We start from the raw sequence: 125054 nt of genomic DNA on the forward strand, positions 1-125054 counted from the left end.
TTCATACCAATATTTCCAAGAGCCTCATACGATTCTTGCTCAAAAGCTGTTTCATCAAGGTCATAACAGTCAATGCCTGAGTAAAGCTTTCAAAAAGTTTTATTGTAGATATGAGGAGGACATTTCCAAATTTGACGCATCAGTGACAAAAAATTATATCCGATGCAATTCCCTATTTTGACTTGTAACATAATTTTTATGTTCCCGTGTTTTTTCAGGCAAACTATTACTTTGCCTTTGCATGTGTTTGTGACGGGTGCTACTGTTGGCGAACGTTTCGCGAATACATAGCATCGTCACTGTTTGATAGTGATTCATAAACACACGCTTCTGATTTAGTCGGAATCGCACAATGGACTCTGTTTTTACAAAGATTTCTCACAAATATGGAAAGGGTTTTGTCGTTCATATTAACTCACAAAGACTTCTGCCCATAATGTCGATATATTAATTGATTCGATCACCTTAAAAATTTCGAAAGAGCATCCAATTCACCTCTTTTCTTTAGCTAAATACCAGAAGCAATTGTCTTCAGACTAAAACCATTATTTAGACACTACATCTGTAGAGGTATTGAAATCCATAGATGGGACAGAGGAGAAATACTATTCGAGACTACCATAATAATTAAATATTGTGTAACATATTTCAACATCACTGGTTCAGGTTTTATTTTACCTCATGACAGACAGACATAGTTCAGGGTGAGAACAGTAGTACAACATGATGGAAACCACATTTGGACCAGTGTTCTTGTGTTTTGTGAGACTGTGTGTTCTTGTTTCTTGTGAGACAGTGTGTTCTTGTGTCTCGTGAGACATTGTGTTCTTGTGTCTTGTGATACAGTGTGTTCTTGTGTCTCGTGAGACAGTGTGTTCTTGTGTCTTGTGAGACAGTGTGTTCTTGTGTCTCGTGAGACAGTGTGTTCTTGTGTCTCTTGCAACACTGAACTACTATGACATCTCTTGAAAGTAGAAAGTGTTATTTGTAATAACACCATACAGTTTGAACTGTCATGTCAATGACAGATGACAAGAAGATACTATACAAATGCCATTACATAGTATGTGATGAGTATGGCAAATACTTGAATAATCCAGTTATTCCGTGATAGAAAGTAAAGATGTAACACCATAGAATATACGGAGACACACTTTGAATGCAAATATTTATTTTTGGACTGGGAAGGGTATTAATACATGTAACTATGTCACACTAACTGTAACCTTTACTGAACAATAGACTAATAACACATTTCACGTTAAGGAATTGTTGATAAACCAGCAAATATAATATGTTTTAGTTATTGTCATTCTGAAGATTGGTATGACAACCAGATATGCTGTTGGTATATCAACTGTTCAGTATAGTTTACAAGTAACATTCACTTTACACAAAACGTTAGGTATTATAAATAGTCAATAAATATGCCTAGATCATTTTTCCGTGAGGGGGTAAGTTGGCGTTGGAACGTCGTAGTCCTAGAGACGGATGGCGTTGTACCTTCTCAAGGGACGTCTCTGAGAAGCGTTTGGCAAGGTCTGCAAAACAGCGAAAAATTATGTAAATATGTAAGCTGTTTCATTTGAAGTTGATCTATTTGTATTCTTTGAATGAATTGATTTCTACCAACGTATGCGTGCTTCAGAATGATTGTTTTTTATTGTTCATTGTCTCATATCAGGTACGAGCATATCAATTATGAGCAAAATGACTTGGTTAACTGCAAATGTAAATTAAGATATTAAAAAGAGATGTAAAGTACACGGTGCCCTAAAAACCTCATGTCCTACTTACTTTTATTTCACCATTCATTCTGGTTGTAGCATTAGGTGTCTGCCACATTGACTTTGGAATGTACTGAAAATTGAACAAAATAATCTTGTTAAAACAGGATATTCAAAGAATAAATAGGTTCAAGATCAATTTAAACGTCAATGGGATAGGTATATCCTCGGGGATGTATATGATAAATAATACATTAGTAAAACTCTTGATTCTGCAAATCTGGTAGCCGCTCGACTTATTTCATGCTGTGGTAATCTACGTTAAGTAACTTACTCTCTGGTATGTTGCCCTGTCTGGGATGTAGGCGCTGATTGCAGTCTTTGCCTTTTGAACATACGTCTGGATTTCTGGAAGGGTGTCCAGAGATTGAACTGGGATGGGCAAGTATAATTCTATCTGAATTTCACCATGTTGAGGATCCCAAACTGTGACCTTGGACTTTTCCAGAAACACCAATTGTTCCCTGTACTTCTGAACCTCCTCCTCAACCATCTCCTTGAGGATGTCATAGATGCTCTGCAGGTGCTGCTTGAGGTTTTCCTCTACTTGCCAGTAGTTAAATGCCCACACACCCTGTAAATCATTGACAAGCCATTAAAGTTACAGTTTCTTTCAGTCTGCGCCAACATACTTAGAACTTGAAAAGATAAATTGGCTTATAAGATACGAACACAATTACAGTTTTACATCAAGCAGACAACGTTAGGACTGACCTCTTGGTATGCATCATTAGTAAGAGAAAGCAGATGCTGGAGGTCGTCCCTCTTCATGATGTCTCCCAGGCGGGAGGTCAGCATCTTCTGTGTGTGCTCTACAATCGTGTTGTATCTGCTAGGAATGTTAAGATCCTGTACTTTGTTGGTGATGGTGTTGAGGTATTGCTGGTAGTTGTCAGCAAACTGAAGCCTGATTGTCGCCAATCGAGGATGGCTCTTCAGGTCTAAGAAAAGGTGCAGTCACATGTAAAAATGAACTTTCACGATAATGGTAATTTTTCATTGATCGCCGAAGGAAAGTGAGTAATTGAGTATGTTAGTAACCCCCTTTTTTGCAATAGTCCAACAATATCAAGGCGGGGGACACCAGAAATGGGCTTCACACATCGTACCCAAGTGGGGAATCGAATCCGGGCATTCAGCGTGACCAGCAGACGCTTTAACTACTTGGCTACCCAACCACCCTCGAAGCAAAAGAACACACTAATAATAAGTACCAAAGAATTACCTGTAATAGAAGTCCGCAGGTTATTGTAATGATGATGATAAGTGTTCCTCAAACTTTGCAGCTGTTCATCAAGCCCCGAGATCATTTCAACAGTGTTTATGACAAGCTCGTCCACACCACGCTGCATTGAGAAATGAATGGAGAACTACATCACATGTATAATATCAACACCAGAGAATAAGTAGCTGTCCACCAAAACAGATTCAACTGGGCAAAGGCAAAAGGTAAAAGGCAAAATAAGGGTGAAAATCATAGCATGGATCGCTGAAAACAATGGTGACACCAGGGGTACGCGAAAAGGGTAAGCATGGAAGGGTAACAAACCTTAAAGTTGACGAGTGTTTCAGCAACGATAGCCTGATATTTCTGTCCAATGGGGAAGTTTGTCATCTCCTCCATATATTCAGCTAGTTTCTGATTAGTGGAAGCAAACACTTCCTTTGTCGAAGTCACAAGGTCCTTGTAGGCTTGGCTGAAACAAAGAAGTTTCCACTCGGTTATCAACTTGTGCATTATTTCAGTGAGTATGTGTTATCCTGTGTAGAACTATCAGTGTCTGACAAGGTTATACTTATTATAATTATTACCATAAATTTATACCCAACTTTACATCAATGAAATCACTGATATACTTACAATGCCTGGTTGAAGTGATCTCCCATGGCTGCCATGTAGAAGTCATTACGGTCGTACATGCGCTTGACAGCCCTCCTGATAGAGTCCAGCTGTTTCTCTGTGGTAGCCATTTCTGATTCCAACATGGTTAGGTAAGGAGACAGTTCTTCCTTGGTGGCTTGTGCAATCCGGTGGTACTTGCCTGACAACTCCTGTCCCACAGACTCGTACACAGAGTGGAAAGCGGTCTTTGTATTTTGTCCATATGTCTCCACCTTCTTGGTCAAGTATCCCTTTAAAAATGCAAGGGTACTCATTTATAAAAAAAACAACCCTCACATATTGGAATGCTTATGGCATTTTTAGATTTTCATAATTTCATGTGTAGCAATTACATATAATTGCATTTACTACCTGAACATCGGCGATCATTTGTGGTCTCCAGGATATCCTGGTATGGAGCAGACGGGATGTGTTGAGTCTGAGTGCAGCTAGACTATCAGACACTCGGCGGGAATTCTCCTGATGATAAACCTCAGCCTGCATGGCACTTGAGTTGACATATCTGGCATTCATGTTCAGTGTTTTTCCAGGGTTGTCTGTATTAGAAAATGTTTGTTATTCAGTCATAGTTTGAATGCTTGGTCTCAAAAATTCCATACGTTTGATGAAACGGGATCAAACATGAAGGGAACATGAATATTTTAGAACCTACCCAGATCGTAGTTAGTTTGGAAGTCCACCATTCTCCTTTCAGCATCAACAGTAAGGTGGGCTTGGACAATCTTGTCCCCATACATATTCCTGATCTTCAGCTTGAAAGGGGTCTCCTCCATCTCACCAGAAAGTTCCATGTTCTTGATTGGGGTCTCCATCTGTAAAAAGCGGGAGCTATGTTACTTATGTTCACGTCAATACTTAGACACTATTTTTGTCATGAGACTGGAATTATAACTTTACAATAACTTTTAAAGTTATGAAGATAAACATAAGTATTATTCACAATTCTGTTTAGATCTCTAGATTCTAATTATAACTTTAACTTTTGATTCAATAGTATAGTCATTCTCACCTGCAGCTGTATCTGCTTTCTTAGTTTGTTGATCTCTCCTCTGAGGGCGAAGTTCTTTCTTTCCCTCCTGGCTGTCAGGTAGGTCATTCCAGTTCCAGCAGATACTTTCTCACTGGAGCTACCAATATGGGATGTTAGTTTGACGTCCACATCTGTATATGGATGGCTAATGCCAACCACAAAGCTGTAGTTGGTGTTACCATAGCCATAGGAAATGTCATCCATTCGAGATGTGAGGGTGAGGGTCTTTCGGGAGTCACTGGAGTAGGACACTTGTGTTTTTCCATTGAAGACAGTCCTGCCATCATTCAGCAGCATTTTTGTGTCGATCTGGATGTTCTGAAGAATATTGTCAACAGATATGAATGTGTTCTAAATATGGTAACATATCATTAAGGTTTACTATTCATCAAGACATTTTCCTATGATAAGATCAAAGCATCAATTTGACATTAAAAGTCCAGTGTAAGTAATGTGTTGTGTTCTTACCTTGCCAATAGAAGGAAGTCTGAGAGAGAGATCTGCCTGGTTGTTTTTGTCACCAGGTGTGAGGACTGCTTTCATGCCAATCTTCTTTGTGTCATCTCTGTCTGCATCCCAGGAGAAGGCTCCATCCACAGTTTGGCTTGCACCCGTCTGACTGTAAGACCCATCCATTTGGAGACTTCTCAGAGGGGATCCCACTTTGAAGGAGCTATCAAACATCTTGCTGTAGCGACGGTTACGATCCTTTACATCCACATCATAGAACAGTTTGTGACCTGCATCTTCATTCCAGATGAATTCTCCATGACTCTTTGTCTGGAGCTGTGAAGTGAGGACATTTCCAATGATACCAACAGTGCGGGATGGATGGATAAACTTTAGTGTCAGGTCTTTGTTCAAAAGAGACTGTCTGCTCCTATCTGTCAGTGTGGTCTGGATTCGGATGTTGCTCTCGGGTTCATCTCTGTCCCAGTTGACAAACATCTCACCATCGATGTTCTTATCAGCTATTTCCCCGGAAAGAGTCAGCTGCATTGGTCTTGGTGTCCTCATTGTGAATGTTCCCTGGTCCCTTGAGCCTCGGGAGATCTCCATGTCCATATCCAGAACAGTGTCACCATTGTAATCGGCTTCCAGCTTCTCTGTATATTTGTCTGATCCTTGATGATGTTCAAACCTAAGAGCAGTCAGCTTTGCAGTTTCAAATGGTGTAACAAGGGTGAAATCTGTTGTCAGTTGTTTCTCATTGTATATTTCAAGGAATTGGTAGGATCCATCAAAAGCTATTTGGTCCCTGGGGCTCCATGAAGCCTCAATGTGAGATTGGTATTTCTTGTTTCCGATGGTGTTATGGATAGCCAGTTTGATATCATTGGAAAGAGATATTAAACCTTCCATTTCTAAGGGAGATGAGTAGCCGAGAGATGCTTCACCTGTGAGAATACCAGTCATTGGAGTTTGTATGGTGCCTGTGGACCTAAACTTCATCAGTTCACCAGCATGTGTTAAGGAGATCTCAGCAGAATCAAAGTTTTCAAATGGTGTTGATAATCGTGCAACAGCAGTGTAGGGCGTGGTAGACATGTCAATAGTTGACTCAAGACCAAAGCGATTGCCGTTTCCAGCATTCAGTTTGCTCTCTAGATTGTATCTTTCAATACCATGCTCAAATGATGTGGATGCAGAGAGAACCTCATAGTTTCTGAAAGGTGTAGTCAGTTTGACTTCCACATCATACTTTGGTGAGGTTGTTGCATGGAGTTCTCCTGTAATTTTCTGCCCTTGTGCATACTGTACAGCAGCATTACAGTTGATTCCGTTAGTTGTTGCAGTGTGATCGATCTCAGCCTTGGTGAATTCATAGCCTTGGAAAGGTGTATTGATTTCTAAGCTACTTTCTAGACGATCAAGGTCATGGTTGAAATGGTTGATTTTCGCGGTGATCTGTCTCCTGTCCATGAATTTGACCATACTTTGAGAAGTAAAACGATTCCATGTACCAGAATGATCAAAAGAGAAGCCAATGTTTCTGTATGGTCTGAATGGTGTTAAGATTTTGACCTCACCATGAACATCATCCATTGCTCTGAATTCGGCCTTCATACTTGCTTTCCTCTGGTTGTAGTCACCATTGATACTCATCTTCATATTCCTCAGCTCACCTTCTTTGTGGAATTTGATGTTTCCTGTCTGTCCAAGTCCTGCCAGATTGAAGGTAAATCCTGAGCTGATGTCAATATCACCATTTCTAACCCGGAAGAATGAGTCAGTTGAGATGGAACCACCAGTGCCTATGCTGGCAGACATCTGATTTTTGAAGTTGGTGGGTCTCCCGTTGAAATCTAAATGCACATCAATATCTTTTGTGTATGGGTTTCTGATGGATAAGTCAGTCAAGAGTCGTCTTGAACTAAAGACGTTGTTGACAGATGCTTCTAATGTTGCATCTCTGATTCCAATGGATCCTTTAGCTTTGAGATTATTGATATCCCCTTCTTTACTGTAAGATACCCTCATGCTTTCCAGGCCTTGAATGTTGCTGACAATATTCAGGTTACCTCTCATAGAACTTCCAGTCTGGATATCCAAGTCTGCAGTGAATGACTTTCCAATGGCTTGCACTTCCAAATGACTCTTGCAGTTGCCAATGGATCCCTCATGAGTGAAGATGATTCTGCTGTTGTCAAAGTTTCTGAAAGGAGTTTTGAGTGTAGCGCTTATGTCAATTGTTGGTGACATCATGCCATTTACAGTCATAAGTACTTTTTGATCTTGACCATAGGTAACATCCATGTTGGAGCTAAGACGGCCATTCTTTACTGAATGTTTGTATTCCCCAGATTGGCTTTCATATCCTTGGAAAGGTGTTTTTAGCTCAGTGCTGGCTTGAATGTGTGTCAGTCCAGATGTTAAGAAGACGACCTTGCCTTCAACAACCTTTCCATCCATGTAGCGAAGATTTCCTTCAGTATTGAAGCGGGATAGGGATCCTGAGTGCTGGATAAACCCTCCAACATTTCTGAAGTTCTGGAAAGGACTCCTGATCGTCAAAGATGCCATGATGCTGTTCTTTAAACTGGCACTAAGATCTACCTCTAGTGTAGAATCCTTAATGTTAAGAAGGGCTGTGCTTTTCAGATCAGTGAGATCACCCTCCACACCAATGGAACCCTTCATGCTTTCATAACCAGGAATATTTGTTGTGATAATGAGGTTGCCTTTTGTTGATTCCATGTTTGCAAAGTTGGTCTGTGCAGTAAGTCTGGTCTTGGCAAACTCAAGTTCTGCATTGCTTTTCAGATTTCTGAGAGGACCAGTAGAAGTAAACATTGCTCTGCTAAGTTCAAAGTTCCTGAAAGGAGTTTTGAGCATAACATTTACATTGATATCTCTGGATGTATCTGCAGAGATGTCTGATGTAATTCTCTGTCCGTTGCCATAGGTGACTGCTGAGTTAGATTTAAAGAAATTGCTCCTGGAATCATGTCCATATTCAACTGTCATCATTTCAAATGCAGTGAAGGGTGTCTTCAGCTCGGCACTTGTTTTCATCTGCCTGTATCCATTATGGGAGAACTTAACTTTGCCCTCAATTGTTTTGCCATCCATGTAACGGAGCAGTCCTTCGCTATTAAAGTCATTCCAGTTGCCTGTGTGTTCAATGACAATGGCTGTGTCTCTAAAGTCTCTGAAAGGTGTTCTTAGAGAAAAGGTTCCTCTGATGTCTTGAGCAATTCTACCTGTGATATCGGCTTCAATGGTGGAATCCTTAAGGGAGGCTGAGACAGAACCTCTAAAGTTGTCGCTGCTTCCCTCCTTGTTGAAAGATGCTTTGAACATTTCCATACCCTCGATATCAGAGATGATGGAGAGACTAGCCATGGTAGTAGTTCCGTGTTCAAATGATGAATCAGCAGTGATTGATTTCTCCAGGATTTCCATTTGTGCATGACTTGTGCAGCTGATAAGTGGTCCGGAATGACTAAACACAAGTTTATTGTTTTGGAATCTGTTGAAGGGTGTTTGAATGGTAAGATCAAAACTGATCTTAGGTGATGTTTCGATACTGAGATCAGATGTAATTCGTTGTCCACGTCCATAGAGAATGAGAGCATTTGATGTCATTTGGGTGTCATCGATAGAATGGCGGTATTTGAGAAGTGAAGATTCATATCCAAGGAAGGGAGTCTTGATTTCTGCTTTGGTATCAACATGAGCCAGTCCAGATTGCCACAAAGTCAGGGTGCCCTCAAGAGACTTGCCATCCATGTACCTGATAGTGCCTTGACTTGAAAACCTCTGCATGTTTCCAGAATGTTGAAGAGAAAGTCCAACATCTTTGTAGTCTTCAAATGGTGTTTGCATGGTAAGAGATCCTTCAATTTTTCCATCTGTCTTCAGCATAATGGAAATATCAACTTGTTCATTGTCCAGAATTCCACTGGCTTTGGCGTTCATGTCACTAATGTAACCTTCTTTGTGAAGCTTGAGTCCAATGTTTCTGCCCCTCCAATCTTTTGTGTAGCCAAAGTTGGTAGATAGATCTATCAATGGATATCTGAAAGTGAATGCTGACTCTGAGTTGAAGGAGTGCCGTGAACCAACTGCTCCAGATACCTTAGTGGAGAAACTTCTTAATTGACCGTCATGATCTATGACAAACTTGATGTTATCAGAAAAGGGGGATTTGAGAAGAAGGGTTGTGTCCAGGCGTCCGTTGGAAAATCTGTTCTGGCCAGAGATATCAATGGTTTGATCTTGTCCATAAGTGATAATTATACCTCCTCGGATGTTATCCAAAGAGCCACGCTTGTTGAATGAAACTTTAGTTTCTGTCATGCCACTGAATGGTGTCTTCAGTGTGAACACCCCGGTTGATCTAAAACCATTATGAAAATCTAGGTCCACTTCCCCAGTTTTCCTTGCCATTTCTATTTCTCCATGGCTCTTCACGTCATCCCAGTTGCCCTCATGTCTGAACGATAGCTTGTTCATTTCATAACCAGAGAAAGGTGTGGTGATAACCAGACTGCCATCATATCCCTTTGCCCAGTTCAGTTTCAGATCACCGGCCAGGTTGTTGTCTGAAGCAAACGAAAGATCAGCATGTGTTTGTAGTGAACGTCTTCTGAGTGCATGCTTTAGGGATGCACTCATGTGTTCCATTCTTTCAAATGGAGTCTTGATGGTGACGTCAATAATAATGGGGGTTCCAATGGCATAGACAGCATCGAGGCTAATAGTTTTCCTTGGGTAGTATTCAGTTTCAATGTGTGAGCGTCTTCCCTTGCCTGTATTTTCACTGCTGGCAAACACCTGCAAGTACTGATACTCGTGGAAGGGAGTATCTATCCTCATTTTTCCATTCATATCATCTAGGTTCCAGTTTAAGACTCCAGCAAAGTTTCCCAGGACTGGGGTGATAGCAAAGTTAGCTTTGCTCATGAAGTTGCTACGGTCACCATTGAATGAAAGTCCTGCTTCCAAAGATTTGTAGTCATCAAATGGAGTCTTCAGTGTTGCCCGGTAATTGTTGAGACTATCAGGTGTGATGTGTGCTTCAAACTCAAAGGACTTTCTGATGTCATAGCTGAAGCTTCCTCTGGATATTAAATCAGAACCTTCCCTCTTGTGGGATGCCTTCACGACAATATCTCTGAAGTTTTCAAAAGGACTTGTCATCCTCAGACTTGTTTCAATATCCTGGGTAGATGGAGCAGCAAAGGAACCATCGAGCGATAATTTGTTATATGGAGACCATTCTAATTCAGCATGTCCCGAGAGTGGATAAGTTACATAGCGAGCATTTATCTTCCCTTTAAGGTTGGTCATGGGTGATGCCAGTGTAAAATCAGACTCTGTTTGCCCATTGGATCTAATGTAGTTGATACCTGCTGATCCAATCATATTCTCTCCCTGCTTCATGTTAGACGAGTGTCGAATAAAACCTCTTCCATGTTCATGGTCAAGGTTGATGTCAATATTGCGGATTGGTTCCCATGGTGTTTCAATTGTCACTCCTCCTAAGGCCTTTGTTCTGGTGGCTGAAGCATGGTTTCCAAATATGTTGACAAATATACGTTTGTCTCTGCCCCATTCTGTTGTCATTGTGCTCTTCACATCATTGTGAGTATTTCTGTGTTGCCAGTTGTTGGTGAATCGGTAGCTTGGAGAAGAGAGTGTGAGCTTGCCAGTGTTTTGGAACTGCCATCCAGATTTTGCGTGGTTCATATCCAAGTCATAGATGTATTGATCACCATTGACATCCAGTGCAATGTCAGTCACAAACTTTCTTAAATCATCATTGTGAGAAAGACGGAGATTAACAGCTCGCATTCCCTTGAAGTTGGACTTAAAAGTCACAGTACCCTCAATTTCCCTTTTCTGGTCAGTGCATCGGTTCTCTCCAGTCATAATGAGCTTGGCATTCTTTCCCTCTAAGCTTCCCTTCATGATAGTGTTGAGTGAAGTTGTCATTCGGTGAGCTACTTCGGTGCTGAACCTTCTGTATCCCTTGAAAGGGGATGTTCCTGTGATAGTGAGGTCTATGTTTCTTACAGAGAAGGGTTTCTTCATGCTGACAGCAGAAGAGATCTGATTCTTCTTTCCACCCCAGGAGAATTGCATGGAAGAGCCATATTTTTTGTCATCGTCGTCACTGCTGGCCTGGGCCATTAGTTCCTCAAATCCTTCAAATGGTGTCTTCACTCTCACAGAGCCATCAAGTGACTGCCCATTTCGTCTTGGGACCCTTTTGAAAGATGTGTCTACTTTGACCTTCTTGTCAGTGTCCCAAGAAAAATCAGCACGGGTTGTATACTGCTCACCACTAGCATGTTTGATATTGAACTCCACATCTCTGGTTGGGTATTTCATTGCAACAGTGGAAGCGAAATTGCCAAGTGACTTGAGATTGAGTTTTCCTGTAAGGAGGAATCTCCTGGAAATGTCCTTATCAGCATCCCACTTAGCATCAGCAGAGCCCTCATATGTGACACCTCGCTTTCCCCCTTCGACCTGAAGAATGACATGTCTTGTGGGGTATGTCATGTCCATGCTCCACTTGGCAGATGATGTCTTGGAGTATTTATAGCCTGTGTTTATTCCGTAAACCTCACCAGCATAATCAGCCTGAGCAGAAACCTTGAGGTCTTTGTTATCCAGGTTAGTGGAAGCAGTGAGTTGGATTGGCTGGATGTTATGAAGGTTGATGTTAGATTTCACCTGGTGGGCTGCATCCTTCTGTCTTTTGTAGGTTGTTACCATGGTAGACTTTTCTTTATCCATGTAGAAGGTCATGGAGTGTGTGTAGTCTTTCTTTGACTGGATTAGATCGGTATTCAGACGTAGTTCTTTGCCTGGATAGGAAAGGCTAGCTTCACCCAAGAGATTAAGTGTCCTCTTTCCACTGTGTCTAAGATTGAGAGCAGCATCAATTGTATTTCCTTTGCCATAGGCAAATGTCATGGAGGAATTCAGATTGCGACTGTCTTGGGCGTGCTTTCCTTTCAGGCTCAATTTTATATCCTGAAATGAAAATCAAAGCAACCACTTAGTAACAACTGCTATACAGATGATAAATATCTTTGGTATATAACTATAATATTATTATTTAGTTGATTCTTAGCTGTATATTTGGCCTTATCCTTATGCTATGTACAATCAAATGACTTACCAGTGGTCCCAGAGTAGTTTTCATTGTATAGTCAACTTTGGCTTTGGAGCCCATGTCATGGTTGACTAGAGCATAACCTGTGATCTGGCGGGAGGAGTCCTTGGATTTGGGTCCATATCTAAATGTTGCACCAGCTTCTGTGTGTTTCTTGTTGTGAGAGAAGTCCATATCTGTGAAGAAGTTCAGCTGAGGGAATCTCTTGTCTTCGAAGTTTCTGGAAAAAATCATAATGTCTACACACATGATGCATACATTTGCAAATCAACTTTGCTATCACTAAAGTTGTGACACTGTCCTCATGTATAAGAGGTTGATATGTCAATGTTTACAAATGTAACTTACGTGTTGAGCTGGTAGTTCCAGAGGGACTTGGTGCTACGATCAGTGTATTTAGAGCTGAATGTGATCTTGTCCTTCTTGATACTTCGGATCTTAGGCAGGTTGTAGTCCAGAGTTATAAAGGAGCTGACTGTGTTCATCTTGGTCTGCACGTTGCCGCTAACCTTGGTGACCAGAAAATGGGAGGACACCGTTACACTTCCAGTGTACTTACTTTTGGTACCACCTGTCTTCTTGATGTTACCTGATTTGGACATATATGCATAAATTAATAATCATGATCTTCAGTAGGTACTGTGGTTAAATGTTTGTTATTTGGAATTATTCATCATCATTTGCAACAGCAAAGTAATCAACCATTGAAAATTTCAGTTTACCCGGTTAACGGAGTTAAGTACTAACATATACATGTTTCTCCACTCATTAATATTAGATTACTTAATATCAATATCCAGAAGTTTCTGAATATCTGATACTAAATTGTGATTGTGAACTATATGTCTGCATTCCTAAATATTCCTTAAGTTAGTTTCTTTGAGGCATGTTCCGTTCTATAACACTTACATTTGAGAGTGATTGGTTTGGTCAAGACCTTGTGGACATCTAGAGACAGACTTCCCTTGAGTGATTTGTCCTCTTTGTAGTCTCCTGAACCAGAGAGTGAGACGACCTCAACTTTTGGGGTCTTCACCGTCAATGTTGGGATGACCTTGATGATGGACTTCTTTCTGCCACTGTTCTGGTACACCAAACCAGCCTCGAGAACGTAGTCCTGCTTTGGAGCAAGATTGAAGGTACCCATCACACTCTTCTCAATTTTAGAGTTTAGTAAGGCAGCTGCAAAAGTAAAGTAAGATAAAAGAAACATGAAAAATGGTGTTTTGTTGTGTTTTTATGTTGACGTGCTATGATTTTATTGAATAATTGTTAGTTTTGAAAAGTGAACTTACATCTAAAGCTGATTGCATTTGGTGTTACCCCAGCAAGGGTTAACTCAACACTGGCTCTCTTGAGTGCTTCAGCCTCAACTGTGCCACTGAGTAGGATGACTTTGGCTCCAGGACGTCTGATCTCCAGTCGGGGGATGTAGGTCACAAATGTCTTTACTTTCTTGATACCCACTTCACTGATGATACCATATTCTGAAGATTCATCGACAATCAGATTGCCCCTTGTGCCTATCTTGTTACTTTCATATGCCATGGACCCTGTAGAATGAAATGAATAGTATTACTTTCAATCTAAGCATAATAAATCACAAAGTTCTATGTTTCTTCAAATGTGACAGCAAATAAGGCTCAATCCAAACAACACACCTTTGAATGCAGCCTTCTTCCATGGGGATGCTAGGTTGATTTCAAGGTCTTTATCTTTTTTATTTAGAAGAAAGTCGAAAGCCAAAGATCGGTCAGTTCTGGATCCAGGTGTGTTCACAGCTATCTGAGCTACAGTGGAATACTGATTCTGAAAAAAGAAAAATATACATTTTTTACCATTAAAATATAACTTAGTTGCTCAATTAAGTAAAGATGCTTTCTCAGCAGAGAACTTCTTATTTCATACAAATGTATGTCATGATGTCTCCTCTGTAACAAATTCACATACCACCGAAACGTGTGACTGTTTTGAAAGAAGAACTCATTTACAAACTCACCACTGATTGTTTAGCCATGAGCTTGTAGCCAGTGTGTGTGTCCCTCTTGTAAAGAACGAGGCTTTGGGAGAAGGGTCCTGTGAAGGGGAAGTATGGAGCATCATCCACCATGGAAGCATTAGGCCACTGGAACTCATTACAGAGCTCAAGGCCAGTAATTGTGGCAAGCCTGGCTCCTGTGCACAGTTCCAGCTTCTTCCTGTTGCCTGAGACCAAGTCTTGTTTCTTCTCCTGATCACCATGAATGCTGAAGAACTCTGTGCTGTAGAAAATGGAAGGAAATATTAGTCCATAAAAACGTTGAATATCATGTTTTGATTGGTTGCATTAATAATATTGGCACTATTCACTCACTGATCACGGAGGAAGCAACAACTACTCTTGTCCGCTCACTCATTCCTATCCCCGCTTATAAACTTAAAACATTTGGATATCACTCTTTTGGAGTAGCAACTGCTTATAACTCGCATAATCTGCCTGACTTCCTGAGATATGCTGACTCTTTGGTACATTTCAAAGCTAAGATATATATTTTCAAACTTTATTCTAACATCCCATAATCTCTTTCCGTTTTGTGTAGATGCCCATGAGCACGTTGTTGCGGAGTTTTTGATCGTGTTACAAGTGGACGTATTATCATTATTAATATTTCTTAGTTTCTATCACTTCATGTAGTAGATTGATTATGAAGTGTTGTTTCCTAAGCAAAGGCATAACAGTTATTTTAAAATATTTGCTTGTGTATAAAAAAGGGAATCCTATGTATATAGAAGAGCCTGAATATTGGAAATGCTTACTCGACATCTAGGATTTCCATCTTCTGTTGAGGAAAGTCAATGTCTGCACTAAGAATCTTTCCTCGGCTGAGCGCTACGCGCCCTTTCAAGGCAGTGCTGGAATGCCAGGTGTTGACAACTCTAAGACCTGTTTTGGTAACGAAGGCATCCATGCTCATCGTGCCAACAATCTTGATAGCTCCACTGAAAAAGAAGGCAATGGTTTCAGACTTATATTTTATGGGCAGTTGCATGGCAAATGTGATCACATTAATATTTTATTAAAAAGGACTGAATACTTAAAATTTACCTTGGCTTGATGTGTCCATCAATGAGGAGACTGCTTGGTGAAGTTGTCATTTTTCGGAGGTCGACTTGACCAGAGGCCTGAAGGTCGATGGTTGCTGTTCCGTTGACGGTGAGATTGAGGGGGAGACCGGAGCTGGTGGGGATGATCATGCTGCTGTCCAGGATCATCATACTCTGAGTGAAAGAGTAGTCTTGTTTCTTGGACATCTTGATGAGGAAGTCAAGAAAGTTGAAGTTCTTGATAGATGCCAATGGATCTACGCCTTTGAAATGATCATAGTATATTTCATTGCCAAAGATCCTCATGTACAAGTCTCCTCTGAGGTGATCAAGGTTGACATTGCTCTGAAACCAACAGCAATTTGAAATACATGTATATTGTTCTGTACTTAATGTTTGAATGGCTTTTAACACAAAAGTATTGTGTGTGCCCTTAGACTTAAGAGAGAATTAAATGATGGATATATAAGAAAAGCACCTTTGGTTTCTTGGCTGCCTTTCCTCCAAAGTAGCTGTAAGGGCCAAGGTAGTTCTCAATGAGATACTCCACTCCTTCCATGCGTCCACCCAGTTCAAACAGATTGAGAGAGTTCCCAAAGAGATCAACTGTCATGTTGAGCATAGCAGAACGAGGAACGAAGGATTTATCTGAAAATATGACATTACTCTCCAGCATGGCACCAGTGTTGAACTTCTCCAGAAATAGAGAGCCTTCATAGTTGCGTGAATACTTGAGTGTTGAGAGGTCGAAATTCCTTCCGAGGGTTTTGTCTTCCAGGATTCGTCTGATGGTCTGTTTCTGTGGACTGGATGTTTCCATCAGGTTGGTAAGATGAGACCAGACAAAGGCTCCAACTTGATTAGCTTTCTCAGATTCGAGAGTTCCTTGGATTGTACTCAAGACGTCTTCAGATGGGCACTGCATCACAGCCAAGTAGGCAGCAATTCTCAACTCAGAGTCCTCATCAGAATCTTGGTAGATGGTCATTACTTCACTTCTCTGGAATGAAACACATGTTGTGACATTATGGTTTTATTAAATAATTATTGACATTAAAATGTAACAAATATCATATATATATGAGTTTCGTATATAGTTCCATAACTTACATCGGCAGTACATTGTAGTCTTCTGTAGGCCTGGATGGCAGCTACTCGGACCTCCATGGGGTTGGCTTGTTTGTTGAAGCAGCTGCTAAGCGTAGTGGTCAGTCTGTTCACATGGCCTGCATTTCCGAGAGCACGAAGTGCCACAAGACTAGTCTCCAGATTAGAATCTCTGATGTAGCAGCCATAACCAATGGTCTTCTCCATGGTAGAGATGATACGTGTGATAGTGGATTCCTCAGAACAAGCTTCATGATGGTTGCAATAGTTGTTGACCATAGTGGAGATCGGAAGCATGACCGCCTTGCTGTACTGTGGGGTGTCAAGAAGCGCCTACAAATAAATAGATTCAGAGAGAATATTAGATTTGGAAGAAGGTCTCTTTGACTGCTTTTAGGGATTTTTCTGCGATGTGAATAACAGCTTACCTTTACTTCCTGCAACATCTCCAGTGTTGGGTAGTGGATGAGAGACAGGGAAGTGATCCACATGGTTGCCTGTGCACCAGTGACTTCTCTTTTTAGCAGAATTTCTTTCAAGAACGTAACAGATGCACGTGTACTGGCCATCGGGATAGTGTCCAGGAAAAACTTCCTAGAAGCAACCAAAATTGAAGGATTAATAAAAAAGGATGTACAGATGTTTATCAAGGATTGTTGTTGAAAGGATTTTCAGGAATGGTATATATGATATGCAATATGTTTGTGTCACTTCAAGTGTTTATACTAACTTGACTCTCTCGCTGTTGTCAGTGCAGGTAGCTCCAGACTTTACTTGCTGGTAGACACTTCTAAGGTTATCAACATCCAGATTTTTGATGATGTAGACAAGCTCAGAGAACAAGCGTGGAGTGTCGGGGCGGATATCCTCGCGTGTATTCTGACAGATCTCTCGCAGTTTACTCTCAGCATCTCTCATTGGTTGGTCTTTGTTTCCTGGTCCATAGGCATGTTCAAACACAACTCCTGCCCGATTTCGAATGTAATCTAGAACGTGTAAATAATAAATTAAGTATGTACGACCATGAGGAACATTTATTAAAGATGATGATTATATGTATTTAATGATCTTTAAGTATTGTGTCATCGGCGAAAACTAGCACCATGAGATGCATGGACTGATCACCTTGTCTTGTGGTAACACCAGATCTCTGAGTCTTGTAGTTGAGTCTCTGAAGGATTTTGGTGGTGGCACCGCTGGTGGCCCTGGAGAAAGGTCTGAATGTGTGGGTCTCCCGGATGAGCGCACTCTTGAGGAGTCCATTCTTGTCCAGTTCTTGTTCACATTCGTGTGTACTCTTCATGAGGGGCAGAGACTGGATCTCTGAAGGAACTCTGTACTGCATGCCATGGACGGAACTGTGATAACCATTACGATCAGTGCAACCTAGGAGATCCTTGGTCTTCTTAATTGTTGTAGAGTACCAGCCATGTGATGCCACCGTGTAGTTGGTGTTGCACTCGCCTGTGACGTCACTCTGGGGACATCAAGGATAGAACTTATGCATATGTATCCCAATACATGCATGTTATACAAATTATACATAATACAGTTTTAAAACACAAGAAAAACATGTTTGTTTTACCTCTTGTACTCTCTGGTTCTTTTCCAGGTTATCCATACTGTTCTGGACAGCAGTGAGAAGACCTCTCTTGATGTTGAGAGCCCATGTGGTTTCACCCTCAGCTGGACACAGTTCTTCTACTATGCCATCTTGGAAGGAAAAGCGGAGGGGGAATCGCTCTAGATTCCTTCTGAACACGCCTGACTCATCAGCGTATTTCGTTGGTGTAGAGGTTGATGGATCAGACTGATATACCTTCACATCTCGCAGCTGAAACACATGTTTGTAAAATGTTACAATAGAAAAAAGATGCCCCCTTTTTACACATCCCGCATTTTTCTCACAATGTTATGGTGTATTTGACATTGCTCTGATGAATGTGTGTACTTGCACCTACCCTAAGAGCCATGTCGCACTTAGACAGCACCTCAATGTCAGCAGTTGCCCGGATACCAAGAGTCGCTTGATCACCAGAAGCTCCTTCCATAGATGTATGTGTCTGAACATTGTAGTCGAATTCATAGGTTGTTCCTGGGAGGTAGTTGAACTTGTTCATGTCTGACACAAAAATGAAAACAACTGATATTAGTTCTATCCACAAACATCGATATGTATTTTTCAAACAGTTTTGATTATAGATATGTAGATTAAGACAAGATTAGCAGTCATTACAAACTAAGCTATTTTACTTACCTCGGCATCGTCTGGCGCAGGATGTCGTTTCATCGCGTGACTGGTAGGTGATTGGCCCTAGTATAAAATATCATGTTTAATCAACAATATATAGAGAAATGAATGGTATAGAAAAGTAGTTATGCGAAACTATGAAATCCTTGTTAGGATTGGTATGGTGGAAAGAAATTCTTTTGATGAAGAGTTGTAACACCATCCTCCAGTGTGTCACATTTGCAAAGTGGTGTCATGTTGTACTATGACCTCACACACATGGAACGTTTGAACCTACAAGACTTAATTTCCCTATAACCTAAGAGCTCGATATGTCAAGGGTCAACTCGTAACGTTGTTTGAACTAAACAATGAACTAAAAGTATATGAAAAGGGAGCCTATAACTGAATACCTAAGGTGATAAATTTCAACATTTATAGCTCACGTTAAGGCTTATACCAATCGACAAGTAGGTGATGAAGAAAGCGAACATGTAACCATTCAAAATGATGGGCAAGAATGCTGAGTTTTTTCTCCTCTGGAAATGTCAAATGATGTTGCAGATACCTTTGAATCACTGATGTGAAAATATCAGAAAGTTCAAATGGCTTACAGATAGTTATTGTTCATCCTTACCGGTGCATATTATGAACTTCGCACATGATCAAATACAGAAGTGTGGCTAAAAAAGCGAAAAAGGCCTGTTTTGAAAATGTAGATGAATTATGTAGCACGTATGTGTACTGTTGTTATCTATATATCCAGACCCGTGAAGATCCGGGGTTAGGATAGGTCTTCAGCAACCCATGCTTTCCGTAAAAGGCGACTATACTTATCGTAAGAGGCGACTAACGGGATTGGGTGGTCAGGCTCGCTGACTTGGTGGAAGCATGTCATCGATCCCAATTGCGTGGATCGATGCTCATGATATTAATCACTGGATTGTCTGGTCCAGACTCGATTATTTACAGACCGCCGTCATATAGCTGGAATATTGCTGAGTGCGGCATAAAACAACAAACCAACCAACCAACTATATATCCAATGAAAATAAGCTTGGATCAAAGATTTGCTCTTTGGTCAAATATTAGAAACACGCTTCCTGAACGTCTCTAAAATCGGCCTGGTTCATCTAGTGTTGTCACAATTCCCAAAAATGTAATGAAGAAAGTCTAATGTATATATTAACACACCTGATAACTTTCATAACAACTCTAATAGTTTTCTCAATTCTTAAATCAAGCAGATCATGTGGCCCCAAAAGGGACCTTATTCAACCTGGTCCGTCAAAAACATAATAACCTGAAATATATCATTCCACTAGTGCAGGTACACATTAAAAGTCTGAAGACTTACCTGCCAGTGCACTTGCTAGCAGAGCTAACAGCGTAAAGGCTGTTGTTGAATACATTGTGTTGGGTTCTTGGGGAGACCCTTCCCGCAGTCGTGTGTCTATATGCTTGCTTGACACCGTGAAGTGTAATGGAACGTGTGTCACAGCGTTCGTCGTGGTTTCTGAAGCCAATGCCCACTGTTGAGTTTTATATACAGGTATCATAAGTGGGGTGGTCAAAGGTGACACCTATTGCACATGCTGACATGCTGTATCAGTGACTTTTGACCACGGCGTAGTCAGATGGAGATACTGTAATCTATATATAAATATTGTAGATCAATGGGCATTGCGATTAACTCCTGATTACATGTCTTTAGTTGGGTCATGTCCATCAGCATATGCTGAAGTATTATGTATGTGTATCAACGTCACGAGTAGCAAAGGTTAGTTAGATTTAGACTTTGTTCTGTGACCGTATTTCAATGTTATAAACTGTGAACTACGTTTCATAACAGGTAAAGTGTTGAGGTGCCAGTTTGTATTTTTGTCAAAGATTAAATTTAGTAGAATGGTGTAAACATGGAAGCATCTGTATACTTTTTGGAAAGTAAGTCTGCATGCTGAAGGCATTTGAGTTCAGATACACTGCAGCACTCAAAAGTATTACAGCTATGAGACAGGGGTCAATAAAGAATCTGTTCTGTGCTTGGGAAGCCAATCTGCAGTGCCGTTCGGATACACTGACATGCCATGAACCAAATCACTGATCCTGACCCCATTTGGTGCATTTAATCGCAACAACAAGCAGTTCAATGTAATCCGTCAAGGTATGTACGAGTCAAAGCTGATAACAGGATATTCATACACCAGGCACACGTATCATAACATTCCTTTTACATAGCTCTTTTAAATCGCTATTAATGTTGAAAATAATACAATTCTTTCTAATTCATGTTCAATGTATGAATTGGTAAAATCAAAGAAGTTGGTGTATTCTGATGTTAGATCAAACTACCCTACGTTTCTTATCGTTTCGGAATTTGTTGTGGTTAACCTTCCATTAATCTGTAGATGATCCTTGTTACAGTTAGATACTGTAATCAGTGATACAGATGCACTACGAATGAATTAAGGTCTATATGAAAGAGCACAGTTGTTATACTTATAATGAAAAAATGACTATATTGTCATCTAAATAAACTTGTATTCTATTCAGAGTTTGTTTTGTAAGATAAATTAAAACAAACACATTTTCTTAAATAATGGTTCGAAAATGTGGTTTGGTAGCCAAACATTTGCAGGAAATGAGAGACTTGAACAAATGTTGATGAGTGTTGAGCAGTCTGCTGTCAGTCTTGCATTTCCCACTGTACATAACGTTGAGGGGTGACAATGATCTACCCCCATCACTCGTCAGGATAGGCATGTTTCTTCTCATACACATCGCATCATGCCGTATGAATACCCCACTCAGACACAGTACACGGACCACGAGTCGACGACCAGTCCCTGTTTTATTCCCTTGAGACCGAACGCCAGAGTGGGTAACAGCTAGCATAATCTTTTAACGTCTTTTGGTTTGACGTGGCCATGGGATCGAACCTCTAACGGACAAGCGCTCTATCCTTTACACCATGGGGATGGTCTAACAATATATATGAATAGTTTCTTCAAATTAATAATACTACATACACATCATATGTTTGATCTTACGCGCTGTACTTGTTGATGTTGAAAACACACACACACACACACACACACACACACACACACACACACACACACACACACACACACACACACACACACACACACACACACACACACACACACACACACTCACAGACACACACACACACATATTAACGTGAGATTAAAATGACGTATAATATTTGTGAGATGGGTGTAACACCACACTTGTCAGAATGTCTTGATATGTTCTTTGTTTTTGCCTACCGTCGTTAACATATAGAAGATATTGCATGTGTCGCCTTTTCCCCGTGTTTACAAAATCATATAAAATATAAACAAAAGTAACAAAAATTATTTAGGGTCGCGAAAATTCAGTATCAAACAGATAGATATGATTTAAAAAAAAAATCCATTTTTACAAGAAAATATTCTTGGAAACTCCGCTGTTAGAATTTGCGATTGCGATTTTTCTCGATTGACGAGTTAAGTGAGACATTTACAGTTTATAACGGACCATTTTCAAGAGCATAACAAACACCACAAAGCGATATTAACTACATATATGACCATCTGTCAATGTTGAACTAACGTGAAAAGGAAGTCAGCAGTTTGTGAACGGGCCAGACACTTTGAGGGGAGGTCACTCTTGTATGACTAGTGTTATGCTCACAGACAACAGTGAAATATCAAGTGTTATGTTCACTGCAATGAAAATATCACTTTTCTCAACTTCGGAAAACTCAGTCTTTCACACTTAAGTATATAATAAAACGTGTTCTCATTTCCAATAATGCCACATATAAGGCCAGTGTATGTAAAATGAGGAAGAAATATGTCAACACCCTGGGCGAGTACTATCAACTTTTGACTTGGTTCTGAAAGCTGTAAAAATGTCCTTTCATCTTGTGTACTGGATTTCAAAACTCCATAAAAATCCGTACAAAGAGAGATATATTTGCTAGGTCCAAGAAATGTACCACCAAATCCCTGTCTAAAAGAATAATTAATCCTTAATACAAATAAAGAAATACGAAGTGTTGAGACAAGTGGAATTAATACCATGTGGATTATCAAAAACTAGAGAGACTACGGAGACTTCATACTTGTGCTATTTTCCAAAATCTTTTCGTGTTTTTAATCAAGGTGCTCAAATTATTTGATGCACTTCGCCATGTAAGACCTGTTTTATCACAATATAGATCTCGAATATCGATCAGGTCGTCTTGACTGGACGCGGCCATATAAACTTTTTCACTGAGTATTGTTTATGTAAACATAGTTCACCAATTAGTTGTGTCATATGTGAGTTGCTCCCCTTAATCCCCAATTGTCTTACCACGATCATGTGAAGTTGTGCCCGTAACAAGTGAGGAAGACCCCAAGTAAACCACCGGCCGCCACAGTAAGGAGTGGTCTTTTTGACGTATTACGTCTGTATTACGCTATTTCGCTTTTTCTAATTTCCTTTTGGTCCAGCATTTGTGATTGAGTATGCCCTGAGTATTTAAATCTGCAAAATTCAATTGCCCTTTTAGCTCAGGTGTATCGATGATCTGATATCGTTCCGAAGCAGTGAAATATCCCATTCTCTTCTCTGATTTACACACCTGAAGTAGAAATAAAGGAGACCAGTGAGACCGTCTCACCTGTTTCTTATCTAAACTTATGCATAAAGATTCAGAGTGACAAAAAGCTACCCACAAGGCTGTATGACAAAAGGGATAACTTCAACTATCTGGTCAAGTTTCAATTTTTGTCGAGCAATATTGCAACAGCTCCAGCATTGCAATTGGTGTCTATTTTTCACAACTTTTGAGGTACAATCGAACATGCTCTTTATACCAAGATTTCCAAGAGCCGTATACGATTCTTGCTCAAAAGCTGTTTCACCAAGGTCATAACAGTCAATGCCTGAGTAAAGCTTTCAATTTTTATTGTTGTAGACATGAGGAGGACATTTCCAAATTTGACGCATCAGTGACAAAAAATTATATCCGATGCAATTCCCTATTTTGACTTGTAACATAATTTTTATGTTCCCGTGTTTTTTCAGGCGAACTATTACTTTGCCTTTGCATGTGTTTGTGACGGGTGCTACTGTTGGCGAACGTTTTGCGAATACATAGCATCGTCACTGTTTGATAGTGATTCATAAACACACGCTTCTGATTTAGTCGGAATCGCACAATGGACTCTGTTTTTACAAAGATTTCTCACAAATATGGAAAGGGTTTTGTCGTTCATATTAACTCACAAAGACTTCTGCCCATAATGTCGATATATTAATTGATTCGATCACCTTAAAAATTTCGAAAGAGCATCCAATTCACCTCTTTTCTTTAGCTAAATATCAGAAGCAATTGTCTTCAGACTAAAACCATTATTTAGACACTACATCTGTAAAGGTATTGAAATCCATAGATGGGACAGAGGAGAAATACTATTCGAGACTACCATAATAATTGTGTAACATATTTCAACATCACTGGTTCAGGTTTTATTTTACCTCATGACAGACAGACATAGTTCAGGGTGAGAACAGCATTACAACATGATGGAAACCACATTTGGACCAGTGTTCTTGTGTTTTGTGAGACAGTGTGTTCTTGTTTCTTGTGAGACAGTGTGTTCTTGTGTCTTGTGAGACAGTGTGTTCTTGTGTCTCGTGAGACATTGTGTTCTCGTGTCTTGTGAGACAGTGTGTTCTTGTGTCTTGTGAGACAGTGTGTTCTTGTGTCTCGTGAGACAGTGTGTTCTTGTGAGACAGTGTGTTCTTGTGTCTCTCGCAACACTGAACTACTATGACATCTCTTGAAAGTAGAAAGTGTTATTTGTAATAACACCATACAGTTTGAACTGTCATGTCAATGACAGATGACAAGAAGATACTATACAAATGCCATTGCATAGTCTGTGATGAGTATGGCAAATACTTGAATAATCCAGTTATTCCATGATAGAAAGTAAAGATGTAACACCATAGAATATACGGAGACACACTTTGAATGCAAATATTTATTTTTGGACTGGGAAGGGTATTAATACATGTTACTATGTCACACTAACTGTAACCTTTACTGAACAATAGACTAATAACACATTTCACGTTAAGGAATTGTTTATAAACCAGCAAATATAATATGTTTTAGTTATTGTCATTCTGAAGATTGGTATGACAACCAGATATGCTGTTGGTATATCAACTGTTCAGTATAGTTTACAAGTAACATTCACTTTACACAAAACGTTAGGTATTATAAATAGTCAATAAATATGCCTAGATCATTTTTCCGTGAGGGGGTAAGTTGGCGTTGGAACGTCGTAGTCCTAGAGACGGATGGCGTTGTACCTTCTCAAGGGACGTCTCTGAGAAGCGTTTGGCAAGGTCTGCAAAAGAGCAAAAAATTATGTAAATATGTAAGCTGTTTCATTTGAAGTTGATCTATTTGTATTCTTTGAATGAATTGATTTCTACCAACGTATGCGTGCTTCAGAATGATTGTTTTTTATTGTTCATTGTCTCATATCAGGTACGAGCATATCAATTATGAGCAAAATGACTTGGTTAACTGCAAATGTAAATTAAGATATTAAAAAGAGATGTAAAGTACACAGTGCCCTAAAAACCTCATGTCCTACTTACTTTTATTTCACCATTCATTCTGGTTGTAGCATTAGGTGTCTGCCACAATGACTTTGGAATGTACTGAAAATTGAACAAAATACTCTTGTTAAAACAGGATATTCAAATAATAAATAGGTTCAAGATCAATTTAAACGTCAATGGCATAGGTATATCCTCGGGGATGTATATGATAAATTATACATTAGTAAAACTCTTGATTCTGCAAATCTGGTAGCCGCTCGACTTATTTCACGCTGTGGTAATCTACGTTAAGTAACTTACTCTCTGGTATGTTGCCCTGTCTGGGATGTAGGTGCTGATTGCAGTCTTTGCCTTTTGAACATACGTCTGGATTTCTGGAAGGGTGTCCAGAGATTGAACTGGGATGGACAAGTATAATTCTATCTGAATTTCACCATGTTGGGGATCCCAAACTGTGACCTTGGACTTTTCCAGAAACACCAATTGTTCCCTGTACTTCTGAACCTCCTCCTCAACCATCTCCTTGAGGATGTCATAGATGCTCTGCAGGTGCTGCTTGAGGTTTTCCTCTACTTGCCAGTAGTTAAATGCCCACACACCCTGTAAATCATTGACAAGCCATTAAAGTTACAGTTTCTTTCAGTCTGCGCCAACATACTTAGAACTTGAAAAGATGAATTGGCTTATAAGATACGAACACAATTACAGTTTTACATCAAGCAGACAACGTTAGGACTGACCTCTTGGTATGCATCATTAGTAAGAGAAAGCAGATGCTGGAGGTCGTCCCTCTTCATGATGTCTCCCAGGCGGGAGGTCAGCATCTTCTGTGTGTGCTCTACAATCGTGTTGTATCTGCTAGGAATGTTAAGATCCTGTACTTTGTTGGTGATGGTGTTGAGGTATTGCTGGTAGTTGTCAGCAAACTGAAGCCTGATGGTCGCCAATCGAGGATGGCTCTTCAGGTCTAAGAAAAGGTGCAGTCTAATGTAAAAATGAACTTTCACGATAATGGTAATTTTTCATTGATCGCCGAAGGAAAGTGAGTAACCCCCTTTTTGCAATAGTCCAACAATATCAAGGCGGGGGACACCAGAAATGGGCTTCACACATCGTACCCAAGTGGGGAATCAAATCCGGGCATTCAGCGTGACCAGCAGACGCTTTAACTACTTGGCTACCAAACCACCCTCGAAGCAAAAGCACACACTAATAATAAGTACCAAAGAATTACCTGTAATAGAAGTCCGCAGGTTATTGTAATGATGATGATAAGTGTTCCTCAAACTCTGCAGCTGTTCATCAAGCCCCGAGATCATTTCAACAGTGTTTATGACAAGCTCTTCCACACCACGCTGCATTGAGAAATGAATGGAGAACTACATCACATATATAATATCAACACCAGAGAGTAACTAGCTGTCCACCAAAACAGATTCAACTGGGCGTAAAAGGCAAAATAAGGGTGACAATCATAGCATGGATCGCTGAAAACAATGGTGACACCAGGGGTACGCGAAAAGGGTAAGCATGGAAGGGTAACAAACCTTAAAGTTGACGAGTGTTTCAGCAACGATAGCCTGATATTTCTGTCCAATGGGGAAGTTTGTCATCTCCTCCATATATTCAGCTAGTTTCTGATTAGTGGAAGCAAACACTTCCTTTGTCGAAGTCACAAGGTCCTTGTATGCTTGGCTGAAACAAAGAAGTTTCCACTCGGTTATCAACTTGTGCATTATTTCAGTGAGTATGTGTTATCCTGTGTATCCTGTGTAGTGTCCTGTGTAGTGTCTGACAAGGTTATACTTTTTATAATTATTACCATAAATTTATACCCAACTTTACATCAATGAAATCACTGATATACTTACAATGCCTGGTTGAAGTGATCTCCCATGGCTGCCATGTAGAAGTCATTACGGTCGTACATGCGCTTGACATCCCTCCTGATAGAGTCCAGCTGTTTCTCTATGGTAGCCATTTCTGATTCCAACATGGTTAGGTAAGGAGACAGTTCTTCCTTGGTGGCTTGTGCAATCCGGTGGTACTTGCCTGACAACTCCTGTCCCACAGACTCGTACACAGAGTGGAAAGCGGTCTTTGTATTTTGTCCATATGTCTCCACCTTCTTGGTCAAGTATCCCTTTAAAAATGCAAGGGTACTCATTTATAAAAACAACCCTCACATATTGGAATGCTTATGGCATTTTTAGATTTTCATAATTTCATGTGTAGCAATTACATATAATTGCATTTACTACCTGAACATCGGCGATCATTTGTGGTCTCCAGGATATCCTGGTATGGAGCAGACGGGATGTGTTGAGTCTGAGTGCAACTAGACTATCAGACACTCGGCGGGAATTCTCCTGATGATAAACCTCAGCCTGCATGGCACTTGAGTTGACATATCTGGCATTCATGTTCAGTGTTTTTCCAGGGTTGTCTGTATTAGAAAATGTTTGTTATTCAGTCATAGTTTAAATGCTTGGTCTCAAAAATTCCATACGTTTGATGAAACGGGATCAAACATGAAGGGAACATGAATATTTTAGAACCTACCCAGATCGTAGTTAGTTTGGAAGTCCACCATTCTCCTTTCAGCATCAACAGTAAGGTGGGCTTGGACAATCTTGTCCCCATACATATTCCTGATCTTCAGCTTGAAAGGGGTCTCCTCCATCTCACCAGAAAGTTCCATGTTCTTGATTGGGGTCTCCATCTGTAAAAAGCGGGAGCTATGTTACTTATGTTAACGTCAATACTTAGACACTATTTTTGTCATGAGACTGGAATTATAACTTTACAATAACTTTTAAAGTTATGAAGATAAACATAAATATTATTCACAATTCTGTTTAGATCTCTAGATTCTAATTATAACTTTAACTTTTGATTCAATAGTATAGTCATTCTCACCTGCAGCTGTATCTGCTTTCTTAGTTTGTTGATCTCTCCTCTGAGGGCGAAGTTCTTTCTTTCCCTCCTGGCTGTCAGGTAGGTCATTCCAGTTCCAGCAGATACTTTCTCACTGGAGCTACCGACATGGGATGTTAGTTTGACGTCCACATCTGTATATGGATGGCTAATTCCAACCACAAAGCTGTAGTTGGTGTTACCATAACCATAGGAAATGTCATCCATTCGAGATGTGAGGGTGAGGGTCTTTCGGGGGTCACTGGAGTAGGACACTTGTGTTTTTCCATTGAAGACAGTCCTGCCACCATTCAGCAGCATTTTTGTGTCGATCTGGATATTCTGAAGAATATTGTCAACAGTTAAGAATGTGTTCTAAATATGGTAACATATCATTAAGGTTTACTATTCATCATGACATTTTCCTATGATAAGATCAAAGCATCAATTTGACATTAAAAGTCCAGTGTAAGTAATGTGTTGTGTTCTTACCTTGCCAATGGAAGGAAGTCTGAGAGAGAGATCTGCCTGGTTGTTTTTGTCACCAGGTGTGAGGACTGCTTTCATGCCAATCTTCTTTGTATCATCTCTGTCTGCATCCCAGGAGAAGGCTCCATCCACAGTTTGGCTTGCACCCGTCTGACTGTAATACCCATCCATTTGGAGACTTCTCAGAGGGGATCCCACTTTGAAGGAGCTATCAAACATCTTGCTGTAGCGACGGCTACGATCCTTTACATCCACATCATAGAACAGTTTGTGACCTGCATCTTCATTCCAGATGAATTCTCCATGACTCTTTGTCTGGAGCTGTGAAGTGAGGACATTTCCAATGATACCAACAGTGCGGGATGGATGGATAAACTTTAGTGTCAGGTCTTTGTTCAAAAGAGACTGTCTGCTCCTATCTGTCAGTGTGGTCTGGATTCGGATGTTGCTCTCGGGTTCATCTCTGTCCCAGTTGACAAACATCTCACCATCGATGTTCTTATCAGCTATTTCCCCGGAAAGAGTCAGCTGCATTGGTCTTGGTGTCCTCATTGTGAATGTTCCCTGCTGCCTTGAGCCTCGGGAGATCTCCATGTCCATATCCAGAACAGTGTCACCATTGTAATCGGCTTCCAGCTTCTCTGTATATTTGTCTGATCCTTGATGATGTTCAAACCTAAGAGCAGTCAGCTTTGCAGTTTCAAATGGTGTAACAAGGGTGAAATCTGTTGTAAGTTGTTTCTCATTGTATATTTCAAGGAATTGGTAGGATCCATCAAAAGCTATTTGGTCCCTGGGGCTCCATGAAGCCTCAATGTGAGATTGGTATTTCTTGTTTCCGATGGTGTTATGGATAGCCAGTTTGATATCATTGGAAAGAGATATTAAACCTTCCATTTCTAAGGGAGATGAGTAGCCGAGAGATGCTTCACCTGTGAGAATACCAGTCATTGGAGTTTGTATGGTGCCTGTGGACCTAAACTTCATCAGTTCACCAGCATGTGTTAAAGAGATCTCAGCAGAATCAAAGTTTTCAAATGGTGTCGAGATTCGTGCAACAGCAGTGTAGGGCGTGGTAGACATGTCAATAGTTGACTCAAGACCAAAGCGATTGCCGTTTCCAGCATTCAGTTTGCTCTCTAGATTGTATCTTTCAATACCATGCTCAAATGATGTGGATGCAGAGAGAACCTCATAGTTTCTGAAAGGTGTAGTCAGTTTGACTTCCACATCATACTTTGGTGAGGTTGTTGCATGGAGTTCTCCTGTAATTTTCTGCCCTTGTGCATACTGTACAGCAGCATTACAGTTTATTCCGTTAGTTGTTGCAGAGTGATCGATCTCAGCCTTGGTGAATTCATAGCCTTGGAAAGGTGTATTGATTTCTAAGCTACTTTCTAGACGATCAAGGTCATGGTTGAAATGGTTGATTTTCGCGGTGATCTGTCTCCTGTCCATGAATTTGACCATACTTTGAGAAGTAAAACGATTCCATGTACCAGAATGATCAAAAGAGAAGCCAATGTTTCTGTATGGTCTGAATGGTGTTAAGATTTTGACCTCACCATGAACATCATCCATTGCTCTGAATTCGGCCTTCATACTTGCTTTCCTCTGGTTGTAGTCACCATTGATACTCATCTTCATATTCCTCAGCTCACCTTCTTTGTGGAATTTGATGTTTCCTGTCTGTCCAAGTCCTGCCAGATTGAAGGTAAACCCTGAGCTGATGTCAATATCACCATTTCTAACCCGGAAGGATGAGTCAGTTGAGATGGAACCACCAGTGCCTATGCTGGCAGACATTTGATTTTTGAAGTTGGTTGGTCTCCCGTTGAAATCTAGATGCACATCAATATCTTTTGTGTATGGGTTTCTGATGGATAAGTCAGTCAAGAGTCGTCTTGAACTAAAGACGTTGTTGACAGATGCTTCTAATGTTGCATCTCTGATTCCAATGGATCCTTTAGCTTTGAGATTATTGATATCCCCTTCTTTACTGTAAGACACCCTCATGCTTTCCAGGCCTTGAATATTGCTGACAATATTCAGGTTACCTCTCATAGAACTTCCAGTCTGGACATCCAAGTCTGCAGTGAATGACTTTCCAATGGCTTGTACTTCCAAATGACTCTTGCAGTTGCCAATGGATCCCTCATGAGTGAAGATGATTCTGCTGTTGTCAAAGTTTCTGAAAGGAGTTTTGAGTGTAGCGCTTATGTCAATTGTTGGTGACATCATGCCATTTACAGTCATAAGTACTTTTTGATCTTGACCATAGGTAACATCCATGTTGGAGCTAAGACGGCCATTCTTTACTGAATGTTTGTATTCCCCAGATTGGCTTTCATATCCTTGGAAAGGTGTTTTTAGCTCAGTGCTGGCTTGAATGTGTGTCAGTCCAGATGTTAAGAAGACGACCTTGCCTTCAACAACCTTTCCATCCATGTAGCGAAGATTTCCTTCAGTATTGAAGCTGGATAGGGATCCTGAGTGCTGGATAAACCCTCCAACATTTCTGAAGTTCTGGAAAGGACTCCTGATCGTCAAAGATGCCATGATGCTGTTCTTTAAACTGGCACTAAGATCTACCTCTAGTGTAGAATCCTTAATGTTAAGAAGGGCTGTGCTTTTCAGATCAGTGAGATCACCCTCCACACCAATGGAACCCTTCATGCTTTCATAACCAGGAATGTTAGTTGTGATAATGAGGTTGCCTTTTGTTGATTCCATGTTTGCAAAGTTGGTCTGTGCAGTAAGTCTGGTCTTGGCAAACTCAAGTTCTGCATTGCTTTTCAGATTTCTGAGAGGACCAGTAGAAGTAAACATTGCTCTGCTAAGTTCAAAGTTCCTGAAAGGAGTTTTGAGCACAGCATTTACATTGATATCTCTGGATGTATCTGCAGAGATGTCTGATGTAATTCTCTGTCCGTTGCCATAGGTGACCTCTGAGTTAGATTTAAAGTAATTGCTCCTGGAATCATGTCCATATTCAACTGTCATCATTTCAAATGCAGTGAAGGGTGTCTTCAGCTCGGCACTTGTTTTCATCTGTCTGTATCCATTATGGGAGAACTTAACTTTGCCCTCAATTGTTTTGCCATCCATGTAACGGAGCAGTCCTTCGCTATTAAAGTCATTCCAGTTGCCTGTGTGTTCAATGACAATGGCTGTGTCTCTAAAGTCTCTGAAAGGTGTTCTTAGAGAAAAGGTTCCTCTGATGTCTTGAGCAATTCTACTTGTGATATCGGTTTCAATGGTGGAATCTTTAAGGGAGGCTGAGACAGAACCTCTAAAGTTGTCGCTGCTTCCCTCCTTGTTGAAAGATGCTTTGACCATTTCCATACCCTCGATATTAGAGATGATGGAGAGACTAGCCATGGTAGTAGTTCCGTGTTCAAATGATGAATCAGCAGTGATTGATTTCTCCAGGATTTCCATTTGTGCATGACTTGTGCAGCTGATAAGTGGTCCGGAATGACTAAACACAAGTTTATTGTTTTGGAATCTGTTGAAGGGTGTTTGAATGGTAAGATCAAAACTGATCTTAGGTGATGTTTCGATACTGAGATCAGATGTAATTCGTTGTCCACGTCCATAGAGAATGAGAGCATTTGATGTCATTTGGGTGTCATCGATAGAATGGCGGTATTTGAGAAGTGAAGATTCATATCCAAGGAAGGGAGTCTTGATTTCTGCTTTGGTATCAACATGAGCCAGTCCAGATTGCCACAAAGTAAGGGTGCCCTCAAGAGACTTGCCATCCATGTACCTGATAGTGCCTTGACTTGAAAACCTCTGCATGTTTCCAGAATGCTGAAGAGAAAGTCCAACATCTTTGTAGTCTTCAAATGGTGTTTGCATTGTAAGAGATCCTTCAATTTTTCCATCTGTCTTCAGCATAATGGAAATATCAACTTGTTCATTGTCCAGAATTCCACTGGCTTTGGCGTTCATGTCACTAATGTAACCTTCTTTGTGAAGCTTGAGTCCAATGTTTCTGCCCCTCCAATCTTTTGTGTAGCCAAAGTTGGTAGATAGATCTACCAATGGATATCTGAAAGTGAATGCTGACTCTGAGTTGAAGGAGTGCCGTGAACCAACTGCTCCAGATACCTTAGTGGAGAAACTTCTTAATTGACCGTCATGATCTATGACAAACTTGATGTTATCAGAAAAGGGGGATTTGAGAAGAAGGGTTGTGTCCAGGCGTCCGTTGGAAAATCTGTTCTGGCCAGAGATGTCAATGGTTTGATCTTGTCCAAAAGTGATAATTATGCCTCCTCGGATGTTATCCAAAGAGCCACGCTTGTTGAATGAAACTTTAGTTTCTGTCATACCACTGAATGGTGTCTTCAGTGTGAACACCCCGGTTGATCTAAAACCATTATGAAAATCTAGGTCCACTTCCCCAGTTTTCCTTGCCATTTCTATTTCTCCATGGCTCTTCACGTCATCCCAGTTGCCCTCATGTCTGAACGATAGCTTGTTCATTTCATAACCAGAGAAAGGTGTGGTGATAACCAGACTGCCATCATATCCCTTTGCCCAGTTCAGTTTCAGATCACCAGCCAGGTTGTTGTCTGAAGCAAACGAAAGATCAGCATGTGTTTGTAGTGAACGTCTTCTGAGTGCATGCTTTAGGGATGCACTCATGTGTTCCATTCTTTCAAATGGAGTCTTGATGGTGACGTCAATAATAATGGGAGTTCCAATGGCATAGACAGCATCGAGGCTAATAGTTTTCCTTGGGTAGTATTCAGTTTCAATGTGTGAGCGTCTTCCCTTGCCTGTATTTTCACTGCTGGCAAACACCTGCAAGTACTGATACTCGTGGAAGGGAGTATCTATCCTCATTTTTCCATTCATATCATCTAGGTTCCAGTTTAAGACTCCAGCAAAGTTTCCCAGGACTGGGGTGATAGCAAAGTTAGCTTTGCTCATGAAGTTTCTATGGTCACCATTGAATGAAAGTCCTGCTTCCAAAGATTTGTAGTCATCAAATGGAGTCTTCAGTGTTGCCCGGTAATTGTTGAGACTATCAGGTGTGATGTGTGCTTCAAACTCAAAGGACTTTCTGATGTCATAGCTGAAGCTTCCTCTGGATATCAAATCAGAGCCTTCCCTCTTGTGGGATGCCTTCACGACAATATCTCTGAAGTTTTCAAAAGGACTTGTCATCCTCAGACTTGTTTCAATATCCTGGGTAGATGGAGCAGCAAAGGAACCATCGAGCGATAATTTGTTATATGGAGACCATTCTAATTCAGCATGTCCCGAGAGTGGATAAGTTACATAGCGAGCATTTATCTTCCCTTTAAGGTTGGTCATGGGTGATGCCAGTGTAAAATCAGACTCTGTTTGCCCATTGGATCTAATGTAGTTGATACCTGCTGATCCAATCATATTCTCTCCCTGCTTCATGTTAGACGAGTGTCGAATAAAACCTCTTCCATGTTCATGGTCAAGGTTGATGTCAATATTGCGGATTGGTTCCCATGGTGTTTCAATTGTCACTCCTCCTAAGGCCTTTGTTCTGGTGGCTGAAGCATGGTTTCCAAATATGTTGACAAATATACGTTTGTCTCTGCCCCATTCTGTTGTCATTGTGCTCTTCACATCATTGTGAGTATTTCTGTGTTGCCAGTTGTTGGTGAATCGGTAGCTTGGAGAAGAGAGTGTGAGCTTGCCAGTGTTTTGGAACTGCCATCCAGATTTTGCGTGGTTCATATCCAAGTCATAGATGTACTGATCACCATTGACATCCAGTGCAATGTCAGTCATAAACTTTCTTAAATCATCATTGTGAGAAATACGGAGATTAACAGCTCGCATTCCCTTGAAGTTGGACTTAAAAGTCACAGTACCCTCAATGTCCCTTTTCTGGTCAGTGCATCGGTTCTCTCCAGTCATAATGAGCTTGGCATTCTTTCCCTCTAAGCTTCCCTTCATGATAGTGTTGAGTGAAGTTGTCATTCGGTGAGCTACTTCGGTGCTGAACCTTCTGTATCCCTTGAAAGGAGATGTTCCTGTGATAGTGAGGTCTATGTTTCTTACAGAGAAGGGTTTCTTCATGCTGACAGCAGAAGAGATCTGATTCTTCTTTCCACCCCAGGAGAATTGCATGGAAGAGCCATATTTTTTGTCATCGTTATCACTGCTGGCCTGGGCCATTAGTTCCTCAAATCCTTCAAATGGTGTCTTCACTCTCACAGAGCCATCAAGTGACTGCCCATTTCGTCTTGGGACCCTTTTGAAAGATGTGTCTACTTTGACCTTCTTGTCAGTGTCCCAAGAGAAATCAGCACGGGTTGTATACTGCTCACCACTAGCATGTTTGATATTGAACTCCACATCTCTGGTTGGGTATTTCATTGCAACAGTGGAAGCGAAATTGCCAAGTGACTTGAGATTGAGTTTTCCTGTGAGGAGGAATCTCCTGGAAATGTCCTTATCAGCATCCCACTTAGCATCAGCAGAGCCCTCATATGTGACACCTCGCTTTCCCCCTTCGACCTGAAGAATGACATGTCTTGTGGGGTATGTCATGTCCATGCTCCACTTGGCAGATGATGTCTTGGAGTATTTATAGCCTGTGTTGATTCCGTAAACCTCACCAGCATAATCAGCCTGAGCAGAAACCTTGAGGTCTTTGTTATCCAGGTTAGTGGAAGCAGTGAGTTGGATTGGCTGGATGTTATGTAGGTTAATGTTAGATTTCACCTGGTGGACGGCATCTTTCTGTCTTTTGTAGGTTGTTACCATGGTAGACTTTTCTTTATCCATGTAGAAGGTCATGGAGTGTGTGTAGTCTTTCTTTGACTGGATTAGATCGGTATTCAGACGTAGTTCTTTGCCTGGATAGGAAAGGCTAGCTTCACCCAAGAGATTAAGTGTCCTCTTTCCACTGTTTCTAAGATTGAGAGCAGCATCAATTGTATTTCCTTTGCCATAGGCAAATGTCATGGAGGAATTCAGATTGCGACTGTCTTGGGCGTGCTTTCCTTTCAGGCTCAATTTTACATCCTGAAATGAAAATCAAAGCAACCATTTAGTAACAACTGCTATACAGATGATAAGTATCTTTGGTATATAACTATAATATTATTATTTAGTTGATTCTTAGCTGTATATTTGGCCTTATCCTTATGCTATGTACAATCAAATGACTTACCAGTGGTCCCAGAGTAGTTTTCATTGTATAGTCAACTTTGGCTTTGGAGCCCATGTCATGGTTGACTAGAGCATAACCTGTGATCTGGCGGGAGGAGTCCTTGGATTTGGGTCCATATCTGAATGTTGCACCAGCTTCTGTGTGTTTCTTGTTGTGAGAGAAGTCCATATCTGTGAAGAAGTTCAGCTGAGGGAATCTCTTGTCTTCGAAGTTTCTGGAAAAAATCATAATGTCTACACACATGATGCATACATTTGCAAATCAACTTTGCTATCACTAATGTTGTGACACTCTCCTCATGTATAAGAGGTTGATATGTCAATGTTTACAAATGTAACTTACGTGTTGAGCTGGTAGTTCCAGAGGGACTTGGTGCTACGATCAGTGTATTTAGAGCTGAATGTGATCTTGTCCTTCTTGATACTTCGGATCTTAGGCAGGTTGTAGTCCAGAGTTATAAAGGAGCTGACTGTGTTCATCTTGGTCTGCACGTTGCCGCTAACCTTGGTGACCAGAAAATGGGAGGACACCGTTACACTTCCAGTGTACTTGCTTTTGGTACCACCTATCTTCTTGATGTTACCTGATTTGGACATATATGCATAAATTAATAATCATAATCTTCAGTGGTTACTGTGGTTAAATGTTTGTTATTTGGAATTAGTCATCATCATTTGCAACAGCAAAGTAATCAACCATTGAAAATGTCAGTTTACCCGGTTAACGGAGTTAAGTACTAACATATACATGTTTCTCCACTCATTAATATTAGATTACTTAATATCAATATCCAGAAGTTTTTGAATATCTGATACTAAATTGTGATTGTGAACTATATGTCTGCATTCCTAAATATTCCTTAAGTTAGTTTCTTTGAGGCATGTTCCGTTCTATAACACTTACATTTGAGAGTGATTGGTTTGGTCAAGACCTTGTGGACATCTAGAGACAGACTTCCCTTGAGTGATTTGTCCTCTTTGTAGTCTCCTGAACCAGAGAGTGAGACGACCTCAACTTTTGGGGTCTTCACCGTCAATGTTGGGATGACCTTGATGATGGACTTCTTTCTGCCACTGTTCTGGTACACCAAACCAGCCTCGAGAACGTAGTCCTGCTTTGGAGCAAGATTGAAGGTACCCATCACACTCTTCTCAATTTTAGAGTTTAGTAAGGCAGCTGCAAAAGTAAAGTAAGATAAAAGAAACATGAAAAATGGTGTTTTGTTGTGTTTTTATGTTGACGTGCTATGATTTTATTGAATAATTGTTAGTTTTGAAAAGTGAACTTACATCTAAAGCTGATTGCATTTGGTGTTACCCCAGCAAGGGTTAACTCAACACTGGCTCTCTTGAGTGCTTCAGCCTCAACTGTGCCACTGAGTAGGATGACTTTGGCTCCAGGACGTCTGATCTCCAGTCGGGGGATGTAGGTCACAAATGTCTTTACTTTCTTGATACCCACTTCACTGATGATACCATATTCTGAAGATTCATCGACAATCAGATTGCCCCTTGTGCCTATCTTGTTACTTTCATATGCCATGGACCCTGTATAATGAAATGAATAGTATTACTTTCAATCTAAGCATAATAAATCACAAAGTTCTATGTTTCTTCAAATGTGACAGCAAATAAGGCTCAATCCAAACAACACACCTTTGAATGCTGCCTTCTTCCATGGGGATGCTAGGTTGATTTCAAGGTCTTTATCTTTTTTATTTAGAAGAAAGTCGAAAGCCAAAGATCGGTCAGTTCTGGATCCAGGTGTGTTCACAGCTATCTGAGCTACAGTGGAATACTGATTCTGAAAAAAGAAAAATATACATTTTTTACCTTTAAAATATAACTTAGTTGCTCAATTAAGTAAAGATGCTTTCTCAGCAGAGAACTTCTTATTTCATACAAATGTATGTCATGATGTCTCCTCTGTAACAAATTCACATACCACCGAAACGTGTGACTGTTTTGAAAGAAGAACTCATTTACAAACTCACCACTGATTGTTTAGCCATGAGCTTGTAGCCAGTGTGTGTGTCCCTCTTGTAAAGAACGAGGCTTTGGGAGAAGGGTCCTGTGAAGGGGAAGTATGGAGCATCATCCACCATGGAAGCATTAGGCCACTGGAACTCATTACAGAGCTCAAGGCCGGTAATTGTGGCAAGCCTGGCTCCTGTGCACAGTTCCAGCTTCTTCCTGTTCCCTGAGACCAAGTCTTGTTTCTTCTCCTGATCACCATGAATGCTGAAGAACTCTGTGCTGTAGAAAATGGAAGGAAATATTAGTCCATAAAAACGTTGAATATCATGTTTTGATTGGTTGCATTAATAATATTGGCACTATTCACTCACTGATCACGGAGGAAGCAACAACTACTCTTGTCCACTCACTCATTCCTATCCCCGCTTATAAACTTAAAACATTTGGATATCACTCTTTTGGAGTAGCAACTGCTTATAACTTGCATAATCTGCCTGACTTCCTGAGATATGCTGACTCTTTGGTACATTTCAAAGCTAAGATATATATTTTCAAACTTTATTCTAACATCCCATAATCTCTTTCCGTTTTGTGTAGATGCCCATGAGCGCGTTGTTGCGGAGTTTTTGATCGTGTTACAAGTGGACGTATTATCATTATTAATATTTCTTAGTTTCTATCACTTAATGTAGTAGATTGATTATGAAGTGTTGTTTCCTAAGCAAAGGCATAACAGTTATTTTAAAATATTTGCTTGTGTATAAAAAAGGGAATCCTATGTATATAGAAGAGCCTGAATATTGGAAATGCTTACTCGACATCTAGGATTTCCATCTTCTGTTGAGGAAAGTCAATGTCTGCACTAAGAATCTTTCCTCGGCTGAGCGCTACGCGCCCTTTCAAGGCAGTGCTGGAATGCCAGGTGTTGACAACTCTAAGACCTGTTTTGGTAACGAAGGCATCCATGCTCATCGTGCCAACAATCTTGATAGCTCCACTGAAAAAGAAGGCAATGGTTTCAGACTTATATTTTATGGACAGTTGCATGGCAAATGTGATCACATTAATATTTTATTAAAAAGGACTGAATACTTAAAATTTACCTTGGCTTGATGTGTCCATCAATGAGGAGACTGCTTGGTGAAGTTGTCATTTTTCGGAGGTCGACTTGACCAGAGGCCTGAAGGTCGATGGTTGCTGTTCCGTTGACGGTGAGATTGAGGGGGAGACCGGAGCTGGTGGGGATGATCATACTGCTGTCCAGGATCATCATACTCTGAGTGAAAGAGTAGTCTTGTTTCTTGGACATCTTGATGAGGAAGTCAAGAAAGTTGAAGTTCTTGATAGATGCCAATGGATCTACGCCTTTGAAATGATCATAGTACATTTCATTGCCAAAGATCCTCATGTACAAGTCTCCTCTGAGGTGATCAAGGTTGACATTGCTCTGAAACCAACAGCAATTTGAAATACATGTATATTGTTCTGTACTAAATGTTTGAATGGCTTTTAACACAAAAGTATTGTGTGTGCCCTTAGACTTAAGAGAGAATTAAATGATGGATATATAAGAAAAGCACCTTTGGTTTCTTGGCTGCCTTTCCTCCAAAGTAGCTGTATGGGCCAAGGTAGTTCTCAATGAGATACTCTACTCCTTCCATGCGTCCACCCAGTTCAAACAGATTGAGAGAGTTCCCAAAGAGATCAACTGTCATGTTGAGCATAGCAGAACGAGGAACGAAGGATTTATCTGAAAAGATGACATTACTCTCCAGCATGGCACCAGTGTTGAACTTCTCCAGAAATAGAGAGCCTTCATAGTTGCGTGAATACTTGAGTGTTGAGAGGTCGAAATTCCTTCCGAGGGTTTTGTCTTCCAGGATTCGTCTGATGGTCTGTTTCTGTGGACTGGATGTTTCCATCAGGTTGGTAAGATGAGACCAGACAAAGGCTCCAACTTGATTAGCTTTCTCAGATTCGAGAGTTCCTTGGATTGTACTCAAGACGTCTTCAGATGGGCACTGCATCACAGCCAAGTAGGCAGCAATTCTCAACTCAGAGTCCTCATCAGAATCTTGGTAGATGGTCATTACTTCACTTCTCTGGAATGAAACACATTTTGTGACATTATGGTTTTATTAAATAATTATTGACATTAAAATGTAACAAATATCATATATATATGAGTTTCGTATACAGTTCCATAACTTACATCGGCAGTACATTGTAGTCTTCTGTAGGCCTGGATGGCAGCTACTCGGACCTCCATGGGGTTGGCTTGTTTGTTGAAGCAGCTGCTAAGCGTAGTGGTCAGTCTGTTCACATGGCCTGCATTTCCGAGAGCACGAAGTGCCACAAGACTAGTCTCCAGATTAGAATCTCTGATGTAGCAGCCATAACCAATGGTCTTCTCCATGGTAGAGATGATACGTGTGATAGTGGATTCCTCAGAACAAGCTTCATGATGGTTGCAATAGTTGTTGACCATAGTGGAGATCGGAAGCATGGCTGCCTTGCTGTACTGTGGGGTGTCAAGAAGCGCCTACAAATAAACAGATTCAGAGAGAATATTAGATTTGGAAGAAGGTCTCTTTGACTGCTTTTAGGGATTTTTCTGCGATGTGAAAAACAGCTCACCTTTACTTCCTGCAACATCTCCAGTGTTGGGTAGTGGATGAGAGACAGGGAAGTGATCCACATGGTTGCCTGTGCACCAGTGACTTCTCTTTTTAGCAGAATTTCTTTCAAGAACGTAACAGATGCACGTGTACTGGCCATCGGGATAGTGTCCAGGAAAAACTTCCTAGAAGCAACCAAAATGGACGGATTAATAAAAAAGGATGTACAGATGTTTATCAAGGATTATTGTTGAAAGGATTTTCAGGAATGGTATATATGATATGCAATATGTTTGTGTCACTTCAAGTGTTTATACTAACTTGACTCTCTCGCTGTTGTCAGTGCAGGTAGCTCCAGACTTTACTTGCTGGTAGACACTTCTAAGGTTATCAACATCCAGATTTTTGATGATGTAGACAAGCTCAGAGAACAAGCGTGGAGTGTCGGGGCGGATATCCTCGCGTGTATTCTGACAGATCTCTCGCAGTTTACTCTCAGCATCTCTCATTGGTTGGTCTTTGTTTCCTGGTCCATAGGCATGTTCAAACACAACTCCTGCCCGATTTCGAATGTAATCTAGAACGTGTAAATAATAAATTAAGTATGTACGACCATGAGGAACATTTATTAAAGATGATGATTATATGTATTTAATGATCTTTAAGTATTGTGTCATCGGCGAAAACTAGCACCATGAGATGCATGGACTGATCACCTTGTCTTGTGGTAACACCAGATCTCTGAGTCTTGTAGTTGAGTCTCTGAAGGATTTTGGTGGTGGCACCGCTGGTGGCCCTGGAGAAAGGTCTGAATGTGTGGGTCTCCCGGATGAGCGCACTCTTGAGGAGTCCATTCTTGTCCAGTTCTTGTTCACATTCGTGTGTACTCTTCATGAGGGGCAGAGACTGGATCTCTGAAGGAACTCTGTACTGCATTCCATGGACGGAACTGTGATAACCATTACGATCAGTGCAACCTAGGAGATCCTTGGTCTTCTTAATTGTTGTAGAGTACCAGCCATGTGATGCCACCGTGTAGTTGGTGTTGCACTCGCCTGTGACGTCACTCTGGGGACATCAAGGATAGAACTTATGCATATGTATCCCAATACATGCATGTTATACAAATTATACATAATACAGTTTTAAAACACAAGAAAAACATGTTTGTTTTACCTCTTGTACTCTCTGGTTCTTTTCCAGGTTATCCATACTGTTCTGGACAGCAGTGAGAAGACCTCTCTTGATGTTGAGAGCCCATGTGGTTTCACCCTCAGCTGGACACAGTTCTTCTACTATGCCATCTTGGAAGGAAAAGCGGAGGGGGAATCGCTCTAGATTCCTTCTGAACACGCCTGACTCATCAGCGTATTTCATTGGTGTAGAGGTTGATGGATCAGACTGATATACCTTCACATCTCGCAGCTGAAACACATGTTTGTAAAATGTTACAATAGAAAAAAGATGCCCTTTTTTTACACATCCCGCATTTTTCTCACAATGTTATGGTGTATTTGACATTGCTCTAATGAATGTGTGTACTTTCACCTACCCTAAGAGCCATGTCGCACTTAGACAGCACCTCAATGTCAGCAGTTGCCCGGATACCAAGAGTCGCTTGATCACCAGAAGCTCCTTCCATAGATGTATGTGTCTGAACATTGTAGTCGAATTCATAGGTTGTTCCTGGGAGGTAGTTGAACTTGTTCATGTCTGACACAAAAATGAAAACAACTGATATTAGTTCTATCCACAAACATCGATATGTATTTTTCAAACAGTTTTGATTATAGATATGTAGATTAAGACAAGATTAGCAGTCATTACAAACTAAGCTATTTTACTTACCTCGGCATCGTCTGGCGCAGGATGTCGTTTCATCGCGTGACTGGTAGGTGATTGGCCCTAGTATAAAATATCATGTTTAATCAACAATATATAGAGAAATGAATGGTATAGAAAAGTAGTTATGCGAAACTATGAAATCCTTGTTAGGATTGGTATGGTGGAAAGAAATTCTTTTGATGAAGAGTTGTAACACCTACCTCCAGTGTGTCACATTTGCAAAGTGGTGTCATGTTGTACTATGACCTCACACACATGGAACGTTTGAACCTACAACACTTAATTTCCCTATAACCTAAGAGCTCGATATGTCAAGGGTCAGCTCGTAACGTTGTTTGAACTAAACAATGAACTAAAAGTATATGAAAAGGGAGCCTATAACTGAATACCTGAGGTGATAAATTTCAACATTTATAGCTCACGTTAAGGCTTATACCAATCGACAGATAGGTGATGAAGAAAGCGAACATGTAACCATTCAAAATGATGGGCAAGAATGCTGAGTTTTTTCTCCTCTGGAAATGTCAAATGATGTTGCAGATACCTTTGAATCACTGATGTGAAAATATCAGAAAGTTCAAATGGCTTACAGATAGTTATTGTTCATCCTTACCGGTGCATATTATGAACTTCGCACATGATCAAATACAGAAGTGTGGCTAAAAAAGCGAAAAAGGCCTGTTTTGAAAATGTAGATGAATTATGTAGCACGTATGTGTACTGTTGTTATCTATATATCCAGACCCGTGAAGATCCGGGGTTAGGATAGGTCTTCAGCAACCCATGCTTTCCGTAAAAGGCGACTATACTTATCGTAAGAGGCGACTAACGGGATTGGGTGGTCAGGCTCGCTGACTTGGTGGAAGCATGTCATCGATCCCAATTGCGTGGATCGATGCTCATGATATTAATCACTGGATTGTCTGGTCCAGACTCGATTATTTACAGACCGACGTCATATAGCAGGAATATTGCTGAGTGCGGCATAAAACAACAAACCAACCAACCAACTATATATCCAATGAAAATAAGCTTGGATCAAAGATTTGCTCTTTGGTCAAATATTAGAAACACGCTTCCTGAACGTCTCTAAAATCGGCCTGGTTCATCTAGTGTTGTCACAATTCCCATAAATGTAATGAAGAAAGTCTAATGTATATATTAACACACCTGATAACTTTCATAACAACTCTAATAGTTTTCTCAATTCTTAAATCAAGCAGATCATGTGGCCCCAAAAGGGACCTTATTCAACCTGGTCCGTCAAAAACATAATAACCTGAAATATATCATTCCACTAGTGCAGGTACACATTCAAAGTCTGAAGACTTACCTGCCAGTGCACTTGCTAGCAGAGCTAACAGCGTAAAGGCTGTTGTTGAATACATTGTGTTGGGTTCTTGGGGAGACCCTTCCCGCAGTCGTGTGTCTATATGATGGCTGCTTGCTTGACACCGTGAAGTGTAATGGAACGTGTGTCACAGCGTTCGTCGTGGTTTCTGAAGCCAATGCCCACTGTTGAGTTTTATATACAGGTATCAGAAGTGGGGTGGTCAAAGGTGACACCTATTGCACATGCTGACTTGCTGTATCAGTGACTTTTGACCATGGCGTAGTCAGATGGAGATACAGTAATCTATATATAAATATTGTAGATCAATGGGCATTGCGATTAACTCCTGATTACATGTCTGTAGTTAGGGCATGTCAATCAGCATATGCTGAAGTATTATGTATGTGTATCAACGTCACGAGTAGCAAAGGTTAGTTAGATTTAGACTTTGTTCTGTGACCGTATTTCAATGTTATAAACTGTGAACTACGTTTCATAACAGGTAAAGTGTTGAGGTGCCAGTTTGTATTTTTGTCAAAGATTAAATTTAGTAGAATGGTGTAAACATGGAAGCATCTGTATACATTTTGGAAAGTAAGTCTGCATGCTGAAGGCATTTGAGTTCAGATACACTGCAGCACTCAAAAGTATTACAGCTATGAGACAGTGGTCAATAAAGAATCTGTTCTGTGCTTGGGAAGCCAATCTGCAGTGCCGTTCGGATACACTGACATGCCATGAACCAAATCACTGATCCTGACCCCACTTGGTGCATTTAATCGCAACAACAAGCAGTTCAATGTAATCCGTCAAGGTATGTACGAGCCAAAGCTGATAACAGGATATTCATACACCAGGCACACGTATCATAACATTCCTTTTACATAGCTCTTTTAAATCGCTATTAATGTTGAAAATAATACAATTCTTTCTAATTCATGTTCAATGTATGAATTGGTAAAATCAAAGAAGTTGGTGTATTCTGATGTTAGATTAAACTACCCTACGTTTCTTATCGTTTCGGAATTTGTTGTGGTTAACCTTCCATTAATCTGTAGATGATCCTTGTTACAGTTAGATACTGTAATCAGTGATACAGATGCACTACGAATGAATTAAGGTCTAAATGAAAGAGCACAGTTGTTATACTTATAAGGAAAAAATAACTAAATTGTGATCTAAATAAACTTGTATTCTATTCAGAGTTTGTTTTGTAAGATAAATTAAAACAAACACATTTTCTTAAATAATGGTTCGAAAATGTGGTTTGGTAGCCAAACATTTGCAGGAAATGAGAGACTTGAACAAATGTTGATGAGTGTTGAGCAGTCTGCTGTCAGTCTTGCATTTCCCACTGTACATAACGTTGAGGGGTGACAATGATCTACCCCCATCACTCGTCAGGATAGGCATGTTTCTTCTCATACACATCGCATCATGCCGTATGAATACCCCACTCAGACACAGTACACGGACCACGAGTCGACGACCAGTCCCTGTTTTATTCCCTTGAGACCGAACGCCAGAGTGGGTAACAGCTAGCATAATCTTTTAACGTCTTTTGGTTTGACGTGGCCATGGGATCGAACCTCTAACGGACAAGCGCTCTATCCTTTACACCATGGGGATGGTCTAACAATATATATGAATAGTTTCTTCAAATTAATAATACTACATACACATCATATGTTTGATCTTACGCGCTGTACTTGTTGATGTTGAAACACACACACACACACACACACACACACACACACACACACACACACACACACACACACACACACACACACACACACACACACACACACACACACACACACACACACACTCACAGACACACACTCACAGACACACACACACACACACACACACATATTAACGTAAGATTAAAATGACGTATAATATTTGTGAGATGGGTGTAACACCACACTTGTCAGAATGTCTTGATATGTTCTTTGTTTTTGCCTACCGTCGTTAACATATAGAAGATATTGCATGTGTCGCCTTTTCCCCGTGTTTACAAAATCATATAAAATATAAACAAAAGTAACAAAAAATATTTAGGGTCGCGAAAATTCAGTATCAAACAGATAGATATGATTTAAAAAAAAATCCACTTTTACAAGAAAATATTCTTGGAAACTTCGAAACCGCTGTTAGAATTTGCGATTGCGATTTTTCTCGATTGACGAGTTAAGTGAGACATTTACAGTTTATAACGGACCATTTTCAAGAGCATAACAAACACCACAAAGCGATATTAACTACATAAATGACCATCTGTCAATGTTGAACTAACGTGAAAAGGAAGTCAGCAGTTTGTGAACGGGCCAGACACTTTGAGGGGAGGTCACTCTTGTATGACTAGTGTTATGCTCACAGACAACAGTGAAATATCAAGTGTTATGTTCACTGCAGTGAAATATCAACTGTCATGTTCTGTGCAGTGAAATATCAATTGTTATATTCACTGCAATGAAAATATCACTTTTCTCAACTTCGGAAAACTCAGTCTTTCACACTTAAGTATATAATAAAACGTGTTCTCATTTCCAATAATGCCACATATAAGGCCAGTGTATGTAAAATGAGGAAGAAATATGTCAACACCCTGGGCGAGTACTATCAACTTTTGACTTGGTTCTGAAAGCTGTAAAAATGTCCTTTCATCTTGTGTACTGGATTTCAAAACTCCATAAAAATCCGTACAAAGAGAGATATATTTGCTAGGTCCAAGAAATGTACCACCAAATCCCTGTCTAAAAGAATAATTAATCCTTAATACAAATAAAGAAATACGAAGTGTTGAGACAAGTGGAATTAATACCATGTGGATTATCAAAAACTAGAGAGACTACGGAGACTTCATACTTGTGCTATTTTCCAAAATCTTTTCGTGTTTTTAATCAAGGTGCTCAAATTATTTGATGCACTTCGCCATGTAAGACCTGTTTTATCACGCTATAGATCTCGAATATCGACAAGGTCGTCTTGACTGGACGCGGCCATATAAACTTTTTCACTGAGTATTGTTTATGTAAATATAGTTCACCAATTAGTTGTGTCATATGTGAGTTGCTCCCCTTAATCCCCAATTGTCTTACCACGATCATGTGAAGTTGTGCCCGTAACAAGTGAGGAAGACCCCAAGTAAACCACCGGCCGCCACAGTAAGGGGTGGTCTTTTTGACGTATTACGTCTGTATTACGCTATTTCGCTTTTTCTAATTTCCTTTTGGTCCAGCATTTGTGATTGAGTATGCCCTAAAGTATTTAAATCTGCAAAATCCAATTGCCCTTTTAGCTCAGGTGTATCGATGATCTGATATCGTTCCAAAGCAGTGAAAAATCCCATTCTCTTCTCTGATATACACACCTGAAGTAGAAATAAAGGAGACCAGTGAGACCGTCTCACCTGTTTCTTATCTAAACTTATGCATAAAGATTCAGAGTGACAAAAAGCTACCCACAAGGCTGTATGACAAAAGGGATAACTTCAACTTTCTGGTCAAGTTTCTATTTTTGTCGAGCAATATTACAACAGCTCTAGCATTGCAATTGGTGTCTATTTTTCACAACTTTTGAGGTACAATCGAACATGCTCTTCATACCAATATTTCCAAGAGCCTCATACGATTCTTGCTCAAAAGCTGTTTCATCAAGGTCATAACAGTCAATGCCTGAGTAAAGCTTTCAAAAAGTTTTATTGTAGATATGAGGAGGACATTTCCAAATTTGACGCATCAGTGACAAAAAATTATATCCGATGCAATTCCCTATTTTGACTTGTAACATAATTTTTATGTTCCCGTGTTTTTTCAGGCGAACTATTACTTTGCCTTTGCATGTGTTTGTGACGGGTGCTACTGTTGGCGAACGTTTCGCGAATACATAGCATCGTCACTGTTTGATAGTGATTCATAAACACACGCTTCTGATTTAGTCGGAATCGTACAATGGAGTCTGTTTTTACAAAGATTTCTCACAAATATGAAAAGGGTTTTGTCGTTCATATTAACTCACAAAGACTTCTGCCCATAATGTCGATATATTAATTGATTCGATCACCTTAAAAATTTCGAAAGAGCATCCAATTCACCTCTTTTCTTTAGCTAAATACCAGAAGCAATTGTCTTCAGACTAAAACCATTATTTAGACACTACATCTGTAGAGGTATTGAAATCCATAGATGGGACAGAGGAGAAATACTATTCGAGACTACCATAATAATTAAATATTGTGTAACATATTTCAACATCACTGGTTCAGGTTTTATTTTACCTCATGACAGACAGACATAGTTCAGGGTGAGAACAGTAGTACAACATGATGGAAACCACATTTGGACCAGTGTTCTTGTGTTTTGTGAGACTGTGTGTTCTTGTTTCTTGTGAGACAGTGTGTTCTTGTGTCTCGTGAGACATTGTGTTCTTGTGTCTTGTGATACAGTGTGTTCTTGTGTCTCGTGAGACAGTGTGTTCTTGTGTCTTGTGAGACAGTGCGTTCTTGTGTCTCGTGAGACAGTGTGTTCTTGTGAGACAGTGTGTTCTTGTGTCTCTTGCAACACTGAACTACTATGACATCTCTTGAAAGTAGAAAGTGTTATTTGTAATAACACCATACAGTTTGAACTGTCATGTCAATGACAGATGACAAGAAGATACTATACAAATGCCATTACATAGTATGTGATGAGTATGGCAAATACTTGAATAATCCAGTTATTCCGTGATAGAAAGTAAAGATGTAACACCATAGAATATACGGAGACACACTTTGAATGCAAATATTTATTTTTGGACTGGGAAGGGTATTAATACATGTTACTATGTCACACTAACTGTAACCTTTACTGAACAATAGACTAATAACACATTTCACGTTGAGGAATTGTTTATAAACCAGCAAATATAATATGTTTTAGTTATTGTCATTCTGAAGATTGGTATGACAACCAGATATGCTGTTGGTATATCAACTGTTCAGTATAGTTTACAAGTAACATTCACTTTACACAAAACGTTAGGTATTATAAATAGTCAATAAATATGCCTAGATCATTTTTCCGTGAGGGGGTAAGTTGGCGTTGGAACGTCGTAGTCCTAGAGACGGATGGCGTTGTACCTTCTCAAGGGACGTCTCTGAGAAGCGTTTGGCAAGGTCTGCAAAAGAGCGAAAAATTATGTAAATATGTAAGCTGTTTCATTTGAAGTTGATCTATTTGTATTCTTTGAATGAATTGATTTCTACCAACGTATGCGTGCTTCAGAATGATTGTTTTTTATTGTTCATTGTCTCATATCAGATACGAGCATATCAATTATGAGCAAAATGACTTGGTTAACTGCAAATGTAAATTAAGATATTAAAAAGAGATGTAAAGTACACGGTGCCCTAAAAACCTCATGTCCTACTTACTTTTATTTCACCATTCATTCTGGTTGTAGCATTAGGTGTCTGCCACATTGACTTTGGAATGTACTGAAAATTGAACAAAATAATCTTGTTAAAACAGGATATTCAAAGAATAAATAGGTTCAAGATCAATTTAAACGTCAATGGGATAGGTATATCCTCGGGGATGTATATGATAAATAATACATTAGTAAAACTCTTGATTCTGCAAATCTGGTAGCCGCTCGACTTATTTCATGCTGTGGTAATCTACGTTAAGTAACTTACTCTCTGGTATGTTGCCCTGTCTGGGATGTAGGTGCTGATTGCAGTCTTTGCCTTTTGAACATACGTCTGGATTTCTGGAAGTGTGTCCAGAGATTGAACTGGGATGGGCAAGTATAATTCTATCTGAATTTCACCATGTTGAGGATCCCAAACTGTGACCTTGGACTTTTCCAGAAACACCAATTGTTCCCTGTACTTCTGAACCTCCTCCTCAACCATCTCCTTGAGGATGTCATAGATGCTCTGCAGGTGCTGCTTGAGGTTTTCCTCTACTTGCCAGTAGTTAAATGCCCACACACCCTGTAAATCATTGACAAGCCATTAAAGTTACAGTTTCTTTCAGTCTGCGCCAACATACTTAGAACTTGAAATGATAAATTGGCTTATAAGATACGAACACAATTACAGTTTTACATCAAGCAGACAACGTTAGGACTGACCTCTTGGTATGCATCATTAGTAAGAGAAAGCAGATGCTGGAGGTCGTCCCTCTTCATGATGTCTCCCAGGCGGGAGGTCAGCATCTTCTGTGTGTGCTCTACAATCGTGTTGTATCTGCTAGGAATGTTAAGATCCTGTACTTTGTTGGTGATGGTGTTGAGGTATTGCTGGTAGTTGTCAGCAAACTGAAGCCTGATGGTCGCCAATCGAGGATGGTTCTTCAGGTCTAAGAAAAGGTGCAGTCTAATGTAAAAATGAACTTTCACGATAATGGTAATTTTTCATTGATCGCCGAAGGAAAGTGAGTAATTGAGTATGTTAGTAAACCCCTTTTTGCAATATTCGAACAATATCAAGGCGGGGGACACCAGAAATGGGCTTCACACATTTGTACTCAAGTGGGGAACCGAATCCGGGCATTCAGCGTGACCAGCAGACGCTTTAACTAATTGGCTACCCAACCACCCCTCGAAGCAAAAGCACACACTAATAATAAGTACCAAAGAATTACCTGTAATAGAAGTCCGCAGGTTATTGTAATGATGATGATAAGTGTTCCTCAAACTCTGCAGCTGTTCATCAAGCCCCGAGATCATTTCAACAGTGTTTATGACAAGCTCGTCCACACCACGCTGCATTGAGAAATGAATGGAGAACTACATCACATATATAATATCAACACCAGAGAGTAACTAGCTGTCCACCAAAACAGATTCAACTGGGCGTAAAAGTCAAAATAAGGGTGACAATCATAGCATGGATCGCTGAAAAAAATGGTGACACCAAGTGTTCGCGAAAAGGGTAAGCATGGAAGGGTAACAAACCTTAAAGTTGACGAGTGTTTCAGCAACGATAGCCTGATATTTCTGTCCAATAGGGAAGTTTGTCATCTCCTCCATATATTGAGCTAGTTTCTGATTAGTGGAAGCAAACACTTCCTTTGTCGAAGTCACAAGGTCCCTGTAGGCTTGGCTGAAACAAAGAAGTTTCCACTCGGTTATCAACTTGTGCATTATTTCAGGGAGTATGTGTTATCCTGTGTAGAACTATCAGTGTCTGACAAGGTTATACTTATTATAATTATTACCATAAATTGATACCCAACTTTACATCAATGAAATCACTGATATACTTACAATGCCTGGTTGAAGTGATCTCCCATGGCTGCCATGTAGAAGTCATTACGGTCGTACATGCGCTTGATATCCCTCCTGATAGAGTCCAGCTGTTTCTCTATGGTAGCCATTTCTGATTCCATCATGGTTAGGTAAGGAGACAGTTCTTCCTTGGTGGCTTGTGAAATCCGGTGGTACTTGCCTGACAACTCCTGTCCCACAGACTCGTACACAGAGTGGAAAGCGGTCTTTGTATTTTGTCCATATGTCTCCACCTTCTTGGTCAAGTATCCCTTTAAAAATGCAAGGGTACTCATTTATAAAAACAACCCTCACATATTGGAATGCTTATGGCATTTTTAGATTTTCATAATTTCATGTGTAGCAATTACATATAATTGCATTTACTACCTGAACATCGGCGATCATTTGTGGTCTCCAGGATATCCTGGTATGGAGCAGACGGGATGTGTTGAGTCTGAGTGCAACTAGACTATCAGACACTCGACGGGAATTCTCCTGATGATAAACCTCAGCCTGCATGGCACTTGAGTTGACATATCTGGCATTCATGTTCAGTGTTTTTCCAGGGTTGTCTGTATTAGAAAATGTTTGTTATTCAGTCATAGTTTGAATGTTTGGTCTCAAAAATTCCATACGTTTGATGAAACAGGATCAAACATGAAGGGAACATGAATATTTTAGAACCTACCCAGATCGTAGTTAGTTTGGAAGTCCACCATTCTCCTTTCAGCATCAACAGTAAGGTGGGCTTGAACAATCTTGTCCCCATACATATTCCTGATCTTCAGCTTGAAAGGGGTCTCCTCCATCTCACCAGAAAGTTCCATGTTCTTGATTGGGGTCTCCATCTGTAAAAAGCGGGAGCTATGTTACTTATGTTAACGTCAATACTTAGACACTATTTTTGTCATGAGACTGGAATTATAACTTTACAATAACTTTTAAAGTTATGAAGATAAACATAAGTATTATTCACAATTCTGTTTAGATCTCTAGATTCTAATTATAACTTTAACTTTTGATTCAATAGTATAGTCATTCTCACCTGCAGCTGTATCTGCTTTCTTAGTTTGTTGATCTCTCCTCTGAGGGCGAAGTTCTTTCTTTCCCTCCTGGCTGTCAGGTAGGTCATTCCAGTTCCAGCAGATACTTTCTCACTGGAGCTACCAATATGGGATGTTAGTTTGACGTCCACATCTGTATATGGATGGCTAATGCCAACCACAAAGCTGTAGTTGGTGTTACCATAGCCATAGGAAATGTCATCCATTCGAGATGTGAGGGTGAGGGTCTTTCGGGGGTCACTGGAGTAGGACACTTGTGTTTTTCCATTGAAGACAGTCCTGCCATCATTCAGCAGCATTTCTGTGTCGATCTGGATGTTCTGAAGAATATTGTCAACAGATACGAATGTGTTCTAAATATGGTAACATATCATTAAGGTTTACTATTCATCATGACATTTTCCTATGATAAGATCAAAGCATCAATTTGACATTAAAAGTCCAGTGTAAGTAATGTGTTGTATTCTTACCTTGCCAATAGAAGGAAGTCTGAGAGAGAGATCTGCCTGGTTGTTTTTGTCACCAGGTGTGAGGACTGCTTTCATGCCAATCTTCTTTGTATCATCTCTGTCTGCATCCCAGGAGAAGGCTCCATCCACAGTTTGGCTTGCACCCGTCTGACTGTAAGACCCATCCATTTGGAGACTTCTCAGAGGGGATCCCACTTTGAAGGAGCCATCAAACATCTTGCTGTAGCGACGGCTACGATCCTTTACATCCACATCATAGAACAGTTTGTGACCTGCATCTTCATTCCAGATGAATTCTCCATGACTCTTTGTCTGGAGCTGTGAAGTGAGGACATTTCCAATGATACCAACAGTGCGGGATGGATGGATAAACTTTAGTGTCAGGTCTTTGTTCAAAAGAGACTGTCTGCTCCTATCTGTCAGTGTGGTCTGGATTCGGATGTTGCTCTCGGGTTCATCTCTGTCCCAGTTGACAAACATCTCACCATCGATGTTCTTATCAGCTATTTCCCCGGAAAGAGTCAGCTGCATTGGTCTTGGTGTCCTCATTGTGAATGTTCCCTGCTCCCTTGAGCCTCGGGAGATCTCCATGTCCATATCCAGAACAGTGTCACCATTGTAATCGGCTTCCAGCTTCTCTGTATATTTGTCTGATCCTTGATGATGTTCAAACCTAAGAGCAGTCAGCTTTGCAGTTTCAAATGGTGTAACAAGGGTGAAATCTGTTGTCAGTTGTTTCTCATTGTATATTTCAAGGAATTGGTAGGATCCATCAAAAGCTATTTGGTCCCTGGGGCTCCATGAAGCCTCAATGTGAGATTGGTATTTCTTGTTTCTGATGGTGTTATGGATAGCCAGTTTGATATCATTGGAAAGAGATATTAAACCTTCCATTTCTAAGGGAGATGAGTAGCCGAGAGATGCTTCACCTGTGAGAATACCAGTCATTGGAGTTTGTATGGTGCCTGTGGACCTAAACTTCATCAGTTCACCAGCATGTGTTAAAGAGATCTCAGCAGAATCAAAGTTTTCAAATGGTGTTGATAATCGTGCAACAGCAGTGTAGGGCGTGGTAGACATGTCAATAGTTGACTCAAGACCAAAGCGATTGCCGTTTCCGGCATTCAGTTTGCTCTCTAGATTGTATCTTTCAATACCATGCTCAAATGATGTGGATGCAGAGAGAACCTCATAGTTTCTGAAAGGTGTAGTCAGTTTGACTTCCACATCATACTTTGGTGAGGTTGTTGCATGGAGTTCTCCTGTAATTTTCTGCCCTTGTGCATACTGTACAGCAGCATTACAGTTTATTCCGTTAGTTGTTGCAGAGTGATCGATCTCAGCCTTGGTGAATTCATAGCCTTGGAAAGGTGTATTGATCTCTAAGCTACTTTCTAGACGATCAAGGTCATGGTTGAAATGGTTGATTTTGGCGGTGATCTGTCTCCTGTCCATGAATTTGACCATACTTTGAGAAGTAAAACGATTCCATGTACCAGAATGATCAAAAGAGAAGCCAATGTTTCTGTATGGTCTGAATGGTGTTAAGATTTTGACCTCACCATGAACACCATCCATTGCTCTGAATTCAGCCTTCATACTTGCTTTCTTCTGGTTGTAGTCACCATTGATACTCATCTTCATATTCCTCAGCTCACCTTCTTTGTGGAATTTGATGTTTCCTGTCTGTCCAAGTCCTGCCAGATTGAAGGTAAATCCTGAGCTGATGTCAATATCACCATTTCTAACCCGGAAAAATGAGTCAGTTGTGATGGAACCACCAGTGCCTATGCTGGCAGACATCTGATTTTTGAAGTTGGTTGGTCTCCCGTTGAAATCTAGATGCACATCAATATCTTTTGTGTATGGGTTTCTGATGGATAAGTCAGTCAAGAGTCGTCTTGAACTAAAGACGTTGTTGACAGATGCTTCTAATGTTGCATCTCTGATTCCAATGGATCCTTTAGCTTTGAGATTATTGATATCCCCTTCTTTACTGTAAGATACCCTCATGCTTTCCAGGCCTTGAATGTTGCTGACAATATTCAGGTTACCTCTCATAGAACTTCCAGTCTGGACATCCAAGTCTGCAGTGAATGACTTTCCAATGGCTTGTACTTCCAAATGACTCTTGCAGTTGCCAATGGATCCCTCATGAGTGAAGATGATTCTGCTGTTGTCAAAGTTTCTGAAAGGAGTTTTGAGTGTAGCGCTTATGTCAATTGTTGGTGACATCATGCCATTTACAGTCATAAGTACTTTTTGATCTTGACCATAGGTAACATCCATGTTGGAGCTAAGACGGCCATTCTTTACTGAATGTTTGTATTCCCCAGATTGGCTTTCATATCCTTGGAAAGGTGTTTTTAGCTCAGTGCTGGCTTGAATGTGTGTCAGTCCAGATGTTAAGAAGACGACCTTGCCTTCAACAACCTTTCCATCCATGTAGCGAAGATTTCCTTCAGTATTGAAGCGGGATAGGGATCCTGAGTGCTGGATAAACCCTCCAACATTTCTGAAGTTCTGGAAAGGACTCCTGATCGTCAAAGATGCCATGATGCTGTTCTTTAAACTGGCACTAAGATCTACCTCTAGTGTAGAATCCTTAATGTTAAGAAGGGCTGTGCTTTTCAGATCAGTGAGATCACCCTCCACACCAATGGAACCCTTCATGCTTTCATAACCAGGAATGTTAGTTGTGATAATGAGGTTGCCTTTTGTTGATTCCATGTTTGCAAAGTTGGTCTGTGCAGTAAGTCTGGTCTTGGCAAACTCAAGTTCTGCATTGCTTTTCAGATTTCTGAGAGGACCAGTAGAAGTAAACATTGCTCTGCTAAGTTCAAAGTTCCTGAAAGGAGTTTTGAGCATAACATTTACATTGATATCTCTGGATGTATCTGCAGAGATGTCTGATGTAATTCTCTGTCCGTTGCCATAGGTGACTGCTGAGTTAGATTTAAAGTAATTGCTCCTGGAATCATGTCCATATTCAACTGTTATCATTTCAAATGCAGTGAAGGGTGTCTTCAGCTCGGCACTTGTTTTCATCTGTCTGTATCCATTATGGGAGAACTTAACTTTGCCCTCAATTGTTTTGCCATCCATGTAACGGAGCAGTCCTTCGCTATTAAAGTCATTCCAGTTGCCTGTGTGTTCAATGACAATGGCTGTGTCTCTAAAGTCTCTGAAAGGTGTTCTTAGAGAAAAGGTTCCTCTGATGTCTTGAGCAATTCTACTTGTGATATCGGCTTCAATGGTGGAATCCTTAAGGGAGGCTGAGGCAGAACCTCTAAAGTTGTCGCTGCTTCCCTCCTTGTTGAAAGATGCTTTGACCATTTCCATACCCTCGATATTAGAGATGATGGAGAGACTAGCCATGGTAGTAGTTCCGTGTTCAAATGATGAATCAGCAGTGATTGATTTCTCCAGGATTTCCATTTGTGCATGACTTGTGCAGCTGATAAGTGGTCCGGAATGACTAAACACAAGTTTATTGTTTTGGAATCTGTTGAAGGGTGTTTGAATGGTAAGATCAAAACTGATCTTAGGTGATGTTTCGATACTGAGATCAGATGTAATTCGTTGTCCACGTCCATAGAGAATGAGAGCATTTGATGTCATTTGGGTGTCATCGATAGAATGGCGGTATTTGAGAAGTGAAGATTCATATCCAAGGAAGGGAGTCTTGATTTCTGCTTTGGTATCAACATGAGCCAGTCCAGATTGCCACAAAGTAAGGGTGCCCTCAAGAGACTTGCCATCCATGTACCTGATAGTGCCTTGACTTGAAAACCTCTGCATGTTTCCAGAATGCTGAAGAGAAAGTCCAACATCTTTGTAGTCTTCAAATGGTGTTTGCATGGTAAGAGATCCTTCAATTTTGCCATCTGTTTTTAGCATAAGGGAAATATCAACTTGTTCATTGTCCAGAATTCCACTGGCTTTGGCGTTCATGTCACTAATGTAACCTTCTTTGTGAAGCTTGAGTCCAATGTTTCTGCCCCTCCAATCTTTTGTGTAACCAAAGTTGGTAGATAGATCTATCAATGGATATCTGAAAGTGAATGCTGACTCTGAGTTGAAGGAGTGCCGTGAACCAACTGCTCCAGATACCTTAGTGGAGAAACTTCTTAATTGACCGTCATGATCTATGACAAACTTGATGTTATCAGAAAAGGGGGATTTGAGAAGAAGGGTTGTGTCCAGGCGTCCGTTGGAAAATCTGTTCTGGCCAGAGATGTCAATGGTTTGATCTTGTCCAAAAGTGATAATTATACCTCCTCGGATGTTATCCAAAGAGCCACGCTTGTTGAATGAAACTTTAGTTTCTGTCATGCCACTGAATGGTGTCTTCAGTGTGAACACCCCGGTTGATCTAAAACCATTATGAAAATCTAGGTCCACTTCCCCAGTTTTCCTTGCCATTTCTATTTCTCCATGGCTCTTCACGTCATCCCAGTTGCCCTCATGTCTGAACGATAGCTTGTTCATTTCATAACCAGAGAAAGGTGTGGTGATAACCAGACTGCCATCATATCCCTTTGCCCAGTTCAGTTTCAGATCACCAGCCAGGTTGTTGTCTGAAGCAAACGAAAGATCAGCATGTGTTTGTAGTGAACGTCTTCTGAGTGCATGCTTTAGGGATGCACTCATGTGTTCCATTCTTTCAAATGGAGTCTTGATGGTGACGTCAATAATAATGGGGGTTCCAATGGCATAGACAGCATCGAGGCTAATAGTTTTCCTTGGGTAGTATTCAGTTTCAATGTGTGAGCGTCTTCCCTTGCCTGTATTTTCACTGCTGGCAAACACCTGCAAGTACTGATACTCGTGGAAGGGAGTATCTATCCTCATTTTTCCATTCATATCATCTAGGTTCCAGTTTAAGACTCCAGCAAAGTTTCCCAGGACTGGGGTGATAGCAAAGTTAGCTTTGCTCATGAAGTTTCTATGGTCACCATTGAATGAAAGTCCTGCTTCCAAAGATTTGTAGTCATCAAATGGAGTCTTCAGTGTTGCCCGGTAATTGTTGAGACTATCAGGTGTGATGTGTGCTTCAAACTCAAAGGACTTTCTGATGTCATAGCTGAAGCTTCCTCTGGATATCAAATCAGAGCCTTCCCTCTTGTGGGATGCCTTCACGACAATATCTCTGAAGTTTTCAAAAGGACTTGTCATCCTCAGACTTGTTTCAATATCCTGGGTAGATGGAGCAGCAAAGGAACCATCGAGCGATAATTTGTTATATGGAGACCATTCTAATTCAGCATGTCCCGAGAGTGGATAAGTTACATAGCGAGCATTTATCTTCCCTTTAAGGTTGGTCATGGGTGATGCCAGTGTAAAATCAGACTCTGTTTGCCCATTGGATCTAATGTAGTTGATACCTGCTGATCCAATCATATTCTCTCCCTGCTTCATGTTAGACGAGTGTCGAATAAAACCTCTTCCATGTTCATGGTCAAGGTTGATGTCAATATTGCGGATTGGTTCCCATGGTGTTTCAATTGTCACTCCTCCTAAGGCCTTTGTTCTGGTGGCTGAAGCATGGTTTCCAAATATGTTGACAAATATACGTTTGTCTCTGCCCCATTCTGTTGTCATTGTGCTCTTCACATCATTGTGAGTATTTCTGTGTTGCCAGTTGTTGGTGAATCGGTAGCTTGGAGAAGAGAGTGTGAGCTTGCCAGTGTTTTGGAACTGCCATCCAGATTTTGCGTGGTTCATATCCAAGTCATAGATGTACTGATCACCATTGACATCCAGTGCAATGTCAGTCACAAACTTTCTTAAATCATCATTGTGAGAAAGACGGAGATTAACAGCTCGCATTCCCTTGAAGTTGGACTTAAAAGTCACAGTACCCTCAATGTCCCTTTTCTGGTCAGTGCATCGGTTCTCTCCAGTCATAATGAGCTTGGCATTCTTTCCCTCTAAGCTTCCCTTCATGATAGTGTTGAGTGAAGTTGTCATTCGGTGAGCTACTTCGGTGCTGAACCTTCTGTATCCCTTGAAAGGGGATGTTCCTGTGATAGTGAGGTCTATGTTTCTTACAGAGAAGGGTTTCTTCATGCTGACAGCAGAAGAGATCTGATTCTTCTTTCCACCCCAGGAGAATTGCATGGAAGAGCCATATTTTTTGTCATCGTTGTCACTGCTGGCCTGGGCCATTAGTTCCTCAAATCCTTCAAATGGTGTCTTCACTCTCACAGAGCCATCAAGTGACTGCCCATTTCGTCTTGGGACCCTTTTGAAAGATGTGTCTACTTTGACCTTCTTGTCAGTGTCCCAAGAGAAATCAGCACGGGTTGTATACTGCTCACCACTAGCATGTTTGATATTGAACTCCACATCTCTGGTTGGGTATTTCATTGCAACAGTGGAAGCGAAATTGCCAAGTGACTTGAGATTGAGTTTTCCTGTGAGGAGGAATCTCCTGGAAATGTCCTTATCAGCATCCCACTTAGCATCAGCAGAGCCCTCATATGTGACACCTCGCTTTCCCCCTTCGACCTGAAGAATGACATGTCTTGTGGGGTATGTCATGTCCATGCTCCACTTGGCAGATGATGTCTTGGAGTATTTATAGCCTGTGTTGATTCCGTAAACCTCACCAGCATAATCAGCCTGAGCAGAAACCTTGAGGTCTTTGTTATCCAGGTTAGTGGAAGCAGTGAGTTGGATTGGCTGGATGTTATGTAGGTTGATGTTAGATTTCACCTGGTGGGCTGCATCCTTCTGTCTTTTGTAGGTTGTTACCATGGTAGACTTTTCTTTATCCATGTAAAAGGTCATGGAGTGTGTGTAGTCTTTCTTTGACTGGATTAGATCGGTATTCAGACGTAGTTCTTTGCCTGGATAGGAAAGGCTAGCTTCACCCAAGAGATTAAGTGTCCTCTTTCCACTGTTTCTAAGATTGAGAGCAGCATCAATTGTATTTCCTTTGCCATAGGCAAATGTCATGGAGGAATTCAGATTGCGACTATCTTGGGCGTGCTTTCCTTTCAGGCTCAATTTTATATCCTGAAATGAAAATCAATGCAACCATTTAGTAACAACTGCTATACAGATGATATCTTTGGTATATAACTATAATATTATTATAGTATATTTGGCCTTATAGTTATGCTATGTACAATCAAATGACTTACCAGTGGTCCCAGAGTAGTTTTCATTGTGTAGTCAACTTTGGCTTTGGAGCCCATGTCATGGTTGACTAGAGCATAACCTGTGATCTGGCGGGAGGAGTCCTTGGATTTTGGTCCATATCTGAATGTTGCACCAGCTTCTGTGTGTTTCTTGTTGTGAGAGAAGTCCATATCTGTGAAGAAGTTCACCTGAGGGAATCTCTTGTCTTCGAAGTTTCTGGAAAACAATCATAATGTCTACACACACGATGCATACATTTGCAAATCAACTTTGCTATCACTAAGGTTGTGACGCTGTCCTCATGTATAAGAGGTTGATATGTCAATGTTTACAAATGTAACTTACGTGTTGAGCTGGTAGTTCCAGAGGGACTTGGTGCTACGATCAGTGTATTTAGAGCTGAATGTGATCTTGTCCTTCTTGATACTTCGGATCTTAGGCAGGTTGTAGTCCAGAGTTATAAAGGAGCTGACTGTGTTCATCTTGGTCTGCACGTTGCCGCTAACCTTGGTGACCAGAAAATGGGAGGACACCGTTACACTTCCAGTGTACTTGCTTTTGGTACCACCAGTCTTCTTGATGTTACCTGATTTGGACATATATGCATAAATTAATAATCATAATCTTCAGTAGTTACTGTGGTTAAATGTTTGTTATTTGGAATTATTCATCATCATTTGCGACAGCAAAGTAATCAACCATTGAAAATTTCAGTTTACCCGGTTAACGGACTTAAGTATTAACATATATATGTTTCTCCACTCATTAATATTAGATTACTAAATATCAATATCAAAAGGTTTGTGAATATCTGATACTAAATTGTGATTGTGAACTATATGTCTGCATTCCTAAATATTCCTTAAGTTAGTTTCTTTGAGGCATGTTCCGTTCCATAACACTTACATTTGAGAGTGATTGGTTTGGTCAAGACCTTGTGGACATCTAGAGACAGACTGCCCTTGAGTGATTTGCCCTCTTTGTAGTCTCCTGAACCAGAGAGTGAGACGACCTCAACTTTTGGGGTCTTCACCGTCAATGTTGGGATGACCTTGATGATGGACTTCTTCCTGCCACTGTTCTGGTACACCAAACCAGCCTCGAGAACGTAGTCCTGCTTTGGTGCAAGATTGAAGGTACCCATCACACTCTTCTCAATTTTAGAGTTTAGTAAGGCAGCTGCAAAAGTAAAGTAAGATAAAAGAAACATGAAAAATGGTGTTTTGTTGTGTTTTTATATTGACGTGCTATGATTTTATTGAATAATTGTTAGTTTTGAAAAGTGAACTTACATCTAAAGCTGATTGCATTTGGTGTTACCCCAGCAAGGGTTAACTCAACACTGGCTCTCTTGAGTGCTTCAGCCTCAACTGTGCCACTGAGTAGGATGACTTTGGCTCCAGGACGTCTGATCTCCAGTCGGGGGATGTAGGTCACAAATGTCTTTACTTTCTTGATACCCACTTCACTGATGATACCATATTCTGAAGATTCATCGACAATCAGATTGCCCCTTGTGCCTATCTTGTTACTTTCATATGCCATGGACCCTGTAGAATGAAATGAATAGTATTACTTTCAGTCTAAGCATAATAAATCACAAAGTTCTATGTTTCTTCAAATGTGACAGCAAATAAGGCTCAATCCAAACAACACACCTTTGAATGCTGCCTTCTTCCATGGGGATGCTAGGTTGATTTCAAGGTCTTTATCTTTTTTATTTAGAAGAAAGTCGAAAGCCAAAGATCGGTCAGTTCTGGATCCAGGTGTGTTCACAGATATCTGAGCTTTAGAGAAATACTGATTCTGAAAAAAGAAAAATACATGTATACATTTTTTACCATTAAAATAAAACTTAGTTGCTCAATTAAGTAAAGATGCTTTCTCAGCAGAGAACTTCTTATTTCATACAAATGTATGTCATAATGTCTCTTCTGTCACAAATTCACATACCACCGAAACGTGTGACTGTTTTGAAAGAAGAACTCATTTACAAACTCACCACTGATTGATTAGCCATGAGCTTGTAGCCAGTGTGTGTGTCCCTCTTGTAAAGAACGAGGCTTTGGGAGAAGGGTCCTGTGAAGGGGAAGTATGGAGCATTATCCACCATAGAAGCATTAGGCCACTGGAACTCATTACAAAGCTCAAGGCCGGTAATTGTGGCAAGCCTGGCTCCTGTGCACAGTTCCAGCTTCTTTCTGTTGCCTGAGACCAAGTCTTGTTTCTTCTCCTGATCACCATGAATGCTGAAGAACTCTGTGCTGTAGAAAATGGAAGGAAACATTAGTCCATAAAAATGTTGAATATCATGTTTTGATTGATTGTATTAATAATTTTGGCACTATTCACTCACTGATCACGGAGGAAGCAACAACTACTCTTGTCCGCTCACTCATTCCTATCCCCGCTTATAAACTTAAAAACATTTGGATATCACTCTTTTGGAGTAGCAACTGCTTATAACTTGCATAATCTGCCTGACTTCTTGAGATATGCTGACTCTTTGGTACATTTCAAAGCTAAGATATATATTTTCAAACTTTAATCTAACATCCCATAATCTCTTTCAGTTTTGTGTAGATGCCCATGAGCACGTTGTTGCGGAGTTTGAGCGTGTTACAAGTGGACGTATTATCATTATTAATATTTCTTAGTTTCTATCACTTAATGTAGTAGTAGATTGATTATGAAGTGTTGTTTCCTTAGCAAAGGCATAACAGTTATCTTAAAATATTTGCTTGTGTATAAAAAGGGAATTCTTTGTATATAGAAGAGCCTGAATATTAGAAATGCTTACTTGACATCTAGGATTTCCATCTTCTGTTGAGGAAAGTCAATGTCTGCACTAAGAATCTTTCCTCGGCTGAGCTCTACACGCCCTTTCAAGGCAGTGCTGGAATGCCAGGTGTTGACAACTCTAAGACCTGTTTTGGTGACAAAGGCATCCATGCTCATCGTGCCAACAATCTTGATAGCTCCACTGAAAAAGAAGGCAATGGTTTCAGACTTATATTTTATGGACAGTTGCATGGCAAATGTGATAACATTAATATTTTATTAAAAAGGACTGAAAACTTAAAATTTACCTTGGCTTGATGTGTCCATCAATGAGGAGACTGCTTGGTGAAGTTGTCATTTTTCGGAGGTCGACTTGACCAGAGGCCTGAAGGTCGATGGTTGCTGTTCCGTTGACGGTGAGATTGAGGGGGAGACCGGAGCTGGTGGGGATGATCATACTGCTGTCCAGGATCATCATACTCTGAGTGAAAGAGTAGTCTTGTTTCTTGGACATCTTGATGAGGAAGTCAAGAAAGTTGAAGTTCTTGATAGATGCCAATGGATCTACGCCTTTGAAATGATCATAGTACATTTCATTGCCAAAGATCCTCATGTACAAGTCTCCTCTGAGGTGATCAAGGTTGACATTGCTCTGAAACCAACAGCAATTTGAAATACATGTATATTGTTCTGTACTAAATGTTTGAATGGCTCTTAACACAAAAGTATTGTGTGTGCCCTTAGAATTAAGAGAGAATTAAATGATGGATATATAAGAAAAGCACCTTTGGTTTCTTGGCTGCCTTTCCTCCAAAGTAGCTGTATGGGCCAAGGTAGTTCTCAATGAGATACTCCACTCCTTCCATGCGTCCACCCAGTTCAAACAGATTGAGAGAGTTCCCAAAGAGATCAACTGTCATGTTGAGCATAGCAGAACGAGGAACGAAGGATTTATCTGAAAAGATGACATTACTCTCCAGCATGGCACCAGTGTTGAACTTCTCCAGAAATAGAGAGCCTTCATAGTTGCGTGAATACTTGAGTGTTGAGAGGTCGAAATTCCTTCCGAGGGTTTTGTCTTCCAGGATTCGTCTGATGGTCTGTTTCTGTGGACTGGATGTTTCCATCAGGTTGGTAAGATGAGACCAGACAAAGGCTCCAACTTGATTAGCTTTCTCAGATTCGAGAGTTCCTTGGATTGTACTCAAGACGTCTTCAGATGGGCACTGCATCACAGCCAAGTAGGCAGCAATTCTCAACTCAGAGTCCTCATCAGAATCTTGGTAGATGGTCATTACTTCACTTCTCTGGAATGAAACACATGTTGTGACATTATGGTTTTATTAAATAATTATTGACATTTAAATGTAACAAATATCATATGTCTTGGTGAGTTTCGTATACAGTTCCATAACTTACATCGGCAGTGCATGGTAGTCTTCTGTAGGCCTGGATGGCAGCTACTCGGACCTCCATGGGGTTGGCTTGTTTGTTGAAGCAGCTGCTAAGCGTAGTGGTCAGTCTGTCCACATGGCCTGCATTTCCGAGAGCACGAAGTGCAACTAAACTAGTCTCCAGATTAGAATCTCTGATGTAGCAGCCATAACCAATGGTCTTCTCCATGGTAGAGATGATACGTGTGATAGTGGATTCCTCAGAACAAGCTTCATGATGGTTGCAATAGTTGTTGACCATAGTGGAGATCGGAAGCATGGCTGCCTTGCTGTACTGTGGGGTGTCAAGAAGCGCCTACAAATAAATAGATTCAGAGAGAATATTAGATTTGGAAGAAGGTCTCTTTGACTGCCTTTAGGAATTTTTCTGAGATGTGAATAACAGCTCACCTTTACTTCCTGCAACATCTCCAGTGTTGGGTAGTGGATGAGAGACAGGGAAGTGATCCACATGGTTGCCTGTGCACCAGTGACTTCTCTTTTTAGCAGAATTTCTTTCAAGAACGTAACAGATGCACGTGTACTGGCCATCGGGATAGTGTCCAGGAAAAACTTCCTAGAAGCAACCACAATTGAAGGATTAATAAAAAAGGATGTACAGATGTTTATCAAGGATTATTGTTGAAAGGATTTTCAGGAATGGTATATATGATATGCAATATGTTTGTGTCACTTCAAGTGTTTATACTAACTTGACTCTCTCGCTGTTGTCAGTGCAGGTAGCTCCAGACTTTACTTGCTGGTAGACACTTCTAAGGTTATCAACATCCAGATTTTTGATGATGTAGACAAGCTCAGAGAACAAGCGTGGAGTGTCGGGGCGGATATCCTCGCGTGTATTCTGACAGATCTCTCGCAGTTTACTCTCAGCATCTCTCATTGGTTGGTCTTTGTTTCCTGGTCCATAGGCATGTTCAAACACAACTCCTGCCCGATTCCGAATGTAATCTAGAACGTGTAAATAATAAATAAGGTATGTACGACCATGAGGAACATTTATTAAAGATGATGATTATATGTATTTAATGATCTTTAAGTATTGTGTCATCGGCGAAAACTAGCACCATGAGATGTATAGACTGATCACCTTGTCTTGTGGTTACACCAGATCTCTGAGTCTTGTAGTTGAGTCTCTGAAGGATTTTGGTGGTGGCACCGCTGGTGGCCCTGGAGAAAGGTCTGAATGTGTGGGTCTCCCTGATGAGCGCACTCTTGAGGAGTCCATTCTTGTCCAGTTCTTGTTCACATTCGTGTGTACTCTTCATGAGGGGCAGAGACTGGATCTCTGAAGGAACTCTGTACTGCATGCCATGGACGGAACTGTGATAACCATTACGATCAGTGCAACCTAGGAGATCCTTGGTCTTCTTAATTGTTGTAGAGTACCAGCCATGTGATGCCACCGTGTAGTTGGTGTTGCACTCGCCTGTGACGTCACTCTGGGGACATCAAGGATAGAACTTATGCATATGTATCCCAATACATGCATGTTATACAAATTATACATAATACAGTTTTAAAACACAAGAAAAACATGTTTGTTTTACCTCTTGTACTCTCTGGTTCTTTTCCAGGTTATCCATACTGTTCTGGACAGCAGTGAGAAGACCTCTCTTGATGTTGAGAGCCCATGTGGTTTCACTCTCAGCTGGACACAGTTCTTCTACTATGCCATCTTGGAAGGAAAAGCGGAGGGGGAATCGCTCTAGATTCCTTCTGAACACGCCTGACTCATCAGCGTATTTCATTGGTGTAGAGGTTGATGGATCAGACTGATATACCTTCACATCTCGCAGCTGAAACACATGTTTGTACAATAGAAGAAAGATGCCCTTTTTTACACATCCCGCATATTTCTCACAATGTTATGGTGTATTTGACATTGCTCTAATGAATGTGTGTACTTTCACCTACCCTAAGAGCCATGTCGCACTTAGACAGCACCTCAATATCAGCAGTTGCCCGGATACCAAGAGTCGCTTGATCACCAGAAGCTCCTTCCATAGATGTATGTGTCTGAACATTGTAGTCGAATTCATAGGTTGTTCCTGGGAGGTAGTTGAACTTGTTCGTGTCTGACACAAAAATGAAAACAAGTGATATTAGTTCTATCCACAAACATCGATATGTATTTTTCAAACGGTTTTTATTATAGATATGTAGATTAAGACAAGACCAGCAGTCATTACAAACTAAGCTATTTTACTTACCTCGGCATCGTCTGGCGCAGGATGTCGTTTCATCGCGTGACTGGTAGGTGATTGGCCCTAGTATAAAATATCATGTTTAATCAACAATATATAGAGAAATGAATGGTATCGAAAATTAGCTATGTGAAACTATGAAATCCTTGTTAGGATTGGTATGGTGGAAAGAAATTCTTTTGATGAAGAGTTGTAACACCTTCCTCCAGTGTGTCACATTTGCAAAGTGGTGTCATGTTGTACTATGACCTCACACACATGGAACATTTGATCCTACAACACTTAATTTCCCTATAACCTAAGAGCTCGATATGTCAAGGGTCAGCTCGTAACGTTGTTTGAACTAAACAATGAACTAAAAGTATATGAAAAGGGAGCCTATAACTGAATACCTGAGGTGATAAATTTCAACATTTATAGCTCACGTTAAGGCTTATACCAATCGACAAATAGGTGATGAAGAAAGCGAACATGTAACCATTCAAAATGATGAGCAAGAATGATAAGTTTTTTCTCCTCTGGAAATGTCAAATTTTGATGTTGCAGATACCTTTGAATCACTGATGTGAAAATATCAGAAAGTTCAAATGGCTTACAGATAGCTATTGTTCATCCTGACCGGTGCATATTTTGAACTTCGCACATGATCAAATACAGAAGTGTGGCTAAAAAAGCGAAAAAGGACTGTGTTATAAAATGTAGATCTAAGTATAACGAAGACTATGACCTTAGATGAATTATGTAGCACGTATGTGCACTGTATATTTATCCAGACCCGTGAAAATCCGGGGTTAGACTAGGTCTTCAGCAACCCATGCTTGCCGTAGAAGGCGACTATGCTTGTCGTAAGAGGCGACTAACGGTATCGGGTGGTCAGGCTCGCTGACTTGGTTGATGCTCACTGGATTGTCTGGTCCAGACTCGATTATTTACAGACCGCCGTCATATAGCTGGAATAGTGCTGAGTGCGGCGTAAAACAACAAACCAACCAACCAACTATATATCCAATGAAAATAAGCTTGGATCAAAGATTTGCTCTTTGGTCAAATATTAGAAACACGCTTCCTGAACGTCTCTAAAATCGGCCTGGTTCATCTAGTGTTGTCACAATTCCCAAAAATGTAATGAAGAAAGTCTAATGTATATATTAACACATGCTAACTTTCATAACAACTCTACTAGTTTTCTTAATTCTTAAATCAAGCAGATCATGTGGCCCCAAAAGGGACCTAATCCGACCTGGTCCATGAATTTTTTTTAACCTGAAATATATCATTCCACTAGTGCAGGTACACATTCAAAGTCTGAAGACTTACCTGCCAGTGCACTTGCTAGCAGAGCTAACAGCGTAAAGGCTGTTGTTGAATACATTGTGTTGGGTTCTTGGGGAGACCCTTCCCGCAGTCGTGTGTCTATATGATGGCTGCTTGCTTGACACCGTGAAGTGTAATGGAACGTGTGTCACAGCGTTCGTCGTGGTTTCTGAAGCCAATGCCCACTGTTGAGTTTTATATACAGGTATCAGAAGTGGGGTGGTCAAAGGTGACATCTATTGCAGGTGTCGGTCAGAGTTATCAGTGACTTTTGTCCATATTGAACTTGACAGATTGCCGATACAGCCACACATATACATCGTTCTACTAAATGAACATCGCATATAGCATCTTATTGTAATACAGGTTTGGGGCATGTGTTCACGAAAGCATGGCCCTGACATTAATTAGCAGTTAATACGAAGGGCAAGGGGTCTGGACTTTGGTGTATGTTATCTTTGTTGATTGCACGAGAAGGTGAAGCATGTTATCATGATAGATTGAACCAGTAGCAAAGTCAATTAGCTCAACAGCAATGATGCATCTACTCTGGATGGAAGAGCAGACATGTTTGTATAATGCATTTGAGAACTACGTCTGCATGCCCTTGATTATATAAATACATGACTATTTAACATAATTGTGTGTGCAAACTGTATATTGAGTTGCACTAAACTTGACTCACTGGCTGCACCAGCGTCACCCAAACTCTCTTTGCTGCATATGTTATTAATTTTAATCAGTAACTACTACTACTACTACTACTACTACTACTACTACTACTACTACTACTACTACTAATTTAAAAACCCCGAAAACAATGACCATCGTGTAGTTCATTTTTTGTCTCGGCGTTGTGGTTGCCTAGTGGTAAAATCTTTCCATTGTCACGCCGAAACCCCTAGGTCGAGTCCCAACATGGGTACAATGTGTTAAGTCCATTTCCAGTTTCCCCAGCAGTGATTGTACAGGAATATTGGTAAAATCGGCATAAAACCTCACTCACTGGACCAATTAGGTGCCTGATGGTTTCGGGATTTTGTATCATCAATTTGATTGGTGTAATCGTGTATCTCATTGAAACTATCGTGATACAATCTTTGTGAAATCTCATTTAATTGCATTTGCTACTATCGGAATATTTGATGTTCAGAAGTTAGAAAGTAATGAAACATATTTTGAACCTGTTATCATCACTATTTTATTGTGGTTCATAAACACATGCTTATGAAATAGTCGGAATCATACACTGGCTCTGCTTTTAGCAGATATTTCTGTCTGATTGTTGAAAGGGTTTTAATTGTCACTTTAATTTAAATATGAAAATATAGGCATCTAGAAACCATGCCTAATGGCACTGTTACTGAATTTAACAACTGAAATGTTGATAAAAGGTGAAAGTGGTCTTAAGTAAGTCTTAATTAAGTCACGTAAACGTTTTACAGTTTACAATGTAATTGATTGAAACGTGACCGTCCTGACAGAACTGTGTTGATATCTTTTGAACTTTTGCAACTAAGCCGTGTCAGTGCTATAATAAGATACGGTAGATATCGGTAGAATGTAGATATCATGCTTATACCTAATGTATCTGGTCATGTGCGAGGGTTGCTGTTAGAGGCTATAATCGTTTGTCTTCTATTTGTTTTAAACTTATTTAATATGTGTTATTCATGTGTTTTGAATTAATCCCATTTGGTAATATTCTACGCAATCCCCGAAAGGGATTCGGTTTATAACAGGTTCATAGTAACCTCTTGATGTCGTAAATAGGCGTCTAAATGGATTGGGTGGTCAAGCTCGATGACTAGCTTCATTGGGTGTCATTGTACCCAGTGTGGGACTTTGCTCATGCTATTAATCACTGGTTTGTCTAGTCCAGTATCGATTATTAGACGCCGAGAAACAGAATTTTCTACTGCTTGTTGGAATGTGTGTATACTATTCGATTGTAAACAGTGTATATGATTGTGACGTTCATGGTGCGTTGACACACATCTTTGTTGATGAAATGAGTCATCTGTTCTGTCTGTGTTCTAGTGAGTACTGTTATGGAATTAAGTCATCTCTTTCTCTTTACCTACAAATAAGAAATGCTTCTCGCTTACTTCTATTCATAAGCAAAGACCGAATTGGCAAATTACGAAAAAATAGCTTTGTCGTTGTTGATGCCGTATTTCAACTTCAAAATAGACGCACTGCAAATATAAACATAACAGTGTAGTATCTGTACCTTTACATAAAAATATGCTATTTACCTTAATATTATTAAGTACACATACAGCCTGATATAATTGTATATGCTTTGCATCTTACAATATGACCTGTTTCTTTATGCATTCGAGTGAGAATAAGAATCTAACAGAAGTTATATCGTATTAAAGCAACGGCCATTGTGCGATTCAGACTATATCATAATCAAGTGCATATAAATAGTGATGATACCAGGTGTTCGCAAAACGGTGAGCGTATCCTGCCCTAGATACCAGGGTATCTGTCACAAACACTTGGGAGGGCAAATCAAGTGTTTACCTTATAAAACATGGGAACATATGGTACAAGTTAAATAAGGAATTGCATCGGACTTCATTGTTGCCACTGGTGTCTTCCACATGTCTGCCATAAAACGTTTTGAAAGCTTTACTAAGACCTTGAATGTTGTAACCCGTATCAAACAACTTTTGAGAAAGAGTCGTATGACACTCTTTCAAATCTTCGTAGAAATAGCAGCTCGATTGTACCTCAAATGTTGTGTAATGTAGACACCAAAGGCTGGAGCCGCTTGAATATTGCTCAACATAACAGGAAAGTTGACTATTGGAAAGTTGAAATCGCCCCTCTAGTCATTCAGTCTTGTTTATAGTTGGCTGTAACTCTGATTTTTTATGTATATATCTAAATATGAAACATAAGAGGCTGTTTCAGTGGCCTCTTTTACACATATTTCATGGGTTAATCAGTGGAAGGAAATTGGCTATTTAAACGATATCAGATCACCGATACACTAGACCAACACTTCGTCTCTGAAAATATATAAATTTGACAGAAAGAAACAACTACATTTAAATTGAGATAGGAGATTCGGAAGCTGAGGAAAATCTAGACTTGCTTCATCTAGGGCTTTTGCATTACAGAAAGGGCTGGATAGAAGCGAAAATAATATGGTTCAGGGACTGTGAGACAGACTATCGATACATCTAAAGCTTAAATAATTCTTAACCCAATTTCCGTGTTTTGATTTTGCCAATCTAAGCAGAAATTCCGATTTATATGCATACCGCATTTGAGTAATTCATAGTTTGGACGTTAATTGACATTAGTGTAAAAATATAGTTATACTTAATTTACACCACACAGAAACAAGTCCTGTTTGTTGGTCAGTAACGGGCATTTTGAGAATCTGTACAGTATTGTCTTATGTTGCCTGTGTAGTTTTGAAGCATCTTCTTTGAATTCATATACGTGTACTCACTGTGAAATACTGTGCCATCGAATCGATACATTTGTACTGTGAAAGGTTCAACTAATAAACAATAAAAAAAGTGTTCATATTCTTTCTAAATGAAATAACAGGTTTAAGACTAAAACACATCCAGCTAAAGATTATATTTCTGAGAAAGGTGATTATAGTACAACATGATTTGCACGCTCCGATATGGTGAACCTCGTTTATCCGGACGGCATCGTTGCTATGTAATAGTCCGGATTAACGCGTTTCCGGATAAAATAATCCTCTCAACGTAGTGAAGACCCATGAATCACGTGCAAGTTACTGCAATGTCTAAACCCAATCACTGTATAAAAGAACTGAAAATTTCATTCAATTTACAAATTACTTGATTCACAAATTGCCTAAAAATGGATGTCTTTGTCAGACTGACAAATTACACCAGTCAGTAAAACACTATCATACTTTGGAATTAAATGTTCTTTACCATGATTGACAACAATGTAGGTAAATAAAGTAACATAAATAACATAAGTAACATAAGTACATAAGTACATAAGTACTTAAGTAACATAAGTAACATAAGTACATAAGTACATAAGTAACATAAGTTACATAAGTAACATCAGTAACATAAGTAACATAAGTTACATAAGTTTCATAAGTAACATAGGTAACATAAGTACATAAGTAACATAAGTTACATCAGTAACATAAGTTACATAATTACATAAGTAACATAAGTAACATAAGTTACATAAGTAACATAAGTACATAAGTAACATAAGTACATAAGTACATAAGTAACATAAGTTACATCAGTAACATAAGTACATAAGTAACATAAGTTACATCAGTAACATAAGTTACATGTTACATCAGTAACGTAAGTTAGATAAGTACATAAGTAACATAAGTAACATAAGTTCATAAGTACATAAGTAACATAAGTAACATAAGTAACATAAGTACCTAAGTAACATAAGTACATAAGTACATAAGCAACATAAGTACATAAGTAACATAAGTAACATAAGTACATAAGTAACATAAGTTACATCAGTAACATAAGTAACATAAGTACATAAGTAACATAAGTTACATCAGTAACATAAGTTACATAAGTTACATCAGTAACATAAGTTAGATAAGTACATAAGTAACATAAGTAACATAAGTTACATAAGTAACATAAGTAACATAAGTACATAAGTAACATAAGTAACATAAGTAACATAAGTAACTGATATATTATAGAATAAACATTGTAACTCATGGCGGTGAACATTCAGTTGTAAAGTATAGTCAGTATTATATCCTAATTCCTGATCGCATTTACGACTGGAATCTTTACAATATATCAATACCAGTTTCACGCATTTTGTGCTGTGACTGGGTATACATAGTGACTGAATTTAGACTGAAAAATATAGACAATCCAGCACTGTAAGCATGGTTTCGCGAACACATCACAATTTTCATAATTATTTTTACGACCTATGGAATATTTTTCGGCAGAAAATCGAGACTGGTTATTCTCTGGAACTGAAGTTTTATATTTATAATTTACAGACTGCCAGGATGTCCCTGAATATGTGTATACTAATAATGGCCATTGCGTGCACTTAGTTCGGGTACATGAATCTATGATAGTCGTATTAGAGCTTAATGACCTGCATTAATTATCTTATCAATAATAGCTTTATCTTATCTGGTGCCAATGGGTCGGGTCACAATCAGAGTCCAGGAAGTCATCGCCGTTGTGACCGCTGGATTTCACCGGGACTTGATAACTTTAACAGTGAAGGGTTGCATAATTGGATCTAAAAACAGACCACACGTTAGTAGCCTTGGGTTATTTATGATATTGAGTATTGCTGTTTATTTGAATTTTCCAATCGAAAACAACTGATATTAGTCTTAATAAATACACGGAAGAATAACAACGTCACAGCTTTTTCATGCTGCCTGACGAAATATAATGTCAAAGTTTAAGCTGAGGTAATAAAGACAGACTTGTACGATTTTCAGAGTTTAACTTCTTTTAATTGTGTCCTTACATTGCTTACTAAAAGTACTTGTAATTGTACCGAAACATCTCAGTGAAAGAAGAAACAATTTTGCTATTGTTTGACTTTGTATGACAACATTTATTTGGATGTTTCCAATCGAAACCAGCTGAAAGATGTGAGTTTGAATAAATCGACGGAATCATCCCCACTCCACTATTGTTGCATGATTTATAACGATATATAACATGAAACTGTGTTATACCATTAAGTGGTATTTAGAAGATGTTTTATGAACAAAGACTGGATTGCATGACTTTAGTATGTTAACTTTAAATTGTATTCGTTCAATGTGCCAGACTGGCCTTCTTTATGTTTCTCGTAGCCCAGTCGTGTAAGGCGCCGCGATTCGCTGTGCAGAGTTGCGTCCCTTGGGCACGCCGGAAACCTATGATTGTGGGTTCGAATCCCGGTTCGCCCCGATTATGTTTCTAGGTTTGTCAGCACCATACCCGTGCTCGTGGGTTTCACCGAACTGGTAAACGTCTAAGACCTGCATCACTTCGGGCTTTCCTCCCACATTAAGCTGACACGCTGTGATATAACTGGAATACTGTTGAAAGCGGCGTTAAACCCAACTCACTCACACTCTTTATGTTTCTTGGTTTGTCAGCTCCTACTGGTGTTTCACCTGAGTTGTAAACGCCTCAGACATTACATCAGTTCGGGCTTTCACCCATACCAGGCTGACACCTCGTGATATAACTGAAATATTTTTTTGTATAAAACAACTGAAGTACTGTTCAATCCGGCATTAAACCAAACTCATTCATACACTTGCTATGCGATGTCTCTATACATTGCTTGATAAGGTATTAGTAATATACCGAAACAGCTCAGTGAAGAAATATAGGAAATTGAAATTAAAACAATAAATGTTAATTATCTTTAAGGGGCATTTATAAGCTGTAGTAGCAATAAAAACGACATTGAATTTGTTTTTGGATTTCAACATTTAGACCACGGAGTACACTTGCTTGAAGAAATAACTAAAACGTCGCTTATGTCAAAGCTTTCAGTTTGTTTGTTTTTGTTTGTTTTTGTTGCTGATGCAGATGCTCTGATTTCTAAATAAACGCCATCTATTTAGTAAATGGATTAAGAGACTGATTCTTCTGTTTCGTTTGACATCACTGGACGGGTATGTAAGTCTTGAATTGGGGTTTGGGATTTTCCCCATTGGATAACGTTTAACGAGTTCGTTTGATTTAGTTGTCAATTACGTGATTAGTGATATCTGGATTAATAAATACTGGAATTTCATAGAAATCTCAATTGTATTATTGCGAGCGAATGTTATCTAACGCCGCCGCAGTCAGCAATACTCCAGTTATAGCACGTAAATCATTCCGTTGTACAAAGCGACCTTAGCGCTAAGGTGATCGTAACCCCCATATTCTAACATAGACTTACGACAGTCGTAGTGCTAAGGTTGTTTTGTAGAACGGCACCCTGGACCGGCTTGGAACAAACCTCCAGTATTAAATGGGTACTTAAAATGTAAAATGGTTATAATTATACTTTGAAACGTTCGGGTTCGGGATCAGGCAGGTGGTTGAAAACGTGATCAACGACCGTTGGGCACGACGACACGCAACCAACGAAGTCCCAAAATCTGACACCTCACTGTCTGAAGCCCTATTGTGACCCCGAATTCCCCCAAAGATAAATAAGTAATGCCAGCAAGATCTGTGGACACGTTCCCATGCCTGCTGTAAGGTGAGGTGAAATGGGGTTTAACGTCGCGTCCAAGATTATCGCATTTGGGGCTTAACATTACGTCCAAGATTATTTGCATTTATATAGCGACGCGCATGCACGGTGTGTGTGTGTGTGTGTGTGTGTGTGTGTGTGTGTGTGTGTGTGTGTGTGTGTGTGTGTGGTTGTACTAGTCCGGACTGATACCCAACTCAGACACAGTATACTGGCTCCGAGCCAACCAGTCCTTGTTTTAGCCCCTTCGTGCCGAGGAGCGCCAGACAGGGTATCAACAAGTACCATCTTTTAACGTCTTTTGGTATGACGCAGGCAGTGATCTTCTTCTTCCCCGGATCTTCTGCTCTCCGGGCGGACGCTCTACCACAAGACCACGGAGACGATTACGCCTACGTGGTCTAGTGGTAGAGTGTCCGCCCGGAGAGCGGAAGGTCCGCCCGGACCGCGTCATACCAAAACATGTTAAAAGATGGTACTTGTTGTTACCCTGTCTGGCGCTCGGCATTAAGGGGCTAAAACAAAGACTGGTCGGCTCGGAGTAAGTATACTGTGTCTGGGTGGGGTATTCATGTTAAACTGCAGCATGGTATCTCAGTGAGCTAGCACTATAAATCGTCATCAGTCCAGACTAGTACAAGCAGCCACACAAACACACACGTACTTGCACGTCGCTATATAAGTGCAATAATCTTGGACGCGACGTTAAACCCCATTTCACCTCACCTCATGTCGTGTCAGTTTGATGGGGGAGGAAATCCCGAAGTGGTGATGGTCTTAAACGTCACCATTTTGATGAATTCCAAGTATAAGGTATGGTATGGTGCACACCTAGAAACATAGTCAGGGCAAATCCGGGATTCAACCAACGATCTGCATGGCAAATTGTGGCCAAGATTGTGGCCCCATGGACCATTGAGCCACCTGTACCTCCCTGACATAACGAAGATATGTCGGTTCTGTGAGGATACATGAGCCTGTATTATGACACTACATGAAGACCCAACTGAAACGAGCCGAGACCAAGTTCAATCGTCTTGAAGAAAGGTTCCACAGCTCAACTTCAGAAAGTGACGTAATAAGATACTAGGAGTCACTATCCAGTTCCTTGACCCCAGTACACATATATAACATGAAGCGGAAAATTCTGGTCACGTTTACAGATAGTGACAGTATCAGAATATCTTCACAGATAACGGAGGTAAGTATTCGCCCGAACGCTGACTTTACCTATACCTCGACTGTTTCCGTAAATGGGGCTAATGGCTTTATCTGCTTCAACTTATCTGTGCCCGTTACAACTTTGACCTCAGGGACACGCGTCCATCTACTTGCAAGGGCCATGTATAAGGCTATAAATATACAAGCATCCCTTTGAAATGACACATGAACAGTCAATAGTACTTGCATTGATGCTAAATTAAGTATCCTATTTTTTTGGCAACTCGTTTTACACCATGTGCGATGTATATTCTAGCTTTATGATGTACTTTATGCATAAAATAAAGATTAGAAATATTATGTCAATTATAATTGTTAAAGTTGTTTGGCAATTCGTTATGCACATCTGTGTGTGTGTGTGTGTGTGTGTGTGTGTGTGTGTGTGTGTGTGTGTGTGTGTGTGTGTGTGTGTGTGTGTGTGTGTGTGTGTGTGTGTGTGTGTGTGTGTGTGTGTGTGTGTGTGTGTGTGTGTGTGTTTCAACATCAACAAGTACCGCGCGTAAGATCAAACATATGATGAGTTTGTAGTATTATTAATTTGAAGAAACTATTCATATATATTGTTAGACCATCCCCATGGTGTAAAGGATAGAGCGCTTGTCCGTTAGTGGTTCGATCCCATGGCCACGTCAAACCAAAAGACGTTAAAAGATTATGCTAGCTGTTACCCACTCTGGCGTTCGGTCTCAAGGGAATAAAACAGGGACTGGTCGTCGACTCGTGGTCCGTGTACTGTGTCTGAGTGGGGTATTCATACGGCATGATGCGACGTGTATGAGAAGAAACATGCCTATCCTGACGAGTGATGGGGGTAGATCATTGTCACCCCTCAACGTTATGTACAGTGGGAAATGCAAGACTGACAGCAGACTGCTCAACACTCATCAACATTTGTTCAAGTCTCTCATTTCCTGCAAATGTTTGGCTACCAAACCACATTTTCGAACCATTATTTAAGAAAATATGTTAGTTTTAATTTATCTTACAAAACAAACTCTGAATAGAACAGAAGTTTATTTAGTGTGTGTGTTGGGTTGTATTGGTGATATACCTCATTGTTCATAGAAAAGATTGCAGATTCAAATGAAAACTGGGGATACATGGATTATTGAACTACTTGTTATTAGAATTCAGAAGTTTATTAACTTCTGTATTACATATAATATGTATCCATAAATATTGCCTTAGGGCTGGCAACTGTGGGCTGGCAACTGTGACAGTAAACTGGACTCTGGTCGTGTGTCTAAATTGTCTTAGGAATATATAACGTCAACGTTAGAGAATATCAGTCTCGAATTATCTGTTGAAATTGATTATGGGCGTACAAGACAAAAGAAATAATGAAAATTATATGAATGGATCACTGAAAATGTCTATGCTAAATTCTATAAATTGTTAACTCCTAATTGATATTTTTGTGTCTTTTACCTTCCATACCTGTTACCGTGACAGGTTGTTGTTTTGCCCGGAGGATTACATCAAGATAACGGAGTTAGAGTTAACGAGACATCAATATATTTGGAGAACTAGGCCGGTGTCATCAGTCAGTAGCTAGAATGGTTCTATTTTGGCATGCATTTTAATATCTTGCGGTACATTCAAATGGTTAAATATTATTGTCCATATACTCGATAAAAATAGATTAAACCTAAGAATGAATATAACGTTGCTTGATGGCGCAAATTTGATGGGTCACGAAAAATGTGCATCCGTGTAGAAACGAACACAATCCTAACCGTAGAATGTCCATCATTATCACTTGTAACAATACACATGCCTAATGATTACACAACCCACTGTATTTTCCCGATTCAACTGCCTTTCTATCTTTACCATCGAACAACAACTATGGTTTCCATGGACGTTTTTAAGTATCGTATTACTCTCAACAAACTATAACTTCTGGAGTGCCACAGGGGTCTGTCTTGGGACCATGTCTATTTCTGATGTTGGTTGGTTTGTTGTTTAACGCCGCACTCAGCAATATTACAGCTATATGACGGCGGTCTGTAAATAATCGAGCCAGACAATCCAGTGATTAATATCATGAGCATCGATCCACGCGATTGGGATCGATGACATTCATCAACCAAGTCAGCCAGCTTGACCACCCGATCCCGTTAGTCGCCTTTTACGACAAGCATAGTCGCCTTTTACGGTAAGCATGGGTTGCTGATGACCTATTCTACCCCGGAATCTTCATGGGTCCTATTTCTGATGTTCATTAATGAATTAGCTAATGCCCTGTCAACTATAATTAGTCACTTTGCTACAGATATGTTAGTGTTGCTGCATCAAGTGAAGAAGTTATAGATGAAGAACATTAATATGATTTAGCTAAGCTCGAAGACTGGACACAGGATGGCTAGTAAAGTTCAGTGCATGGTATTCAATTACCGTAACTTAGCCTAGATACCTGATTTGATTTTAAATAATCAACACTTAGAGCAGGTAACTACTCCTAAAATGTGCATCCGTGTAGAAACGAACACAATCCTAACCGTAGAATGTCCATCATTATCACTTGTAACAATACACATGCCTAATGATTACACAACCCACTGTATTTTCCCGATTCAACTGCCTTTCTATCTTTACCATCGAACAACAACTATGGTTTCCATGGACGTTTTTAAGTATCGTATTACTCTCAACAAACTATAACTTCTGGAGTGCCACAGGGGTCTGTCTTGGGACCATGTCTATTTCTGATGTTGGTTGGTTTGTTGTTTAACGCCGCACTCAGCAATATTACAGCTATATGACGGCGGTCTGTAAATAATCGAGCCAGACAATCCAGTGATTAATATCATGAGCATCGATCCACGCGATTGGGATCGATGACATTCATCAACCAAGTCAGCCAGCTTGACCACCCGATCCCGTTAGTCGCCTTTTACGACAAGCATAGTCGCCTTTTACGGTAAGCATGGGTTGCTGATGACCTATTCTACCCCGGAATCTTCATGGGTCCTATTTCTGATGTTCATTAATGAATTAGCTAATGCCCTGTCAACTATAATTAGTCACTTTGCTACAGATATGTTAGTGTTGCTGCATCAAGTGAAGAAGTTATAGATGAAGAACATTAATATGATTTAGCTAAGCTCGAAGACTGGACACAGGATGGCTAGTAAAGTTCAGTGCATGGTATTCAATTACCGTAACTTAGCCTAGATACCTGATTTGATTTTAAATAATCAACACTTAGAGCAGGTAACTACTCCTAAACACCCTTGTGCAATGTTATCCGTTAACGTGAAATGGACAATAATAAACATCTAAATAGTGTTTTCCATCAGAATGCTTAAGTATGTACTTCCTAGAAATGTCTTGTTGAACATATACCAGAGGTATTTACATGTCCTTGCTAATGTAGAATACGCATGGGAAGATAAACTACTGGACAAAAGAAAATATGGGATTTCACCAAAACAATACCAGAGTTGTCAAAACGTTACTAGACTGAAAAGAGTTGCCAAAAACACTGCAACGTAAGAGCTAAAACACAACTCTTATACCCGTATAACATATATCAGCATCAAATAACCATTTCTTGTTTGTTTCAGTTTTTGCCCCCATCAAACACATCAAAATACTTTCTCTTGCCCAGCGGTTTAGTTGATCTGTAGAGCTGGCACAGTTACAAGCAGCAAGTATCTCCTACGTAGGACTTACTATCTCCTACGTAGGACTTAGTATGGCCTAGAATTACTATCTCTTACGTAGGACTTACTATCTCCTACGTAGGACTTACTATCTCCTACGTAGGACTTAGTATGGCCTAGAATTACTATCTCCTACGTTGGACTAAGTATCTCCTACGTAGGACTTAGTATCTCCTGCGTAGGACTTACTATTTCCTACGTAGGACTTAGTATGGCCTAGAATTACTATCTCCTACGTAGGACTAAGTATCTCCTACGTAGGACTTACTATCTCCTACGTAGGACTAAGTATCTCCTACGTAGGACTTACTATCTCCTGCGTAAGACTTAGTATCTCTTACGTAGGACTTACTATCTCCTGCGTAGGACTTAGTATCTCCTACGTAGGACTTAGTATCTCCTACGTAGGAGATAGGAAGTCCTACGTAGGATCGAGATAGTGATTCTAGGCCATACTAAGTCCTACGTAAGAGATAGTAAGTCCTACGTAGGAGATAGTACATCCTACGTAGGAGATAGTACATCCGACGTAGGAGATAGTAATTCTAGGCCATACTAAGTCCTACGTAGGAAATAGTAAGTCCTACGCAGGAGATAGTAAGTCCTACGTAGGAGATACTTAGTCCTACGTAGGAGATAGTAATTCTAGGCCATACTAGTCCTACGTAGGACATACTACGTCCTACGTAGAAGATACTTAGACAAAAGAAAATTCACCGTGGGCCTACTGCGCTTCCGTAGATTATAACCTACAAAACAAGTTTAATCTTTCAATCCCCAGATTTAAAACAGCTAATCTGCAAACATCCTTCATATGTGTGCGGTCGGGTAGCCTAGTGGTTAAAGCGTTCGTTCGTTTCGCCGAAGACCCGGGTTCAATACCCGACATGGGTACAATGTGTGAAGCCCATTTGTGGTGCCCCCCGCCGTGATATTGCTGAAATATTGCTAAAAGCGGCGTAAAATCAAACTCACTCTTTCACATGTGACAGCAGCTTGTGGAATCAACTTCAGTCGGTGGCAAAAGCAGCAATTTGATTGAAACAAGCCAGAAACATATAACACTGTGCTTTAAGTTTACCTGGTAGTAGATATAAAGCAAATATTTACATGCAATGATATTAAAGTTGATTTATTCAGAGCCAATATTAAAGAAAATGATATCTGTTATTGTGGTTCAGATTGCAAAGTGGTTTACGCTATTTCCTCGAATATCATGATTACAATAGCTCTCGTAGATTATTATTATATGATAGTTTCAAATTTAGCATAAAATTGTATCTTAATGTGATTCTATGTGAAGACCCAAACATCAAGGACAGTGTCAATGAGTTCCTTTTTAAAGCTGTACATAAATGTCTGTTGTAAATAAAGCTGTAGATAGAATGCATTGATATATTGATCAGAGTGTACTTTTGAAGAGGAAGGGATCAAGAAAGCTCCTGTAACTCCATTTAAAAAAAAAAATGTCAATAAGTTATGTTTAGCAACTACAAACAACATTCGACTTGAAAGTACTATAAATATTAGACACGCAATGCGCATGTCGTAAAAAACGTAAAACAATGGTAACATAGCCAATCTTTGTTTGTTTGTATGTGTATGATATATAACAAATAGTTTTCACATGATACCTTGTGATAACGAGAAATAAATATATGTCTAGAATAATTAAGGATAATTGACGATAAAATGACAAATAAGTAATAAGTACATCTATTATCAAACTAATCAGAGGCCATGAAAGAAAGTTGCAAATACTGAGTGGAATTTTGAGTGGCGGTTAAAATCTGATACAAAAAGGTTAAGAACAAAGAAACACATGGCCTTAACACGTCAACACGAATGTCCTTTCTGCAGAGTACACCGGGGTTATAACTACTACTTACGAATATTGTGTAAAAGCACCCCAGTGACAAAAGACAATTACGTAAGCCTTATTTGGGGATTAAGCAGCGCTCGGACTTTTCGATCGATGGCTACCTTTAATAACAGCGTGGTAAGTCATACACAGGGCGTGTAAGTAGTTCGGGAATGTTCGCAGTATTAGATTACAACCGCTCTTCATGGTTGGCCACAAGAGCACATTTTCTGGTCATAATTTATCTGATCTGTTATTATGTATGTCCTACAGATATATCAGATAATATATTGGTCGACTTTCTGGCTTACAAGTATCTATACTATCGTGTTTCAGTAAATAATATACATTTGCGTTTCTTTTCGTGATCATGAAATGTTTTGGCTCGACTACACTGGTAGAAGTTCTATTCTTAATTTGACAACGTTTCCTAATTTTTTTCAGAGGGTATTGAAATGTGTAGATAATTAAAAGATTTGTGTCTTTGCGAAATACTAAACTGTGCAAGGGAGACAAATGGTGTCAAGCCAGAAAAAAAATTAGCAAACTGACAAGGGAGGTAACTCTTTGATACTATATCCAAAATGGCGGACGATGGAGAAATTGACATCGAAGGGGAGTTTGATTTTAAACTGGAGTAAGTTAAGATCATGGGGAATTGAGCGAAACAAACAGATATATGGCTCGTGAAAATGTGATATGCTGTAAGATGCGATAAAATCATATGTACAATTTCTGAATAAATCACATGTCAAATTTAGAACAAATATTTTAAATCAACAAATCATGCAGATAAAAGACTGATGTATTTTTAAGGTTTTCACATATAGTGCATCATTGTATATGAATATTGAGGCCGACCCCTTATGATCATTTAGATCAACGTAGAGTTATATGTCCCGTCGTCTTTAACAGTTAGAATACAGTACAAGTGTACATGACATGTTTGAGCAATGTTCAGTGACAATCGTGATACTCGGGTCCCCGGGTCTGTTAGTATTACCAGAATTACATGACAATGACAAGACATTCACGTTTTCGTTACATGGCATTGAAGTTACATGTGAAACTACTGTGTGACATTTATCTTATTTCAAATCTTGTTTGTACCGGGTGGAGATCTTTGATGTGACAATTCAGGACTCAGTTTGATCAATAGGCCATATACCATAAAGATATTGTTTTCAAATTTCAAGGATTTATCTACGGTTCTTTATTAAGTGCCCTGGCATGCAAATTGGGAATTTGGGGGTTAAAATTTGGGATTTTATATTAGTCCATATATTCTTAAAATCATTAGGGGTGCACAATAAAACACTGCAGGGAGAATTCCTGCTGACATGTCTGAGGCTGAAACACTTCAATATTTACACCATGAGTTGAAAAATTGTGAACTGGTCACCTGTCTTACTGAAACTGTTTATATGAATATCTGTTTTGAACTTTTCATTACATTCAAAATATTCCATACATCTGCTGTGCAAGATACAACAATTCACTCCACAGTAATTCCTGGTTGACAGTCATTGTTTTATTTCCTGTTTCACATTGTCCCGTTTTGAATCAGATTGACACATTTGAAATACACTCGTGAATGTAAATGTTTGTCTTTCTGATTCTCGGAAATGTGTGCCTTTTTTTTAAAGTCTGCCTTTTTTAACTTCAATATACAACCTTGTGAAAAAGTGCTGCCTTGCATTGTGTCTTTGATTGACTGTTGTGGCTGTTGTGACACTAGTGATTGTGTTGAGTTTTATAAACATAACCTAATAATATTAAACTTGGAAAGTGAATACTGATTTGCACATTTTTGTGCCAGTAATTAAGGGATGCAGGATACAACCCCCTGTTTTGAAGCATCATGTTCATGAATATAACAATGTATGACTAAATAATTTGGTGACAAAAATAGCAATTGACTAATTTATGGCTAACAAACAAATTATGGGCTAGCATTTGTATTGTAAGTGCACCTTTTTTCCCCAAATGTTGTCCTTCTCCCCTTTGCCAAAGATTATATCTGTGCTTGTGAATATTGAGATTTACAAAATGATGAATGTGTGTGCACAATCACTACTATCATCAATCTGATGTCAGTTTGCACTGGACTCACACTCAGTGTATTTCTTTACTCTCACTGGTCAGCATCATCATAAAGTTCTAAAAAGCGTTTTTTTCTAACCAAATTTTCTAATATATTGACCACATTTTGGACTTGACTCCGTTTTAATATAGCAGTATTATTTGTCCGCTGTGACATATGCTATAAAATCATGTCATAGTTTATATAATAATATAATATTGAATAATTATTCCTAGACTACACTTAGTCCCTGAAAATATATGATTTGATAGAAACTCTATTTACATTGAAAAGGAGCCCATGTGATATTGAACATTCAGATGCCTGAACCTGAGAAAATCTAGACTTGCTTCATTTGGAGCCATTGCATTACAGTTGGGTCTTGGCGGAATGGAAAATGATATGGTTTTGGGACTGTGAACAGACTAGTACACTGGATCAGAGAGAATGCATCTTCAGTTATCAGTTTGGTGATAATCATGATAATGTCACCATGGTAATTGTGATGTGATGATATGTTACATTTGTCGACCAACCATTGGCACCAGTGCCATATGGTTTTCTTGGAATAGTAAGATTCTGTAAGCGTGATCAATGATGATAATAGTTATACAACACAAGGTTGTTTTTATAAAAATATTCTTGTAAGATTGGTTGTTGAGTTACTATTATTGGAAACAGCCTGATAGATCAATGGATTGCTTTGAATAGGTTGAACATTGTTTCAGAGTTGAAGATGGATTCTATGATGCCAATGAACTGCCCTCAAAGAGCGCAAACCTACTTCCTGAGTTTACCAACCCTCCATGGATGCTGGAACAGGTAAAACATAGTCTTTGTCATACAATTACATCAGGCTGTATTTTGTTTCATTCTGTTACTACCAGGGGTGAAATGATGCAACAAAGTTACAATACTATACGTATCACGATACATAGGTCATGTTATGATACATATCGCAATACTTCTTGACTATAAATATTTCAGAGCAAGTTCTAAAGGAAAAGCTAGCTGTAGACACATAGTCGTAGTGGCTAATTTTAGTGGTGAACTTGGAATGCTACAACACATTTTGCGATATTTTACTGACCATATTCTTTGCTGGGGTTGGGGGTTAATAAATTTACAATGCACTGGTGCATCAATGTATTGTTTCACCCCTAGTTGCTACAACTTTGAATCTTTTTCAATCTTTTTCATATCAAGTGTTGTCATGTTCATCGTAGCTTTTCAAAGTAACGTTTCCCTGAAACCAGTAATTTTTACATTTGGTGTATGTGGGGAAGTTCTTACCGTGCAACTAGTAGATATGCTATTCTTTAACTGAAAATGGGTTGTATGTCTTTCTGTCTTGAGCTCAGACTCCACATGTGTCAAATAAATTCAAGCTAAGACCCCAGTCAGAGTTGCTAAACAAATGCTAAAGAGTCTAAAGAAATATAATAATAATTCCAATGACTTTATGAGTGAGTGAGTGAGTTCGGTTTTACGCCGCTTTTAGCAATATTCCAGCAATATCACGGCGGGGGACACCAGAAATGGGCTTCACACATTGTACCCATGTGGGGAATCGAACCCGGATCTTCGGCATGACGAGCTAAGACTTAATGAGAAATTATCAGTCCAATAAATAATATCTCGCCATTAAGTGGTTCCATAGCCATGAAGAGAACCTTGTAGACATCATTTGATGCTTACATCTACTGTTCATTATGTCAAACGTGTAACTGATTAATCCGCAAGGGGTACACGTACTTTTTTCATTGACATTTGCAAAAACTATTTTGATCTCTATTTGGTGTTCTATCTCTAAAAGCTGTCCTGCTTAACATTGCTTAAAAATGTAAAAGAGATTTAAGAGTAGTTTGGGAGCCCTTTCATCTAATTATCTATCCACGTCTATTATCTAAAACTGGCTCTCCCAGGTGATATCGCTTGGGTGAGATCAACACCAGCGACATTACATTACAACGCTTTGTAGGCCATTGTGACATCATTGGTTCCCATGAGGTGGGTGAAATGGGGTTTAAATAGATAGCGACATGCATGCATGTGTGTGTGCGTGTGGGTGGATGTGGCTGCTTGTACTAGCCAGACTGATGCTGATTAATAGAGCTAGCACACTGAGATACCATGCCACAGTTTAACATGAATACCCCACTCAGACACAGTATACTGACTCCAAGCCGACCAGTCCTTGTTTTAGCCCCTTAATGTCGAGCGTCAGACAGGGTAACAACAAGTACCATCTTTTAACATCTTTTGATATGATGCGGCCAGGGTTCGAACACTGAACCTCCCGTTCTCTGGGTGGATGCTCTACCACCAGACCATGGAGTGGTTCCCATGACTTCACAATAAAATGGAATCACTAATCTCTTTGCCACTGTACCCTAGCTTTTGAACTTAAGACACATAGGCCTACTGACATATACTTCAAGCAAGGCCACTATTGTTTGTTTTGATGGACAAGATAATGGAATTTCTCTTTCAGTATGAAATTTGGCTTGGGTAATGTCCTGTTAAAATAATAAGATGCAGACACCATGCTACAGATTAATTTAAATTCGGAATGTTTGTCTTGCTCAAACACGCAGTGTGTAATTTTCTGTCTCTTTATGTGCAAGGGATGGACAATGGACAGCTACATGGATGAAAAATCAAAGGCCACCATAGAAAGAATGCTGATGGAAGAACAGTATCCTAATATGTACATTCATGTGATAAATGTCTCACGCAAAAGTGCTGACCCAAACATGATCAGGGTCGAACTGGTCTTCGGCAACCCATGCTTGTTGTAAGGGGTGACTAACAGGATCGAGTGGTCAGTCTTGCTGACTTGGTTGATGCATGTCAATCTTTGGATTGTCTGGACGAGACCTGATCATTTATAGAACACCTTCACATAGCTGTAATATTGCTGAGTGCGGCTTTAAGCATTAAAAAAAGAAGCAAACAAACAACAGTGGAAATTGGCTACAATGGACATAACAATTGTTGCAAATAAAAAGCTGCACTGTCCATATATTTTTATTGTTTGCTTTAATCTTGTTATCAGTTGAACAGAGCCTCACTCTTAGGCTTTAATTTTCTGTCAAGTTTTCCTTGACCACTTCTCAAGACAATACCTCAATGGCCGATCCAAGACAAAGATGGTATCATCTGACAAGTCTCCGTCTTCCAGTCCGACAAAGCCCAAGTCGAACTCTGCCAAACGTCCTTGGAACGAGGAAGAGAAACAACTTTTTCTCAGTGGGCTGGTAATGATTTGTGTCTTACTTATATACAGTGTTTGCAGGCATTTCCCCTTACCCTTTATGTCTTGCATACAGGCCTTCCCCCTACCCTGTATGTCTTGCATATTGGCATTTCCCCCTACCTTTTATGTCATGCATATTGGCCCTTCCCCCTACCCTTTATGTCTTGCATAAAAGGCCTTTCCCCCTACCTCTTATGTCTTGCAGATAGGCCTTTCCCCTATCCTTTGTCTTGCATGTAGGCCTTTCCCCCTACCCTTTATGTCTTGCATATAGGCCTTCCCCCACCTTTTATGTCTTGCATATAGGCCTTTCCCCCTGCCCTTAATGTCTTCAATTGCTTATAAACCTCCTGTGATGTCATCCTATTGTTCTCCAGTAGGATTAAATCTCATAAACAGGGATGTTATCATGGTTGTGATATCCCTGGGATTTTATATAATATCCCAGGGATACTTGCTACATGTATTGGAGAAAACACGCTTACGAGGTTTTGGTAGACAGAGCATGCCCTGGGGAGAGGGAAAAACCCAACCCCCAGGGCTTGCTCTGTCTACAAAAACCGAGGGAAAGTGTTTTTCCATACTTATGAACCTAAAAAAGAAACTTAAAACCACATTTATCAACATTTTTATGTTTCGAACATACTTTCCATGAACCTTTGGAAACGCACGTAAAATATCTGTTGCTGGCGTACGGATCTTGCAAAGGACATTTTAAAAACCAGTGTGGCTTATCAACACCTCTGTAGCCTCATGGTACACTCACTGGTCTACAGATATGAAGGTTGCCAGTTCGATCCTCGGGAATATAAAGAAAACATTTGTTATTTGATTTTACATTTCATGACATGTTACATTCTGAACGGAAGTTACATTAATAAAATACCCAGGACATTATATAAAATCCCTGGGATATTATAGCAAATATGACTTGAATATTAATTTTATTAATACAACTTCTGTTCATATGTAACATATGAATTTTCTTGCAAGAATTTTTTTTTTGCCTTTGAACAATTCCCGAGAATCGACCACGCAACCCCCTTATCTGTAGCCCAGTTAGTGTACCACTAGGCTATACAGGTGCTGATAAATCACAATGCTTTTAAGAATGTCATTTTCAAGTTCTGTACGCCAACATCAGATATTTTACATCCGTTTCCTGAGGTTCATGAAAAGTATGTTTGAAACATGCAAATGTTGATAGATGTTGTTTTAAGTTTCTTTTTCCATTTATAAGTTAGACAAAACACTTCCCCTTGTGTTTTTATGATATTTAAAACCCTTATCCTTGGGAAAAAACCTCGGGGCTGACCCCATCTTGTGGATGCAGGTTTTAAATGTCATAAAACCCCTTGGACATGCTTTATCCTACACATAGATACTGTGTATGCAGGCCTTTCCCCCTACCTTTTATATCTTTCATATATGCTGTTTATGCAGGTCTTTCTCCTACCCTTATGGTAAACCCAACCAACCGGCTGCCTAGATAAAATGTGTGCAATCTAACGTAATGTTTTCCAGGATTTGTATGGTAGAAGTTGGACCCGCATCTCTGAAATCATTCCCACCCGGACAAGCCTGCAAGTGAAGAACTATGCCCAGCAATACTTCAAGAATCTGGTATGTTGCAGAAGTGTCATCAGCTGATACCCCATTTTCAATCAGATTCTTAGCAAGACAAAAGCATATTTGGGCAAGAAAGTGACAACAATTGGGCAACATATCCCACTATATTACCTACGAGGGCAAACATATGGGGGTTCATAAAAATCAAACATGCCCTGTGGTCATATCACGTCACGAGACAACAGTGTATTGTTTCCATCATCTGAACGGCATTGTTGACAGTTGTGCCTAAATTCCGCTGGGGAAACACCGGAATTAAGACACTCGTGTCGCAGACATAGCATGACATGAAGCTCTTGATGTACAGTGCAGTCTGTCTTTACTTTGTGTTCACTACTGGATTGGTGTTTGTTCACCTTATAACTTATATTTGTTCTATGTCTGCATTTTGCTACTTCATCATGATTATCAGTATTCAGTGTAAATTATCAACTCTTTTGATGGAGTTACCAAGTGATGTAACTCCTGCTACAAGTTGTCAAATGAGGGATGCTACATTGTGTAGACTTTACCATAGTGCAAGTTTTTCTAAGAATTGTGGGGGATTTCACTGTTTGAGTAATATTTACACATTGTACCTACACATCTTTGTATGAATGAGTGAGTGAGTGAGTTTGGTTTAACAGCATTCCAGTTATATCGCGGCTCAGCCTAATGTGGGAGGAAAGCCTGAGGTGATGCAGGTCTCAGATGTTTACCACTTCGGTGAAACCCATGAGCACGGGTATGGTGCTGACAAACCTAGAAACAAAATCGGGGCAAACCGGGGTTCGAACCCACAATCATAGGTTTCTGGCGTGCCCAAGGGACGCAACTCTGCACAGCGAATCGCGGCGCCTTAGACAACTGGGCCACCCGTGTCCCCTGTATGAATGAGTATAATGTTGTACATTAGTGAAACCCATGTACCTTATATACTACTAAAAACGGGCAGAGTGTAATAATGTGCTACTACTATCATAGCTACAGATACACTGTGTATTTGCGTAAAATACCCCCTAAAACTATTCAAAACCGAATTACTTTCAATAAACTTGCGTACAGAAACGCATGCATAAAATGAAAAACTCAATTCTATGAAACACATAAATACCCAATGAAGCTTTTTCAGCATGCGTACAACGGAACTAATTTCTGAAACACAATTACGAGCTATTTTACTTTCTGAGTCAAGCCTATATTTAGGACCGTTATATACATCATTTTTTTTTAAATCTCCAAATGTTTACTCATTTTGGGAAAAACCCAATAGAGTGATGAATAGATGAGTGAAAAAATATTGGTTGCCCAATGAAAAATGTAATAACCCAATTAAAATAGAAACCTTTGAGTAAAACTCAATTGCTCAAAAAGTTACCTGGAGTTCTGTACTATCTTAAGTCTATGTTAAAGAATAGAGGTAAATCACCTTAGCACTATAATAGCTTTGTTGAACAGACCTCTGCACAGCTACCACCTCAAGTATTTATTTAATTCCAGGAACCTGTGTGGTGCTGCATTAATGACTCCCTGTGGGGATTCTTAGACAGAGCAGTTCCTCAGTACCTATTGTATGTTGAAGGGGGAACTAAGACAGGGATCTGATGTTAAGCTCGTTTGTCTGATGTGGACTCACTTATGTACAGGATGACAAGATATAGCTGTAGTACTGCTGATTGTGACATAATCACTAACAACAATCACCCTCTCATAACAGTGTTCCTGCTGGCTTTTGAAACTGTCAGTCCTGGTTGACTTGCAACAAATCAAAAACTGTATGAAGGTTACCTGGATTTAATTCTTTCAACATCAGGTTTAATGCCATGACATCATATCTGAAGTAACTCAGATAGATCTACACATCATTCAAACAAAGTTCAGTTACAATTTTTTTTTATATATTTCGTGTCTAAGTCGCTAGAAATACAGATTTAATTTCAAAGCAAAGTGAATTTTATTTCCTTGCACTAGAAATAGAAAGTGGAAACCCTGATGGACAGACAAGCTGACTTAGTTCAAAAATATACTTATATGAATATCGCCTCTGTTTTGTTCAACAGCAAAGATTTATGGGGTACTTTATTTGCCTGTCCACAAGGACTGGCAGTCACATGAATTACCAGTCCAAACCTAATTTTACCGGTAAAATACTTGTAATTACTGGTAAACGGGAACACTGCATAAATGCTATGTCTTATTCTACTGACTGCATGTGTTTCTAGGCCAAGAAGGCTGAAGCTGCCTCTGCAGTTGTGTCCTCTACGTCTCGAGATCTGCCCCTTGGCTCAACACAACTGACCTCCCACCTCAGCCAGTCAGATGACCCACTGGCTAATGTCCTTGCTTCCGTCACAACTGCCCAGCCCACAGTCACATCCCTTTCCAGTTCACCCAGTCAGAGCAGAAAGACCTCAGTGTCCAAGCAGTCCAAAAACAAGAAGAAAAACCACAATTCCACAAAAGCAGACTCCCAACTAGAAACAGTACAAAGCATTACCAATGGTCTGGATGGTGTTTTGCCATCTGCAAATACAATCATTGGTATTTCTGGGCTACAGGACCTTCAATGTGGCTCCTATACCGGGAATGTGGACACAAGTGAATTGTCTCCCAGTGTGAATCTGTCCGGGGTAGGGTTCTTGTCTGGGAGTAAGGAATTAGGTTTTGACAGCTCGGTCGGGACGCTGATCCACATTGCTTCAGGACTGGACACTTTGGCTGCTGTTGTTGAGAGTGACTTTAGTGCTAGTGATCTCCAGACTCTAACAACAGTCACAGCCGATGGATCAGAGGTCGTTCAGTCCGACATTCTTGCTTCCGTAGTGCAACACGCTGAAGGAAAAGATGAAGCTTTACAGAAAGAAACTGGCACTTCGTCCGACGAAATTGGGAACTTGAGTTCCAATTCAGTTGAAGAGGAAGAGGATGTGGATATCGATATTGAAAATGATGATGACGATAATGACAACCCTATACTGTTAGGAAGGTCCGCTTCACCTAGCTCTGTGTATGAGAAGTTGTTACGATCAGCCAATGTTACGCCGACTGAGCTGGGTGATGGTGAACAGTCTGATGAAGGAGATACTGATGCTGACGTTGCAGCAGCTGACACAGACAGTGCTACTCAGGGGAGATCTGAAAACTTAGAAGGTGCTATGGATGAGAATGTCACGGAACTTTTTACTGATAGTAAGCAAGATACCAAAGCCAATGCTACAACAGGAGAATTTACTCAGCCTGAACCGCCCACTGAATATTGTGACAGCAGTGAAGAAATGACTGTTCTACAGGATGTGCCAAAGCTTGAGGAGAAAGTTATAGGTATGTGGAATGTAGAATTAACTGTCTTCGTGATCATGATAATAACATGCTTACATTTTGTTATCTTTTACCAATGAAGTCAGGTTGTACCGTAAGCTGTTCAATGATCAGTATTATCATGGTAATGATCATAATGAAGCAGGGAAAATTTTGTTATGAAACTTTGGATGTCTTTATTTTATTTTTAATTTTTTTTTTTTTATTCAATTCATTTTATGATATTACAGGTAGTACATTGAGCATGTTGAGACCAATGAAGTCATGTTTTACCGTAAGCTGTTCAGTGATCAGTATTATCATGGTAATAATCATAATGAAGCAGGGAAAAATTTGTTGTGAAACTTTGGTTGTCTTTATTTTATTTTTTTAATTTAAAAAAAAATTCAATTCAGTTTATGATATTACAGAGTAGTACATTGAGTAGCACGTCATGTGGTATACCTATTAGGTAGAGGTAACATACCTACACAGCAGACAGCAAAATTTAAGTTGGCTAAGTGTCCAACAATGTTTACAGTGAAACGGGCAGGCTACATTTGCCATGTTTATTAACGAAGTGTGAAGCTAAATCCTGACAGCACATTAGTGGAAATTGTTCCTGTTAAAAAAAAAAAAAAAGAAGAAAAATGGAGGCCCATTAACCATGTTAACTAGACAATTCATTTGCCAAATTTTTCCATTTTCTGTCAAACTGTCTTATTGTATTGTTTTTGTGTGCAATTGATTTCTCTATCCGAAATATATCAATTAAAGTCTTCAGAAACTTTTCAAGTGACAATTTCTTTTTCTTAATACTTAATACATGTATATATTTTTTGGATGTCTTTATTTATCTTGTTCATACACCTCTACTCTGATCAGCTGCCGATATCCACCGATTTCAATTTCACACATTCTACTTTAGCATGTATAATCATGATCATGGGTAAATTGAGAGAAAAGACACCCATTTACCATGTCCATGATGTTTACTTGGAAATCTCATTTGATAATTTCTTTGAATTATATATTACAGAACTAGAGTTATTTATTTATGTAAATGATTTGAAAATAAGACAAAGGTGATGAAATGTGCATTTGTTTACATGTTTAAATATGTGTAGTTTGTTTAATACCATGGTTGAATGTGTCTCAGTATGCAAACTAAAAGGTAATGCTCATTTGTATCGATGTATATGGCAGTCTGTTTCAACATGTGTCAATACATGTCTCCTGTTCAAACAAGGGGAGGTAATCCGACTTGGCTTCCTTTCTGTCCTCGCCACAAAATGCAAATAATAGTTTAGCACATCTAAAAAGTCTGTCATTATGATCATGATGATTGATCAAGTGAGTGAGTGAGTAAGTATGGTTTTACGCCGCTTTTAGCAATATTCCAGCAATATCACAGCGGGGGACACCAGAAATGGGCTTCACACATTGTACCCATGTCTGGAATCGAACCCGGGTCTTCAGCGTGACGAGCGAACGCTTTAACCACTAGGCTGAGATAGTTATGACTAGGATGAATGTTAATTTGATCATAATTCATAATTTCAATACATTTTTATTTGTCATCTTAAACAAATGTTAAAATGTGTAGGCTGCTCCTGGGGCGGTCGGGTAGCCTAGTGGTTAAAGCGTCTGCTCGTCACGCCGAAGACCTGGGTTCGATTCCCGACATTGGTACAATGTGTGAAGCCCATTTCTGGTGTCCTGGTAAAACCATACTCACTCACTCACTCACTGTAGGCTGCTCCCCCATGTCTGCAGCACCAAGTTTCCAATTTCCAAAGTTCTGAGAACAAACATTGTTTTTGTTTCAATTTGATTGTCATTATTATTGTGATCTGTCTGTTGACTGACCAGGCAGAAGTTGATTCATGTTATCATGGTAATAGTGGACATGGCTGTGACCCTGACAGTGACCACTGGTTATTTATTTCAGTCAATGGTATCACAACATCGGCAGGAGAAGTGATAGAATTTCCTATCCCGGAGGAGGAAAGGATCATGGAAGCTGATGACATCACAGAGGAAGAGAGGAAGATTCACTCTGAATTCTTTGATGGTCGACAGTCTAAAACTCCTGAGAGATACTTGAAGATTAGGAACCATATTATTGATTGCTGGTAAATAACTGAGATGGTTGTGGCATATTAACAATAAAATTTGTTCAACCAGATAAGCAGATAAGTGGGCCCTTTTTATGGGTTTTGCTATATGTTATCATTATAAGGATTAGGGGGCTAGAACTGTTAGTTTCTAATGCTGGCCCCCTGCTGGGCCCCATTCCACTAAGTGATCTTAGCCCTATGATGTTCGTTACTCCCATACTTTAACATAGGCTTACAACAGTCCTGGAGCTATAGATTCTGGGTTCCTGGAGGTTTCCTCATACAGTATTGGAATCTAGGCACCCTAATCTTTAACTATCAAGTAGGGTTATGACAAGGACACAATGATATTGATGCTTATTTTGAAACACTGTGGGGACATGGGTGGCCCAGTCATCAACAGTGCCTCAATTTACTTTGCAGAGTTGCATCCCTTGGGCATGCCAGAAACCTATGATAGTGGGTTTTAATCCAGTTCACCCTGATTATGTTTCTAGGTTTGTCAGCGCAATACCTGTGATTGGGGATTTCACTGAAGTGGTACACCTCAGAGACCTGCATCACTTCGGGTTTTCCTCACTGATTAAGCTGTATCGTCATGATATAACTGGAATACTGTTAAAAACGGCATTAAACATGTTGAACCCAACTCACTTGCTTACTCCAACACTCAATCACTCAAACACTCGCTGAAACGCTGTGTACCATGTATATGTTGATACTGAAGTCATATGTGTTAAATTGTATTTCTAATCATGCTAATTGATGTGTACTCAATGTTGTGAATGAACCAAAAAAAAGGAATGATTTGTGATTAAGGTATTTTTGGTTCATGACGTAGGTTAAAAGCCTAGGGAACATAAGGGTGAGTGAATGAGTATGGTTTTATGCCGCTCTTAGCAATATTCAAGCAAATTTTTTAACTTATCCTGCATTACTCCGTATTGCATTTACTGCTGTCTTTGACAGAGTGACGAACTGTGTGAGATCCAGCTGCTGAAGAAAGTTGTCCCAACCAGCTCAGGAGGCAGCGCCCTCTCACAGTCGGCACGTGACCCGGAAGTCATGACGTCACACAAAACACATAACTGCTTTGTCACCTCCACGGACGGACGTACTGTGTATCCCTTGTGGAAATTAAAGCTTATTATTTGTTTTTTATATTTTGCGTGTTTCTACATTCATTATATGCTGCTACATTGTTACCTGTTATGGGCCGTGACCTTAGGGTCTTCCCATTCGTAAATTGTAACGTTTATCGCTCGTCTGTGGCTCACGTCACAGTAATTTACGGGCGCAATGTTGTTCCCGCCATTTTGTTTTCTTTCCCGCCATTTTGGCCATTCACCACGTGGCCACGTAATGTCGTGTTCTGCGTTTTGAATTCTCTCTTTGGCTTGGGTAATACATTACATTTATGTATGTTGTTTTGGTGTGCTTAAAGCCTTGCCTTTTCGCTACCTCTCAGCGTAATTGTTTCTTCTCATAAACTTCAATATAATACGAAGTTTTTGAGTTACATTATGTCTCCCGTTCTCTGTGGTTTTGCCACATGGTTACGTGTTTGCACATGGTTATGTGTTTGCTTAAAGCTATGCTTTTTCGCTACCTTTTAGCGTCATTGTTTGATCTCATAAACTTCATTGAAATACAAAGTTTCTGAATCACATTATGCTTCACATACTTTGTGATTGGCCACATGGTTATGTGTTTGCTTAAAGCTATGCTTTTTCGCTACCTTTTAGCGTCATTGTTTGATCTCATAAACTTCATTGAAATACAAAGTTTCTGAATCACATTATGCTTCCCGCACTTTGTGGCTTTGCCACATAGTTATGTTTTGCTTAAATTCCAGATTTTCTGCCTCGCTGCACTTGTTGCCGCGGGAACAAATCTGGTCGGGGCCGCCCCTTTCTGCCGTGATTGTACGACGCCCTGTACTTTCACAAGGCAGTGCCGATGTTGCAGTCATTCGTCGCTGTGATCCTTCAGCTCATGCGAGTATCCAGGACACACCTCGCTCAACGTGCTCGTCGACCCCCACCTACGTTGACGGCAGCAGCGCTCAGCGGAGCTTCGCAGTGCTCCCAGCACCAACGGCGGCTCCCAACGTAGAGTCTGCCTCCCATGGCACGACATACGACCGTTCACGGTCTCCTACTCCACCGGCGGCTCCAGCGCTCCCAACGTAGAGTCTGCCTCCCCTGGCACGACATACGACCGTTCACGGTCTCCAACACCACCACATCAACGCTGATGTCTCCGGCGCCCCCGGCGCCTCCGGCGCCTCTGATGTCCCTGCGCTCCCGGCGCTCCCGGCGCTCCCGGCGCCTCCGATGTCTCGGCGCCTCGTGCGCTCCCGACGCCTCTGATGTCTCGGCGCCTCGTGCGCTCCCGGCGCCTCCGGCGCTCCCGGCGCCTCCGATGTCTCGGCGCTCCCGGCGCCTCTGATGTCTCGGCGCCTCGTGCGCTCCCGGCGCCTCCGGCGCCTCTGATGTCTCGGCGCCTCGTGCGCTCCCGGCGCCTCTGATGTCTCGGCGCCTCCGGCGCTCCCGGCGCCTCCGATGTCTCGGCGCCTCGTGCGCTCCCGGCGCCTCCGATGTCTCGGCGCTCCCGGCGCTCCCGGCGCCTCTGATGTCTCGGCGCCTCGTGCGCTCCCGGCGCCTCCGGCGCCTCTGATGTCTCGGCGCCTCGTGCGCTCCCGGCGCCTCCGGCGCCTCTGATGTCTCGGCGCCTCGTGCGCTCCCGGCGCCTCCGGCGCCTCCGGCGCCTCCGGCGCCTCTGATGTCCCGGCGCTCCCAGCGCCTCCGGCGCCTCGTGCATTCCCGGCGCCTCGTGCATTCCCGGCGCCTCTGATGTCTCCGCGCTCCGGCGCCTCCGCATCCTCTGATGTCTTCGGCGCTCCCGGCGCCTCTAAGGTCTTTGATCTCATGATCTTCGACGCCTCTAATGTCTCTGGCGCCTCTGACTACTCCGGCGCCTCAAGAGTTACGGAAGAAGCGCCTATGATATATCCGGCGCCTAAGATGACCTCCGGCGCCCAGATCAACAAGCTTTATCAAGCTCAGATCAACGAGCCGACTATCCGATCTTCTACTGCGGCTTAAGGGGCACCATCGGCAATCGCCTCCCCGGCGCCACTGCCCTCTTCTCTTGCTGCCGTCTCATAACTCGTCACACGGAGAAGCATGGTGAAACAACTGTCGCCGCTCCTGTCGCTACTCTCCCGTCGGTCTTCGGGATCGTGACTATCGTTCTACTTCGTTCCTGGGTGGAATCTTTTCAACCAATAGACAGTTGGTCTGATTCAACTTGCCCACTGAGACCTTATCCATAATCCCGTCGTTTAAAGCGCTATGATTCCGGAGAGATGACCTGCGGGTTTCCATCGAATCAGAGCGTCATGTGAACAGCGTCTGTATCAGATTCGACGACGACATCCACTTACAAAGAGTTTACTTCGTCGACATCGCCGTCACCAACGCTGTTCTACCCTACCCTAGCGCCAGCGTTCCTGAAAGAGACTCTTCCTCGGCGCTCACCGGGTTTTCCACGACGCCCATGGGGTTCCGTGTTTTATCGCAAAACTCGGGTACACCACTTGATCGTCTCTCACGCAGTTCATTGAGGATTGTCTGTGTGTGGAGTTTGCACCTCAGTTCCGACTCCAAGGCGGTTTTCTCGGCTACTGCGCAGTGTGATTTACATGTCACGTGTCAAGTACTCGGACTGTCAACAACTCCGACCGGAATTAGGTCAACTTACCATGGCAAGGGGTGCCATGTATTTCTACAGATTGGTTTCCATGTCTACCTGTACGCTTGGTGCTACCACTCAACCAGGCGCCTGTCGCAGTCCATCCATGCTCGGATGTTGGAAACAATAGACCTCCTCTACCAACACGGCTGTCACGAGGAACCTTGTTTCATCAACCCTTCGCTGTAAGAACGATAGCGCCTATAGGCGTTCAAGGGATGGAAAAGATCGCCTTCCTTCGTCCGGTTTGATCTTTTCGACTACGACACCTTCCTATCTTCCGCCTTGACTACCGGACACAGTGTCGATTTGATACTTAAAGTCCCTCGGCCGTCCCACTGACCCCTGTTGCATACCTGCCTCGTATCGTGTTGTCGTCCTCCATCGTCACCTCGATATAAGAACAGGAGTACTTATACGCCGCTTCAGGGATGAAAACGATCTCATTACTTCGTGCAATGGCCATATTGCCTCGACTTCCTACTACCCGGTTACGTCGATGCCCCGGCGGTCGATTGTGAAGCTGGTTTACTTCGTCTACTTGAGGTTGGCTCGCAGGCGATCACACCTTTTTCCGAATCGTACCGACGGTACGCAATCGCAGACCCCTGTTGCTGACTACCTCCCCTGCCACCTTGTCAGTGGCTAGTGGCCCACACCAGCCCACATTGTGACCACCTGTGATCCAGAGATCAACACCATTGGCACAGCAACAGCCTCGAGATAAAGGCTTATCCAGGACGTCGCTTGCTGACAGTGCTTTCTCGGTCACGCCCTGTTGATCGTGTCCACTGACGACGTCACCGTAGTGTGGTGTTTGCGGACCCAGAGTACTCGCCCCTCTCCCGGCGCTACAAACTCGACCGGCGCCCCCGAGAATCACCATCTTCGGCGTTCCAGGCGCCTCAAGCTCTCCGACGCCTCACGCTCTCCGGCGCCTCGGGCCAGAATATGTCAAACGGTCGACACCCCAACCCTAGATCTGTTTGCCTCATATCTGAATGTGGCCAGCTGTCGTCTTCCATTCCACCTGTGCCGGATACGACCGCTGTGGCAGTCGAAGCCTTCCATCGTTCCTGAGAAGGATTACGCGTGTACGCTTTTCCGACTCCGGTTCTCCCTCCCATGGTTCTTCAGAGATCCAGGCCACTCGACCCCTGCCATTGACTTTGGTCTCGCCTTATTGGTCAGCCAGAAGTTGGGTTATCGACCTCCGAAACATACCCAGAGACAACCCCTGGAACTTCCGGTGTGGTCCAACCTTCTGCTCCATCCACACGGTCTGTTGCCACACCCTCATACCCGCATGTTATCGTCTGCACGCCTGACACACCTGCAGAAAGCCAAGGGCTATTCGGCTAGAGCGACCAAGGCTATTGCTTCAGCCCACCGTCCATCTACAGGGGGACTGTATGCTGATAAATGATGCTTGTTCCAGGCATTTTGTTCTGACAAACACCAGGATCCGATGACAGCGTCACCGTAGATCCTGGATCAGTTCCTTCTGTACTTGCGTAGCACCCGTCGGTTGAAGGGCTTACCACCCCCACACACCTGGTCGCCATCTACTCCGTTCTGGCCATCCCGGACGATCGGAGAAAGACGAAAATTCCCGACCTACGGGCCTGGCTGCGCTCGTTCAGTCTTGAAGACCTGAAGGCCAAGTTCGGACCGCCTGCGTTGGATCTGAATGTGGTCTTCAACGCCCTTCGAACCACTCCCCTCGTCTTCCTTCTACGACCTTAAGTAGAAGACGGGTGTTTCTACTGGTTTTGACTACTGCCGCTCGAGTCCATGTACAGCACGCCCTCGACGTCTCCCGTGCCCGGTTCGAATGCGGTACCCAGGGCGCCGTTCATCATGGACCGTACTGGGACGTCAGCGTAAAGACTCAACTCCCAGGACAGCCTGATAGATCATTCCTTGTCCCCTCCCCCCTCGTCCAGTGTGGGTGCCGAGGATGAGGATGAGCGTCATTATGCCCAGTAAGGGCACTGAAGGTTATTCTACGATCTAAAGACTGCCGCAAGTCTAGGAAACACCTTTTTCTGCCGGTCTCCCCTTCGTCGCAGTCGTTGGTCAGCCGGAATACTTTTCCCTGTGGCTCCGGACGGTCATCCTTAAAGCTTATGAGCCGCCGGATTGGACCCTCCCCCCAAAGGCTATCACCTGAAATAAAATGAGATCAGGGCGATCGTATTTACACTGGTTCTTCACGGTATACTGTTCCATCCAGTCGTTCAGGGAAGCCTGTTCGTGGCGATCGGACACCGCCTTCACCAACCACTACTTCCGTGATGTAGCCTTGAAAGTTGTCGCCGGCGTTCACAGTTTTGGTCCCTGGTTGTAGCCCAACAGGTCATCTATCTCCGACGCCACTGATTCTCCGATACCCTGAGCGGGGCCCGTCGACCTCTCTGGTGTTTATCACCCCAGACGAGACGGATCTCTTGCGTTCCGCATTCGCTCTTAGGTCAGTTTTAGTTTTGGGTTACCCGACTCATTCTATTGCTGTCACCTATCCGGGTTTTACTTTTTGCATCAACTCTCATTTCCTGACGACAGGAATGGTAGTAGATGTGGACACCGGCGCCGACGCCAACGCCGCTGCTTCTCTGATACCTGAGCGGTGCCCGTCGACCTCACCGGTGTTCCTTGCCTCCAGCCTAGAGGGCTATCCTGCGTTTCGCATTCGCTCTTGGGATTGGTCGTAGATTTTGCCGCCGACGCCGCTGATTCTTCGATTCCCCGAGCGGGGCCCGTCGAACTCTCTGGTGTTTATCGCCTCAGATTAGAGGGGATCTACTGCGTTTCGCTTTCGCTCTTCGGTAAGTTATATATTTTGGCAACACGCCTCATTGTATTTCGGTTACCTATTCGGGCGTTTCGTTTTTGCATCGACTCTTGTTTCCTGAAGACAGGAATGGTCGTAGATGTTCCGGTCATCACTTGTATGCGGTGCGGATTCATCGGACCTTGACGAGGGTTTAATATGGTTCACATCTGCAGGTATGCCCACCGGCCATGCCGTCTGATAAAGATGCAATACGGAGTAATGCAGGATAAGTTAAAAAATTTAGTAAAATCTAAATATTTTTTACATTTGTATACTTATCCTGCATTACGAAGTCTAAGTGCCCTCCCTTTCGCTACGCTACCTCCCCACGAAGTTTCAGATGTTATGTTTAAAGCAGTTATGTGTTTTTGTGTGACGTCATGACTTCCGGGTCACGTGCCGACTGTGAGAGGGCGCTGCCTCCTGAGCTGGTTGGGACAACTTTCTTCAGCAGCTGGATCTCACACAGTTCGTCACTCTGTCAAAGACAGCAGTAAATGCAATACGGAGTAATGCAGGATAAGTATACAAATGTAAAAAATATTTAGATTTTACTAATATCACGGCGGGGGACACCAGAAATGGGCTTCACACATTGTACCCATGTCGGGGAATCGAACCAAAGAGGTAAATGTCCAAGACCTGCATCACTTTTCTCCCTCTTCAAGCTGATGTGCCTTGGTGTAACTAAAATAGTGTTCAAGCATGGAACCAAAGTACTCACTCATACCCACTCTAATAAAAAATGTCACATAAATCGTCTTGACCACCAGTTCCACACCAATGAACTACCTAAACAGGCGCATTCCTATCCTTCCACAAATATACATATTATCATTATTTATTAATTATTCCATACTACGTCAAGCACCAACAGTAAACTCTTGTGTTTGATGTAGGGCTGGGACGATACACCAACTGTGTGATCCGATATGTATCACAATACCTTGCTCATGATCCAGTACATATCAAGATGCTTGCATGAGCTCTTATCTCTGGTGCATAAGACATCTTGTTCATAGACAAGATGGCCAAATAGCTGGTACTCGGATTATTTACTGTTGGCTGTGTCAAGTATTGCCCAGTGGATGAAAATATTTACATTTTCACCACTGATTTTCCCTACTAATTCATGTTTGGTTTAACAGTTATTAAAGGTTTAAGGTAAGAATTGATATTTTTTACTTAGTGTGTGACTGTGATGGATACTTGTATCAAGGAGTAAAAAATCGCGAACCCGGATGCATCAGTGTATCGTCCCATGACTAGTTTGATGAAGGTTATTTCATCTTTCAGGAAAAAGTGCAAACCGAACTTCCTGAATAAGACTTCGGTGCGGACTGGTTTGAAGAACTGCGGGGATGTCAACTGTATAGGGAGGATACACTGCTTTCTGGAGTGCACCGGCACAATCAACTTTGGCTGTGGTAGGAATCTTGCAATGTGAACCTTGAACTAAGTTCTTGTGGGAAGCCAGGGGATGAATAAAGCTTAGTTACCTCTTCAGGATTCCGGGTCGGAACAGGTCCCCAGTTCCTTCTGCTGGTCGGAAGATTGTTTCTGATGCTTTCAGTCAATATTTTCAAGACAGTGCGATTTTTGCTGAAATGAGTGCACTGCTCTAATAAGCATCCCCTGACTAATTTCTAAATCAAGAGCAGTAGGTCTGGGGTTCAATCCCTGGCGGGGTCATATCAAAACACGTTAAACAATGGTACTTGTTATTACCCGGTCCCTGTCTGGCGCTCAGCATTGAGGGGCTAAAACAAGGACTGGTCGGCTCCGAGTCAGTTTACTGTGTCTAAATGGGGTATTCATGTTAAACTGCGGCCTGGTATGTCAGTGGGCAAGCACTGTAAATTGGCATCAGTCCGGACTAGTACAAACAGCCACACACACATGCACGCATATCGCTATATATAAGTGCAATAATCTTTGATTAAAACCGATGTAAAACCGCATTTCACCCCACCTCATGTTTGTTCTGTCAAACCTTTGACTGTTCATAAAGAGGAAAAGACATTGTTTCATGAGGTTCATTTCTAATGGTTGTTGTCTTGGTTGATGCATGTGATCGATTCCAATTGTGTGGATCAATGCTCATGATATCAATCACTGGATTGTCTGGTCCAGACTCGTTTTTTTACAGACTGTCGTCATATAGCTGAAATATTGCTGAGTGTGGTGTTAAACAACAAACCAACCAACCTACAATCTAATGGTTGTGTTTTGTTTCAGAACAAGCATGCTACAACAACCCCGGCAAGACACAGCCGACTGGGGCCAAGTTAAAACATACAGGCCGAGACGGCTGGATGGCTGTTGTGTCGGATAAACTTGACTCCATGGTATGTTGTGTCAAAAATGTAACAATTGAACATATTTTACTTTTATATGTTACCTGTTCTGGGTTTTACTGTTATCATGGTTATTGATGCATCATAATCCCTCAGCTAACAATGAGAAAAGCCATACACTGGTTGATCCTACGATTTATTTAACATCTGACTCTGCAAAATATGTCATGTCTCTATGGCATATTTCTAACCAATGTCAAGAAATATCTGTTACTCATGCTAAGTTTGCATATTCATTCAAAATCAATAATGATATTGTTACCCGACAGATGAAAACCGTTACCAAAAAAAATTTGAAAAGGATTTTTGAATCAATTGTCTTGTCTTGTCTTGGTAACAGAGACCCAGGAAAAGACGGATCCGAGACTCGTCTGGTCACTGGGTGGATGAAAAGGAATTGGAAGGAAAAACAATTGAAGTAAGTGACCTGACTAATGAATGCTAATAATTGAACTTTATGTGGACATGGGTATGTTTTACCTTAAGTAAAGGTTGCATATTTTATTGTTCTGGACAGTTGTATGAATTGTATCTTCGGTTCACAGCACAAGACTGGTTCTGGAGAAGAAAGGAAGGTCAAGGTTGCCAAGATGATGAAAGTGTCGTACGATCCCTTCAAACTGATACCATGCCAGCCCTTTACCGCAGATCGACCGGTGAGTTGTCAGATGTTGCCGATCATGCAGAGTTTGAATTTTGCGTATTTTGAAGTCTTTGATGGGCATTTAGAAGTTGTGAGAACATGAACATGATGAATACATGTCACTTTTTATGGATTTCATGTTCTTTTATTCTTTGTCACAATGTTTCAGAGCTACTTCTTGCTCCTTAATCAGGTGAATGAATGAATGTTCCTTCATCATTCACCTGATCAAGGAGCAAGAAGTATTTGAAAGTCATGACAAAGAATAAGAGGACATACTATCCATAAAAAGTGTCCTGTATTTGCGTAGTTTGTACACTAAACACTGCAAAAATATGATGATACGCCCTACATACTTCATTGTTCGACGAATGAATTTTATAGCAGTTTAAAAAAAAATAATTGTGTTCATTCTGTTTTGTAATGCAGTCTGTGGTTGGTGTCTTCTGTAGCAGTTAAAAATGCTATCCTCAACATGGCTTTTCAGTATGGATCCTCTTGAGTTAGTCGAAAGATTTTAAGTAACCAAAGCTGAACATATTAAATGAAGATGGTGGCACAAGGGAAGGCAGAAGAAGATGATTTCACATCTGAAATATCCAAAGGCATGAAAGTTGTCTACAACCATAAATACTTGGAAAACTATTCATTAGTTCTTGTAGAACAAAGAGTGACCATTGTACACACAGAATGTATTGCCACTACATATGAAAGCAGGGGCACATGTTGTATGTTTCATCTGTTCTATATTTTCCTGATCTTGCTTCTTTCAAACAGGCTCCTTTCAGCGTGTCCATGACCAACACGACAGTAGCAGTTATGGACGTCCATGCTCACATTTCCAAGACGGAGGTGATAGGGATGCTGGGTGGTCAGTACCATGGTGACCTGGACATGCTGGACATCAGGATGGCCGTGCCCTGCAACAGCCTCAGTACAGGCATGCAGTGTGAGATGGACCCAGGTTAGTCCGAGCTGACAGTAGTCGAGTAGTAGCTAACCATTTGTTACCATGTATCATGAGTGTGTGTGATCATGTCCTTATTAGGACATCAGGATGGCGGTGCCCTGCAACAGTCTCAGTACAGGCATGCAGTGTGAGATGGACCCAGGTTAGTCCGCGCCAGCAGTAGTCGAGTAGTAGCTAACCATGCTAACCATGTGTTACCATGTATCGTGAGTGTGTGTGATCATGTCCTTGTTACTTATGTGGTTCTTTATTAGTAGCAGGGGCGGTCGGGTAGCCTAGTGGTTAAAGCGTTCGCTCGTCACGCCTAAGACCCGGGTTCGACTCCCGACGTGGGTACAATGTGTGAAGCCGATTTCTGGTGTCCCCCGCCATGACATTGCTGGAATATTGCAAAAAGAGGCGTAAAACCATACTCACTCACTTATTATTAGTAGCACAGAATTCCTCTCATTTTCTTTGAAGACTTGATATTATCTCAAATTCAGTTTTACAATGTCTGAGTATTTCCATTCCAAATTTAGGGATATACAGCAGTTTGAAAGGAACAAATGTTATATTTGGGATAACGCTTTCTCAGTAAAGTACAGATTCTCGTACTTTTTGGGGGTTGAGTCCCATCCAGGATTTGAACCCACACTGCTAGAGTGAGGCACCTAATCGCCAGCACACAAAGTCAGCGATCTAACCCACTCAGCCACTGAGGCTTTCACAAAAATGAAAGTCCGACAACTGGTAGTCTAGATTCACATACTTTGTATACCCCTCTGATGAGTGTAAATATAGCACAAGTTTTCATAGCAGTTTGAAAGGGATAAGTGGACGCCTGCAAGGACTCTAGCTCGTAATAGGTACACAGTAACTATACGACAGTCACTATAACTATTTCAATTTTACGGAGACGGCGAATTTGTATACTTAGATATTGTTAATTTTCAGCTATTAATAAATGTTATTTGATGACAGATACTCTGGCTGGTGAGTATATAATGTCTTCTTTCAAAATGATGTTTGTTTCTTTCCAGTCTCCCAGACGCAGGCCAGTGAGCAGATCTCGGCGGCAGGCCTGATTGTTGTCGGCTGGTATCACTCACATCCAACATTTGCCCCCAACCCTTCTGTCAGGGATATTGAAACACAGCTCAAGTTTCAGGTGGGTGTTTGCATTTGTTACAGTGTTTTCATTTGTTAACAGTGTTTGGATTTGCTAATGTTTGCATTTGTTAACAGTGTTTGCATTTGTTAACAGTGTTTGGATTTGTTAACAGCGTTTGCATTTGTTACAGTGTTTGCATTTGTTAACAGTGTTTGCATTTGTTAACCTTTAAGTTTAAGGATGTCCGCTGTAATAAGAGTATTATATTTTGATAGGTATTTCTAAAATTGTTGTTATTTGATCTAACTGTTCAAGTAACAAATAAAGGGATTACAGTGCATTTCATACACTTGTAAACTACGACACCAAATTCACACTTTACTATTGAGGGATATTGGGAGATCACCAGTAACTCATGCTTGTCATAAGAACCACCTAGGCGATTGGGAGTCATCTTACACTTTAAATGATGTGTAAAGAAATATCTTTTGGAATTTGTCAGTTTTGAATTTTACCTTGTAGGACTGGTTTGCCAAAGGTGGCAGCCATTTTGTTGGAGTGATCGTGAGCCCTTACAACAAACTGAACCCGGGGGTCATATCGGAGGTCCAGTGTCTCACCATTGGGAGTGAAATGTCTCCAGAATATCACTGCAGTGAGTTGTTGATGTCTGCCGTCAGGTGTTGGAAATAAAGCAGGAATGAGATTTTTTTGATAACCCTGATGTGAAAAGTAAACATTTTCCTTGTCTTTCAAGCAATTTTGGGGCAATCTCATCTTTAGATCATGAGCTGGCTTACTGAAACAGCTGTTCAGACCATTGCAGAGCTCGTTATCATTGTCCCCATGAAGATCCGGAGTAGAATAGGTCTTCATCAACCCATGCTTGTCGTAAGAGGCGACTAACGGGATCGTGTGGTCAGGCTCGCTGACTTGGTTGATGCATGTCATGGTATCAGAAATTGCGTGGATCGATGCTCATGATATCAATCACTGGATTGTCTTGTCCAGATTTGATTATATACAGACTGCTGTCATATAGCTGGAATATTGCTGAGTGCGGCGTTAAACATCAAACAAAACCAACAAAACAAAAAAACAACAAGTCTGAGGCTTTGAAACTGTGAATTAAAGGCAGACTATGTTTGTTACAGACCTGCCCTATGAGTTTGACTACAGCATGACCTATGACAGCAGTACTGATGGGGAACTCATTGGGCCGCTCATAGCTCTAGCGGACAAGTACCCCTCCAATGTCAACAGGGTGTACTTGTCCAGACAGTTCAGGGTAGCACTTGGCATTTCCTGTCTCACAAAGGTTTGTATACAGTTTGAATTGTTTTTTAATCCAACCTGACATATTGACTTGCATTACGCTCCTGGGTAGACTTGGCCCCTAGTACACATGCTTGATCAGGGCCAAAATGTCTTCTGCTTGCATGCACTGGTTCAAGGTTTGCTTTTCAGATTAATCCCGTTTATGATCCTGTGGATCTGTCAGTGCCGTACATGTGCATGTGTTTCACCAGTCTCATTCAAATCAGATCTTTTTCTACAATATACCTCACTGCATCGGACAACATTACCTCAGGAGGTGTCAGCTGAACTTTCTGATCAGCCAGTAAGCGTCAAGACTTCTAAGATTCAGTGGGCAAAGCATTCAGACTGTCTGATCTCGAAGTCGAACTAGAATGACCACTTCTGACTATAGATAATTAAGGCAGCGGCATGTTGTTGTTGTTTATACTCCCTGTCATGTCTTGAGCGCCATGTTATCTACGCTCAAAGTACCATTGAAGGAAGATTTGTGTTCTATGTGGGTTTCTCTTTTGTACAAATTGAAATTCCTTAAATGAAACCTATTAGTTTTAGAAAGCTGACATCTGATTGGCAACTACCAATGAGGTGTCCTCAGATTTTATGTATTATATTGGAGTAAAATATCTGATTATTATGAGATTATGGGTTTCACCTAAGTGGTAAATGTCTACAACCTGGGTCCCTCTGCTCCGTTACCCACATTAAGCCCAAATTCACTGTGCAGAGTTGCGTCCTTTTGGCATACCAGAAAGCTATTATCATGGGTTCGAACCCTGGTTTGCACTTACTCACTCACTCACCCACCCACCCACCCACCCACCCACCCACCCACCCACTCACTCACTCACTCACTCACTCACTCACTCACTCACTCACTCACTCACTCACTCACTCACTCACTCACTCACTCACTCACTCACTCACTCACAGATGCTGGGCAGCAATAAACTCAACATTCTCATTGACTCAGTAAACAAAATGGTATCTACGTCATTGTACGATCTAAACAATGTTTGTCTTCCAGATGGTTCAGTCTGTCCGCCATCACCTGCTTCCCCCGAGTGACAGTGAGGACCATGATGGCCAGTACGACTCGGTGATACAACTGCTGGAAGACACATTCCTCAAACTCTGCTCCATGGACCCCAAATATACTCTGCAGGATCACATTGCGCTCGGGGACTTCGACGAACACTCTGTGCCAGACATCCACATCGATGACGAAGATCTTGACACCTTTGTTCCAACAAATCCTCAGTTGCCACTGATTGACACATGACCAAGGCTAAGCCTCGCAAGGTTTAGTCAACAAAATCTTTGCTTGCTCCAGACTGCGTGACTTGAGAAATGTGATTTTGTTTTTGATAGGTGTGAAATTGTTTGCAGTCAGCAGACGACGTACACAATGGTGTATGATGCCTCTTTCTGTGTTAGGGTAATTGTTATCATGGTTATTATTGTCTTACAAATTTTCTTCTGAAGAGAAAACTGTTACCATTGATGAAAAGGGCTGTGGGGTACTGAATAATTAAAATGGTTGCTTGTCATGCCGGAGGCCCACGTTCTGTTCCCACATGGGTGCTGTGTATGAAGCCCATATTGTGGTGTCCCCTGCCTTGATGTACATGGACTATTGCTGAAATCAACCTAACACAAAACTCACTCATGTTGAGTAGTTTTCTTTTCTTACTTTGTATAGAATTAGATTACTTATCGTGATAACTGAAATGCTTCAACTTAGGCTTTAAAAAAATAAAAGAATTGGTTCTCAGACAATGACTTTTGAAAATATAGTCCGGATGGGCGGTGTTTTTTGTGTTGTTGTTCTAGTATGTAACCAAATAAACAGTTGTGTACAATCAACAGGGACATACAATGTATGAAATACTGGAATACAGTATTTGACTACCGTTGGACTTGGAATATTTGAGGATATTTTTATTTTATTTTTAAATGGAAATAAAAATGAAACATGCGGCAAACTTTATGATGATGCAGGCAGTGCCTGAGAACCAGGACTATTATTTCTTTAGCCTTACAGTCTTTGTTTGAGAGGTTCAAGGTCAGACATATGTTCACGGTCAAGTGGACCTGGGGAGAGTATAATGAAGTATGTGTGGCTTTGGGAAATAATTGTCAATGTTCATACCAACTTTATTTAATTTATGATTCATAATGGTTGATGATGTCAATTCAGTGTGTACCTATCAATTATCGCACATCGCACAATCAAAAACAGAAAGGAGTGAATGTGATCATGTATGTTTTAATATTTGCTTGTCCTGGCTAGCATCAAATGTGTATTTATATGTAGAATGTGTTGTGGGCGATTGTCCTGACGAATACAGACCCGGTACTTCTGTGTTGTAGATGCTTGTGTGCTAGATGTGTGCTAACTGGAGTGGCTGTTTACTGTTTGTTAGCTCGTGGTGAGAAGACAATTGGTCCATCATCAAATTGCATTTGAAAAACCATATTGGAATGCTTACAAGTTACAACAAATGTTGTTACTGGCAAATTATGTTTGAGATTTAAGGCAGTTATTGTAAACCGTATGAAAAAGACTTTAAGACCACATATATTTACTTCTTGGCCTACCATATTATCTGTATAAAGCACCCAGCTCTAATTATCACCCCCGAACCAACTTCTAGGTCAGTCTGAAATCTTTATGAGCGTGCTGTACTTCGCCTGAAATTCTATCTGACAGTCACTATTTGCTATATTGTAGATTTCGTACTGAAAGCAATGTTAAAGGATTATATAATTTTAATCGAAAATGTTGTTGTTTCATTGATGTTAGAAATATTTTTATTCTCTATCATGTCTATCACTCTTTCTGTGACAACAAATTTAACTTGTGTATGGTTTAAATAAGCATGATAAGCACCCCGTTTCTCAATTTTGCCGGTTCCATGGACGTATTGTGGTGAATACTGTATCACTTGTGAAGTAGCCATAGCATTATTTTGCATTTACTATTTTGTGAAGAGAATTAATGTAATTAATCTTAATTAGGTCTTATTTCAAAAGTCAATTATATTCTGGTTCATGTTATGGATTTTAATTTGAACAAAATGGAGGTCTGCCGTATGTAATTGTTACAGCTGATGACTCGTGTTCTTTATTCTCTGGCCTTTGTTGTCAATACTACTGACCATGTTTTTCCATCATTTTTGTATGTAGTAAGCATATCCACATACTGGCACATGTACCCCAGTATTTAAAAGTACATTTCAAACATATATAGTGTCCTCAGTGTCCGTTGGGTCTACTCTTGCCTACGGTGAAAAACGACTTCATAGACTGGAAGGTTGTGTTTGTGATTATACCCTGTTAAAAAGTGGTATTTATTGCTTTGATGGTAGACAAATGCTTACACACCGGAAATAAGCAAAGCCTGCAAGAAAAGGCTGGAATGAGTAACTTGGGTACTCTGGTCCGGGGGTACTGAGCAGGACCCGGGTACCCCCAGGACTATCCGGACCCATGTTTAGTCACGTGATTATTTTGTTTAATGACGAAAATTATCTAGAACTCCATGGTTACACTACAAGTAGCTAATGTTGGCATTTCTTTCTGACAGTGTATGCATTCCTTCTGACTTTTTTATTTTTGAATATAGATAAAGCTTCAGTCAACTTCAGTGTATACATGACCAGATCGTTTTATAGTGTAGGGGAGTGTATCTAAATACTTTTTGTCAGAGCTCTGTTCAAACAATTCTACCCGGGTACTCGGGTAGGGTCGGGTGATAGAGGCTTTGGTACCCGGGTAGTAAATTTGGACTTGTCCCAGCCCCACTGCAAGAGTACAGTAATGGAGGTAAAGGGAGTAAAGACCTTGATGTATTTGGTATTAGAGGTATTCAAGTTTTGGGGAGAAGTCTTCTTGCTCAGATTTGCTTTTTTACACAACTTTCGAGCATAAATTTCATCTTGTTGTCATGTTCACAGTGGCATATTCTTTGATTTGTATGACAGATAGGTCAGCAGATTTTGCTTGATGGTGACCGTTACAAGCTCAAGAACTGTGGTTTGAAGTTTTAATGAAAGATGATGGGTGTCCTGAACTCATTTTTGCTGAGCAGAGTTGTGTCCCTTTGGCACGCAGGGTTTCACTGAAGTGGTAAACGTCTGACACCTTCATCACTTGGGGCTTTTGTCTCACATTAATCTGACACGACGTGATATAACTGGAATACTGTTTAAAGTGTGTTAAACACAACTCACACAACACAATGTGACAGTGAGGGCTGGACACAAATCAGCCATGGTTCAGATGACAGGGTCATGTCAGGACTAGAATCGCAGCCTCTGGGGCATGCATTTGTTTTCATGTCACAGGAGACACAAGTTGACTCAATTTTCTCAGAGGGGAACTGAAACTTTAAGTTTAACTGTTTGTGTCAAGCAGGTTTTGATCGAGGATTTCCTGCAATAATTAGTAGCTTTATTCCATGAATTTGTCAATTTCATTACAAGTTTACTTTCTTGTCTATCAAATAAAACCACATGCAAGATATCATGGCATCATTGGCATTTTCATTTCGTCATATTTAATCAAACATGACCAGATTGTTCTTTTTCTGTAGTTTTCTAATGGATCCTTCCAATGTTGGTCACTGCATTTGACACAATGTAGGGCCTAGCAGAACTCAGGTGTGTTTATGTAGCTTTGCTTGGTGAAGCTTGCCATATCATAGATTAGCTCAGAATGCTTCAGATGTTAAGTAGTATTTTTACATACAAATATAGTTACTATAGCTGTGTTATCAGAATGTGCTTTAGACTCTATTAAGGCCACATTCATTTGATTATAGTAATATTTCCTACTCAAAGATTTGCTTTGGTCATTGCTTGTAGGTTGAAGTGAAAATTTGAACAAGTGCGTGTGTATCTGAATATTTTTGTATTTTGATATATTTGTGGCATGATGCTGTTTGGGTTGATCGGTTTCCAGGGAAACAAGTGATACTGTTTAGGATGTAAGATGGTATATACCAGTATTTTAATCACCATTCACATCTGGCAGTGATTAGAGACCATACTACAAACTTGGGGTCACCATTGGATAAATATGCAAATGAGGTCGAGGAGGAACTACTTTCAGAAAGCTCTGTACATCGATGTGATGCCTACAAGCTAAAAAGCCCATTGCTTAGCAGTCAATGAAGGATTAGTGGTTTGCCGATGTAAAAGTTCTCATATATGTAAACAAACCATGTAAATATGACAACAAACCATGTAAACATGACAGCAAATCAATTGGCACTATGTCTTCAATATCATCGGTTAACTCAAACTTTGTATTCCTACACGGTTTCTAAGAATACATTCGTGAAGCCTTAGACTTCGATTATTGTATTTTAAGACATTATGTGAAGAAATTATTACTTTAGGCTCATGTAATACAATTTTTATTCCTAATATGTTATGTTAATGATACAAACACGTGTTAATAATCTGTATTCATTTGTTTGGACCACATCATTGTAACTTATTGTTTTCTTGAATGTCTTGTTCAAATGTGAGAAGGCAGAGGTAAGCATATTCTTTGTCAGCATGGATTGGAGGTTAAATTTTTAAGAATAAGTTGTAAATAATTTTTTTGACAAAGATACAAACAAGTAACATTTACAATTTAAACAATTGTTTTGATTTTTTTAGGGAAATGCTCTGTAAGAATAGAAAATAATGTGGTCTGACATACTTACCATTAATCTTCAATTCTCCAACTGTTATCCTCAACAATCTTCAATTCTCCAACTGTTATCCTCAACAATCTTCAATTCTCCAACTGTTAGCCTGAACAATCTTTTATCCTCGAACTGTTATCCTCAACAATCTTTTATCCTCCAACTGTTATCCTCAACAATCTTTTTTCCTCCAACTGTTAACCTCAACAATCTTTTATCCTCCAACTGTTATCCTAAACAATCTTTTATCCTCCAACTGTCATCCTCAACAATCTTCATTTCTCCAACTGTTAGCCTCAACAAGCTTCAATCCTCCAACTGTTATCCTCAACAATCTTCATTTTTCTAACTGTTATCCTCAACAATCTTCATTTCTCTAACTGTTATCCTCTACAATCTTTTATCCTCCAACTGTTATCCTCAACAATCTTCATTTTTTAACTGTTATCCTCAGCAATCTTCATTTTTCTAACTGTTATCCTCAACAATCTTCATTTCTCTAACTGTTTTCCTCAACAATCTTTTTTCCTCTAACTGTTATCCTCAACAATCTTTTATCCTCCAACTGTTTTCCTCAACAATCTTTTATCCTCCAACTGTTATCCTCAACAAGCTTTTATCCTCCAACTGTTATCCTCAACAATCTTTTATCCTCCAACTGTCATCCTCAATAATCTTCATTTCTCCAACTGTTAGCCTCAACAATCTTCAATTCTCCAACTGTTATCCTCAACAATCTTCAATTCTCCAACTGTTATCCTCAACAAGCTTCAATCCTCCAACTGTTATCCTCAACAATCTTCATTTTTCTAACTGTTATCCTCAACAATCTTCATTTCTCTTACTGTTATCCTCAACAATCTTCATTTCTCTAACTGTTATCCTCAACAATCTTCATTTCTCTGTTATCCTCAACAATCTTTTTTCCTCTGTTATCCTAAACAATCTTTTATCCTCCAACTGTTATCCTTAACAATCTTTTATCCTTTGACAGTTACTTCACAATGTTGTTTCTTGTAGATGATGGCAGGCCTTTTGGGCATAATATCGCTATATTTCTTGATAAAGCACAACAGCTACATGCAAGTTTGTCAGCACATTATTTTTTGCTGCACCAATGCTGTTCATAGATGTAGTGTTTGAAAGAAATGATGTCAAAACATTTTGTGTATTTTATCATGATCATGCTGTTATTCTGAATATCAAATGCATGTATGACAATAATGTTGTGTCCAGATTAACAAGTATGGTCAATCATTGTTTTATATCATGTGCCCATTATGTCAGCTATTTTGATTACTGAGTGTCTCTTCTGTATAGAGGGGGGGTCCGGTAACCTAGTGATTAAAATGTTTGCTCGTCACGCCGAAGACCCGGGTTCGATTCCCGACATTGGTACAATGTGTGAAGTTCATTTCTGGTGTCACCGGCCGTGATATTGCTGGAATATTGCTCAAAGCGGCGGAAAACCATACTCACTCACTGACTCACTCTTCTGTATAGGAGAGCACAGATGCCCAGTCTTCTAAGGTGCCACAATTGTCTCTGTGGAGTATGTTCCAGAATCCCATGATCGTAGGTTTCTAATCCCAGTTTATCTCTAATGATGATTCTTGGTTTATCAGCACCATGATTGTGGGTTTCACCAAAATGATAAATGCCAAAGACCTGCATCATTCATGCTTTCGCTCCACAAGAAGCTGACAATGCCATAATAAAACCGAAATACTGTTCAAATCGGCATTAAACCAAACTCACTCTTCTGTAAGTTAAAATACTCCCATTCAGCATGTTCTACAACAGTTTCATGCATCAATCAAAGAGGTGATATGTAGATATACTACTTAACTTTTGATAAGGATACTGAGATACCTCATACTATTACATCTACATATTATGAGTAATGACATAAGTGGGGTGTATCAGGAAAATAATATAAAACATCCCTGTTAGATGTTGAGTAGTATACATGAATATGATTAATCAGTCCACTTCCATGAGTTGGGTGCCAGGTTCATCATGGGTAGTGATGGAAGGTATATTCTTTACACATATTTAATGAGATTAATATATATATATGTCACAGATATTATTGGCATGATGAGATGATAGAATGCAAAGGTTGTACTGACATATTTTGTTATTTACTGCAGGTAAGCCCAGGGAGTATAATAACAAATTCAGTAATATTCCAGCTGTATCATGATAGCCTGTAAATAATCCAAAGTGGACCAGACAAACCAGTGATTGATATTTTAAGCAACATCCCAGACTGTTGGGGTAAGATGTACAGTGTACACAACCAACCAAAGTCACCAAGTCCACCTGTTCAAATGTAGTCGCCTTAAGGCAAGCAATAGTGTTGTGTACCCATTTTAATCCAGAAGGCCTGTGAAGATGCGGGGTAGAATAGGTCTTCAGCAACCCATGCTTGCCGTAAAAGGTGACTATGCTTGTTGTAAAAGGCGACTAACGGGATTGGGTGGTCAGGCTCGCTGACTAGGTTGATGCATGTCATCAATCCCAATTGCGTGGATCGATGCTATGATATTAATCACTGGATTGTCGGGTCAAGACTCAATTATTTACAGACCGCCGTCACATAGCTGGAATATTGCTGAGTGCGGTGTCAAACAACAAACAAACCAACCAACCAATTGCGTGTATCGATGCTCGTGGTGTCAATCACTGGATTGTCTGGTCCAGACTCGATTATTTACAGACTGCCGTCATTTAGCTGGAATATTGCTGAGTGCAGCATTAAACAACAAACAAACTTTAACCCAGGACCCTGTTAATAGTCCTAAACTAACTAAACTCTTTCATGACTGTTACAGTAACATTTTGTTTGGCCAAATGTCTGTTGTTTCGGGTACTTCATCGACTTGGGTACAGTGAGGCCCATTCCAGATGTCCCCTGTCAGGATATTGATGGATTATTGCTACAAGTGTAAAGCCATATTCACTTTCTTGAAGTTGGAATATGGTAAGGGGAGGTAACGCTCATGACTCTTCAACACATGGCAACGTTTAATGCTGTGTCAAATGCCTTAATTTTCATGGAATCATGCATCAGTTTTGTTAAGATGAGAAAATACCAAAAGAATTTGGGTAGATATGGTTTCAGATTATACCCTGACATACCAAATATAATGAACCAAATAACAAATGTAATGACGGTAAATACCAAAGGCAAACTTCTATGTCAAGAAAATGTTCTATTACCTTGTCAACTGGTAGTATTTATGATTGAGTTGGTTGTATGGAGGATGCCTAAAGTATATGTGGACTTGAAATGCTATGATGTTAAGGTAATGTAAAGCAAGTCAAAATCTGTGGGATTTAGTGAAACAAAGTTTGTGCAATAAGCCTAGTGGTCATTCCATCAGAACAATTTCAACATCTTCAGTCAGCCAAGTCATAGCACTTCTTGCCAGATTGAACTGAATTTGGAATACGTGTGTGGTGAATACTTTTGAACTATGTACTTAAGGGAACAGAATCAGGATAATGCTTCAACACACATATATCTCAGGAGGCATTACTGCAATGGTAATCTGAGATGGATCAAATGTGATGTGAATTTGACATTGGCAGTGAGACAAATAAATTGCTGCCATGAATGCTAATACCATATTCGATGTAATAAGCGCCCAAAGTGCTCTCAAAATTAGAAATAGGGGGCTCTAATTAGAATATAATTTTGGTGAGAAATAAAGTTGAAAGATGGTAAATTTCGTGAATTATTATGCTGACTGCCTGAAATGATACAAAAGAAAAGTCTGCGTATTATACAAGACAGATATATTTTCCAGAATTTAATGCATATAACACACGAGTGCGTATTATACATGAATAAATAAGCCTTGTGTACATTGATCTATCGGAAGGGGTGCTAATCAGGATTGTTCACGAGCCAATATATTAGCAAATATCGCTGTGGGCGCTTATTACGTCGAATTTTAAAGATGGTATTATCATCACATCAGACATTTTAGGATATTGTCGCTAAAACATTGATATTATCAACAGTCAACTTTGGATAAATAAATATATTTGTTAAATTGGACAAGGTACATGTAACTTGGAATAAAACTGATGGTTTCTTGTGAGGTCTGTTTCATGCACTCCTACACAAAAATGTTGATGCCAGAGAACTAACTGTTTTTGAGTCTTTCTGTATAACATATCCAAAGTTGACTTATTTTCTGAATATCTCATTATGAAAGCAATACAAATTTGGCAATTACTATTACAGATCCCTTCAGGTGTGTGTTATTGATACTGTGAGAATACCATCCGGATATTTGGCACATTGTTACTGTTAGTGGTTCTAACACAGCTTCAACTTTAATTATCCCTATATTTTTCATGTTATTTATGTTGCTCTACACAACAAATTGCATTTGGAAATAAATGCTCAACACTCAATAGATGTTGTTATTGTCTGTTTGTTGTTTAATGCCACACTCGGCAACACTCCAGCAATATGATGGCAGTTTGTAAATAATCGTTTCTGGACCAGACAATCCAGTGATTGATATCATGAGCATTGATCTACACAATTGGGAAACGATGACATGCATCAACCAAGTCAGTGAGCCTGACCACCTAATCCTGTCAGTCGCCTTTTGCAACAAGCATGGATTGATGAAAACCAATTCTAACCCGGATATCATCTGTTTTGTCTATATGTAAATAATGAGTGAGTATTACAGCTTCATCACAGGGACCTGCAAACAATTGTCTGGATCATAATGAACAAAATCATCTGGGGAATAAATATACTACCCAACTTTTCATAGGGATATATTCTTCTTTCCATGATACACAAACCTGATTCTCATATGACAAAGGCATATTTAAATGACATATTGAATAACCCTATCAGAAGTTGAGTAGTATATCTATGATCATACGCAAGCGATCAAGGTACCAGGCCTGACCACCAGAATAAGTTGTCTCTTACGACAAGCAACAGTTGTTGGGGATCATCAATTCTACCTTGGAATCATCCACAGGATCTGTGACCGCCTCCGTGGTCTAGTGGTAGAGCGTCCGCCCAGAGAGCAGAAGGTGCGGGGTTCGATCCCCGGCCGCGTCATACCAATAGACGTTAAAAGATGTTACTTGTTGTTTCCCCATCTGGCGCTCGGCATTTAGGGGCTAAAACAAGGACTGGTCGGCTCGAAGTTAGTTTACTGTGTCTGAGTGGTGTATTCACGTTAAACTGCGGCATGGTATCTCCGTGAGCTAGCACTATAAATCGGCATCAGTCCAGACTAGTACAAGCGGCCACACAAACACACACACGTACATGCACTTCGCTATATAAGTGCAATAATCTTGGACGCGACGTTAAACCCAATTTCACCTCACCAAAGGATCTGTGTTTTAGTTTGGTTTAACACCACTTGCAACAGAATTTCTGTTATAACACAGTGTGTCAGCTTGAAATCTCAAACTGATGCAGGACTTTGGCATTTACCACTGTGGTGAAACCAATGAACGTGTGTGTGGTGCTGACAAACCTAGACATTTAATCAGTACGAACCAGCATTCATAGTTTTCTGGCATGCCTAAGAGATGCAACTCTGCAAGGCGAACTGTAGCCCCAGAGGTCAGGATCGCCGGTAAATGATGAACGAATCACATGCATAATGCTTATTGGCTTGACATGTCATACTGAGGCAAGATCAAGCTATGTTGTATTATGGACGAAAAATTAAAATTCAGAACTTAATAGCCATACGACTCCTATCGCATATTTCTTCCTCAAAATGTCTCTATGAACACATTATTCAGGAAATATCCCTCTAATCAGCCCAGAATCTTTTAATCTCCATCAAACCTCTTGGCACATAGACCGAGAAATGCAATTAAACATGACATAAACTAGGTCTGGCCTGAACATAACTTTCATGTTTGATAAGAAGGTTCACTGGATTAGTTTCATATATGTACGGACAAAACATTAACAATAATGTTCAATAAACAATATAAAGTGAAGCCCAGTCTTAAAAGGACAAAAAACAACAGAACCTAATTAACTTGAAAACTATTGATCTTTATTTGATATGATTCAGGTGCAAAAAGGCAAAAATATCTGAACATAACAGCGCATTGTATGATCATGTACAAATTGCCTCTGGCCTCCAACATTGATTAAGGCAGTGATAACAAGCAGACAGACTAGGTGGCACCACCTGCATCAAGGCAAAGTTGGAAATCTGCTAATGATAACCAACATTAAATACTAAACCAACATGGATTACTGCTGGAAACACTTAAAATCATCACAAAAAGCGCTATAACAATTCTCAGTGCATTTTGGTAGTATGCCCAAAGTGTAGCAGGTTGTATATATATGTCTACTACTTTGATAAAACCCATCATGACAAGTACTATAAATAGGGAGAATCTGGCACTTAGACACACGCTTATTTTAAAAGGATCCTAGCATAGCTAAGGGAAGCAACTCTGCACAGCAAGAAACAGCACCTATAACCACTGGGCTACACCTGCTCCCTAAGACTGAAATAATCCGGTTGTCATTGTCAGTTGTCATGGTTACAGTGAATCCTCTTTAATCCAGACCCTGTTAGTCGGGAAACCCTGCCTCCGGACCATCTTGACAGGAATGTGTGTATGTCCCAAAACACAACACTGTAGCAAAGATTCGTTAATCCAAAATGTTTCAGTGGGAATGATTTTGCCTAGAATAAGGAGGTTCCACTGCATACAGCTTCTCTTCACCCTCCCTTCATTTCGCCCAATTATACATTAATGCTTACTTTGACTTGTGTCACAGTGCTGTGGCCATCTCTGAGATCAGAGCAATGTTGCCTATATATACCACTCAACTTTTGATAGGGATACTTTTTTTTCATATTTCCACGAAACAGAACGGATTCTCATATGCAAAGTGTATTTCTAAAAAGGATGACATACATTATTATCCCTATCAAAAGTTGAGTAAAATAGCTTATTCGTATTTACTTTATTCATTTCTATATTGTACAAACATTGTATCAAGAGCATAAGCACTGCACATTCTGTTTGAATTGTTCTTTTATTGCAGTAACCTACATATTTGTGCTTCTCTTGCACTTCAGACAGGTAAATACCATGCTTATGGGTGGAAAAGGTTGAAATAATGATTTCCATATCAAACTGTATCTTGTGTCCAATTGTCAAGTGGTATTTTCATACCACTTGAATTTTCACTTATGGATAAACGTCCAAGCTATATATTCTTTTGCTTTGCTCTTATATATTTCTGTCTCTAACAGTAAAAAGAATCTCACAAAGGTTCTACAGAAATCTTAAATTGCAGATGACCTCTGAAGCTAGTGATAAATTAAAACATTCTAAAATGTCCCCTGCCACACCAATTGGGGTTCAGGAAACAAGTTCCATCTATTAATGCTAATATTCCTGAATCACTGAGGTTATTCTGGTTCACCATTGACACCTACAGAGCCCACAGTGAGGACTGAGTGGTGAGAACGTATAAGCAGTGTGATTTGGTTAGGCAGGGTTGTACTCTTTCTGTCATTGCTTTCTTCCCTTGAAAGGAAGAGAACAAAACAACTTATGGTTCATTTGCAGGACCCCATTCCACAAAGTCATCGCAACGCTATGATTGTTGTAAATCTGTGTTAAAGTTGTTAAACGCCGCACTCAGCAATATTCCAGGTATATGATGGCGGTCTCTAAAAAATATAGTCTGGACCAGACAATCCAGTGACTTACATCATGAGCATCGATCCACGCAATGAGGATACCATGACAACCAAGTCAGCGAGCCTGACCATCCGATCCCATTAGTCATCTCTTACGACAAGCATAGTAGCATACAGCTGGAACATTAATTTTATCATAATGATTCATATGAGATATTGATTGAGCATAGGGGTATGACCAAGCACTTGGTATGTTCTCATCCTGACACAAATTTGAAGAGCTTCAATCTTCAGCCATCTTTCTTTGTTTCCAGATCTGACCTCAGGAAATGTTAATGAAATCTTCATGACCTTCAGAATTTAAAATGTAATTCTTTTTGGTATGTTCATGTATTACTGATAACAAGTTGTATTTATGGAGAATTTATGTTTATTGAATAAATCATTCAAGATATATATATTGTTTTGCTTTTCTTCAATTAGACAGAGGATAATGTTTTTGAGATTGGAGACTTGTGACACTTATTTACAAGTGGGCTGGATAGACAGAGGGCAGATTTTGTGGGAATGGATGAAGGGATAGTTTCCGTGAGGGGAAGAGTGGGGAGAAGTATTCAGTCTATGAGCAGTTAGCACACTGACTAGATCAAATCTTTTATATCTCTTCAAAGCCTAATTTACTTTCACTATGAATGACAGTTTATCTACCCAAGTAATTCAGGAAGGAGCTCTCGGCCTTCTACACCCAACATGCTTTCCCTACTGGAGGCCATGTCAAGGCTGGACATGATGAAAGACGAGCTAAAACAAGTGGCAGAAGACACAGCCAGGGAGCAGGAAGAAAAAATCTCAAGGATGAAAAACATTAAAAGACCAATAGGGCTGGGACGAGTCCAATTTTACTACCTGAGTACCCACCCCCCTATTACCCGCTGTAGGTCTCATGAGGTAGGTACAAACTGTCTGATTGAGAAAGGTTTGACCGTATAGCCCTGGCAAAATGTGTTAAGATACACGTATTAAACGATCTGGTGTATTCACTGAAGTTGGCTGATGTTTTACTTTTATTCAAACATATAAAAGTCAGAAGGAATGAGCGTAGTAGTCAGAAAGACTGACTGACTGAGTATGGTTTTACGCCGCTTTTAGCAATATTCCAGCAATATCACCGCGGGGGACACCAGAAATGGGCTTCACACATTGTACCCATGTCGGGAATCGAACCTGGGTCTTCGGCGTAATGAGCGAACGCTTTAACCACTAGGCTACCCGACCGCCCCAGTCAGAAAGAACAGCGAACATTAGTGACTTATAGTGTAACCATAGAGTTCTAGATAATGTTTGTCTTTAAACAATATATAACATGACTATCCACAGGTCCGGGTGGTCCTGTGGGTACCTGAGTCCTACTCATTACCAACCCGACCCAAGTACTGTTACCTGTCCAAGCCCTGTCCAAGAATCTAAAATTTGGAATAAATTTCTTAAATGGATAAAAGTCCAAACTCTATATATTCTTTTGCTCCGCCCTGATATATTACTATCCCTAACAGTAAAAAAAAATCTCACAAGGGTTCTACAGAAATCTTAAATTGCAAATGACCTCTGAAGCTAGTGATGAATTAAAACATTTTAAAATGTCCCCAGCCACACCAACTGGGGTTCCAGAAACAAGTTCCATCTATTAATGCTAAATTTCCTGAATCACTGAGGTTATTCTGGTTCACCATTGACACCCACCGAGCCCACAGTGAGGACTGAGTGATGAGAATGTATAAGCAGTGTGATTTGGTTAGGCAGGGTTGTACTCTTTCTGTCATTGCTTTCTTCCCTTGAAAGGAAGAGAACAAAACAACTTATGGTTTATTTGGAATAAATTTCAAGATAAGAAGTTTAAATCATTATCTAGTAATTTCGACCAAGTGTCGTGAAATTTCAACATAACATCTTGAAATTTCAAGACCCCCCCCCCCCCACCCCCCCCACAAAAAAAACAAAAAACCAGAACAAAACAAAACAAATGGCCCTAAAAGACTTCCAGAGGAATTAAACAGTGACACATAAAAAAGAAAAGGAGGATTCTTGAAGACACCTTGAGAAATCTGAAATAAATGCTTCCATGTTGATGACCTTGAGTAAAAGTCAATTAAAACAATAAGACTTAGTGGACCAACTGAATATTGTTTTACATACATGTAATGATCCATAACATGCTATAAAGAAACAGATAAAGTTCATGTTCAAGATCTCCTGTGCCATATCTATCACACACTCACTACCTGCCTTGGTGAATAGAACTATTCAAAGGACGGAGAGAGGAGACACAAGAAGGCTGCCAAGCGTCTGTCCATAAGATTACTGTCATAGAGTAAGTTTAAAACAATAAGCCACTCCCTGCGATTTCCACTTAAGCATAATAACTGCTCCCTTAGCAGGGATTTCTGGGAACCTCAGTCTGGCTGCTTCCACCATGAATGTATGTTGAAACACTCAAGAAGAGTAAATGTGCATCCTGACTATCCCTCTAATACCAGGTTGTCTTGTTGATGATATGACTGTATGTAGTCTGGGGTTACCACATGGATCCAGGTTGAAAGATGTGCAAAAAATATGAAAATCTAAATGCTGTGATAGACGTGCACTTCAAGTGGCACTCAGTATCCTAAGTTAACTGAAGACACAATACTGAACAAAACGGGCAACATCTTCCCTCATCTGAAACATATCGTCATCTCAGAAGAGAAATAAGCATTCAGCCGAGACAACTTCAAGACTGCCACAAGACTTGAAGTAAAGAAAACTGAAGGGAAGCATGCAGCAGTGAAAATCGACATTTTCTTGGAATGATTTCCCTCTGAAATATAGTATCTCACATCATTCTCCTGTGGAAGTTTTTACAGGCAGATTCCTGAACACTCTCTTTGACTATTCACATGATCGTCAATGTAATTGACATGGTTAATAACACAAAACTGCCTGTTTGCATTTGAATCAGTGAATTAGTGTGTTCTACACGTGATAATTCCATTTGAAAGCTTATACGCAGTAACGTGTCTTAATTCAGTACTTCTGCTCATGCGCACGACATGCTACTTCCTTTTGAGAAGCAAGCCTCGTTTTAGTTACATGTGTTTACATTCGGTATTTCCGCTCATGCGCTATAGCAATGCTCTCGGTGGCCATGTTGTATGCTTTTTTCAGCTGGGAAACTACCGTATTTGCAATTAATCTTGCACCATAGTCAATGTCAGTTGCTGCCGCCACATAAGAATTTGTTTCCATACTAATCATGCCTCCGACTCGCAGGCAGAAGCTCAGCAGAAGACCTTCGAGCACCATCACATGGCCTGCTTTGCCCAATGCCAGCAGTCGGGATGAACTAAGCAATGATTCCCACGCCATTGCCAAAGTGCCCGTCATCAGCAATGCTCAAATCAGACCATATTCTGTCTTCCCCAGGAATTGGTCGACAGACCGGATGACAGCATATATCAGCGACATCCTTGGCATTCGACGACCTCAAGGTCTGATGAGGAGACAATACCCAGAATTGTACACTAACAATCTAAAGAAAGCTGCAGATAACAGTAATCACAGTATCCCGCCGCAGAATCCCCAACCTGAAGAATCCATGGCAAATTGAGGGACCACTACGGACCAGGGACTGTTGTCAACATTGGTGTCTACGGTACAGCAGTTACAGACTCAGGTAGCGACTTTGTCACAGAAAGTCAACACCAACTGTCCTACAGGCAGGCCAAGGCAGCAAGTATGTACCACACTCAGTCAGGCGGAGATCGAACATCCATACATGCCACAGACAGGACCTTTCACACTCTATTCCACTAGATTTGCTACAAACGACCCATTGGCTTTCAGAGGTAACAGTCCAGCACCAGTGAACAACACCACACTCACTAGAATACCAGATATGGTGATCGTCTCACCGACTCTACAGAAACAGAAGAAGGTAAGAATATCAATCTGGCTCTACTTATGATTCCAGATGAAAAGTCTACTTCTGCAAGAACATTTGTGGTTAACGACAGAAGAATGCTCCTGAAACCATAGGTTGACACCAGGATGACCATACCATTGACTATCAACATGTTCGTTGTTGCCGATTCCTGAACCCTCTCTTGACTATTCACACTCAGATTATAGCACCAGAATAACATCAAACACTGTCTACTTTTTGTACAGAGCACATGAAATGTTGATACAGACCTGACAGGTATGCCACACTGGACTTTAACAGGTAGGTCAATTGACAATCAAAGATCCAAAGAAGAAAGACTTCAAATATCAACGTAGTTTGATGCCAGCAGTCAGTGCTATTAAGCAAGTTGCCAGCCTCATTGGTTTAAGATTGAATACATGTTAACAGCTTTACTGCACAATGCTGATTTGCAAGATTTCATGGAAAAAGGATGTCCAAACAAGGACAATGAAGGAATCATTGAGGACTGTCCTGGGCCTTATGTTCATACAAGGCCAGTTGACTATTCAGGAAAGTGAACTCTTCAAGCCACAACAACAAGGGCAAGCAAGGGCAGTCATGCACATACACCACAAACGGTAGCTCAATGAAAACTGAAACCACTATCTGCAATAAAAACTTTTAACATGTTTAATAAAGCAAATACAAATTTGTCAACAATGACTTCAATGCAGAAGTACATACACCTTGCAGCCAGTCATAACATAAACAAAAATAATGATAATGCATTTACTGCTTGTTCTTGACTGTGTGAAGTCTTGCTGAAGACGAAGTTGTTTCAACTTGATGAGTGGCTAACCCTATCATACAGCTACCATGTGACCATGGAAGGGGTGACATCCCGGATCATCACAACACGAAAAAGCGTCACCACGAAAAATATTCA

The 125054-nt window shown here is 40.4% G+C and overlaps 4 protein-coding genes across 4 annotated transcripts; 1 reads left to right on the top strand and 3 right to left on the bottom strand.

The window, feature by feature from the left end:
• Positions 1-1286: 1286 nt before the first annotated feature.
• LOC139479238 (uncharacterized) lies at positions 1287-20186 on the bottom strand. Its single transcript, XM_071262097.1, has 28 exons — positions 20132-20186; positions 18802-18858; positions 18506-18666; positions 18130-18378; positions 17670-18021; positions 17275-17530; positions 16973-17138; positions 16548-16877; positions 15916-16437; positions 15439-15782; positions 15150-15332; positions 14353-14614; positions 14015-14162; positions 13649-13906; positions 13263-13535; positions 12702-12942; positions 12360-12573; positions 5189-12211; positions 4700-5038; positions 4343-4502; positions 4042-4226; positions 3649-3920; positions 3337-3484; positions 3013-3133; positions 2502-2728; positions 2062-2361; positions 1798-1860; positions 1287-1541 (listed from the first exon to the last, which is right to left on the bottom strand). The coding sequence occupies exons 1-28, from the start codon at positions 20184-20186 to the stop codon at positions 1482-1484; spliced, it is 12969 nt and encodes a 4322-aa protein (XP_071118198.1). The 3' UTR covers positions 1287-1481.
• Positions 20187-24803: 4617 nt separating this feature from the next.
• LOC139478738 (uncharacterized) lies at positions 24804-43911 on the bottom strand. The gene is made up of 28 exons (XM_071261348.1): positions 43762-43911; positions 42432-42488; positions 42136-42296; positions 41760-42008; positions 41300-41651; positions 40905-41160; positions 40603-40768; positions 40178-40507; positions 39546-40067; positions 39069-39412; positions 38780-38962; positions 37983-38244; positions 37645-37792; positions 37279-37536; positions 36893-37165; positions 36332-36572; positions 35990-36203; positions 28819-35841; positions 28330-28668; positions 27973-28132; positions 27672-27856; positions 27282-27553; positions 26958-27105; positions 26645-26765; positions 26151-26377; positions 25711-26010; positions 25447-25509; positions 24804-25190 (listed from the first exon to the last, which is right to left on the bottom strand). The coding sequence occupies exons 1-28, from the start codon at positions 43814-43816 to the stop codon at positions 25131-25133; spliced, it is 12969 nt and encodes a 4322-aa protein (XP_071117449.1). The 5' UTR covers positions 43817-43911; the 3' UTR covers positions 24804-25130.
• Positions 43912-48540: 4629 nt separating this feature from the next.
• LOC139478258 (uncharacterized) lies at positions 48541-67616 on the bottom strand. The gene is made up of 28 exons (XM_071260672.1): positions 67467-67616; positions 66156-66212; positions 65860-66020; positions 65493-65741; positions 65033-65384; positions 64638-64893; positions 64336-64501; positions 63911-64240; positions 63277-63798; positions 62800-63143; positions 62511-62693; positions 61713-61974; positions 61369-61516; positions 61003-61260; positions 60617-60889; positions 60056-60296; positions 59713-59926; positions 52562-59584; positions 52073-52411; positions 51716-51875; positions 51415-51599; positions 51025-51296; positions 50713-50860; positions 50400-50520; positions 49888-50114; positions 49448-49747; positions 49184-49246; positions 48541-48927 (listed from the first exon to the last, which is right to left on the bottom strand). Exons 1-28 carry the CDS (start codon positions 67519-67521, stop codon positions 48868-48870), a joined length of 12969 nt encoding a protein of 4322 aa, XP_071116773.1. The 5' UTR covers positions 67522-67616; the 3' UTR covers positions 48541-48867.
• Positions 67617-82027: 14411 nt separating this feature from the next.
• LOC139478181 (deubiquitinase MYSM1-like) lies at positions 82028-116902 on the top strand. The gene is made up of 16 exons (XM_071260540.1): positions 82028-82080; positions 84255-84348; positions 86154-86224; positions 86648-86786; positions 88310-88408; positions 90616-91714; positions 93642-93825; positions 101699-101829; positions 102641-102750; positions 103100-103177; positions 103305-103415; positions 104180-104366; positions 105395-105522; positions 105988-106120; positions 106620-106783; positions 107810-116902. Exons 1-16 carry the CDS (start codon positions 82028-82030, stop codon positions 108062-108064), a joined length of 3036 nt encoding a protein of 1011 aa, XP_071116641.1. The 3' UTR covers positions 108065-116902.
• The last annotated feature ends 8152 nt before the right edge of the window (positions 116903-125054 follow it).

This window comes from Haliotis cracherodii, unplaced genomic scaffold, assembly GCF_022045235.1.
Source record: "Haliotis cracherodii isolate W230 unplaced genomic scaffold, xgHalCrac1.p SCAF_4, whole genome shotgun sequence".
In the NCBI taxonomy this organism is placed as follows: domain Eukaryota; kingdom Metazoa; phylum Mollusca; class Gastropoda; order Lepetellida; family Haliotidae; genus Haliotis; species Haliotis cracherodii.

What these genes read in the sequence shown, in the direction of transcription:
- LOC139479238 (XM_071262097.1), bottom strand. Translation starts at nt 20,186, where the DNA reads ATGTATTCAACAACAGCCTTTACGCTGTTAGCTCTGCTAGCAAGTGCA. An exon ending in AGAACCAGAGAGTACAAGAG is followed by an intron (nt 18,022 to 18,129) that starts GTAAAACAAACA and finishes TGATGTCCCCAG; the next exon opens with AGTGACGTCACAGGCGAGTG. An exon ending in TCATGGCTAAACAATCAGTG is followed by an intron (nt 14,163 to 14,352) that starts GTGAGTTTGTAA and finishes TTCTTTTTTCAG; the next exon opens with AATCAGTATTCCACTGTAGC.
- LOC139478738 (XM_071261348.1), bottom strand. Translation starts at nt 43,816, where the DNA reads ATGTATTCAACAACAGCCTTTACGCTGTTAGCTCTGCTAGCAAGTGCA. An exon ending in GACTTCCTTCCATTGGCAAG is followed by an intron (nt 28,669 to 28,818) that starts GTAAGAACACAA and finishes AATATTCTTCAG; the next exon opens with AATATCCAGATCGACACAAA. An exon ending in AAATGATCGCCGATGTTCAG is followed by an intron (nt 27,554 to 27,671) that starts GTAGTAAATGCA and finishes GCATTTTTAAAG; the next exon opens with GGATACTTGACCAAGAAGGT.
- LOC139478258 (XM_071260672.1), bottom strand. Translation starts at nt 67,521, where the DNA reads ATGTATTCAACAACAGCCTTTACGCTGTTAGCTCTGCTAGCAAGTGCA. An exon ending in CCAAACTAACTACGATCTGG is followed by an intron (nt 51,600 to 51,715) that starts GTAGGTTCTAAA and finishes TTTCTAATACAG; the next exon opens with ACAACCCTGGAAAAACACTG. An exon ending in GAATGAATGGTGAAATAAAA is followed by an intron (nt 48,928 to 49,183) that starts GTAAGTAGGACA and finishes GCTCTTTTGCAG; the next exon opens with ACCTTGCCAAACGCTTCTCA.
- LOC139478181 (XM_071260540.1), top strand. Translation starts at nt 82,028, where the DNA reads ATGGCGGACGATGGAGAAATTGACATCGAAGGGGAGTTTGATTTTAAA. An exon ending in GAGTTTGATTTTAAACTGGA is followed by an intron (nt 82,081 to 84,254) that starts GTAAGTTAAGAT and finishes ACATTGTTTCAG; the next exon opens with AGTTGAAGATGGATTCTATG. An exon ending in TGGAAGGAAAAACAATTGAA is followed by an intron (nt 103,178 to 103,304) that starts GTAAGTGACCTG and finishes TTCGGTTCACAG; the next exon opens with CACAAGACTGGTTCTGGAGA.